This window comes from Oryctolagus cuniculus, chromosome 7, assembly GCF_964237555.1.
Source record: "Oryctolagus cuniculus chromosome 7, mOryCun1.1, whole genome shotgun sequence".
Classification (NCBI taxonomy): Eukaryota; Metazoa; Chordata; class Mammalia; order Lagomorpha; family Leporidae; genus Oryctolagus; species Oryctolagus cuniculus.
This window is the reverse complement of record NC_091438.1, coordinates 119,842,723-119,982,829: the sequence shown is the minus strand read 5'-3', so window position 1 is coordinate 119,982,829 and position 140,107 is coordinate 119,842,723. Positions and strand designations below refer to the sequence as shown.

Genomic DNA, 140,107 nt, shown 5'->3' with positions numbered 1-140,107 from the left:
GTGTTATGGCATCTCATACATGTGGGAAATGAGGCTCAGGTGCATGCTGGGGAATGGGTGTGCTGAGCCTGGGGTCATGTTGGATCATCATGATGGAGGTGGGGTTTGGGTGGTGCAGGACTGGATGCAGATACTGCTGACAGTCTCAGCTTCTGTTCACTGTCTCTTTCTTTTTATTTCTTCTTTGGTTCTTTTCTTCTTTTTATGCCATTAAAAGTTAATTGGACATTTGTTAGTATTTTATTTTCTTACTTCTGTTGAATTACTTCTTTTTAAAAAAATTTAGTGATTGCTGTAGGATTTACAGCGTACCCATAACTTATCATGTTCTACCTTCAGTAGGGTTGCATTTCTTCACATGTACTACAAATGTATCTCCATTTACCCGTCGTTTCCTCTGTGTTGCTGTTGTTATCTATTTACTTCTGAATGTGTTTTAAACCCCACAGTGTACCATTATTATTATTATTGTTATTATTTAAAGATTTATTTATTTATTTGAAAGGCAGAGTTAAAGAGAGTGAGAATGAGAGACAGAGAGAGAAAGAGATGTTTTCCATCCGCTGGTTCACTCCCCAGTTGGCCACAATGGCCGGAGCTGCACTGATCTGGAGCCAGGAGCTTCCTCTGGATCTGCCACACTGGTGCAGGGACCTAAGTACTTGGGCCATCTTCTGCTGCTTTCCCAGGCCATGGCAGAGAGCTGTATCGGAAGTGGAGCAGCCAGGACTTGAACTGGCACCCATATAGGATGCTGGCACTACAGGTGGCGACTTTACCTGCTACACCACAGTGCCGGCCCCGTACCATTATTACTACTGCTTCAATCTAGTGTCTTTCAAACAAATCTAAAAATGAGAAGAATGAGAGGGATGAAGTGATAAAATAACAATATTGCAAAATCTTCTCCTTCATACAAACATCAACACTGGCCAAAACTGTCAAGTTCAGCTTTCTCATAACTTCATAAATTAACCAAACACATCACTCTGGGCAGTATATATTTAGAACAACAGTGACAGAGACTGAGTCACTGTGTGATAGCAAGCTGTGGGGCACGTCCATGTGCTTTAATGCCACCCCCCTTATCCCCAGCTCCATGGCAGCCTATAATGCTGGTGAAAATGAGCAGCCCAGCTGGCACTGATGGAGTTAAAATGAGGAGGGAGGTTTGTGCAGAGTCCCATCCTGGAGAACTGCCATTATTTGACCTGTCTGGCAGTTGGCTGTTGAACCCCACTTTATTTAAGCTGACTGTAAATACATGCAGAAGCGTTGTCAAGACAGTGACAACTATTTTAACAGTGTAGCTACTTGAGGTGCCAACTGGGGTCAACAACAAACAAAAACCTTAAAAGAAAAAGCTGGGGAATGAGATGTCTATCTGAACATATCTGAAGTCTTGGGAATCTAGAAGGCCAAGGGCATTAAGGCTATGCACATGGCCAGGGCTGTGTGCATATTCAGGAAAGACCTTGGAAGGTCCTAAGCCCTCATCTCTGACTGGCATTGGGACTTTGCACAAGCAGATGTAAAAACTAAGGCAGAATTTCCCACTACCTGGTTGAATACTCCAGTGCATGTGCACGCGTGCCCACACACACACACACACACACACACACAGCAGAGACAATGGCATGTCATAGTTTCAGGCATTTAAGGAAATCTCTATCTAGTTGGTAGCTAACCACCAAGCTAAGTGAGAAGAAAACTCAGTGGCTGTATGTGACAAAAGAACACTGACTTTACATAATTAGTTCAGGAAGTTCACCAAATAAACAATAAACAGCAAAAATATCAAACTCTGGGAAAAGGAGAGAATTTGATTTTTATAGTAGCCATGAATACCATGGGGTATTCAGAAAAAAAAAGAAAAGCCTCCCTTGAGACATGCACAGAAATGAGAAAGCACAGGCTGCACACAGGGAAAGAAGCAGTCAATAGGACTATCGCCAAGAAAGCCAAAATATGGAACCTATTAGACAAAGACTTTTTTTTTTTTTTTTTTTGGCAGGCAGAGTGGATAGTGAGAGAGAGAGAGACAGAGAGAAAGGTCTTCCTTTGCCGTTGGTTCACCCTCATCAGCACCGCGCTGATCCGATGGCAGGAGCCAGGTACTTCTCCTGGTCTCCCATGGGGTGCAGGGCCCAAGCACTTGGGCCATCCTCCACTGCATTCCCTGGCCACAGCAGAGAGCTGGCCTGGAAGAGGGGCAACCGGGACAGAATCCGGTGCCCTGACCGGGACTAGAACCCGGTGTGCCGGCGCCGCAAGGCGGAGGATTAGCCTAGTGAGCCGCTGCGCCAGCCTAGACAAAGACTTTTTTAAAAATGAGATTAGGCCGGCGCCGCGGCTCACTAGGCTAATCCTCCGCCTAGCGGCGCCGGCACACCGGGTTCTAGTCCCGGTCGGGGCACCGGATTCTGTCCCGGTTGCCCCTCTTCCAAGCCAGCCCTCTGCTGTGGCCAGGGAGTGCAGTGGAGGATGGCCCAGGTGCTTGGGCCCTGCACCCCATGGGAGACCAGGAGAAGCACCTGGCTCCTGGCTCCTGCCATCGGATCAGCGCGGTGCGCCGGCCGCAGCGCGCCGGCCGCGGCGGCCATTGGAGGGTGAACCAACGGCAAAGGAAGACCTTTCTCTCTGTCTCTCTCTCTCACTGTCCACTCTGCCTGTCAAGAAAAAAAAAAAATAAATAAATAAAAATAAAAATGAGATTTATTTATTTATTTGAAGAACTAAAGAGAATAGGGAGAAACAAAGAGAGAGAGAGAGAGATGTTCTGTCTCCTAGTTCACTCCCCAGACGGCTGCAAAGGCCAGCACTGAGCCAGGCCGAAGCCAGGAGCTTTAACCAGTCTCCCATGTGGGTGGCAGAGGTCCAGACATTTGGGCCATCTTCTGCTGCTTTTTCCAGGCCATTAGTAGGGAGCTGGATTGGAACTGGAGCAACTGGGACATGAACACTCACCCATATGGGATGCTGCCATCGCCGGTGGCAACTTAACTTGCTATGCCACAATATAACTCCGTAGACAAAGACTAAATCAGTTATTTTAAGTGTGTTCAAAGAACTAAAGGAAACATAAAGAACTAAAGGAATGTATACAAACACTGTTTCACCAAAATAGAGAATAATAACAAATCTAAGTCAAAGAAAAGAACTAAATAGGAATTCTGGTATTGAAAAGAAATCCAACACAAAGGTCAAGGAAGGATAAGCCCCTAGGTTTTAGTGGGCATCAGAATTCAAAGGTGTACTGCAGATGAAGAGAAAGAGCTATTTAACAGTAATCAGGGACAGGTGTGGTGGTGCAGCAGGTTAAACTGCCATTTGGGACACCCACACCCCATTTTGGAATGCCAGTATGAGTCCTGGCTGCTCTGCTTCTGATTCAGCTTCCTGCTAATGCACACCATGGGAGGCAACGGTGATGGCTCAGGCACTTGGGTTCTTGCCACTTACATGGGAGACCTGGGTGGAGTTCCTGGCTTTGGCCTGGCCTAGCCCTGGCTGTTGTGGACATTTGGAGAATGAACCAGCAAGTGGAAGCTTGCTCTCCCTCTTTTCTTCCCTCCTCCTCTCTCTCTTGTTCTTTCAAATAAATAAAAATAATTTAACATTTTTTAAAGAAGCAAAGAATAATTAGAGAAATGGTCGATTAAGCCAGGGGAGGAGAGTTTCACACCTAGGAGGTCCTGTCAGAAGATGTCCTTTGGATTTGGCTGTTAGAGAGTCACTGGCCATCTGCAGAAATTTTGAGGAAATGTTTTGCACAGAAGCACTTGGATTCAGAAAGACTTGGAAGTGAGAAAGTGGCAACTACAGCATGGATGTATGTTTAGGAACAGGGGCTGTGAATGCACAGGGACACAGGGAGGAGTCCAGGAATTGTAGGTGTGTGCTCTGTACAAATGAATTCTCCGGTTTGATCCTAGCCTCTTCAGCTCTTCTCAGTGTCATAGCTCAGCTAACTCATCTTAGTTTTCTTATCTACAAAATGAGAATAAAGTGTAAACCTGCCGTGTAAGGTTGATCTGTGGATAAATGAGGAAATGTGTGTATGTAAAATATACAGCAAAGTCCCCCAGAGAGAGCAGCACAGTAATTCCTATCATTCTCTTCCCACCATTTCTGCAAAATGAAGTGACAATGGATGTGTTTCATTGTTTTTTTTTGTGAGAGTTATTTTTTATTTTTTATTTTGGGCCAGGAATAAAGGTCTTGTTTGTATCACAGTATGAGAAATAATTTATAACCATTTTTGGGAAAAGAACATTCCTTAATTTGTAAAGAAGAAAATTTTCCTTCTAGTATGACAGCCCCGAGGCATCCTAGTTCTGTGTAATTATCATGCCCAGTACCATGCAAAAATTATTTTAAAACAATTTTCTGCTTTGCTCAATAGACTAAATTGTTTCCTTTATCCCTCAAAAGAATTAGGTCATACTTCAGTGTTGATTTTGTTGCTAATGGGACATGGAGAAGACAGAATGGTAATAAATATTTCTGTGGTATAATCACTGAACTATATAGAGTGTGTGAGAGGCTGTGGTTTAAATTCTCCAGACAGCTGGCCATTCATGTAGGAAACCTCTGTTTGGCATTGGGTAATTATAACATTATTTAGTTGTTTTTATTGACATAAAACTTTGTCTCCTTTGAAATAGCGTGTTTGTATTACAATATACTTGTCTGACATTCTGTAATACTTTTGTTCTGACAACCACTGAAATACTCAAAAATTATGCTCCGTAGTAGTAAGATGATTTTTCATATCCATATTCTTTCTTAAAATTGAGTTGTGGTTTTCATACAATAAAATGTGGAGTTCTCACAGAAACAGATGTTTACAGCAGCATTACTTATAGTAGTTTAAATGTGGAAACAGCCCATATGTCTGTCAGCCGAGGAGTGGTCTGTCTGTGCTATGGAGAATCTTTGGCCATGAGGGAAATGCAGACCTGAAGGCTGCTGCATAGATGAGCCTGAAAACATTTTGCAGAGTGAAGGAAAGCGACCACAGAGGACCACACAGGATTGCAGGACTCAGTGTTTTTTGAAACAGTCAGGATAGGCAAATTCAGAGACAGGAAAGAGGTTAGGACTGGGGGCAAAGGCTTATAGTGATGAGTGTGGAGCTTCTTTTTAAGGGGATACAAGTGTTCTAGAATTGATTCTGATGATAGTTGAACATATCTGTGAATATAACCGTCAAATTAGAGTATTTAAATAGATAATTGTGTTTTACAATTCTAGGTATCCATGTAACTATCAGCCAAAACAACATAGAGAACATTTCCATCACTCCAAAAATTTCCATCCTACTTCCAGTCAATCCATGGCTTTCCCTAAATTTTCTCCCCCACATTCCACCACTAGCAGGCTAAGACTTTTGATGCTTGCCACTGTAGATTAGTTTTACTAATCCCAGGGGTTCATATAAATGGGACCACCCAGTGAGTATGTATTCTCTGTTGTGTCTGGCTTCTTTCACTCAGCAGATGTAAGATTCATCCATGGTTGGCGCCGCGGCTCACTAGGCTAATCCTCCGCCTTGCGGCGCCGGCACACCGGGTTCTAGTCCCGGTCGGGGCGCTGGATTCTGTCCCGGTTGCCCCTCTTCCAGGCCAGCTCTCTGCTATGGCCAGGGAGTGCAGTGGAGGCTGGCCCAAGTGCTTGGGCCCTGCACCCCATGGGAGACCAGGAGAAGCATCTGGCTCCTGCCTTCGGATCAGCCGCGGCGGCCATTGGAGGGTGAACCAACGGCAAAAAGGAAGACCTTTCTCTCTGTCTCTCCCTCTCTCACTGTCCACTCTGCCTGTCAAAACGAACAAACAAACAAACAAACAAAAAAAAACAACAAAAAAAAAACCAAAAAAACAAAAAAAAAGATTCATCCATGGTTTTTTTGTATCAGTGATTCATTCTTTTTTATTACTAAAGGTGAACCAATGTTGAAATATGCCAGTTTGTTCATCCATTTTCCTGTTGATAGATATTTGAGTTGTTACCTGTTTAGGGGCTGTTAAGAATAAGGCTGTTAGAAATGTTTTTGTACAAGCATTATCTGTAAACACAGATTTTTGTTTCTGTTGGGTTAATAACTGAAAGTGGAATTGCTGGGTTGTAGGACATATGTATTTTTAGCTTTGTATGAAACTTCTGAGTAGTTCTCCAAAAGGTTGTCCTATGCTTTTTTTTTTTTTTTTTTTTTTTTTTTTTTTTGTCAGGCGGGGTGGACAGTGAGAGAGAGAGAGAGAGACAGAGAGACAGAGAGAAAGGAGAAAGGTCTTCCTTTTGCTGTTGGTTTACCCTCCTATGGCCGCCGCGGCCGGTGTGCTGCGGCTGGCACACCGCGCTGATCCAAAGGCAGGAGCCAGGTGCTTCTCCTGGTCTCCCATGGGGTGCAGGGCCCAAACCTGGGCCAGCCTCCACTGCACTCCCAGGCCACAGCAGAGAGCTGGCTTGGAAGAGGGGCAACCAGGACAGAATCCGGCACCCTGACCAGGACTAGAACCCGGTGTGCCGGCGCCGCAAAGCGGAGGATTAGCCTAGTGAGCCACAGCGCCGGCCTGTCCTGTGCTTTTTAATATGATAGCTGGGTGGCAAATTTTAGCATTTAACAGGGTTTCTGTTCCTCCTTACCCTAAATTTTATTTCTCAGTCAACAATTGTTAATATTTATTTTGTATTTTTCAAAATTATTTTACTTCTACAAATACATATTTGTGTAACTATGTGTGTTAATAAGTATGTATGTGTGTATGTATATATATATTGCATGGTAGACTGCTTTTTTCACTTCTATTTTAAAAAATCTGTATTATCAGTTACATACATTCTTTTTTTTTTTTTTTTTTTTTTTGACAGGCAGAGTGGATAGTGAGAGAGAGAGAGACAGAGAGAAAGGTCTTCCTTTGCCGTTGGTTCACCCTCCAATGGCCGCCGCTGCAGCCGGCGCACCGCGCTGATCCAATGGCAGGAGCCAGGATCCAGGTGCTTTTCCTGGTCTCCCATGGGGTGCAGGGCCCAAGCACCTGGGCCATCCTCCACTGCACTCCCTGGCCATAGCAGAGAGCTGGCCTGGAAGAGGGGCAACCGGGACAGAATCCGGCGCCCCAACCGGGACTAGAACCCGGTATGCCGGCGCCGCAAGGTGGAGGATTAGCCTATTGAGCCACGGCGCCGGCTCGTTACATACATTCTTTATTCTTCTCCATTCCTACATAGTGTTCTCCTTGTGAGAAATTTACTTAGTTACTTACAGATGGTTAAATAGATTATCAACTTTGTTATTACAAACAATGCTGCCATAAGCATCCTTATGTCTTTTCATATTTTTTCAGTCATAGCCATGGGATAAATTCTAAATTGGACTCACTATATCCAAGGGTGGTATGTATTTGAAAATGGGTAGAGATTGTGAAGTTTTCTTCAAAAAGCATTATATCAGTGTATGTTCCTAACAACAGGGTAAGAGAGTACTTTTTTCCCCCAATTTTGTCAACATTGGATTTTTTTGTTGTTATCAAATGTTAACAGTTTTGCCAGTATTGGCACATCATTCCTTTCTCTCCCTTGGATACTGAAAGGCTAACCCAAAACATCCCAGCAAGATAGAATTATTCTGTTTTTAAGTCTTCAAAGGGAGACATACATCTGCAGTATTGTTTGATAACCCTTTCCAGTATTAGAGTCCGCACTGTTGGTGAATTTTTCCTTCTGTCATTGGTGGTCTTTTTTTTTTTTTTTTTTTTTTTTAAGATTTATTTATTTATTTGAAAGGTAGAGTAACAGAGGGACAAAGGCAGAGGCAGAGAGAGAACTAGTGGATGGAAGACCTCTCCTAATGGCCACTGCAGCTGGAGCTGTGCCCATCCGAAACCAGGAGCCAGGAGCTTCTTCTGGGTCTCCCACGTGGGTGCAGGGGCCCAAGCACTTGGGCCATCTTCTACTGCTTTCCCAGGCCACAGCAGAGAGCTGGGTCAGAGTGGAGCAGCTGAATCTCCTTCTGGTGCCCATATGGGATGCCGGCACTGCAGGCGGCGGCTTTATCTGCTACACCGCAGCGTTGGCCCTTGTCATTGGTCTTTGAGGAATCATTTAGTGATGGGATAGCATTTTCAGGGAAAATCTTACAAATCTTGATGACTTGAGTGGTAATCTGAATAGAGATGAGGAATTATTGAAGAATAAATGTCTACTTGCTGCACATTGAGGATTTGGATGTATTTCAAATGAATCTGACACGTGGACATTAGCCCAAGTTCCGCCCAAGAAAGAGTTCAGACTCCTGGAAAATATATCAAAATGACAGCTTTGAGTAGTTTAAGTATTTTTTCCCTGGTTACTTGGATAACAAACTGCAATAAGATTCTAAGAAAACCAGAAAACAGCCAAGTAAGTGCTTTCAAAACATGCTAAGACTGAGTGTGATGTTTCTCTCCTGCGATGGTATTGCTGTAATTCTAAGATAGGGCTGCATTGGTTGGAACTCAGTGTTAGAGAATCGGCTTTAAAACTAAAGCTCTGTACTATTGGTTTCTGATTTTAATTTGTTCAGATCTTGGTGCAAAAGAATTTATAGTTGATATAGCAATACCTGTAATAAAAGAAAAACATGGGTTTAAGCATTTGAATTGATGATTGTTTCGCCCCCTCCTCCCCCTCCCTTTCTCTCCCCTCTCCCCTTCCCTCCCTCCCTCCCTCTCTTCCTCCTCCCTCCCTCCCTCCCCCTTCCTTCTTTCTCTCCTCTCCCCTCCCCTAACCTCCCTTCCTCTCCTCTCCCCTCCCCTCCTCTCCTCTCCTCTCCTCTCCCTCCTCCCCTCCTCTCCCCTCCCCTCCCCTCCCTTCCTCCCCTCCCCTTTCATCCCCTCCTCTCCCCTCCCCTCCCCTCCCCTCACCTCCTCTCCTCTCCTCTCCCCTCCTCTCCCCTCCTCTCCTCTCCTCTCCCCTCCTCTCCCCTCCTCTCCTCTCCCCTCCCCTCCCCTCCTCTCCCCTCCCCTCCCCTCCCCTCCTCTCCTCTCCTCTGTGAACTCTGTAACTCACACAGACTCCCCTTTCATCCCCTCCTCTCCCCTCCTCTCCCCTCCTCTCCTCCCCTCCCCTCTCCTCCCCTCCCCTCCCCTCCCCTCTCCTCCCCTCCCCTCCCCTCTCCTCCCCCCTCCTCCCCTCCCCTCCCCTCCTCTCTTCCCCTCCCCTCCCCTCTCCTCTCCTCTCCTCTCCTTTCCTCTCCTCTCCTCTCCTTTCTTGCTGCCTGAGCCTGTCTAAGCTCAGGGGCTAGGGGCTAAGCTGCAGTTTTTCTCATTTGTGTTCCACATTGTACAGTGCCACACAGGCCAGGGCTCCTGTAACTCACACAGACTCTGTGAACTCTGTCTGTAACTCACACAGACTCCCCTTTCATCCCCTCCCCTCCCCTCCCCTCCCCTCTCCTCTCCTCTCCTCTCCTCCCCTCCCCTCCCCTCCCCTCCCCTCCCGTCCCGTCCCATCCCGTCCTGTCCTGTCCTGTCCTGTGGTGGCGGTGAGGTGCTTCCTGTGTCCCATCTCATGGTTGGCCTTTGGTGTGGGCCGGGGTAGGGGGTGCATCTGCATCAGGCCAGGCTGGGCTTCATCTACTGGGCTTTTTCGTGCACGTGGCGGGGAGAAGGCCCCAGCAGCAAGCCCAAAGGCACATCTTTTGTCTATTTTCAATTTAAAAACATGAATTCTTTTTAGATCTTTTAATTAGAAAACCATGGGAAGTTGGAGCCTTAGTTACTTTGCAATGGTCATATGACAAAAGACAAAAGACAAATCATTGTTCAGATTTTTATTTATATGTCTAAGGTGCCTTTACATGTATTGTCCAGTACATACTGAGCTAGTTTGAAATGAATGAGTAAAACTTGGCTTTAGCTTATTCTGGGTGGTCTTTGGTATTTTAAAAAATGTGCATTAATGTCCTAGTGCCATTCCAGTGTGGCTTCGGCCTGGCTTTAGGTCCTGATTGTCTAGGTTCAGTCCATGGAGTTCAGCTATTGCTTATTCTGTCCCACCTTAGTGTGGGATGCCAGTAAGTCACTGGCTCTCAGTATGGGGTCTTCTTAGGGACTGATGTAGAATCTTACAGAGTTTTTTTTTTTTTTTTTTTTTGACAGAGTGAACAGTGAGAGAGAGAGAGAGAGAGAGAGAGAGAGAAAAGTCTTCCTCTTTTCCATTGGTTCACCCTCCAATGGCTGCTGCAGCCAGCTCGGTGCAAAGCCAGGAGCCAGGTGCTTCTGGTCTCCCATGCGGGTGCAGGGCCCAAGGACTTAGGCCATCCTCCACTGCACTCCCGGGCCATAGCAGAGAGCTGGCCTGGAAGGGGGCAACCAGGACAGAATCCGGCGCCCCGACCGGGACTAGAACCCGGTGTGCCGGCGCCGCAAGGCGGAGGATTAGCCTAGTGAGCCGCAGCGCCGGCCTTTTACAGAGTTTTCAAAAAGGCATATTCCTGCCCTTCCCCCAGAAAATCTCTTAGGTCTGTGTTGGTCCTTTCAATTTATATATTTTGAAATTCCCCCAAGAGCTTTTCATGCACAGACAGGTTTAGGGACTGGTTTGAGATCTGGAAATCACCCATTGCCCTCAGGAAATGTACAAGAAGCAGATCTTGCGGTAACATGCAGAACTGCAATCCCGGCAGACTAGAAGTGCTGTAGCAGACACAGACCAGAGCTGTGAGGAGAAGGAATGGGGTCTGGCAGGGGTGGGGGCTTACTAAATACCCACCACATGCCAGGTTCTTGGCTAGCACTTACTTGTAGCTGGGTTACGGGGGAGGCAGAAAGGGGAAGCACGTTTAGATGAAACTGGACTATTTGCTTTTTTCCAAAGAGGTTTAGTTCCTTCTGACCCCTGAAACTCTGCCCTTGTTATTTTCTCAGTATCAACAGCAGATGCATATACAACACTAATTGCTGGGTACTACTCTAAATACTTTTCCTGTATACATGCATTTAATTCTCATTATCTAGTTTTTGTGTTTTATAAAAGAAAATAGAGGCATGGAGAATTTTAGTTTGCCCTCCTGCCACCAAACTAGAGAGTGGCAAAGTCAGCCCCGGGCTGTGTGTGTTTCTGGAGTCCAAGTTCCTCACCAGGACTTTGTCCCTGCCCTTTCCTCAGTGGGAGTGCCCGTTTTCAAGGGCCTTTCCAGTCGTGCCCACCTTGTAAAGCATTTCCTGGTTCCTCGGTCCATTCCATAGACTGATCTTCCACATGTCTGAACTCTCATTATACTTGCTCAGTATTTCTCTTTTAATGTTTATGCTTGTAGTACATATTATAACTATTTGTAAGCTTAAAATAGAATCCCCCTCCTGGACTGAGAGCCTGTGCAGGCAGGGTTTATATGTCACTTGTCTCTGTACCCTTAACAGCACCCAGTCCAAGACTTTGCACATGTAAAGCAATGGCTGAGATGCATTATTGCTACTTTAACATCTGAAAAGTGGTATGGGGCAGGGAGAATATTACACTTGCAGGAAGAATTAGTATCATTGGGAATAATTCACAGTACTGTAGACTTTGGGCTGATATAAGAATAAACTTTTTTTTTAATTTCATTTTATTTAAAAGGCAGACAGGGACAGAGATAGAGATCTGTCTGCTGTTCACTTCCCAAATGCCCACAACAGCCAGGCCTGGGTTAGGCTGAAGCTAGCAACCCCAGACCTCCATCTAGGTCTCCCATGTGGGTGGCACGTTGGACCACTGCAGTCTCCCAGGGTGCACACGGCAGCTGTGAAGCTGGATTAGCAGTGGAGTAGACAGGACTCTGAGATGGTATACAGGCATCTCAAGTGGTGACTTAATGGCTGTGCCAAATGCTCACCCCTCAGCTTTCTAACATTATTTTCCAAAAGTTGAATAGATTGACTATTGTGGCATTGTGACGCAGGAGTGCTATTCATGTCCCAGTATTCTGATTCTATCCAGTGCCCAGGCAGGCAGTGGACAATGGCCCCAGTGACTGGGCCCCTTGGCACCCACGTGGGAGACCTGGGTGGAGTTCTGGGCTCCTGGCTTCAGCCTGGCCTAGCCCTGGCTGTTGTGGATATTTGGAGAGTGAACCAGTGAGTGGAAGATCTCTTTTTCTCTCTGTCTCTTCTTCTCTGTTACTCTGCCTTTCAAATAAATAAAATTAATCTTTAAAAAAAAAGAAAAGGAATCTTTACTTAATGTATGCTAAACTGAAATTCTGTATATAAAGAGAATCGAAAATGAATCCTCATGTATGGAAGGGGAGAGGGAGTGGGAAAGGGGAGGGATGTGGGTGGGAGAGACGATATGGGGGGGAAGCCATTGTAATCCATAAGCCGTACTTTGGAAATTTATATTCATTAAATAAAAGTTAAAAAAAAAAAAAAAGGAAAGGAAAAGAAAATAGCTGACAAGAATTAAAGAAAGTGGAATAGGTTGCCTCGTGAGATCTGAATGACTAACACAAAGCCTTGTACCAGAGAGGACTGATCTACCTGTTGGGGCCTTAGATTGGATGAGTTCTTAGATTCTTCCAATTGTAAGATGCTCTGATCCCCTAGAGGGATGGAATTCATTCTCTTTCTGAATTTACATAGTTCTTGATGTTTTTTTTTAACAGTTTAGGTATTATTCTGTTCCGTGATTTTTGTTTACATGTTTTAGTACTTTTAAAGGTATTACAAACTGTTGCTGTGGATTTGTTCTGAGAGGAGGAGCGCAGTGGGGGCAAGAGGCGTGGAGTCACCACACAGACCCCGGGAGTCAGGTGAAAGCAGGCCAGAGGCAAGTAGCTGGCAGACTCATTTGTTTCAGTTGGTACAGCAACTTATATAGCCGAGGCAGCCAATCTGGTCAAGGGGTAGTTTATGCTCTAACCAATCACAGCCTGTTGCCAGGCAGGCTCCTTTGCCAGGTGGTTTCCCAGGGGGTTTCCGAAGCCATTCCTGAGTAACTGACACTCGCTTGCCAGTGGCCATCTTGGCATGGCCTTCTCATTCCACCACAACAAACTTCAGTTTTAAGAATTTGAGTGAAAATTAAGTGAGAGTAAATAGAATGTTAGCCAGGAGACCTAGCATGTACAAAACGTAGCTTGGCTCTTTTTCTACTTTATAAGAGGTTGCCTAAAGAAATAAATCCTGGGACAGTGACTGTAAGACCTAAATCCAATTTAAGATCTCATAAAGCCAGCAAGTCAGTAAGACCTAAATAGCTTTTTGCCAAAACATTTATTTCACTTTTCATCACATTTTTGTAACTATGATGTGAGGAGAGGTAGACTTTATCATTAAGTTCTAATGCACACCCTCCAGTTCCAGGAGAAATGGAGCCCAAGAGAATGCATTTGCACCTGATAGCTGTTGTTAGCTAGAGCTGCCAAGGAGCAGGACAGCTCTTTTTTTTTTTTTTAATTTTTTATTTTTTTTTTAATTTGACAGAGTTAGAGAGAGAGACAGAGAAAAAGGTCCTCCTTCCGTTGGTTTACCCCCAAATAGCTGCTACGGCCAGCGCTGTGCTGATCCGAAGCCAGGAGCCAGGTGCCTCCTCTTCGTCTCCCATGCGGGTGCAGGGGCCCAAGCACATAGGCCATCCTCCACTGCCCTCACGGGCCTCAGCAGAGAGCTGGACTGGAAGAGGAGCAACCGGGACTAGAACCTGGCGCCCATTTGTGATGCTGGCGCCGCAGGCGGAGGATTAACAAAGTAAGCCACGGCGCTGGCCTCATGGACAGCTCTTATCATTCCTGCCAAGTTGGGGGAGAGAGAGGAGATCATAACTATATACTCCATATTCTACTCTATTATTTTACAGCTTTATTGAGACAAAAATCAAAATATAATCAAGTGCACATATTTAAAATGTACAATTTAATAATTTAAACGTACACTTTAACTGTGAAATTGTCATCATAGCCAACATAGTGAGTCAGTGAACCTATGTGTATTCAGTAGTGAACCTCTTGGTAACCCTTCCCTCCCAGCCTCCCCAAGCCTCATCCTGAAGCAGCCGCTGATCTGTTTTCTCTTAGTGTAGATGAGTTTATACCTTCTATGGTATTAAGTACATGGAATCTTTAGCATGTTCTTTTAGTTTTTTTGGTCTGAGGTTCATCAGTGTTATTGTGTGTATTAGTACTTCATTTCTTTTTATTGCCACATAGTATTCCACAGTATAGATATATTGCCAATTATTGTTGATGGACATTTGGGCTTTTCCCCAAATGTTTTGGGCTACCTACTAGAAGTAAAGCTATTGTCACATTCATATGTCTTTTGATGAACATACATTATGTTTTCTTTTGAGTAAATACCTAGGAGTGGAATAACTGAATTATCTGCTACTCGTGTGTTTAACTTTTAAGAAATTGCCAGCCAGTTCCCAAGTGTTTGTGCAGTTTTACATTTCTGCCATCAATATATGAGAGTTCCAGCTCCTCCATATCAAGGTCAAACTTGGTGTTGCCAATCCTTTTGCTTTCGCCCATTCTAATTGTAGTTGTATCTCCTTGTGGCCTAATTGTACATTTGCCTAATGTTTTCTCGTGCATTTGCCTGTTGATGTGGGCATCTTTTTATGTGCTTATTTGCCACCTGTATGTCTCCTTTGCTTAAGTATGTATTCGAAGTTTTGCATACTATTTTAAGAAAAGATTTATTTATTTGAAAGGCAGAGTTATTAGGAGAGAAGGAGAGACAGAAAGATCTTCCATCTTCAGGTTCACTCCCCAAATGACCACAGTGACAGGCTGGGCCAGGTCAAAGCTGGGAGCTGAGAGCTTCATCCAGATCTACCATGTGGATGCAGGGGCACAAGTACTTGGGCCATCTTCTGCTGCTTCCTCAGGAGCATTAGCGGGAAGCTGGATCAGAAGTGGAGCAACCAGGACTTGAACCACTGTCCAAATCTGATGCTGATATTGCAGGCCCAACCCACTATGCCACAATGCTGGCCCCATGCCTACATTTTTTTTTTTCTTTTAAAGATTTATTTATTTATTTCTGAAAGTCAGAATTAGAAAGAGGGAGATCTTGCATCTGATGGTTCACTCCCCAGATGGCTGCAGTGGCCAGTGCTGGGCCAGGCTGAAGCCAGGAGCCAGTAGCTTCATCTGGGTCTTCCACATAGGTGCAGGGGCCCAAACACTTGGGTCATCTTTTGATGCCTTTCCTAGGCCATTAGCAGGGATCTAGATCAGAAGTGGAGCAGTTGGAACACGAACTGGTGACCACATGGGTTGTTGGTGTAACAAGTGGCAGCTCTACTCACTGTGCTACAATGCCAGCTCCTTGTTGCCTACTTTTTAAACTGGGCTTTTCTTTCTGTTGAATTTGAGAGTTTCTTTATCAGATAAATCTTTGCAAACATTTTCTCTCCAACTATAACTTTGAATTCTCTTAATTTTTTTTTTTTTTTTTTTTTTTGACAGGCAGAGTGGACAGTGAGAGAGAGACAGAGAGAAAGGTCTTCCTTTTGCTGTTGGTTCACCCTCCAATGGCCGCCGCGGCCAGCGCGCTGCGGCCGGCGCACCGCGCTGATCCGATGGCAGGAGCCAGGAGCCAGGTGCTTTTCCTGGTCTCCCATGGGGTGCAGGGCCCAAGCACCTGGGCCATCCTCCACTGCACTCCCTGGCCACAGCAGAGGGCTGGCCTGGAAGAGGGGCAACCGGGACAGAATCCGGCGCCCCGACCGGGACTAGAACCCGGTGTGCCGGCGCCGCTAGGCGGAGGATTAGCCTAGTGAGCCGCGGCGCCGGCCTCTTAATTTTTTTTTAAAGTTTATTTTCATTTACTTGAGGCAGACAGGCAGAATGAATGAGAGAGAGCTTCCATCCACTGGTTCATCCCCAAATGCCTGCAACAGCTGGTACTGGGCTGGGTAGAAGCCAGGAGCCGGGAACTCCATCTAAGTCTCCCACATGAGTGGCAAAGTCCCAAATACTTGAGCCGTCACTTATTCCTTCCCATTATGTACATTAACAGGAGGCACGATTGGAAGCAGCAGCAGGCCTCAGTCCCAGACTGATAAGGGGTGCAGGTGTCCCAAGCGGCAACTTAACCTGCTGCACCACAGCACCACTCCAGTAGTGTCTTTTAAAGAATACAATTTTAAACCTATAAAAACCCTTTTATCAGTTTGTTCTTTTGCAGATTTTACTTCTGGAAAAAGTGTCTTTTCCTCAGCCCTCATAAGGGTCATGACTGACACTCATAACAAAAATAGATCAACAAGAGAAAATAATAGCAAATTTATTAAATGAAGTTTCATGTGACAGGGGTGCCTTCAGAAATGAAAACCTAAAATTCTAGGGAAAACTGTATTTTATGGCAGATAATTGTGGAAAACATGGTCAGACAATAAGGGTGCAATCTAACTGTAATAAACCAAGGCCTGCTTGTTCAGGTTCCTGTCACATGGAGGGGAGACAGATCAGAGAGTGACCTTCGTATGTTTTATGACTTGCTTTGGGGAGAAGGAGAGGAAAGAGATAGGAAGTCCTCAGAAGCAAGAGGGCTCTCTGACCCTCTCTTACCCTCCTGTCTCCTTCAGCTCAGACACAGTCTGCATGCTCATGCCCCACACTTGGGAGTATTGGGTTCTGCGCCCCAGCACGTGTCGTATCTAAGAAATCTTTGCTTAATCAGGGTCCCAAAGATGTTTTTGTTTGTTTTCTTCAGGGTGTTTTATGCTTTTATGTTTTACATGTAGGTCCTTGATCCATTTTGAGTTAATTTTTGTACAGGGCAGTGTGGATTCAAGTTCATTCTTTGCATATGAACATCTTGTTTCACCTCCATTTGTTGGGAAGATTAATACTTCTCTACTGCATTGCCTTTGTGCCTTTGTCAAAAGTCAGTTGTCCATAAATGTGTGGGCACTACTCTGGGGTATCTTTTCTGTTCAGTTAATCTGTATTTATGCTAGTTCCAGTCTGCTTTGATTACTGTAGCTTTATAACAGTTATTGAAACCAAGTCGTCCTCTGACTTTATTCTTCTTTTTCAGAATTGTTTGGTTATTCTAGGCCCTTAGCATTTCCATAGAGATTTTAGAATCAGTTTGTTGACTTCTACAAACAAATCTCCTGGGATCTTGATTGGGATTATATTGAAGGTATGGATTAATTTAGGGATAATTAATATCCTAACAGCAGTAGACCCATGAACAAAATACATATATCTTCACTCATTTAGGTCTTTTTAAAGTCCTCTTAGCAATATATGATAATTATGTTGTATAACTCTTTACACCTTTTGTTAGATTTATCACTAATTATTTCATATTTTAAAAAAGATTTATTTTATTTTATTTGAAAGTCAAAATTACAGAGAGAGGGAGGGACAGAGAAAGATCTTCCATCCACTAGTTCACTCACAAGATGGTCACAACATCCTGGGTTGGGCCAGGCCAAAGCCAGGAGCTGTGAGCGACTTCTATTTTCCCACATTGGGGGCAGGGGCTGAAACACTTGGGAAATCTTTCACAGCTTTTCCCAGGCCATTAGCAGGGAGCTGGATTGGAAGTGGAGCAGCTGGTACATGAATCAGTGCCCATTTGGACCTGCTATGTCACAGTGCTGGCCTCATAATTCATATTTTTAATACTGTTATATAGTATTTTTTCAATTCCAATTTTAATTTTTTTACTAGTTTATGGAAATACAATTGATTTTTGTATATTGGCCTTGTATCCTGCAGTCTTACAAAACTCACTTTTTTTTTTTTTAAGATTTATTTTAGGGGCTGGTGTTGTGACACAGCAGGTAAAGTTGCTGCCTGCAATGCTGGCATCCCATATGGGTGCCGATTTGTGTCTGGGCCGCTTAGTTTCTGATCCAGCTCTCTGCTAATGGCCTGGGAAAAGCAGCAGAAGATGGCCCAAGTGCTTAGGCCCCTGCCACTGACATGGGAGACCTGGATGAAGTTCCTGGCTCTTGGTTTCAGTCTGGCTCAGCCCTGGATGTTGTGGCCACTTAGGGAGTAAATTAGAGGATAGAAGATCTCTCTCTGTCTCTGTCTCTGTCTCTGTCTCTGTCTCTCTTTGTATTTTTCCTTCTCTCTATGTAACTCTGCCTTTCAAATAAATATCTCTCTTTTTTAAAGATCTATTTTATTTATTTGAAACACAGAGTTACAGAGATGAGAGACAGAGATCTTCCGTCTGCTGGTTCACTCCCCAAATGGCTGCAAAACCTGGGACTGGGCCAGGCTGAAGCCGGAGCCTGGAACTCTCATCCAGGGTCTCCCATGTGGGTGTCAGGGGCCCCAGAAACTTGAACCATCTTCCAGTGTTTTCCCAGGCACTTTGGCAGGGAGCTGGATTAGAAGTGAAGCTTCTGGGACTGGAACTGGCATTCATATGGGGTGCTGGTGTCGCACGCAGCAGCTTAACTGCTGCAGCACAACGCAGGCCCCCTCAACTCACTTAGTAATTCTACTACTTTCATCAAAACTCTACCATACTTTTCTATATAGACAAATAATTGTGAATAAATACAGTTTGTTTTTTCCCCTTAATCATTAAGGAATAACCCTGTTTGTCCCTGGTTAAGTGTTTGCTCTGAAATTTTCCTTGCCTAATTTAATATATTTAGCCACTCCAGCTTTCAGATTTAACTAGTGTTAACATATTTCTGTTTCCATCCTTTTACTTTTAACCTATATGTGACTTTATATTTAAAGTGCATTGGCACAGCTCATTGGTTCGTGTTCTTTCTTCCTTTCTTCCTTCCCTCCCCTCACCCTCCCCTGACGATCTTTGCTTTTAACTGGGAGTGTTTAGACCATTTCCACTCAGTGTGGTGAATAAATCATACGGCTGGGTTTGCTTCTGTCTTGCTCTTTATGTTCTGTTTGTCCAAGCTGCTCTTTATTCCTTTTTCCTTTTTGTTCCAGCCTTCTTTGGGATTGAGGTGTGTGTGTGTTTTTTTTTTTTTTTTTTAATCAACTCCATTTTATTTCCTTTCTCGATTAATTTGGATAGAACTTTGTCCTGTTGTTTTGGTGGTAGCTTTATTGTTTATATATCTTACCCTACTCTATTACATTGCCTCACTCATAGTAAAAGAACCTACAGTGTCTGCTTCCATTTCTGCTGAACAGGCCTTTTGATGCTGTTGTCCTGAATTTTACATTTAAGCCCCATGCTAAATTATTGTTTTTTTTAAACAGTCATCTTTATTTATTTATTTATTTATTTATTTTGCCAGGCCAAGTTAGACAGTGAGAGAGAGGGGGAGAGAGAGAGAGAGAGAGTTACAGACAGTGAGAGAGAGACAGAGAGAAAGGTCCTCTTTTCCATTGGTTCACTCCCCCAATGGCTGCCACGGCCGGCACTGCACCGATCCAGAGCCAGGAGCCAGGTGCTTCACTTGGGCCATCCTCTGCTGCCCTCCTGGGCCACAGCAGAGAGAGCTGGTCTGGAAGAGGAGCAACCGGGACTAGTACTGGTGCCCCAACTGGGACTAGAACCTGGAGTGCCAGCGCCACAGGCAGAGGACCAGTCAAGTGAGCCACGGTGCCGGCCTCATCTTTTTTTTTTTTTTTTTTTTTTTATATTTATTTGAAATTCAGAGTTACACAGAGGAGAGGCAGAGGAGGGGGGGGCCTCCATCCGCCAGTTCACTCCCCATTTGGCCACAATGGTCGGAGCTGCACCGATCCAAAGCCGGGAGCTTCTTCCAGGTCTCCCACGTGGGTGCAGGGGCCTAAGGACTTGGGCCATCTTCCGCTGCTTTCCCAGGCCATAGCAGAGAGCTGGATCAGAAATGGAGCAGCTGAGACTCAAGCAGATGCCCATATGGGATGCCAGTGCTGCAGGCGGCGGCTTTACCTGCTATGCCACAGCGTCAGCTGTTTGTTAGAACATTTTTGTAGTAATGTGATGGTAAATGGAGTATTCAGGTTAATAATTTCTCTCTCTTCAGAAGAGAATTACTGACTGGTTGATCCTCTGCATACTCTGACAGGATGCTCAGCCCTATGCCCATGCAATTTCTTTATATCATGTTTGTTTTGGGTAGTTTATTTTTTTTTCCAAGCAGAGGAAAAAAAGAATTTTCTTACTTTTAAAGAAAGATTTATTTATTTATTTGAAAGGCAGAGTTACGGGGCAGGGTGAGGGAGTAGACAGAGAGATCTTCTATCTGCTGATTTGCTCCCCAAAAAGCTGCAACACCCACAGCCTGGCTGATTCAAAGCCAGGAGCCAGGAGCTTCTTCGGGGTTTCCCATGTGGGTGCAGGGGCCCACGCATTTGGGCCATCTTCCACTGCTTTCCTAAATGCATTAGTAGAGAGCTGGATTAGAAGTGGCAGCCAAGAACTGACCTGGCACCAACAAGGGATGTTGGCACTGCAGACTCAGGCTTAGCTTTCTACACCACAGCAGGCTGAGGCTTAGCTTTCTACACCACAGCACCGGCCCCGTTTCTTGACTTTCTAAGCTGTGCTTGGTGTTCCTCCCCTGTGCTCTTATGGCACCCGTGCTTGTGGCTGTGGCAGCTTTATCAGACTGCATTGTAAATGCCAGCCCCTGTGTGCTCAGCCTGTCTGCTTCATGAGGGAAAGGGTCATGTTTATCTTGCTATTGATGTATCTTTGAGCCTTGTGCCATGCCTGGCACATAAAAGGCATTCAGTACATATTTGTTGGATGGATGGGTAAATACATATCCAGTTGGTAACCCTTCAATTTTTACTAAGATTTATAAGCACTTTCCTATATTAAAATTTTTATAAACAATTTAAATGGGAACATAGTATTTTGTCATATGGCAGGTGATAAGAAATACTTTTTGGTCTTCCTCTGGTTCCTGGAACAGTTTGTTAAGTCCTTTATAATTTCCTGAATAAGGATGATAGATGTATTTGTTCTTTTTTTTTTTTTTTAAAAGATTCATTTATTTGAGAGTGAGAGTTACACAGAGAGAGGAGAGTCAGGGAGAGAAAGAGAGAGAGAGGGAGAGAGAGAGAGAGGTCTTCCATCCGCTGGTTCACTTCCCAGTTGGCCACAATGGCTGAAGCTGCGCCAATCCGAAGCTTCCTCTGGGTCTCCCACACGGGTGCAGGTGTTCAAGGACTTGGGCCATCTTCTACTGCTTTTCCAGGCCATAGCAGAGAGCTGGATCGGAAGTGGAGCAGCTGGGTCTAGAACCAGTGCCCATATAGGATGCCAGCACTTCAGGCCAAGGTGTTAACCCGCTGCACCACAGCACTGGCCCCTGTGTATTTGTTCTTCTAGAAAGTTTCTAGAACACTCTGAATTTCTTAAGTGATGGTTAGTATCTGTTGTTACTCCTAAGAAGCCCATTCATCATACCTGAATTTCTACAAAAGAGGTGAGGTGACTGAGGATGGGACCCCTAAGAAAACTTCAGGATGGGGCTGGTCACCAGACAGACCAGATTATTTTTTAAAAATTTACTTATTTGAAAGGCAGAATTAGAGAAGGAGGGAGGAGAGAGAGAGAGAGATTGAGAGTGAGTGAGTCTTCTTACTGGTTCACTTCCCAAATGGCTGCAAGGGCCAGAGCTGGGCCATTCTGAGGTCAGGACCAGAAGCTTCATCTGGGTCTCCCACGAGAGTCCAGGAACTCACACACTTGGGCCAGCTTCTGTTGCTTTCCCAGGTGCATTAGAAGGGACCTTGATGGGAAATGGAGCAGCCAGGACTTGAACTGGCATCCGTTTGTGATGCCAGCACTGCAGTCCATGGCTTAATCTGCTACACCACAGTGCCAGCCCTGAAAGAGCACATTATTAGAGGATTAGAGGGTAGGAACTTTCAGCCCCACCCACTGGTCTCCAGAAAGGGGGCACTGGTGATCAAGCTCTATAAAATATTTAAGCCAAGAGATTTGATGAGCTTTCTGGTGGGTAAAAGTACCTGCACCCTAGGAGGCTGGGCACAGATGCCCCTGTGTTCAGGGCATTTCCAGACCTCGCCCTCTGTCACTCTTCTTCTGCGTCTTCTGTAACATCCCTGAGTTCTATGAGCCATCCTAGCAAATTAATCAAATCCAAGAGGAGGTCCAGGGTACCCAGGTTTGTAGCTAGCTGGCATTAGTCAGAAGCGCAGCGTCCTGGCCTTCTGACTGGCATCTAAGTGGAGGCAATCTTGTGGGACGGAGCCCTCATCCAGGCACAATTTTATAACCATTCCCCAGTTATTTCAGTTCTGGATTTTCTAGTTTTTCCACTGTTAAAGCAGCATAATGAACAGGTAAATTTGGCTATAAAACTTGTCTATGTTTGATTTTCAAGGTATTTTAATAACTCTTAATAACTTTGTACTTAGCTTTCCAAGAGCATTGTGCTGGTGTAAATTTTCACCAGTACTGTGTGGAAGTGGATACCTTGCCTTAGTTTCCCCAGTGTTGATTTCTTTCCATTTTTAAACATTTTTACCAATTTGGTTAAAATGATTTTTTTTTGTTTAATTACTACTTCATTTAATTATAAACTGTGTATTTATTCTTTTGTGTAGATAACTAGCAGTACTTTCCCACCATGTTTATGTGAAACCAGTTTGAATACTTTGGTCAAGCAGATTTCTAGTAAAATTGTTTTCCCTGAAATTTGGATGTAATACAGTCAATTTCATTTTTTTGAAAGATTTATTTATTTTTTGAAAGAGTTACACACAGAGAGAAAGAGAGGCAGAGAGAAAGGGGGAGGGGAGAGGTCTTTCATTCACTGGTTCAATCCCCAATTGGCTGCAACGCCCAGAGCTGAGCTGATCTGAAGGCAGGAGCCAGGAGCTTCCTCCTGGTCTTCCCACGAGGTGCAGTGGCCCAAGGACTTGGGCTATCTTCTACTGCTTTCCCAGGCTGTAGCAGAGAGCTGGATCAGGAAGTGGAGCAGCCAGGAATTGAACTGGCGCCCATATGGGATCCGGCACTGCAGGCAGTGGCTTTACCTGCTACACCACAGCAGCGGGCCCCCAGTCAATTTCATTTTGACCTTCCTCATAAATTTTCAGAATGCTCAGAATTTTAAAAATCGTTAGAAGAAGTAGAGTTACCTAAATAGTAGGTTTACTATAAAACAGTGTTTACAATGCATATATTTTTAAGTGAAGTAAAGGCACTGTTGATTTTGACCCTGTTTGGAAATGGAAAGTAGCAGTTAAAATTTCTTGAGAAGGTGGTTGGGGTTTACATAGGAAGCTGTCCCAGGTGCTTGGAAGTCAAAAGTTACCTAGGAGTGTGGGTGGAAGAACAGAAACCAGGTAAACCTGTGGCGCTCCGCCTGCAGGAAGGTGAAACTAGTCGATCCTGATAAGATGTTTTTAACTCGGCCATCCTGAAAGCTGTGCTGATAGATCCACACGTCTCAGTCCAGAGGCCTGAGTTTTCATCCCATCTCTGGAATTAGCCTGCTTTGTGGCCATTTACAGATTATTTAACCTTTCTGTTTCTCAATATTTGCATCATTAACTTTTTTCCAACTCAAAACACCTTTGACTTTATTATCCTAGGGCTGGAATATTGTTGTGAATCCAGAGCTTTTCTCATGAATAGATCTAAAAAACAATTCATTCTTGTTAAGAACAACTTGGGGAAAAGAATGGGAAAAATTCCTGCTACCAGCTAAGTATTTTTTAGGGAAAGTGAATTCCCAAATTCTTTCTTTTTCTACACTAAAATGATTAAATTAGTGGAACTGTTTTTATGCCATTTTTCCTGGGCCAGAGAACTGTGCATTCATAGATTTTCTGTGTGCCAGCGAATTAAGTTAAAAGCTGATTAAGTTGAAAGAGTGCAGGGATTTTCCTACGCCTGGCTGCTGCCGAAATACAGAAATTACTTAGGAGGGAAAAGTAGCTGCAGAATCCTTCGGTGCAGTAAGAGAAATTATCTAGGCACATGTGTTCCCGGCTTAGTCAAGTGCTTTAATTAAAAGTCATGATTAAACGCTAGCCCTTTTTTCTGGCTAGAGAAGGCTGGTGGAGGCTGCTTTTCCAACCAGCGGCTTCTGGCTGCTCTGTGTTCGATTTGCTAGGTCTGGCTCAATGTGCCGAACTCTGCTGGCAGCTGAGAGGGGAAGCCGGAAAGAGGCAAGTTCCTGGTGCAAAGGTTGCTCTGCAGCATAACTTGGGCCTCGGAGGAGCTGCGGTTGTCACACTCTACAAGATGGGTTTTCCCGAGGCTGCCAGGTAAGTGGCGTTCTGAGTGTGGTCCGTCAGCGAAGCCTTCTGACTTCCTGGTTGGTGACGCTTTCCTTGTAAAGCGATCCTAATTGCATTGTCTTAGGATTCAGAGAAGTATCTCATTACACTGCTGTAATAACATGGCTCTGAGACTGGCGACTTCATCAGCCTTAGGGAAGTTCTGTTCAGAAAGGGGACAGCGTGGTCCCAAGAGAGCCGCCAGCCCGGGCGAGTCCCCCAGCTTTCCTGTCCCACGGTTAGGTGCCCGAGGCGGGCGGTTAGGGAGTCTTCAGCTAAGGTTGCCCATGGGACCTGTGCACGGCCCTCATCACTGCTGATGTCTCTTGCTGATCTCTTCCTCTTGGTGCAGTCTGCAGGCACTGTCTCTCCCAGCCCTCTGGCATCACTCAGAGAAGTGTCCCTTCTTCCCAGAGGGAGACAGCTGCCCGTTCACTGCAAGGCTCTGGGGATTAGCATACCTTTTTGCATCTTTGCCTTTTTCTCTTTCCATGCCTTTCCCTCTGCACACACGTTCAGGTGGTCCCTGTTCTAAAAGCTCTGTTCTGTTTGTCCCCTCGCCTTAATTGTTGTCTCTTGTGATGAGCCCTTTCTCTTGGCTGCCTTTGCTTTTCCATGCTGGAATACGCCCAGGCTGGTTTCTTACTGCTGAGGTAAGGCAGGGCCACCACTGGTCTGAATGAAATTGAATGTACTTGTCTTTATTTTCCCTCCTTATTCTCTTTAATCTCACTGCATCTTTTACTACTAATTGACTCCCTTTTGTCTCCTGAAATTCTTGGCAATTGTTTAACCATTTATTCACACTCTTTGTTCCACAAAGGGTATGGGACATACTTCATTTACAGAATCTGTCATATTCCTACCTTTTACAAGCTCTTAAATATCTTTGTCTTCTCACTCTTCTTTCTCTGTCCAGAATATCATTTCTGCAGTAAAAATTCTTTTATGGTCTATCTTAAGTACTATCTGTCTTTAAATACCCACAACACTTTGTACCTCTTGGATTCTGTCCAGTTCTGATTTGATTGCCGTGTAATGTACCTTGTTCTGATTCCTTCTATTATATGAAATCTGTGAGACCTAAAGCCATGATGTACCCTTCCTGCCTCTAGGATATTTTTTATAATGGGTACATATTTTTTTTTTTTTTTTTTTTTTTTTTTTTTTTTTTTTTTTTTTTTTTGACAGGCAGAGTGGATAGTGAGAGAGAGAGATGCAGAGAGAAAGGTCTTCCTTTGCCGTTGGTTCACCCTCCAATGGCCGCCGCTGCAGCCGGCGCACCGCGCTGATCCTGGCAGGAGCCAGGAGCCAGGTGCTTTTCCTGGTCTCCCATGGGGTGCAGGGCCCAAGCACCTGGGCCATCCTCCACTGCACTCCCTGGCCATAGCAGAGAGCTGGCCTGGAAGAGGGGCAACCGGGACAGAATCCGGCGCCCCAACCGGGACTAGAACCCGGTGTGCCGGCGCCGCAAGGTGGAGGATTAGCCTATTGAGCCACGGCGCCGGCTTTGGGTACATATTTATTGAATTGAACTAAATAGAAAGTAATAAATCATGTTTCTCTCTAAATCTGATTTATTAATCTGTACCAATTTATGGAACACAACCAGTTCATATCTGAAGCTGAAAACCCTTAGGAAAATCCAAACCATAAGAAGCCACCATTGTCAGCATATTAATGTAGCTAATTTGCTCAGAGCAGGACGTTATGAATTTTGGACAACATAGAAAGGCAGAAGCATGGAAAAAATCCAATTGACTTATTAATGGCTGATAAGAAATTGGCTTGATATATTGCAGATATTTTTGATAGGTTTAGTAATAGCACATGGCTCACAAAGGCCAACAAGGGAGAGTTCAAGATTTTAACTCTGTGCAAATGTAGTTTAAAAATGTGATTCTGTTTTGGTTTATTTATTTGAAAGGCAGAAAGAGAAAGAGTTTCCATTTGCTGGTTCACTCTCCAAATGCCCTCAGCAGCCAGGGATGGGTCAGGCTGAAGCCAGGAGCCCGGGACTCCGTCCAAGTCTCCCACATGGGTGGCAGAGATTTAAGTATTTGGGACATTTTCTGCTGCCTTCCCAGATGCATTAGCAGGAGGTTGGAACAGAAGCAGACTAGGTGGGACTTGAACTGGTGCTCTGATATGGGATGCAGGCTTTACAAGCAGTGGCTTAGTTCATTGTGCCACATGCCCTCCCTTCTGTTTTTTATTTTAATTTTAATTTTTAATTTATTTATTTGAAAGGCAGAGCCAGAGGTCCTCCAACCTCAGGTTCACTCCCCAAATGGCTTCAATGGCTGGAACTGAGCTGATCAGAAGCCATGAGCCAGAAGCTTCCACCAGGTCTCCCACGTAGGTGCAGAGGCCCAAGGACTTCTGCTTTCTCAGGCCACTGCAGAAAGCTGGTTTGGAAGCCGAGCAGCCAGGACTGGAACTGGCGCCCTTATGGGATTCCGGCACTGCAGGAGGTGGCTTTACCTGCTACACCACAGCACCAGCCCTGGTTTGGTTTTAAACAGAGTAATTTTAGGCTTCCCATTGCACATAATCCAATTTGCTTAGTTACTCATTTAACTGATTTTGATGGAGTGACTGTATGTTTAGACTTCCCAAGCAGGCGCTTCAAGTATGTGGGCAAGGAAGACATTTTTTTTCAATATACAGTAGGGGCTCAGAGGAAGAAACTACCATAGACAGGGCTGATGCTGTGGCCTATCGGGTTAAGCTGCTGCCTTCAGTGCCAGCATCCCATACGAGTGCCAGTTTGAGTCCTGGCTGCTCCACTTCCAATCCAGCTCCCTGCTAATGCGCCTGGGAAAGCAGTAAAGGATGGCCCAAGTGCTTGGGCTCCTGCACCTACGTGGTAGACCTGGAAGAAGCTCCTATCTCCTGGCTTTGGATTGCCTCATGTCTGCCTGCTGCGGCCATTTGGGGAGTGAACCACTGTCGCTCCGCCTCTTCGCTGAGGAACGACACAGGACCCTGTGCTGTTCTTTTGTCTGCTCGGCCCTTCCCGGGTTTGCTGCTGGTTCTTCCTGGGTTGGCTGCCGATCCTTCCACCTCCGTGGAAGGGCAGCTCCCCCTGCCACTTTCCCCACTTCCGCGGGGGAGTGGCACACCGCTGGCCGGCTCTCTCGGGGGCTGCTCAGATGTTATCCAGATGTTCCCTTTAGATGTTCCTGGTGCATGTTGTCTCTCTCCTCCTTTATAGTCCTCTTCCACCAATCCCAACTCTGCTACCCACACGCTGAGTACGCTGCTCTCCTCCAATCAAGAGCAGGATCAGCTCCTGCAGGTTATTGGTCGAACTGGAGGCAGCTGTGTAGAAGTTGTTTACTCCCTTCTCAGCACCATATTGTGGGAGAGCAGATGCATAGAATAAGTCTTAATTCCAGTAACTTAGTCTAGTCCGAGTTGCTCCCCACAAACCACTGGATGGAAGACCTCTGTTTCTCTACCTCTCTCTGTACCTCTGTCTTTCAAATAAATAGATCTTAAAAAAAAAAAAAAAAACCTACCATAGAGAAAGTAAACTTGGACTGGTATGACTGGTATTGCTTGGCAGAAAGATACAGGCCTGTACATAGGTAGAGAGATTTGAAAATGCAAAGAGGTTTGGCAAGTGCTGTGTGGGTAGAGAGTAGATTATTTTGTGTGTGGTTGTGTAGAGGGCCAGAGTTGGTACTGTGTAGGTAACAGGAACGGTAGGTTGTAACATGCTTCAAATGCTGTGCTTAGGCGTTTGGAACTTATCCTGTAGGGTATAGGTTTTAGCAAAAGATCGTGTGAGTGCATCGTACTCTGCTGTCACTTTAGTTGGATGATGTGGCAACCAGCGGCTAGGAATGTATAGAAGACCATTGTAGTAGTGCAGACGTGCAATGTTCAGTGCTCCGACAGGACTGTGAAAATGAACACAAGAAGAAGTATTTAAGACCTGTGACCAACTGCATTTGACTTGTAGTTAATATGTAGACCAGTTTTGGGCATGAGTATTGACTTTGAAATGATAATATCCTGGGGCTGGCACTGTGGCATAGTGGGTAAAGCTACTGCATATAGTGCCAGCATCCCAAATGGGCGTTGGTTCGAGTCCTGGCTGCTCTACTTCCAATCCAGCTCCCTGCCAATGGGTCTGGGAAGGCAGCAGAAGATGGCCCAAGTCCTTGGGCCCCTGTGCCCACATGGGAGACCTGGAGCGGACTGTTGGTTCCTAGCTTCAGATCTGCCCAGCTGCAGCTGTTGTGGCCATGTAGGGAATGGGCCAGTGGATGGAGGATCTTGCATATGTGCTCTCTTTCTCTCTGTAACTCTGCCTTTGGAATTAATTAATTAATTAATTAGAGAGAGAGAGAGAGAGAAACGATAACATCCTATTCAGTTTTTGTAAGTAGAGAGCTTTTACAGACTGAAAAGAAGCCTGCATTCTGTACTCTATTAAATATTTTTTAAAAAGATTTATTTTATTTATTTGAAAGATGGAGTTACAGAGAGAGGTAGAACCAAAGAGAAAGAGAGAGAGAGGTCTTCAATTCTGTTGGTTCACTCCCCAAATGACCACAGTGACCAGAGCTGAGCTGATCTGAAGCCAGGAGCTTCTTCTGGGTCTCCCACGCGGATGCAGGGGCCCAAGGACTTGGGCCATCTTCTACTGCTTTCCCAGGCCATAGCAGAGAGCTGGATCAGAAATGGAGCTTGAACCGGTGCCCATATGGCATGCCAGTGCTGCAGCCTGGGGCTTTAACCTGCTGTGCCACAGTGCCGGCCCCTGAAACTTATTTTTAAAACTCAACTTTGGGGCTGGCGCCGCGGCTCACTAGGCTAATCCTCCGCCTAGCGGCGCCGGCACACCAGGTTCTAGTCCCGGTTGGGGCACTGGATTCTGTCCCGGTTGCCCCTCTTCCAGGCCAGCTCTCTGCTATGGCCAGGGAGTGCAGTGGAGGATGGCCCAGGTGCTTGGGCCCTGCACCCCATGGGAGACCAGGAAAAGCACCTGGCTCCTGGCTCCTGCCATCGGATCAGTGCGGTGCGCGGGCCGCGGCGGCCATTGGAGGGTGAACCAACGGCAAAGGAAGACCTTTCTCTCTGTCTCTCTCTCTCACTGTCCACTCTGCCTGTCAAAAAACAAAACAAAACAAAACAAAACTCAACTTTGTTTTGGTTTTTCTCTTTTTTAATTATTATGGTATAGTTTACATTCAGTAAAATTCATCCATCTTAGTATATTTTTATAAGTTTTGACGTTTACAGTCAGCTGCCGCCATGATCAAGATGTACAGTTCTCTCACCCTCTGAGTTCCTTGTGCATCTCTGAGGTCAGCACTTCCATTTAGCCCTTGGTACCACTGATAGATTTTCTGACCCAATAGTTTCCCCTTTTATATTTCATGTGGTTGGAATTAAAAAAGCCTTTGAGTCTGGCTTCTTTCACTTGGCATAGTGTATTTAAGATTTATCCATGTTATTGTGTATGTCAATAATTTGTTTCTTTTCATTGCTCAATAGTGTTCCAATGTTTGGATACACAATATTTTATCCATTCCTTGGTTGAGGCATATTTCCAGTTTTTATTAGAAATAGAAAACTAAGTTAGTTTGAAGATTTGTCTCAACACATTCTATTTGAAAATCCTATGTAATATAAAAAGTTAAAAGTAAAGATTGTTTCTGTGTAATAATTACAACTGTAAATACCCAAAAGCAAGGATTAGAAGAAGCAACATGGAGAAGGAATTTAGGAAGCCTGTTGGAATAGAAGCATTGTAAATGATTAATGTTTTTTCATTTTCTGTTTACTTCAGTTAGAACTCTTTATTTTTATGTTATTTGAAACATACAGGAAAAAATTTTGACACTAGTATAAGGAACTTCATATACCTTGTCCCTAGACTTACCAGTTGTTGATCTTTTCATTTGCTTTAGCACTTTCCACTACATCTATTTATGTGTGTATTTTTCCTAACTATTTGAGAGAAAGTTGGAGACATTTGCTCATTTATTCCTAGATATTTCAGTGTGGATTTCTTTTTTTTTTTTTTTTTTTTGACAGGCAGAGTGGACAGTGAGAGAGAGAGACAGAGAGAAAGGTCTTCCTTTGCCGTTGGTTCACCCTCCAATGGCCGCCGCTGCAGCCGGCGCACCGCGCTGATCCTGGCAGGAGCCAGGAGCCAGGTGCTTTTCCTGGTCTCCCATGGGGTGCAGGGCCCAAGCACCTGGGCCATCCTCCACTGCACTCCCTGGCCATAGCAGAGAGCTGGCCTGGAAGAGGGGCAACCGGGACAGAATCCGGCGCCCCAACCGGGACTAGAACCCGGTGTGCCGGCGCCGCAAGGTGGAGGATTAGCCTATTGAGCCACGGCGCCGGCTCTCAGTGTGGATTTCTAAAAATGACATTCTCTTACTGAACTTTAATAATTATCAAAATCAGGAAATTTAACACTGATACAATGTTTTATAATACCTAATCAAGGGAGATATTCAAAATGTCCCAATAATATCTTAATAACATATACTATAAACTTCCAGTTTTTCTCCTGGAAAGGGGAAATCCCAGAATGCATTTAGCTGTCTTGTCTCTTTTTAGTTTCTTTAACTTGACACAGTATCTCAGCCTTTTATAAAAATATATTTATTTATTTGTTTGAATTGCAGTGACAGAGAGGGAGAGACAGAGATCTTCCATCTGTTGGTTCACTCCCCAGGTGCCTGCAGTAGCTGGGGCTGGGCCAGGGTAAATCCAGGAGCCTGGAGCTCTGAGTCTCCCACGTGGACAACAGGGCCTCAAGTACTTGGGCCATCACTTGTTGCCTTCCCAGATGCATTAGCAGGAAGGTGAATCAGAAGCAGAGTAGCAAGGAATCAGACTGGCACTCCAGAATTGGATGCTGGTATCAGAAAAGGTGGATTAACCTGCTGTGCCATGATGCTGGCCTCCAAAGAATATTATTGAAAAAAAAAAAAGATTTATTTGAAAAGCACAAGGGTAAAGAAGGAGGGAGAGACAAAGAAAGAGATCATCCGTCCTCTGGTTCACTCCCCAAATGGCCACGACAGCCAAGTCTGGACCAGTTTAAAGCCAGGATCCAGGAACTCCATCCTAGTTTCCCAGGTGGGTGGCAGGGGCCCAAATAGTCAGGCCATCTTCCACTACCTTCCCAGGCTCATTAGCAGGAAGCTGGACTGAAAGTGGAACAGCTGGTACTTGAACTGACACTCTGATGTGGGATGCCATTGTGGCAAGCAGCTGCCTAACCTGCTGCACCACAACTTTGACCTATAAGGCTGTACATTTTTTTTCAAGAGTATTACTTGCAGTGATAAACATTCTTCTTGGTCCATCATATCTGGAAGTGCATGATGTTTGTCCCATATTAGTGCTGTTAGCTTTGATCACTTGATAAGGATGCTATTAACAATGGTTTCCTCTGAAAAGTTGCTGGTTATTTATTTGAGAGGTAGAGTCACAGAGAGAGAGAGAGAGAGAGGTGCTCCATCTGCTTGTTCACTTCACAAATGGCTGCAATGGCTGGAGTTGGGCTGACCCAAAGTCAGGAGCCAGGAACTTCCTCCGGGTCTCCCACACCAGTACAGGGGCCCCAAGCGCTTCAGCCATCTTCTACCACCTTCCCAGGCCATCAGCAGGCAGTTGAATTAGTGCCCATATAGGATGCTGGTGCCGCAGGTAGATGCTTAACCTACAACGCCACAGTACTTGCCCCTGATTTTCTTTTGTAGTTAGCAAATAATTTGTGGCAGGATGCTTTGAGATTATGTAAGTGTCCTGCTTCTCATTCAGCATTCACCCATTTCCCATCCAGTTTAGTATCTGTTAATGATTTTTCTAAAAAGATTTACTTACTTATTTGAAAGGCAGAGTTACAGAGAGGCAGAGGCAGAGAGAGAGAGAGAGAGAGGTAGGTCTTCCATCCACTGGTTCACTCCCCAAATGGCTGCAACGGCTGGAGCTGTGCTGATATGAAGCCAGGAGCCAGGAGCTGCTTCTGGGTCTCCTACACAGGTACAGGGGCCCAAGGACTTGGGCCATCTTCTTCTGCTTTCCCAGGCCATAGTAGAAAGCTGGATGGGAAGTGGAGCAGCTGGGACTCGAACTGGTACCCATATGGGATGCCAGCATGGCAGGCAACAGCTTTACCTGCTACACCACAGTGCTGGCCCCAGATGATTTTTTTTTCTTTCAAAAACTTATTTTGTTTATTTGAAAGACAGAGTTACCGAGAGAGGTAGAGAGGTAGAGAGAGAGAGAGAGAGAGAGGTCTTCCATCTGCTGATTCACTTCCCAAATGGCCGCAATGGTTGGAGCTGAGCTGATCTGAAGCCAGGAGCTTTGTCTGGATCTCCCAAATGGGTGCAGAGGCCCAAGGGTTTGTGCCGTCCTCCACTGCCTTCCCAGGCACATTAGCAGGGAGCTGGATTGCAAGTGGAGCAGCTGGGACTTGAACCAATGCCCACATGGGATGCCTGAGCTGCAGGCCAGGGCTTTAACCAGCTGCATCACAGCGCTGGCCCCCCTAGATGATTTTTTAACTTCATCATTCTTTTTGTATTTATTCACTGGCACTCTGCTATAAGGACGAGCTCTCCCTTCTCTATTTTAAAACTTAGTCATATATGACTGTATGGATTCATGAGTTATTGTTGTATTCAGTGGGTTATAATCCATGAGTAGCAATTATTTGGATACTCAAAATGCCTCAGTGGAAAGCCCTTCAAGCTGACTCACAGGTCTCTGATTCTTTCTAGTGCCTCTTACTTTCTGACATAAGAAGATCTTCCAGGCTTATCCTTTTCCATGCCACAGCCCCAGCAGCAGTCATTTCTTCGAGGAGTCCTGGTTCCTCTTGGAAACCATATGTCTGCCTGCTGTGTGCTCATTGCTCTTACTTCTACGCCTTCTCAGCAAGCGCAATGGACACATACCAGCACTGTATTAGTTTCTTTAAAAATAGACATTTAAAGGACACATAACAATGACCCTTAATGATTTATATTTGTCCCATACTCATCTAGCCACCAGTATGTTAGCAGTATAAAACAGTTAAGTACCACCTTACATGACATCTTGTAAAATTTTTTATGTACTGGGATTAGCAGAGACAGTGTTGATTAGTGGGAAGAGCACCCTCTCAACTTTCCTATCTCACTGCCTGCTTTGGGCGTTAGCCTAACCTTTTTCTCATTTGGAAAATATTGAGGGATTGACACTGTTGCATTGAGGGTTAAGTCACTGCCTGCAGCAGTGGCCTCCTGCTCTATTTCCCACCCAGCTCCCTGCTAACGTGCCTGAGAAAGCAGTGGAAGATGGCCCAAGTGTCTGGGCCCCTGCCATCGATGAGGGGGACCCAGAGGAGGCTCCTGGCTCCTGGATTCGGCCTGGCCCAGCCTTGGTCATTGCGGCCATTTGGGGAGCGAGCCAGCAGATGGAAGATCTCTTCTCTCTCTCTGACTTTAAAATAATATAAATAAATCTTAAAAAAAAAAAAAAATCCTAAAACTATTTTAAACAGCTAAGAGTAAAGGACCTGAAAACTAACGAGTGAACGAATGCTGCCGCTGCTCCTGACAGTCTTTGGTTTCTCAGTGTGTTTTCCTGTTTCTCTAGGTCAGGTTAGTGATGAAACGGTCAGAATTCATTTCATTTATTAAAATACAGCTGCCCCCTAGAATTTGGGGAAGAAAGGAATGTGAGTTTTTAGTACAGAATGGGAACATGTTGGCCCATTGACTTGCACAGCCTGGCCAAGGAGGATCTGCTCGGGCCTTGCGCCACCTCTTTCAGCTCCTACCTCTGAGGGCTGTTCCCTCTGTGATGGGACCACGTGCCTGCTCTGAGGTCAAAAGGGAGTTGCTGATTGCAAACGAACTTTACTCCCTAGTACTTTCGTGCATTTCACAACCTTCTCTAATCAGGACACACTGATAACTGGGTACATGTTACATTTGGGGATGAAGATTTGATTAAAATGTGGGATTTTGTATTCTTCCAGAACATGAACAACAGCTGCTTTTTTTTTTTTTAAAGATTTATTTTATTTATTTGAAAGACAAAACTGTCTCACCCCTCAAATGGTTGCAATAGCCTGAGCTTAGCCATTCTGAAGCCAGGAGCCAGACCCAGGAGCTTCCTCCAGGTCTCCCATGTGGGCCATCCTCTGCTGGTTTCCCAGGCACACCAGCAGGGAGCTGGATCGGAAATGGAGCAGCCAGGGCTGGAATCTGTGCCTATATGGGATGCCTGTGCTGCAGGCCAGGGTTTTAACCCGCTGTGCCACAGCACTGGCCCCCAGCAGCCAATTTTTAATGGCTTTTTAAAAAAATATTTATTTATTTATTTATTTGTAAGTCAGAGTTACACATAGAGAGGAGAGGCAGAGAGACAGACAGACAGACAGACAGACATACAGACAGACAGACATACATGTCTTCCATCTGCTGGTTCACTCCCCAATTGGCCACAACAGCCGGAGCTGTGCTGATCCGATGCCAGGAGCCAGGAGCTTCTTCCGTGTCTACCACAGGAGTGCAGGGTCCCAAGCACTTGGGCCATCTTCCACTGCTTTCCCAGGCCACAGTAGAGAGCTGGATTGGAAATGGGGCAGCCAGGACTCCAATCGGCATCCATATGGGATGCTGGCACTGCTGGCGGTAGCTTTACCTGCTATGCCACAGCGCCCCCCCCCAGCAGCCACAGGCATAATTCACATGTCACACAATTCACCATCCAATTTAAGTATACTGTATCTCTGTGGATTTTTCCCTTAATGGTTATTTCATATAAGTGAAATCACACAATATTGTCATCTTTCATGTTTGACTTTTTTTGTTTAGCTTAGTGTTTTAAGGGTTCCTTCATGCTATAGCATTTATCAGTGCTTCATTTCTTTTTATGTCTGAACGATATTCCATTGCATCGGGGTTCCAGTTTCTCCACATTGTTACCAGTTTTCATTGTGCATTTTATTTTAACCACCCTAGTGGGTGTGAAGTATTATCTCACTGTGATTTTGATTTGTGTTTTCCTAATGGCTAATGATGTTGGGTGTATTTTCATGTACTTATTGGCTATTTGTACATCTTCTTTGGAGAAATGCCTGTTCACATCCTGTGGCCATCTTAAAGTTGTGTTGTCTTTGTATTGCTGAGTTGTACCAGTTCTTTAACAAGTGTTCTTTGAGAGCCTAGTATGTGCCAGGCCCAGGGTAGGTGCTTTGCATGATGTCTGTTTAATCCTCATAAAAGCTCTGCACAGTAGGAGTCGGAGTAGTAAGAATAGGAGCAGCAAGAGATGATCAGAGGAGAAAGTTACATCGCAGGAGTCAGACTCTGATCATGGTCTGAGTTCAAGGCTCCTCTGTTATAGGCTACTCTGTGCTTCCAGTCTTTGATGTTGTTGAAGCCCAGCCTGTTCTAGGCTTTAGAATGGAATTTTTCAGGGGACACAGGGACAGTTCATAAACTAAGTCAAATATTCTGCTGCTTAATTATCAAGGTTCCTTCCAATGCTTTACGTACTAGATTCATTCTGGGGAACATATGTAAATCAGATTTTTACAAAAACATCCAAAGGGGCCAGTGCTGTGGCATAGTTGCTAGGGCCACCACCTGTGATGCCGGCATCCCATGTGGGGGAAAGTTTGAGTCCTGGCTGTTCTACTTCCAGTCCAGCCCCCTGCTAATGGCATGGGAAAAGCAGTGGAAGGTTGTCCAAGTTCTTGGGCCTCTGCACCCATAAGGGAGACCTGGATGAAATTCCTAGCTCCTGGCTTTGGCCTGGCCTAGCCTTGGCTGTTGCTGCCATTTGAGGAGTGAACTAGTGGGTGAAAGATCTCTCTCTCTCTGTCTCTCCCTCTCTATATAACTCTTTCAAAATAAATAAATAAACCTTAAAATATCCAAATTTTAGTTTCTACTAGAAGAACTTTGTGTTTAAAGAAATCATAAGAACATCCTTTTGTGAATATCAGTTATCTCTTTCTGAGATTAAATTATAATCAGCTGTCCTAGAGCAGAGTATCCATCAAATAAGTTACTAGGAATCAGAGATTTTCAGAAAATGTTGATAAAACTTTACACGTTAACTTTTTGTCCTAATCATAAAATTGGTTAATCAATAGCTTGATGAGATTTTCAAGTTAAATCAGATACAAAGATCTGTGACCTTTGGGAACATATCTGGACACTGCCCTGAAAGTATCAAGATACTTTGTACTGGTGTAATTATTTTATCGTATATTATCATACATGTTATTAAGAAGTGGCAAGTATGGAGATGATGACCAAGTGCTGGAAAATGGACCAATAATTAAATGAAATTGGCTCATGGGAAAGAACTGGGGGTGACCCCTTGATTTTTGGTCGCCGTTGGTCAGACCTTTGAGCAGATGTGTGCCATTATGCTGTAGATAATTCTACTCTTCTGTCCTGAATGCAAAAGGAAGAAATTAGGATTTGAGAAGGGGAGTTGAGTGCAGTTTCGGTTCTGATCAGTCACTATTTACTGTGTGCTGAGAATTGGCAATACAAAAGGCCCGGTTGTTTTCTTCTTCTTTTAAAGTTGTGTATCTGCTCTTGAGAAGCTGACGTTTGGGCATTTGGAGTCTCACAGAAGGGGAGTTTCCTGGGCTGAGTCTTAATGGAGGACAGGGAATTTGCTAGGACTGGGCCTTCTAGACCGAGAGCTTTGGTGGTAGAGGTGTGGCCAGCGTGGCTGGAGCTTGGATTCCGCTCTGTGTTGATGGTGTTAACGTGATTCCTTTGGTTTAGTCGGCTCACTTTTCTACTTCAGACTTTTCATACCCACCCTTTCATCTTCACTGTCTGTCACTTTGCCTCATACTTTATTAAGAAAACAGCAGCCATTAAACCCAAACTCTGTTACCTAGTCCGAGATCCATAGAACTATCTAGAACTGCACCCAGCTGACTCTCTTCCTTCCCTTGAATCTCATCTTTTGTTGCCTTCTCAAGATCTCTCTCCTTTCTCCTGGTTCATCACCATCAACAGGCAGACACGCTATGACAGATTAATCTTAAGTCAGATCCTCCTTGAAATTCTGACATGTGCTATAACACAAGGATGTTACACTAAGTGACAGCAAGCAGTCACACAAAGGCAAATATGTGATTCCACCTGTGTGATACTTAGAATAGTCACATGCATTGAACAGAAGAATGGTAGTTTGCTGGGAGTTGGGGAAGGGGACAAGGGAGTGTTTTAGAGTTTATTGGGTACAGAGTTTCAGTTTTATGAGATGCAGAAATTAGAGATAGATGGTGGTCATGGTTGTGTAATATAATTAACATTTAATGCTACTCATCTGCTCATTTAAAAATGGTTAGGGTGGTATTTTTGTGGTATGAATTTTAATATAATAAAAAATGGAAAAAGATGTTTAAAAAGTTACAGAACTTTCATATGCCCACACCCAGAAGGGAAGCTACAGTTTTTTCAGATAGGAGTCAGAATAAAGATGTCCTTTGTATCTCACCCCCAGAAAGCCAAGCCTGTCTTTTTTTTTTTTTTTTTTTTTTTTGACAGGCAGAGTTAGAGAGAGAGACAGAGAGAAAGGTCTTCCTTCCATTGGTTCACCCCCCAAATGGTTGCTATGGCTGGCGCGCTGCACTGATCCGAAGCCAGGAGCCAGGTGCTTCCTCCTGGTCTCCCATGCGGGTGCAGGGCCCAAGCACTTGGGCCATCCTCCACTGCCTCCCCGGGCCACAGCAGAGTTGGACTGGAAGAGAAGCAACCAAGACAGAATCCGGCGCCCCAGCCGGGACTAGAACCTGGGGTACTGGCGCTGCAGGCAGAGGATTAGCCAAGTGAGCTGCGGTGCAGGCCGCCAAGCCTGTCTTGATACCACACTCCCTTCCAGAGACCACCCCATTTCACTGTTCCCCTGAAAGTAACCCCTCAGAAGAGCCATGTGGCCTCCCTTTGCTCTTCTACTCCATCTTCAGCTCACTGTGATCTGACTTCCACCCGTCATCACATGAAGCTGCTCCATCTGGGTCCTCTGTCCTCTCCGTGTCGCTCCGTCCAGTGGGTGCTGGGCCTCTTGGCAACCCTTGCTGCTTCACTCCTTCCCCGACACCTTCTGGCTGCACAGCTCCTGTGGCACTGGGCCATCCCAGTTTCTCCTGCATCACTGGCTGCTGCTTCCTTGTGTTCCAGACCACCAAAGAACGTGGCTCCAGAGGCGTTGTCCTGGTCTGTCTTTTCTGTGATTCCCTCATGGTCCAGTCCCGTGGGCTTGCATACAGCCAGCGTGTGCCAGTGTGTGCCAGCATGTGTCCACCTGTCACCTTGTCTCACAAACAGCTCGTGTGTAATGTACCAGAAACAAGCTGGTTCCCCTCCACTTCCCCCACAGCCGCCCCCGGCCCCCACTTACTCAGGCGACACACGCCTGACTCATCCTTACTTTTATTCTCCCTTATATGAGGGCACCTCAAGAAGTTTGTGGGAAAATGGAATTAAAAGATGTTTATTTTGGTGGAAAGACTTTGCGAAATTCTTGTGCAGTATTTTCATAGTACACATTTCCCACAAGCCTTCTGCAGACCTCTCGTGTCTTCCCTCAGCAGGGCCTGTGTGCTCTGTTTTGAGTCACTTCCTGCTCCCCACCCCCATGGCTGGACTGCCGCCCAAATCCAGACCCCCTCCCATCAGGTCCAGTCTTGTACACTTGTTCATTCTGTACACTTGTAAGAATAAGCACAGACCAAACTTTTTCACTTCTCTGTTACTGTTCCTGTGAAGTCCCCAGCTCCCTGCATTATGGCATTCCCACTTGGTTCTCTAATTTATCTCCTGTCACTGTCCCCCCACTGACTGCATTCTGACGCTGCTCTTCCTTTGCTTTAACACTCCAGGCTCTTTCATCCCTCAGGATCTTTGCAGTGGCTTAGCTTTAGTGCACTTGCTCAGAGGGAACAGTCCCTCGCTGGCCGGGTAAAGTAGGTTCCTCTCTTTATTTGCTTCCTTCAGTTTGCTTGCTGTGATGTGCAGTTCTTCTGTGTCTTTTCTTCGGTTTACCCTCTAGTGGAAGAGTGGGTCTGACTTCTTTACCTTGGTGTCGTGGAGCATGCATTCATTATTCATTATGGCCTGGAGCAGTCATTCAATATTTATGAAATGAGGAAAAGAAGGAAAGGAAAAGGAGAAATGGATGGGGATGGTGTGGGGAGGGCAGGAGGAAGGAAAAGAATAGACAGAGAAAAAAAAATGGTTATTGAGCAGCAGCTGCCTTCCCATGTCCCAGGGGTCCCAGGTCCAGTCTGCCATCATCAGTGTGGTTGCGGTTGGACAGAGGGATAGCCTGACAGCCTAAGGGAGGCACCTCCTCCTCAGAGTCCTGGGGTTTTTATCCAAACCTAACCTCGAGACTCGGGAGTGCCTAGGGGGACTAAATGCTGCAGTCAGGGACGCCCTCCACCTTCTTCCTTACTTCCCCACTGTGTGCTGAATGGAGGCACCGGCTCAGAAACCCAGCACTAGTGGCTTCTGGGATTCCAGCCCAGGCCTTTGCGGCGATAAAGGCTGTATTTCTTCCGCATCAGGATATTTTCTGTAGTTGTTTCCTAAGCAGACAACTAATGGCAGGTGGTTGTTGAATTCTTATCTTGTATTGCAAGAAAAAAAAAAATCTGTGAGTCCGACCTCTGCTTTCTCCCTGCTCCTGTATAGCCCCCTCTGTTCCCCCTCATCCTGTGCCTGGACTACCGCCGTGGCTCCTCGCTGATCTCCCTGCCTCTGCTTGCCCACTACAGGCCATTTTCCACCTGGCAGCCTGATTTATTTTTTTAAAAAAAGATTTATTTATCTGAAAGACCGTGTGACCAAAAGTGGGAGAAACAGAAAGAGATCTTCGTCTGCTGGTTTACTTTCCAAATGCCTACAACAGCCTGGGTTGAGCCAGCTTGGAGCCAGGAGCCAGGAACTCCGCCTGGGTCTCCCGAACATAAGTTGGATGATGCCCTCTCCAGCTCACACCCTACCATTCTTCCCATTATATATAAAATAAAATTGATCTATAAAGCTCTCCCTTCTTTGACATTAAATCCTTCTACTCTGCTCCAGCTGTATTGGCCTTCTTATTAAATGGGGGGGGGGTCTTCAAAAAGTTTATGGAAAATGCATATTATGAAAAAAACTTTACATGAATTTAAAAATTTTTTGCATCAAAATAAACATTTTTCAACTTGATTTTGCCATGAGCTTAAGAATTATTTTTTGGGGGCTGGCACTGTGGCATAGTAGGTTAATCCTCTGCCTGTGGCACCACATCTCATATGGGCACCGGTTCTAGTCCCGGCTGCTCCTGTTCAGATCCAGTGCTCTGCTATGGCCTGGGAAAGCAGCAGCAGATGGCCCAAGTGCTTGGGCCCCTGCACTCACATGAGAGACCCAGAGGAGGCTCCTGGCTCCTGGCTTCAGATCGGCCTAGTTCTGGCCATTACGGCCATTTGGAGAGTGAACCAGTGGATGGAAGACCTCTCTCTCTCTGTCTCTCCCTCTCACTGTCTATAACTATCTGTCAAATAAATAAATAAAATTTAAAAAAACAATTATTTTTTCATTTATTTGCAAGACGGAGACAGAGATCTTCTATCCATTGCTCCCTTCCCAAATGCCCACAATAGCTGCTCCCAGATCAGGCCAAAGCCAGGAACCAGAAACTCAGTCTGGGTCTTCTGTGTGAATAGTAGGGACCCACACACTTGGGCCATTACCTGCCGTTTCCCAGGGTGTGCACCAGCCAGAAGCTAGACTCACAAGTGAAGGTGGGACTGGAACCCGGAGACTCTGATGTGGTATGTAGGCATCCCAAGCCAGGGTCCCAGTGCAACAAATGCCTGCCCCTCCATGAACTTTTGGAAGTATTTGCATATTTCCCGTAACTACCAATCTAGCTTTTTTTTTTTTTTTTTTTTTTTTTTTTGACAGGCAGAGTGGACAGTGAGAGAGAGAGACAGAGAGAAAGGTCTTCCTTTGCCGTTGGTTCACCCTCCAATGGCCGCCGCGGTCGGCGCGCTGCGGCCGGCGCACCGCGCCGATCCGATGGCAGGAGCCAGGAGCCAGGTGCTTTTCCTGGCCTCCCATGGGGTGCAGGGCCCAAGCACCTGGGCCATCCTCCACTGCACTCCCTGGCCACAGCAGAGGGCTGGCCTGGAAGAGGGGCAACCGGGACAGAATCCGGCGCCCCGACCGGGACTAGAACCCGGTGTGCCGGCGCCGCTAGGCGGAGGATTAGCCTAGTGAGCCGCGGCGCCGGCGCTTTTTTTTTTTTATAAGGATTTATTTGTTTGAAAGGCTGAGTGACAGGGAGAGGGAGAGAGCCATCTTCCTGTTGTCTTCCTAGGTGCTGGTTCGTGTACCAACTGTTCTGCTTCAGATTAAGCTTCCTGCTAAGTGCTTGGGAAAGCAGTGGAAGATGGCTCAAGTGCTTGAGCCTCTGTACCCGTGTGGGAGACCAGGATGGATCTCCTGGCTCCTGGCTCCTGGTTTTGGCCTTGCCCAGCCCTGGCCCATTGTAGCCACTTAGGGAATGAAACCGTGTATGAAAGATCTCTTTGTCTCTGTCCCTCTCTGTCATTCTGCCTTTCAAATAAATAAAATAAATAAAAATAATATACCCAACACATATACTCTCTTCATCCCCTTAACCTGCCTTATTTTTTCATAGTAGCCATAGTCTTTATTTTTTGCTTGTTAATCGTCTCTTTCCACTAGCATGTAATTTCCTGAGGGTAGCTTCTTCGGTTTATTGTGCTTTCATGAATAATGCCTAGCATCTAATGAGTACTCAATATTTTTGGAGGAAAAAATGCTTCAAATAAGAATTATCTCCTTCAGATAAGAATTATTCTTCAGATATTCTTCAGATAAGAATTAAAACATTGTTATTCTTAGGATTTTTGAAAATTACTAGTGTATAAATGTTGAAAAACCTATACCCAAGCGACTCCACAAATTAAAATTGATTCTTTTCTCCAGTTCTTTCAGAACCCATCAAATTGAGGCTGCTCCAACCAGCTCTGCAGGTGATGGATTTAAGGCAAATCTTGTCTTTAAGGAGATTGAAAAGAAGCTTGAAGAGGTAAGATTTATGTGAAATATTACTGGGAGGGCCCTGAGGGTAGAGGAATTAGACACAGGTTTGAGGTGCTGATAGAAGGAAGTGGTACAAGTTCTTGGCTCCTGGCTTTGGCTCGGCCCAGCTCTTGTTCTTATGGCCATTTGGGGAATGAACCAGCAGATGGAAGATCGCTGTCTCTGTCTCTTCCCCCCTCTCTCTGACTTTCAAATAAATAAATCTTAAAAAAAATTATTTAATGTATTTAAAAGAGTGGCAGAGAAGGAGAGGCAGAGAAAGAAAACGAGAGAGATTTTCCATCTGCTGGTTTACTCCCCAAATGGCCTATTGGGCTGGGGCTAGGACTGAGCCAGGCTAAAGTTAGGAGCCTAGAATCCCATCTAGGTCACTCACGTGGGTGGCAGGGTCCCAAGCACGTGGGCCATCTTCTGCTTTCTCAGGCACATTAGCAGGGAGCTGGATTGGAAGCGAAGCAGCTGGGACTTAAATGAGTGCTCTAATACGGTGTGCTGGTGTCATAGGCTGAGGCTTAACCTACTGTACCATAATGCCAGCCCCAGTCTTCCCAAGTTCTGTCACTTAAGTTCACTAAAATGTTAACAGTGGTTAACACATCTCCCTCTGTGTATGTAAACTTACAGTTAGGTTTTTAAAGTATACTATATATACAGATCTGTTTTTGTGTACAGTAGATTGTTCGTGATAGATAATAATCACTAAAGCAATCTAAGAGTAACTCTCCAAAAAGACAGTTATTCTCTTTTGGTAAAATTGGATTTTAATTTATTTCAAGTTTAGAAGCAAGGTGAGATATCATTATTGACATTAGATTTGAGACCATGTAAGGCAAGGGTTTAGCCTTAAGCACGATTGTCATCATATATGTCTGTTGTGGTGACCAAAGTGAGTTGAAATAAACAAAAGGATTCAGAGCATTTGTGAAACGCAGGTAAACTGTGTGCATATTTCATAACTCCCTTTCTGAAAATCAAAGGACTTGTTAACATCCAAGAGGAAAACAGCTGATGTGGCTGCTGTGTCTTGTGAAAGAGCCATCTCTTCCAGGAGTTTCTTAGTGTTCAGCTGCCTGGCTGAGGTAGAACAGGGCCCGCCAGAGAGCTCCCCCTGCGGCTGCAGCTGCAGCCTGGCATGGCCCTGGAGCTGTCTGCTCTCCACATCACCTGCAAGCCCTTTTCTCTCAACAAGTGTTCCATGGCCATACACATAAATCCTTACTATCATTTTTAATACATGGTGCACTTGGGCCGGTGCTGTGGCGTAGCAAATTAAGAAAGCCAGCACCTGCAGTGCCAGCATCTCGTGTGGGCACTGGTTTGAGTTTCAGTTGCTCCACTTGCAATCTAGCTCCCTGCTGATGTGCTTGCTGGGAAGGCACTGGAAGATGGTCCAAGTCCTTTGGAGACCCTGATGAAGCTTCTGGCTTTGGCTTGGCCCTGCCTGGCCTTTCAGCCATTTGGGGAGTGAACCAATATATAGAAGACCTCTCTCTGTCTGTGCCTCTGCCTCTCTGTAACTCTGATTTTCAAATAAATAAGCCTTAAAAAAATACATGGTACATTCATGTATAGGTATCATAATATATTTAACTGGCCTCCTCTGTGTTGAATATTAGGTTGTATTTAAGTTTTGCAAGTAAAACATTGTGTTAAATTTCCTTTTGTACTCATCTTTAGGTACTTAGTATAAACAATAACGGGGTGGGGGGTAGATTGCTGGGTGGGTTAGATCTGTACATTTTGCATTTTAGTACATATTGCCAAACTACCCATCAGAAAGAGGATGAAGATTTACAGACCTGCTGACAATTAATGAAAGTAACCATTTTTTTCTTCACATCTTCTCTGATACTCTGTTGGCTGGTTTTTAAAGTCTTTGCAAAATCTAGTAGAAAAAAGAAAACTCACTGCTTTTTAAGTTTTTTTCCCTACAATTATCCACTGTAATGTGAAGTTGGAACTCTATAAAGGCTTAGTTTAAAAATTTTCTTTTTCATGCTGCCAATATTTACCTGCAGAGAAACCCATACAATAGTTATTTCTGTCAAGTTACTCCATTTTTAAAGCCCTGTTCCACAAAAAACATCATTTAAAAATGAGTCTGTGAGGCGTGAAATATGGCTGTGTGTGTCAGTCACCGACTGCTTCACTGTTGGGGTCAGCAAGCAGTGCTGCTCTCATTTTGCGCGTATTATTGTAGCTTTGCAAGCAGATACCACTTTAATTCTTTCCTCTTCCATAATCTCACCCACATGGACCTTGTCCTGTTTTTCTTTTCTCCTTCCCACGATTGTCATTTTCCTAAGTGAGTACCAGAAAGTGAAAGTCTTGGAATCTTTTGTCAATTCATACATTTTCTGCATTAGCAAAGGCAGCCTGGCGAGAGATTTTATTTCTACTTTCGTCTTTGTTAGCACTACTCCATTGCCCTTCTTTGAATTCTGTCTTAATTTTCTTGTCCCTATTAAGTTTACTATAGGGCCTACTCCTTGACCTTTTGCCTACTCAGAAAGAAGTACTTTTCTTCAGGCTAGGAGGCACTTAGAACCTTCTTAAATGATCTCCAGTTTCACGGCTGTTTTCTTTTCCCTTTTAACTCTCTCCCCTCCTTATGTCCCTTACCTACTCTGAGTCCTGATTCAGGTGAAAAGTATATTTTTGACCAAAGGATATGATTTTTTTTTTGAGTTTTGCTTTTTCATTTGAATGGCAGAGTGACAGAGGGAGAGAGAGAGAGAATGAACGAACGAACGAACGAACGAACTTCTATCCTCTGGTTCACTCCCAGATGACCAGGCTGAAACCAGGAGCCAGAAGCCAGGAGCCAGAAACTTCATCTGGGTCTCCCACATGGGTCGCAAAAGCCCACGCACTGGGGCCATCTTCGCTGCCTTCCCAGGCACATTAGCAGAGCAGCCAGGTCTTGAACTGGCACCCCGAAATGGGATCCTGGCATTGCAAGCTGCAGCCTCACCTGCTGGGCCACAATCCCAGCCCCAGGATGTGATTTTGTAAGAGTAAACTGATTCTCCAAAAATAACAGCAAGTGCAAATTAATGCATCTTTCTTAAGGAGCTGAGAGGATAAGTAGTAAGATTGCGGGAATTTCTCTTCAAGCATGTAGATAGAATTTCTAAGTGTTTTCCTGTGCGAACTTGTTGCTGCCTACTCTTAGCTGAATTCCTGGGGCACTGTGTGAGCGGATGGCATGGATGTATTTGGAAGCAGTCATTCATGGCCTCTGGCCCCAGAGCAATCCTGGCTCCTGGATGGCTTAACACAAAAATATGTTTAACTCCTCTCTCAGATCAGCTCTGCAGGACCTTGAGAAAGAAGAGATTCCAAAGAATGTGGAAAAGACTTTGAAACTGTTTTGATTCACTTCATGTTGGTAGATACTGCTCTACTGGCATGAAGTTTGGGAATCTTACAGTTACAGATAGTATGATCAAATGGAAAGAGTGTTGAATTTGGGATTGAACCAACGTGGAATTGAGTTCTGCTTTTATTACTTACTAACTGTATGTCTTAGCCCTCAGGGAACATAGAATTTAGTAAGAAGAGAGATGTGAAAAAATTTCTCGGAAGAATGTTCCTGCCTTAAAGAGAAACGTGGGTGCCTGTACAGAGGGCCATTGAAGTATCTGGTAGAGATAGGGAAGCCTTTGTGGAAGAGTTAGCTTGTTAGCCAAGACTTGAATGTTGAGTCACAGGTGGGAGTGGAGAATAGGAGGAGGTGAGTAGGGCATGGGAATGTAAATCAACTTGGCACCGTGTTTGTGGAGTAAAGATGACCTGTATTGTTAGGACCTAAGGCCTGAGTAGGACGAGAAGGGGGTTGGAGATAAGAACAGGTAAATATCATTCATAGCATGAAGATTCTCGAATGATATATATAAAGACGGCCTTTGTCCTGTTTACCATAGGGAGCCATTTAAGAAATTCAAGTCTGAAGGTTCTAGTTGGGTCACATTGATGTGCATGAGCCACTTCGGTGTGGATGGACACATTAGTGTTGGATGAGCCACGTTGGTGTGCATGGGCCATGTTGGTGTGCATGGGTCATATTGTTGTGGGTAAGCCATGCTGGTATGAGTGGGTCAGGTTGGTGTGGGTGGGTTATGTCAGGCTCCTTGGCTGCAGTGTTGAGAATAGTCTGCAGTGTTCCTAACTTTCATGACCCTCAGTTACTTTTTCTGTTAATGGGTTTATAACAATGCCTGCCCAACTACTTGGGTTTATGAAGACTAAAGAAATTATGTATATTAAGCCGGCGCCGTGGCTGAATAAGCTAATTCTCTGCCTTGCGGTGCCGGCACACCGGGTTCTAGTCCCGGTTGGGGCACCGGATTCTGTCCCGGTTGCCCCTCTTCCAGGCCAGCTCTCTGCTGTGGCCAGGAGTGCAGTGGAGGATGGCCCAAGTACTTGGGCCCTGCACCCCATGGGAGACCAGGAGAAGTACCTGGCTCCTGCCATCGGATCAGCGCAGCGCGCCGGCTGCAGCGCGCCAGCTGCGGCGGCCATTGGAGGGTGAACCAACGGCAAAGGAAGACCTTTCTCTCTGTCTCTCTCTCTCACTGTCCACTCTGCCTGTCAAAAAAAAAAAAAAAAAAAAAAAAAAAAAAAAAAAAAAAAAGAATGAAAAATTATGTATATTAAATGCCTGAAAGCTTTAAAGTACCCACAAAAGATTATTATTATTGTTAATCATTTTTTCCTAGAGAAAACTTAAAATAATTTGCAGTTTTATAAATATGCGTGGAGCAATGGTGAAGCAGAGTGCAAATGAAGGGGAGAAGAGGGAAAGGAAAAAAACCTGTGAACAGAGATGGGGGCTGGGGTTCTGTTGTCTGTGATTAGGCCAGCTTCATTCCCCAGGGTCCAAAAGTAAGTGATGGGTGGTATATTCTGGAATAATTCTTCATGTTAAAATGGTTGACAAGAAAGAAAAAAGACTTTGATCTCAGAACCAGTTATCTTTAAGTTCTGATAGTGGGAAACCAAAAATAGGTGTAAGGGGATTTACTTGCGAAAAAGGAGGAAGGCAGTTGGTTCCTATAGTTAATAAGGCTAGAGTAAATCCTTCCCAGATTAGTAGACACATTAAGGATATTTTAGCAGAAAATGCTGCCACACCAACCCCATGTTCCCTTCTTTTCCACTAGTTGTATCTAAAAAGTCTTTTTCAACAGAAGATTTGCCAGATGTGAGAGTTGTTGCCTGGTTGCCTTTCAGACTTTCAGGTAAAGGATCCTAAGGGAGCATGGGCACTGCTGCTTGTCCAGCCACTCACGTCATGTGTTTATTTAAACATTACTTGGCTTGCCAGAAAACCAGAGAGATGGACTTAATATAACTCCCAGTGTTATTTTTCTTTCCAGGAAGGAGAACAGTTTGTGAAGAAGATTGGTGGTATATTTGCTTTCAAGGTGAAGGATGGCCCTGGAGGTAAAGAAGCCACCTGGGTGGTAGATGTGAAGAATGGCAAAGGATCAGTGCTTCCCAACTCAGGTGAGTGCAGGCAACTTCACTATGGAGCACTGACAGGTTCCCAAAGGCCTTGTCCAGAGTAAGGTTCCATCAGTCTGCCCTGGTTTCCCTAGAGGGCCAGCTTTAGAGACACAGGGCTTGTTAAATAGCCCACGAGTCCCTGGGAGCAGGAATGGGTCAAAGCTGCCTCCTTCCAACATAGGGAAGCCATCACAGAGCTGATCTGAGGCCTTGGAATTAGACAAACGCAGGAAGGCATTCTGGCCCTGACATTCTGATCTTGGACCAGTTATTTCACTTCTCTGAGCTGGTTTTCTGTGGGCATAATAAATGGTATTTATTCCGTGGGGTTGGTGTGGGGATGAAGTAGAGCACATGGTCCAGTGTGTGGTTTTGTGACCCCAGAAGACCTGTTTCTACTCACTGTTGCCCCTTGCTCTCTTTCAGATCTTTCTTGAACCCACTCATCAGCTTTTGACCTCATTGCCATGCCCAAATCTTGTCCAGATCACCAATGACTGCCACCTTGCAAAATGTGATCAATTCCTAGCCTTCCTGATGTAAAACTTGGAGGTTTTCTTCTTACCTGCCAACTGCTCCTTCCTGGCCTCTCTTGCCAGTCCCTCCTCATCTCCAAAGTTCTAAATGTTGGAGTGTTCCCAGGGTCAGACATCTCTATGTGCATTCACTGCCTGAGGATCTCATCTGGTCTCATGCTTTAAAAATAGTCTGTGGGGCTGGCGCTGTGGTGTAGCTGGTTAAGCCACTGTCTGCAGTGCCAGCATCCCATATGGGTGCCAGTTTGAGTCCTGGCTGCACCACTTGCAATACAGCTCCCTGCTAGTATGCCTGGAAACTAGAGAATGGCCCAAGTGCCTGGGTCTCTGCACCGACGTGGGAAACTGGATTGAAACTCTTGGCTTTTGCCTGGCCTAGCTTTGGCCATTGTAGCCATTTGGAAAGTGAACCAGCGGATGGAAGATCTCTCTCTCTCTCTGTAACTCTGCCTTTCAGATAAATAAAATCTTTTTTTTTTTTTTTTTTTTTTTTTTTTTTTTTTTTTAAAGTAGTCTCTGCACTACTGAGTCCCAGATTTCTGGACACAGCCACTGAACGCCAAGTATATTGGAATTTAATTGATGAGTTTGCTTTGACACTGAAGATGTGTTGCAAAGCTAATGTGGGAGACTGAACTCTTTTTTTTTTTTTTTTTTAAGATTTATATATTTATTTGAAAGAGGAGAAAGAGAATAAGAGAGATATCTTCCATGCACTGATTCATTCCCCAGATGGCCACATGGCCAGGGCTGAGCCAGGTGGAGGCCAGGAGCTTCATCCAGATCTCCCACATGGGTGGCAGGGCCCAAATGCTTGGGCCATCTTCTGCTGCTTTCCCAGACTATCAGCAGGAATGTGAAGCAGCCAGGAAACAAATCGGAGTCCTTGTGGGATGTTGGTGTTGCAGGCAGCAGCTTACCTGTTACCCCACAGTGCCAGCCCCCAGGACTGAACTGTTGGTGCCCCCCCCCCCCCCCCCCCCCCCGTAAGCACATACTCCTCCCGTTCTCTCCTGCTTCTCAGTGAATCGCTCCCATGTTCTTCAGGCCAGAAACTTTGAAGTCATCCTTGGCCCCCTTTTGTTACACACCGCCATCTAATGCATTGGCAAATCCTGGCCTCCTCCACTCCCACCACCTGGTCGAAGCATCAGCATTTTCTACCTGATCTCCCTCCTGTGTCTTTGCCCTCACCAGGTTCTTCACACACAGGCCCGAGCCATGATTTCAAAACTTAGATTGTGACCTCCCTCAGCTCAGGACCATCTGGTGGCTTTCAGTCCACTCTGATTAAAAGCAGATCTCGCAGTGATACTGCATGGCCTGGGCCAGCTTCCGGTCTGGTGATGCCTCCCCTCACTGAACTTCAGCAACACTAGCCTCTGTGCTGCTGCTTGAATATGCGATGATCTTGGTGTGGGGGCTTTCTACTGTGTGCCTCTGCTTGGAATTATCTTCCCCCAGAAGTCCTCCTGGTTTGCTTCCACATTTCCTTTGAATCTTTGCCCAAGTGTCACCTTGTCACCTTCTCATTGAAGCTTTCCATAGCCACCCTTTAGAAACCACACCTCTACAACCGTTCCCTATTGTTTTCTGCCTTATTTTTCTCCATAGCATTTCTCTCCCTCTGATGTGCTATGTGGTATTTAAGTCATTTGTTTGCTTGTTGATCATCTCCCCACTCTGTGAAGGCAGAGCTTTTTGCCTGGTAGGTACACGGCTGCATTCCCAGTGCTTACAGTACGGACATGAGATAGGCTTTTAAAAATGAACAGCAGATAGTGCCGGCGCTGTGGCGTAGCGGGTAAAGCCACCGCCTGCAGTGCCGGCATCCCATATGGATGCTGGTTCGAGACCGGGCTGCTCCGCTTCCAATCCAGCTTTCTGCTATGGCCTGGGAAAGCAGTAGATGGCCCAAGTGCTTGGACCCCTGCACCATGTGGTAGACTGGGAAGAAGCTCCTCGTTCCTGGCTTCAGATCGGCACAGCCCCGGCCATTGTGGCCAATTGGGGAGTGCCCTCTCTGTGTAACTGTTTCAAATAAATAAAAAAATAAATCTTTAAAAAAAATGAACAGCAGAATGAAAGAATGGCAGCTGGTAAGCATTCAGTAAGTGGAAGCTGCTTTGCACTGTCCCTGATTCTTGTTGGAGAGAGCCTGGTGTGATTTAGAAACAGGATGATTCAGGACCAGCTTTCTGGAGGGCTTAAAGGCCATGACTCGTTCTTTTGGTTATTTGATCAGTCCAGTAAACCTTTGTAAGTAGAACAGTGAAAGTCAGAGCTGTACGTTAGAGGATGAAGCTGAAGCTGGTGCACTAGGCCTCATGCATTGGGAAGGGAGCAGTCAGGGCAGAGAGGAGCTCAGAGGATAGATGTTGCTGCTGTCTTAAGTGAGCAGATGGGGGCTAGCAGTGGGAAGAGCGGGTACTGTTCAAAGGCAGGTGCCAGGGGGATTTGAGGTGCCGTTGATGGGACCTGGAAGCCGTGGAGGAGGAGGGGTCTGTCACAGATGGCAGAGCTGCCTTGTTGCTGTGTTACGGAGGGCGCTCTGGAGGCACTGGGAGGGCGAGTCTCAGCGTGGACTCTGTCTGACTGTGAAACATGCAGTTTGGTAGAACTCCTGGAAGACAGTGTAGAGCTTGGAGGCAGGAGACAAAGTCAGGGGCCCTGCCCTGTTCACTGCTGAGTGAGGACTTACTGAGAGGCTAGTGATGGACAAGCTGAGCACTGATAAGGGCAGCCATCTGCTGTGGCAGCATGGTTTGTAGTGGAAAGTTCCTACCCCCAAAATGAGTGGGCAGAAAAATGACTATGTTTGCATTCTGTGAGTTGCCTCTAATTTAAGGTGGCATGGAAGGAAAAGCTAAAGGCTTTATCTGGATTCTAGCTTTTGGAAATAGAAAGAATTTTGGGAAGTAAATACAGTAGGACCAGCTTTTTTAATGTCTAAGCTTAATAGTTGCTTAGTATTAAATTCTGACTTGGCTTAACAGACAACTGTTAAGGTGATTGTTTAAAAAACTTCTTTTCCACCTGTTTCGTTGTATAAAGCTATTGGATGGTTTCAGAAAAGCCTTGCTCCCTGTAGAGGCTCACTGCCCCATACACTGGTGTCCCTTCCCAGACCTGAAGGGATCCTACCCTGGGACAGGGTAATTTCTGTTGAAACCGACACTGACTGGCAGCCAGAGCAGTGTCGGAATGTGCACTTACCCAGTAAAAGCCACCACTGGAAATTGCCAGCTCCTTTTACATCAACCAACAAATGACCATTTGTTAGAGATTTAGCTATGTTAAAGTATTGATATCCTGTCCTAGTTTGAACTCGCATCTTAAGGAGAATTACTTTTGGCATATACATAGTATTACGAGGCTTACTTACTGGTAACAAAGTAAACTTAAACATTTTCATTTGCATGTATTCTAAGAGTTTAGTAGTCATTATAGAGATGATTATATATGATTATATTACTTTTAGGTTTTATGCATTTTACATAATTTTTTAAAAGATTTGTTGGGGTTGGCACTATGACATAGCGGGTGAAGCCACTGCCTGTGGTGCTGGCATCCCATATGGGCACTGGTTTGGGACTTGGCTGCTCCACTTCCAATCCAGCTCTCTGCTGTGGCCAGGGAGAGCAGTACAAGATGGCCCAAGTGCTTGGGCCCTTACACCCATGTGGGAGACCTGGGGGAAGCTCCTGGCTTCAGATTGGCACAGCTCCAGCCATTGTGGCCATTTGGGGAGTGAACTAGTGGATGGAAGATTTTCTCTCTCTTTCTCTCTGCTGCTGCCTCTGCCTCTCTGTTACTCCTCCTTTCAAATAAATAAATAAATCTTGAAAAAAAAAAAAAGATTTGTTTGTTTATTTGAAAGGCAGAGTGACAGAGAGGGCGAGACACATCTTCCATCCACTAGTTCACTTCCCAAATGTCTTCAACAGCCAGGGCTAAGCCAAATCAAAGCCAGGAGCTGGAAACACCATCCAGATATCCTCCATGGGTGGCAGGAACCCAAGTTTTTGGGCCGTCATTTGCTGCTTCCCAGGTAGATTAGCAGGGAACTGGATAGGAAGCACAGAATAGCTGGGGTTTGATCCTGTAGGAGATGTGTGTATCGTGAGAGGTGGCTTCACCTCCTGTGCACAACACCTGCCACTGTGAGCACTTTCATACATATCTTTTTGTGTAAATGAGTCCTCATTTCCACTGGACATATACCCAGGGGTGGAAATGCTAGGTCTTAAAATATAGTGTTAGTAAGATCAAGTGTCTGGTAATAATAATATAGAATTATAAAGGAGAGAATGTTCCAACATGAGAAGCAGACTCATAGAATGACAATCACTTTAAATAGCACTCTGACCTCAGAATCTGCCCTTAAGGCATTCTGCTCTTGCCGAAAAGCCCATGAGAGCATTTCAGACATGGAAAGCCAAGACACTGTGGCAAAAAAAAAATTTCCTACATGAAGGATCTCTGTAGTGAGACCTCAGTGGAGAGAAGTGGTCATCAAAGAAAGATGTACTTTTCTCTGAAGGAAGGAGAGAACTTCCACTTTACTTACTGCCTTATCTAAATACTGATGGAGATTGTGGATTCAAAAGGCTTCCATAGCCTTGGCAGCTCATGTCAAGAGCCTCTGGTAATCACTGAAGTCGTACATAAGAGTGTTGTTTGTTACATTAACAACAGGAGTCACTGTGTACTAACTCCTCATATAGGACCTCTGCCTTTAATGAGTTGTATTATAAGAATTAACTGCAAAATTTCTTCCAAGCTTTTGTTTTGTGTGTGTGTGTGTGCACAAATTGTTGAAATCTTCACTTATTATAGAGTTGGTCTTCTGTGTATAAAGTTAATTGAAAATGAATCTTAATGGAGAATGGGACAGGGAATAGGAGAAGGAGGAGGGGTTGGGGTGGGAGTGGGGGTGGGAGGGCAGATATGGGAGAAAAATCACTATATTCCTAAAGTTGTACTTAGGAAATTTGTACTCATTAAATAAAAAGTTTCTTTGGGGAATAGAAAGTATAAGCCAAATAGGTTTTAATGTAGGTGTACTGTTTTGTATTTCCTTCCATATTATATTATGGAGAGTTTCAATTGCTCTGCTTTTGTTTGTGTATTTTTTGAGAGGTAGAGAGAGATAGATCAAGTGCTGCCATCTACTGTCCCCCTCCCCACAACCCCCAGTGCCTGCAGTGGCTGAAGCTTACCTGGGCCAAAGCCAGGAGCCAGGAACTTCCAGGTCTCTCATGTTGAACCATCATTGCTGCATCCCCAGGTCTCTGTTATCAGGAGACTTGAGTCTGGAGTGTGTTCTGATATGGGATACAGTCCTAACTAGGATCGTCACTGGTAGGCTGAATGCCTACCTTGCTCCTATACACTATGTTGTTTTTTTTTTTTTTCCTGAGATTTTATTTATTTGAAAGCAGAGTTACAGAGTAAAAGAAAGACACACACACACACACACACACACACACACAGAGGGATCTTCCATCCACTGGTTCACTCCCCAAATGGCCTCAATGTCTAGGGGCTGGGCTAGGCTGAAGTCAGCAGCCAGGGGCTTCTTCCAGGTCTCCCACATGGGTGCAGGGGCCCAAGCACTTGGGCCATCCTCCGCTGCATTCCCAGGCCATTAGCAGGGATCTGGATTGGAAGTGGAACAGCCAGGACTTGAACCTGTATTCATATGGGATGCCAGCACTGTAGGCCAGGGCTTTAACCTGCTGCGCCAAAGCACCAGCCTCTGTACTATGTTTTTGACAGTCTTTTGTACTGTCAATTTTTTCCTTTTATAAAGTCAGATTCCTTGAGGTATAATTTATTTGCTGTACAATCTACTCTTTTTAGGTGAATAATTATGTGAATTTAAACAACTGCAAACAATTATGTAACCACTATCAAAAATCAACATAACAGAGTATTTTCCAGCTTCCAAAGAGTGTTCTCATGTCTCCGTGTAGTTGACCCCTCTCCCACCCTCAGACACTAGTAACTACCAACTCCGTCTCTGTCCCTGTAGTCCCTGCCACCACCTTTCCCCCAGAGTGTTGCACAGATGGAATCGTCCAGTGTGCAGGTTTTGAGCCTACTTCTTTCAAGAGGTCATCAGCAATTTGTTCTTTCTGCTGCTGAGTTAGGGGAGGTTCATGCCTTTGCCAGTTGATGCACATTTGATTTTTTTTCAGCTTTTGGCAGTCACGGCTAAAGCCATGATCAACATTCACATACAGGTTTTTGTGTGAACATATGTTTTCATTTTTCTTGGGTAAATACCTAAGGGTGGAATTACTAGTTCATAGAGTGTGTGTACTTGTAGGTTTAGCTTTCTGCAGAGCTTTCAGACTTTCCCATAGAGCCTGGACCATTTTACTCTAATATTTTTGCTGTATCAGGTTGACCTTTTAGTTACTCCGTGTTCTTGCTACTCTGATTATTGGCTTTTTAAAAATTCCAGCCATCCATACTAGTAGTTATGTGGCGTCTCGTCATGGCTGTAATGTGCATTTTCCAGTCACTAGTGACGTTAAGTGCCGTTGCATGTGTGCTGTTGACCATTTGGAGGACCTCTTTTGTACAGTGTTCATTTTCATGTTGGATCACTTCAATCTTTTCTGTGTGGTAGGAGTCCTTTCTGTATTCTGGATACAAGTTCTTTGTCAGGTACATGGGATTGCAAATACCTTCTCCCCCTTACCTGACCCTGTTTTGAAAATAGTTTCATTGCAAATCAACTTATCACAGATTTAGTGGCTTAAAACAGTGCTCACATTTATTGCTTCCCAGTTCCTAGCTAGCCAAGGTGGGTCCTCTGCACAGGGTCACACAAAGCTGGGCTCTCAACCAGGGACTGGGCTAGGGAGGGCTGTGTCCAAGCTCACATTTCAGGTTGCGGTGCGGAGAACGATGGCCTTGGTGTCTTGCCGGCTGTGAGCCAGAGTTGCCGGCGGCTCCTAAGGAACCGTGGCAGTGTCTGTAGAAGTTCGCGGCGTAGCAACTAGTTTGTTCAAAGGCAGCGGGAGAGTGGGCCTGAGTCTTAGACAAGGCAGTGAAGTCACAGGGATGACATCTCATCACCTTTGCCAGTCACACCAGAGGGAGGGGATTGTGGGAAGGTGTGAACACCAGGACGCAAGGGTGTGGGGGTCCATGTGCAGCCTGCGAGTCACAAAGAGGTGTCCCAGTGTACAGATGTTTTCCCTGTACCTGGTAATTAAATCCTGTTTTTAAGCAAAAATGGCATCATACTGACTGTTTATTTTGTAACTGGCTTATATAATGATGTTATAAACACCATAATTTGAACATTTTTTCAGGTCAGTAAGTCTAGGTACACATCATCTTTTTTTTTTTTTTTTTAAGATTTATTTATTTATTTGAAAGAGTTACACACAGAGAGGAGAGGCAGAGAGAGAGATCTGCTGGTTCACTTTCCAGGTGGCCACAACGGCAGGAGCTGTGCTGATTCTAAGCCAGGAGCTTCTTCTGGGTCTCCCACACAGGTGCAGGGGCCCAAGGACTTGGGCCATCTTCTGCTGGTTTCCAGGCCATAGCAGAGAGCTGGATTGGAAGTGGAGCAGCTGGGACTTGAACCGGCGCCTATATGGCATGCCACCACTTTAGGCAGCTGCCTTACCCACTATGCCACAGCGCCAGCCCCATCATCTTTATAATGGCTGTGATGTATCCCATTACATGAATATACCATAACATATTTAATCAGTTCCCTCTTGTTAAATATTGAGGCTGCTGATGGTTTTTGCAGTTTGCCTGGTGTGCATCTCCCAACACTGCTTCAGGACTGGGTGAGTCTGTTGCTGTCAGTGGCTCTTGATTAAAACGTGTGTGAAACTGACTGCTCTCCTTTTCTCTCGCCTTCTCCACGCTCTCTGTTTTAGATAAGAAGGCTGACTGCACGATCACCATGGCTGACTCGGACTTACTGGCCTTAATGACTGGTAAAATGAACCCTCAGTCGGTAAGTGAGGGAGCTCACCGTCTCCTGCCTCCTACCCAGATGTGCAGAGTGCTCAGCCCCACGCAACTCTGTTCCCCAGATGTTCACAAATGACAGATGTCTGAGGAGCAAGCTTCGTGCTAGATGCTGTTCTGTATGCCAGGAGAGTCCAGATGGAAAAGAAATGGCTCCTATGCTCAGGGTGTCTAGTTTGGTAGAAGGTGGATCTATAAAAGATATGCAGGTTTCCAAAATGCTCATGAAAAAATGGAATTAAAAGCTAATGTGAATAGTCCATGATCTTTTTGAAGCCCTGTTACAAGGATCCAAAGTGCCACACCTGGCTTGTGGTTAGGGGAGGGTAGGGGGAAGCAGCCACATGTCCCTGGGCTGTCAAGAAAAGCCTCACAGAAGAGGCAACGCATGCGTGGGGCCCCAGGCTGACCGAGGGTTAGCCAGCACCTGTGTGTAGATGAGGAGCGGTCTGAACAAAGGCGCTGTGACCTCGCACAGTGTGTGTCTTTGCCCACGCTCTTCTCCCCTGAGCTGTCCTTCCCGGACCAGCTGCCAAGAGGATAGTGCTGTGGACTTCCTTTCACGTGGCCGAGGGGCAGCACCAGCCCTCTCCTGAGCTGAGCGCTTGCCTGGTACAGTGGTCATGGTGTGCCTGCCTCTTCCTGTTAGATCAGGCCCCAGAGGAAGACCGCGGATTATTAGTTTTGTGTACGCAGAACTCAGCACAGTGTTAGACGCTTTTAGGTTTTCAGTGAACACTTGTTGGATTAAATTTTATTTGCCCAGAATTTATTGATACCTTGTGTGGATTTTCCTGGTCCCTAAATTGTCAAGGTTATTCTTAAACTCTGTAGCTGAACAGACTTGATATACAGAGCTTTCCATTACCAAAAAAGAAACTAAGGTATTTCTTTCCATTGTAACTTCACTGTTTTGTTGCCTCAGCCTGGCTCACAAGTCTGGGTCTTGTGCTTGTTATTCCCTCATGATTTGTGAGACTGGACAGAACACTTGACCCTGACGGCCACTTGTGGTCCTTTTAAAGATACTTTCTCTAAGCAAGTCTGCCTGCGTCAGCCAGTGCCGTCCTGGTCCTGAGTGAGGTCTGCATCTGTGATGCTTCAGCTGGGCCCACGCTGTTGGCATTGACGTTTCCCCCACTGGGCCTGCTCCAGAAATCTGCACGGAACAGAGGCCCCCAGTGCAGGCATTGCCATCGCCCCCCTGCTGCTGCTGCTCCCTGTCCCGCTGCACACAAAGTGCATGGCTCCAGCAGGGTGTTCAGACTTCACATGTCCACACATCTCTGCTGCCCCCCTCGCTTTGCTCTGTGTTCTGCCCGTTCTCCTCCAGTACCTGTTAGCACCCAAAGGAATTAAAGATAAAAGTGGCAGATTTTCTGTTAACATGCTAATGCTCTTCCCTGTCACTCAGTAGAGGATTTGACTGGACATCATTAAATGCAATGGAAATTCTAATTTCAGTCTTGGGCAGTAGAGCAGTGTGCTCTCCACCAGGAAGCCCACTGAAGAGCACTGAGGGGCCAGATTAAAGTGGCCCCTACGTTTGAATCCTCGAGGGCAGCATTTCATGTAGTCTCTATTGTTAGTAGATAGCAGATAAATTTCTCTTTTAACTTAGAAAAGAGAAAGAAGTTTGACTGCTGGTCCATATTTTTGAGTGACATATGTTAAATATATTGTGTTCTGAAACATCTGACATTTACGTCATCAGACAGAAGGCTTTGTGCCATATAGAAAGGAAATACTTAGTTTGTCCAGACGGAGGAGGGGCAGGGAGAGGATTTCTTCATGCTCACCAGGAGGTGCAGGAACAGCAGTGCCTTCCCTGGACGGTGTAACGAGCTCCTGACTCCCTCGTGCACTTGTTAAAAAGCCGGTCCTCCCAAACCTGGCCCATCTGGCCTTCCTGACTGTCAGAATTTAGTTGAAAGACTGAGGTCATGGCACAAAGACGTGCTGTGTTCCCAAGTTTGCTATTTCTCTTAAAATTTTCCCCAGATTTTGTTACATGATAAATTTAGCAAACATCATGTGATCTAATCCCATGCAGTTGTTAAATGGAATAAATTGTGGTTCTGCACTTTGGATTGGTTTGATTTTTTTTTTAACTGAGCCAAAAAGTAATACTACAGCCTGTATCGTGTAGACCGGTGGGGGGGAGGGGGGACCAACAAGGTGGTAGTTCATTCACATTGTGTTGAGTCCCAAGGGTTCCCAAGTGAGTTTTGTGTGCTTTTTCTCCTAGAAGCCTACTGAAAACACAGTTCATTTTTCCACTTCACTTGTAATGTTCTTAGACAAAACCGAGGTAGCATGCCCCCACCTGCCCAATGCGTGGGGAGTGCAGCAGCTCTGACAAGGGCAGGTGAAGACAGGGCCGGTCTCTGAGAGGAGTGTGGGCAGGGTCTCCTTTCGGCTGCTCCGGGGAAGCGTGGCTGCTGCACGGCCTCCTTGGGAGGAACCCGGTTCCGAATCTCCCCAGAAAGCCGGGCTGCAGACCTGGGTGAATCAGTCGTCTCAGGGCTGAGTAGTCCAGAAACACCAGCAATCTCCAAAGCCCCGAGTAACGAATTCTCTTTCTTTTTCTGCAGGCCTTCTTTCAAGGCAAATTGAAAATCACTGGCAACATGGGTCTGGCTATGAAGTTACAAAACCTTCAGCTTCAGCCAGGCAAGGCCAAGCTCTGAAGAGCTCCCTTTGGCTGCTTCTGAAAATCAAGATGAGATTTGTAGATGTGTATCGATGTATTTTCATCACCAGAACTTACACTGAAACTACACATGGGCAAATAGTGCGAAATCGATTTGTTTCTAAATGGGTGTGACCAATCTTGTCTCTGAGCACGGGGTCGCTAGAGCCCAGTGGGTACTGCTGTGCTGAAATGCAAACAACTGTGCGTTACAAAGTTAGCTGGGTGATTATGATTCGAGGTAAAACTGTTGCAGAATAAAATTAGGAGCAGTCAGAATCCAAAAACTATGTAAACAGAACTCTTATTTTGCTTGAAAATTATATTTAAGGATTATCCTGCTGAAGATTCCATGTAAAAGGTTTTTATAGAAAGAACTAGAGAAGACACAATATGAGTAACTGGACAGTAGCTGGTGTCTTGCACTTAATGACCTCAATGAACTTCTCATTGATAGTTCTTAAAATCCTGTACTGGGATTAAAAAAAACTTAAATTTTGCATCATGCTAGCAGAAACTGTATTTCGTTTCTGAATCAAAATGAAGAAACATAATCAGAGTTTGTGGGAAAAATCTGTAGCTGAGCACAGACCTGTTTTTAAATAAAAATATTTTAAAATGGGGTTCCTTCCTGAAAAATCAGTGTATTAGCATCATAAATGCTATTGTTAAAAGGAAGAGAACAAATAATGTTTGCTTTGAGATGCACAGTCTTCAAATTATATCTCATTAATTTAACAATTTATAAAGCTCTCAGTCCTTTGTTAAAATTCTCCTTTTTCACTTAGTTTAGTTTAATTATCCATGTTTATCTCTTTTCCTAGCTTTTCTAATGCTAATGTTATTTCTTATACTTAATGAGACACAGGGTAAAATAATGCTTTTGGAAGAACGTTTGATAGAAAATTAAAATCGCTCTTCCTCATCCGCTTTGCTTGTGTTGTATGTGTTTCCTTTTTGCACAGGGTTTCTTAGACGAGGGAGAGGAATGGGAGACACTGGGGATTTGCAGGCTCAGTGCTCTCTGGACGTCACCCTCTGATTGCCTTGACGCAGTCACTGGTGTGTGACTGGGGAGGCGGTGCGGCATGTTGGAAAGGGGACGTGGCTTCTCAGGTGCGTGTGTGCCGTGATGTCTGCAGTGTTGTGTCCTGGCTTTGGGGTCTCTTTCACTTGTTCGTTCACATAACAGGTATTTTTTGAGCACCTGCAGTATCCTGGGAAGTCTACCGAAGGTCCCGGGCAAGGCACCGGTGGGCTCTTCCCCCAGCGTGTTCACAGTCTGATGGGAGAGAGAGACAGTCAGTCAGAGGGATGATCGGTGAGGACAGGCCATGTAGTGCCCTGCAGGAGACGGCCAGGCTGCCGGAATGGGGGGTCCCAGGAAGGGCATTGGACACAGCAGTGAAAGGTAGGGAAGGAGCAAGCCAGGCAAGTGCATTGCCCAGAAGGGTGGGGGAGATTTGGCTTGTTCCAGAGACTGTCCTGGCCAGTGAGGGTGGAATGTGGCGAGCTGTGGGGTGGGTCTGCAGGAGCTGGTTACCCTGGGGTTCACTCACGTGGTAAGGCATTTGTGTTTCCTGCTTGGTGCAGTGGGCGCAGGGAAGGGCAGGTGCCACGTGAGTATTTCTCACTCGGGCTGTGTATTCCTGTCCCCGTCACGTCCTCCGTCTAGAGCCCAGGTGCCCTGATAGCCACCCTGGGCCGTCGTGTCCATCCTGCCACAGGAAAGGGTAACGTGCACCATCCCTTCAGCTTCCGCCCGGAAGTGACGTGGATCACTTCTCCCATTTCGTTGTCCCCAGAGGGTCACATGCCCCCACCAAATTTCAGAAACCTACCGTATACTGGCAGAACAAGTGGAACTGGAATATTTGTGCATGGGACCCATGGCCACCACAGCCAGCCTCTCAGCAGGAGAATAAAGCGATTTCAGCAACCCCTATAGCTGCTGTGTGGAGAAAGTGCTGGGGGCGGAGGGCCAGGTGCCACATGGGTCCTGGACTAGGGTGTGTGTCAGGAGTGGGGGTCGCCCTCGGCCAGGTGACGGAAGTTGGCTCCTGGGTGTAGGGGCAAGGATGGCTCCAGTGACTGCCAGGTGCAGGGCGGGTCATGATGAGTGACGACAGGATGAGTGGCTTTCAGTGGGAATGGCTGAAATGAGCTCCACTTTGGAATTTTAACTTGGAAATGCCTGACAGGCTTCCAAATGGAGACACTAAGAAGGCAGTTGGAGCTACAAGGCTGGGGCTCAGAGGTGAGGCCAGCTTGGACGTCCTGTGAGTGGTATTCAAAGCTACAGGCATGGCTGATAGTTCCTGGGGTGGGAAAGGAGAGTTGGGGTAAGTCATGAGGAACGTCAGCTTTTGAGAGTTCAGGTAGACAAGGACGAAGGACTTGGGACTCTGGGAAGAGAGGACAGCCCCAAGGTGGGAATGGTCAGCGGTGTCACTTGACTTTGTTGAGTGACGTCTGAGAAGTCCACTGGATCACATTTAGCAGCTCGGAAGTCACTGGTGACCACTACAGAGTCAACTGCAGTGGACGATAGATAAAAGCAGGATTGGAGTTGGCATCATAAGGTTGTACGAACGATAGAGAAGTTCCATTTGATAGTGAAAGGCTCTGTTTCCAAGTGATAATACAGAGCAAGCCCGTCAGCTAGTGTTGCAGTGCCAAGCCGGGTCACCTCGCACTGTGCCCGCCCTCACCCTTCTCTCCCCACCCACCGCCTTATCCTCTTGGCAAATTCCTCTTTATCTTCAAGACCAGCTCAGGTGCCTTTGTGTGAAGGAAACGGTCCCTCCTTGCCACAAAATAGAGCTAACCGCTCCTTGTAGGACTTTGATTCTATCTCCTGCAGAACACTGCGCTCTGTGAGGGCAGGGGCTTGCGCCTCATGCATGTGTCTCATGACAGCCCCAGCCCATAGTCTCGGCTTAGTGTTGAATGAATGCATGCGAGAAGCAGAGGAACAGTTTTGCATTTCTGAGGATGCACGCGCTGCCTTCTCCAGTGCAAAGATCCTCTGTTGCTGTGCGGATGAAAGAAAGCATTAACAACAGCCCCCTTAGCCTGACTCTGGGCTTTGAAAATGTTTGCGGCTTTTCATAATGGAGTTTCAGTTTCAGAGTGAAGCAGCCAAAGTAGTAAGAAACATCCATTTATTAGTAGTTTTGTTTCTAAAAACAAAGTGGCAGGGCCGGCGCTGTGGCTTAGCGGGTTAAAGCAGTGCTGGCAACCTTTATGGGTACGGTTCGAGTCTGGCTGCTCCCCTTCTCATTCAGCTCCCTGCTATGGCCTGGGAAAGCAGTGGAAGATTGTAGGAGTCCCGGAAGAAGCTCCTGGCTCCTGGCTTCAGATCGGCGCAGCTCTGGCTGTTGTGGCCATCTGGGGAATGATCCAGTGGATGGAAGACTCTCTCTCTCTCTGTCTCTCTCCTCTCTCCAACTCTGCTTTTCAAATAAATAAGTCTTTTTTTTTTTTTTAAAGTGGCCTTGTAGGTCCTTGTTTTGCTGTACTTGTCCACATGGATTCACACTCAGACTTTGTGATCCTTGTTGAATATGAGAAGGAATGATATGGAAAGGGTGAAGAAAAAGTCGTGTGTTGGGGCCCGCGCTGTGACACAGAGGGTAAAGATGGACCAAGTCCTTGGACTTCTGTGCACATGTGGGAGACCCAGAAGAGGCTCCCGGCTCCTGGCTCCTGGCTTCAGATCAGCTCAACTCTGGCCTAGTGGGCATCTGGGGAGTGAACCAATGAATGGAAGGCCTCTCTCTCTCTTTCTCTCTCCTCTCTCCTCTCACTCACTCACTCACTCATTCTCTGCTTCTGTCTCTGTCTCTCTGTTACTCTGCCTTTTTCAAATAAACAAATGAATAAATCTTAAAAAAAAGTTATGTGTGGGGAAGTCCCCGAGGTCCAATCAGAAGTCTCAGATCAAGATGACTCGGGCCCTGTCTGTGCCTCCTGGAATCCAAGGCATTGGTCTAGTCCATTTTGTGCTGTTGCTATAACAAAGGGCTCAAGGCTGGGCACTTTACAAGGAAAGAGGTTTATTTTGGCCCATGGTTTTGGAAGCTCTAGAGCATGGCACTGGCATTGGCATCTGGGGAGGCTCTCACGGAAGCCAGCATCCTGTGTTGGGAGCCATAGCATCACGGGAGGGGAGCACGCGTGAGATAAGGGAGACTGGAGGTCTCGTGTGGTATGAGAGGAGGCAGGGGACGCAGAAGAGCTTTATTGCCTGTCTGCACCTTCGCTCTGCTAGCAACCCTCTCCCACGGGAACTAACCCACCCTTGGGAACTGCAGTTGCCTTTTTTTTTTTAAGTAAACGTATTTATTTGAAAGGTGAAGTGAGAGAGGGAGCTCTTCCATCCATTGTTCATTCCCCAAAGTGCCTGCAACGGTTAGGAAGCTGGGCCAGGCCGAAGCCAGGAGCTTCATTCAAGCCTCCCACATGGGTGGCAGGGACCTAAGTACTTGGGCCATCTTCTGCTGCCTTCCCAGGGTGCACATTAACAGGAAGCTGGGTCTGAAGCAGACTGGGACTTCCCAGGCACTCTGATAAGGGGGTGTGGGCAGCAGAACCCCCAGACCCCACTTCAAGGTCCCATGTACTATGACACTGGGGACCAGTCTTCCAACACATGAACCTCTCTGTGGGGGAGAAGCCATTGTATTTGAGCCTCACCAGCCTTTAGTTTCTTTCTCTGCAAAAATGGGACATTTAATTTTTTGACAGTCATGTTCATTAGATGATAAATACCTTGAATGTGGAAATTCTGTTACCCATTTCTGTGTCTCTAGTGTTAATGCATTGCTCACTGGAGTAAGCAGGAATGACTTTTTTTTTAAGATTTATTCATTTATTTGAAAGAGTTACACAGAGAGAGAAGGAGAGGCAGAGAGAGAGAGAGAGGTCTTCCATTCGCTGGTTCACTCCCCAGATGGCTGCAATGGCCAGAGCTGCGCTGATTCTAAGCCAGGAGCTTCTTCCAGGTCTCCCATGTGGGTGCAGGGGCCCAAGGACTTGGACCATCTTCCACTGCTTTCTTTTCCAGGCCATAGCAGAGAGCTGGATAGAAAGTGGAACAGCCGGGTCTCAAACCAGCACCTGTATGGGATGCTGGCGCCCGCAGGTGGGGGATTAACCTATTGTGCCACAGCTCCAGCCCCCGACTGTTTCTTAATCAAATGAAAATAGTGATCACTAAAGTTCTTTTTAATTTTTAAAATACCCTGTAAATGGTTCAATCACATAGAAACATAAGCTCTTTGTATTTTTTCCATATAATTCACCTTAGGAAAAAAGTAGGAAATTAAATCTTACAATTAATAGCCTTATCTTCTGCAACTTTAGTAGTTTCAGAAAATAATACATTCAGAGCAGCCTGGCCTGGTGGGAAACTTTTGGGGCCCATCAGATGTAGCATTTGGACCTCACTGTGGCATTATTATTTTTTTTTTTTAAAGATTTGTTTATTTACTTGAGAGGCAGAATTATAGAGAGAGGGAGAGACAGAAAGGTCTTCCACCTGCTGGTTCACTCCCCAAATGGCCACAAGGGCTGGAGCTGCGCCGATCCAAAGCCAGGATGCAGGAGCTTCCTCTGGGTCTCTCACACAGGTGCAGAGGCCCAAACGCTTGGGCCATCTTCTACTGCTTTCCCAAGCTATAAACAGGAGCTGGATCGGAAGAGGAGAAGCCAGGACATGAACTGGAGCCCGACTGGGATGCCGGCGCTGCAGGGGGAGATTTAACCTGCTATGCCCCTTGCTGTGGCATTTAAACCGCTTTGGGACCTTGGCTGGTAACAAGTAAGAACTCCACGCTGGTTTCTCCCTCTGTCTTTAAAAAAAAAAAGAATTCTCAGCTTACTGGTTGCTGTGAGGCTGTGAAATACCAGGCACATAGTAGGTCCTCAACAGATGGTGCCTGATGTCATGTGGGGTGTTTTTCCCACGGGAAAAAACTTGCTGTGGAACATCTGAGAGCCTCCGAGTTCCCGCACCGAGCCGGCCGCAGGACCGAGGGCAGTGTGGCTTCACTGCCTGTCTGCGCCCTTCCGTTCTCAGGAACGGCCAGCACTTACTCATCTCTGTCGCACGGGCAGGGAATCATTTACTGTGGCCTTAGAAGATCTGCACTTCCGCCGGAGTTTAGTTTTCACTGCCTGCGCCAAAGTCGTTGATTTTTGAACACAAGCAAGTTGCTTGATATTCTGGGCTTGGGGCGGGCCGCGGTGGTGGGGGGTGATCCGCCAGGCCGTCCCCCTGGGTGAGCGGCTCTGTGGGGCTGAGTTGGTGTCAGGACCACGCTGGCAGGAACTGGGGTTTGGGCCTTGATACCCAAGAGCTCGCGAGGGCCCCGGAGGAGTCATGTGCTACCGGGAACCTCAGCCAAAGCTGGCCACGTTTTTGAGTTTTTCTGCATAGTTACAAAATCTTCTGGAAAGTTCCCATCATAGATGTATCTGGAGACTGTTGCAAACAAGCAGTTCTTTAGTTCTGGGTAGGAACGGAGAGCACTGGGCCAGCTTCCTGGCCCCTAGGAAATGTGGCGTCTGATTCCTCTGGGCTGGATGTCTAATCTGGTCCGAAATTTTAGCCAGGCTTCTTGGACAAATATTTTGTTAAAACATATCCAAACCTTATTACAAAAAGTGCTATCCGTGTGGTCCATCCTATGAAATATAATCATTTAAATACTTTGTAGGTACGCATAGTGGTGGTTTTAGCAGCCTATCACAAGCACTGGGCCTTTAGCTCCTGAATTGCAGACCACAAACTTCGATGGAAGAGGGAGGAAACTGACGACAGTGCGCTGCTCACAGAGAGGCCCGGGGTGCTGCTTCTCTCAGCAGGTGCCGGCAGCGAGGTTTCCTTTCTCTCCGCAGCTCACCTCTCAGAACGCGGCGTCTTCTGCAGCGCGCAGAAGCCGCTCTGCTCAAGATGGGACCCTGCACCAGACGAGTAGGCGGAGAAGAATTCTGGGCGTGAAGGCACGGTGCTGTCGGGAACAGCTGACTTAGGCAGGCACCGAGAGGCTGACCCAAGTCTCAAGCTTGGCAAAGCGATACCCGGGGGCAGGGGGTGATATCAGTTCACAAAGATTTGAGAGACGGAGAGACTGAAGACCGGGAGGAGTAACTCTGCTTAGTCACCAGGAGGGGGGAATACAGACAGACGTTTCAGCCTGGGATCAGTTGAACCTGCTGACTAGAAACTGGCCGCGAGGGGTCTGAAAGCTGGCCCCGAGGAGGTGTTCCTGACCCCAGCCCGCAGGACGGAGGAGGGCCCCTCGGTGGCCGAGAGATCGTTTGGGAAGAAGTGGTGCTTCCCTGATGGCTGCTGGAGCATTCTCCTCTTGCCTTTATCAGAAGCTTTTCCCTCTGTGCGCCAGAGGACTCGATAGCTCTCTGTTCACTTGCTTACACCCTAACCTGTTCATAAAAGCTTTCGAGTTTCCAGGGGATGAAAGCAGCCTGACTTGTTATTTTCACTTTACCTGAACGGCAGAGCGTCAGAGAGAGGAAGAGATCCATCTTCCATCTGCTGGTTCACGCCCCGAATGCCTGTAACCGCCAGGGCTGGGCCAGGCTGAAGCCAGAAACCGAGAACTCCATCCAAGTCTGCCCCACGGGTGGCGGGAATCCAGCACTGCAGCCAGCACCTGCCGCCTCCCAGAATGCATAGCAGCCGGAAGCTGGATTGCAAACAGAACTGGCACTTGAAGTGGGTGCTGCGAGATGGGAAGATGGCAGCCCAAGGGGTGCCTTAACTGCCAAGCCAAATGCTAGCCCCTCTGGTTTGTGTTTTTGTCTTCTTTTTCAGTCCACTTGTATTTAACTTGAGGTAGCAGAACCCTCATGGCAGAGAAAGAGAGCTGCAGTGTAGGAGCCGACTCTAACGGGAACAGAAGGCCTAAGTTTGAATTCTAACCCAAGCTCTTGCTAGCTGAGTCGCCTGAGCAAGTTACACGCCTTCTCTGAGCGTCTGATTCCTAAAAAGCAGGCAGTGCCCGGCATGCTTGCCATGACACTGACGTGAGCCTCTGGGGAAACGGGCGCCGGTTTTAGGTATTAATGGCCACCTTAGTGTTCTGTGCTGTGGGTCACACGAGCGCCATGGCCTCACGGCACACACACTTACTCTCTCACTGCCCTGCACCTTACAAGTCTGGTTGGGTTGTCTGGACTCTGTCCAGGTCTCACAAGGCCAAAGTCAAGTGTCGCTGCCCTTTGTGGGGGCTCTTGGGGAGATGCTTCTTCCCTGCCCATCCAGGATGCTGGCCGGCGTCAGTTCCACGCTGCCGTAGGTCTGAAGGCCCCCAGTCTGGGCATGTGTCACTTCCAGGTGTCCCGCAGTCCCTGGATGGTGCCCCCTCATCATTTTTTAATTTAATTTTAGTTTGGGGGCTGGTGTTGCGGTGTAGCAGGTTAAGCCTCTGTCTGCGTTGCCAGCATCCCACATGGGAAGGCCAGTTCGAGACCTCGCTACTCTACTCCTGATCCAGCTCCCTGCTAACGTGCCTGGGAACGCAGCAGAAGATGGCCCAAGTACTTCCATACGGAAAACCCCGATGAAGCTGCAGGCTCCTGTCCGTGGCCAGGCCCAGCCTTAGCCATTGTGGCCATTTGGGGAGTGAACCAGCAGATGGAAGATCTGTGTGTGTGTGTGTGTGTGTCTCCTCCTCTCTCTGTAACTCTGCGTGTGTGTGTGTGTCTCCTCCTCTCTCTGTAACTCTGCCTTTCAAATAAATAAAAAATAATGGAAAAAAATTGTTTGCCTTAGCCAGTAGTTGACATAAAATATCTCGACTCAAAATTTTTATAAGTTATTCTGTTTCAGAAACAGAGACACCTCGCATCTGCTAGAGAACTCACTGCGCCACAACACCTACTCAGCCACCCAATCTTGCCTTTTAAAGCCAACTTTGTTCTGTCTTCAATTTAAACCTAAAATCATGAATTCATGTATGGCTAGCGAAAGCCTGAGAGAAAAACCTTCCAATTATAAAGAAACAGGCTTGTTTCCCCTCAGAGAAACCAGTGCTAGAGTGTTTTGCTCTAACAGTGTTTCAGCCTAGCCTGGGGTTGAGTGACTTGGCCCCACCACTCAGGAGAGGCGCCCTCCCCCACCCCCCACCGCGGAGCACCTGCCGAGGAGTAAGCCCGAGGCTGGACGCCACAGACCTCAGACCTTCAAGTCTGACCCACGACGTTTCCATCATCTAGAGAGACAAAACCAGGGCTCCAGAACCACATGACCCCTGCAAGACAGCGCAAGAGGAGAGGCTGAGTATCTGTGTCCCTCAAGACTAAGGGCTGGGGCTGGTGCTGTGCCCAGTGGGTGGACCCACTGCCTGGGTCACCAATGTGGGTGCCGATTTGGGTCCTGGCTGCTCCATTTCAAGTCCAGCTCCCTGCTAATGCACCTGGGAAGGCAACGGACGATGGCCCAAGTGCTTGTGCCCCTGCACCCACGTGGAAGACCTGGAGGAAGCACCTGGCTTTGGCCTGGTGCAGCTATTGCAGGCAGATAGAAGACTCACTCTCTGCCTCTTTCTATATAATTCTGCCTTTCAAATAAGTAAGATAAATCTTTAAAAAAAAAAAAAAAAAAGGAAGATGCCTGAGGGCCTACTCAGGGACCTTTAATAAAAAGAAAAAATTCAGATAACACCTGTTTGGTTTAACTCTTTCTTTCACATCTAGGTAAGACTGTTTTCTCTCTACATAAATTTTCTATGTCTTAGCCTACTTCCAAAAACTATCAACACACTTAAATACTTAAATGAAAATGTGAAACATCAGGAATTGAAGAATGACAGGCCCCCATCATCTTCAAGGCTGCTTCAGTCCCCACGTGGACTCTGGCCTTTCTCTGACCGCCCCCCCCCCCCCCCGCCTCCACAGAAAGTTCTTTTTTTTTTTTTTTAAGATTCATTTTATTCATTGGAAAGGCAGAGTTACATAGCTGGAGTGGGCTGGGGATGGGGGGTGGGGAGAGGGAGGCAGAGAGAGGGAGAAAGAGAGAGAGAGATCTTCCAGTTGCTGTTTCACTCCCCAAATGGCTACAATAGCCAGGGCTGAGCCAGATTGAAGCCAGGAGCCAGGAACTTCATGCAGGTCTCCCACGCAGGTACAAGGGCCCAAAGCACTTGAACCAACCTGTGCTGCTTTTCCCAGGCACTTTAGCAGGGCGCTGGATCAGAAGTACAGCAGCCGGGACTCCAACCAGTGTCCATATGGGATGCCGGCATCAAAGGTGGAAGCTCAACCTGCTACGCCACAGTGCCTGAAGTTCTCTGTTTTTAAGAGCTCACTTGACTAGATTTGTCCCACTGGATAATCCAGAATGGACTCCCTATTTTAGGTCCATAACCTTAATTGCATCTGCGAAGTCTCTTTTGTCATGTAACAGGTGCACAGCTTCTAGGGATTAAGGTAGGGACAAATCTGGGGGGTTCTGTCTGTGCCAGTGATGTGATTTTAGGGCCGTGAACAGGAGCTTCTTGCCCTGGGGGACTGACTCACCCATGAGAGTTTGTATGGGATGCTATGGAATTCACAAGGACTTCCAGTGCACCTGATGTGGCGGGTGAGTTTCCCTGCCCTGATTGTTTCTTGATAAGTCTTACCTTTTATCAAGATCCTTCAGGTGGAACCCATACACCCTAAACAGCATCATGGGATTTCATTCCTAAATGTCCAGACAAGCGGCTGGGACTCAGCTACTTAAAGAGGAAAGCCTTGGGCCCTACGCTCGAAGTCGGAGCAATTCCTTCCTGCTGATCAAGAGTGAGAAGAGCTCCTTGCTCCTTGCTCCCCTTCGTCATCACCGAGCCCGCTCCTGCCTCGGAGAGCCTCCTATTCTGCAGTGCTGGCTCTGTCCAGCCGTACATGTGTTCTCCCCGTCCTCCTTTGAGTTCCTTACTTCTTGTTTTAAATTAGAAGGCACTTGTCCTGGCCGTAAAGAGGGCTCCTCTTAATTCTTGCCACTTGACATTTCTATCTTAATAATGTTTCCTGGACATTGGTCAGGTCTGGATGGTGGTTTTGTCATAACAGCTGCTGTCCCCGGTGCTGTGTAGAGGCTGCTCTTGCATTTTTCTATTTAATTTAAACCTTCTGTGGTTCTTGTGTCATGGAGCAGCAGGTTAAGCTACTGCCTGCAACATCAGCATTCTACAGAAGTGCCAGTACAAGTCCCGGCTGCTCCACTTCTGAGCCAGCTCTCTGCTAATATGCCTGGGAAAGCAGCAGATGATGGCCCCAGTGCTGGGCCCCGCCACCCATGTGGGAGACCTGGGTGGAATTTCAGGCTTCTGGCTTCTGTTTGGCCCAACCCTGGCCATTGCAGCCTTTTGGGGAATGAACCAGCAGACGGAAGATCGATCTCTCTCTCTCTATATCTATCTCTACTTCTATCTCTGCTTTTCAAATAAATAAGTCTTAAAAAAAAAAAAAAAGACATTCTGTGAGATGCTAGCTTTATTTCCATCTGAACCCAGCTGGGATTTGAACCTAAGTTCAAAGCTTGTCCTTGACCTTGTGCACTACAATAACACCAAACAGGAGCTGCATAGAGTTGAAGCAGCACAGCTAGATTCGGGGAACCTGGACTTCAACCCAGCTCTGTTTTCCCCACCCTTCTGAAAGAGAATTTGCTTTCGGAGCACCAGCCTCACCTCCAGTTTCTGCCAGGGACACATGGTGATTCCCCCAGGGTATACTCCAGACGGATGATGGAGCTCTGTGCTCAGCCCCCGACAGCCACAAAACACGTGTAGGCACTGGCTTGGCACTCCATTGAAGACCCTACTTCTCTAGGGGGCAGGCAGGTTGGGTGTGGCCATGCCATGTGGCTGGCCCCTGAAACCCCTTGGACCAGGCACTTACAGGTACAAAGATGCGCTTCCCTACAGGGCTGAGCCGGTTCGGGCTTTGCGGATTTAGGATGGGGCCCTCACGCAGTGGCCCTGGGCTCGTGCTGGCGCTCGCTGTCCTAGGGGATGTTCAGGTCTCGGGCGTTCGAGCCGGTGCAGTCCTGTTCTTTTAGCTCCACTTGAATCCAGGCTCAATGTTCAGAAGACACGAGATGCATCTCTGTGTTGGCCCCTGTCCCACCCTGTGAATCATACCAACCCTCATAAGTTTGAGCTCAGAGAGGACTGGAATTTGAGGCCAAAGAAGGCAAAATATTTCCCATTCCCATCCTTGCTAAGTTCTCAAGTTATTGGTGTAATGGAAACAGACAGTTGTGGGTTCAAATCCAGGCTCTGCACTGTGCTTCCCAGGGAAAGAACTTGGGCCGTGAAGAAGGGTAACCCTGGCTCCTGGCCCCCAGCTTTGCTCACTCATGGTCATTGCACCATTCCATCAGTCCCTTGGCCTTCTGAGGCCGTCTGCTTGCCTGTGAAATAGGAGGCACCGGCAGTTCTCCCCCGCAGGACTGTGAAGATGAGAGAGTGATGCTCCTGGCCAAACCAGGGCACGGGGGCTGCAGCAGCCAGCAAAAGGTCTGGGCTGTTCACCCAGGGACCTGGCCGCACAGGTTGGGCAGATTCAGGTCCTGGGGTGACTTGTTCATCCTTCTCCGCCTCTAGCAGGAGGGCAGCCAGACGGAGCAGCTGTGGGTGCCTTGCTCACAGGCCTCGGCAGTATGGAAAGGAGAGGCTTGCTACCCAGTGGAGGGGCCAAGTACCCCCGAAGCCCAGCCCACCGCTTCCACCACCAAGTCCCTGGCGCCGACCAGTGTTGCTTCAGCTGCTAGTAGTTAATGTTCCTTTACTTGGCCACGTTTCCAGCTCCTGGGAGCCACATGGTCCACGAGGGCCCGCAGTCTACCCGCTGCCTGCCTGCCTGCCCCTGGGAGCCACACTCACCCACTCGGGTCCTAATGTGCCATCCTTCAAGGCTCGCCAGGCTGTGGGCACAGGGCCAACGCAAGTGGAGGCGGAGCATGGGGTGGAGAGCCTGGAATTCTTCCGGGAAGGGGCCCAGCAGGGTCTTGGCTGGCAGCCGTTAGCCACGGCCTGGACCCCAGGGTGGGAGAGTGGACGGGAAGGTGCTCGTGCCCGGTGGGTGTGCAAAGCCCTGCGCCCAGTGGCGCGGGGTGGAAGGGCCCTGCCTTCAGGTGCTGGGGCCGGAAGGGGGTCCGCTTCTATGCTGAAGGCTGAGAACAGGGAGGCGCTGCGGGCTAGACACCCCGCCTCCTGGGCTCTGGGCGGGGGGCGTGGTGCGGCTGCCCCGCCGGGGCGGAGAGGGGTCGGTGAGGCGGCTCTGCCTCCCCGGGAAGTGAGGCCCGGCCAAGCCCAGCGCCGGGAGGGGCAGGCCCTCCTCTCGGCGCGCCGTGGGGACCCTGTGTCCGGAGGAGGCCGGCGTCCAGCAGATGCACGCGGGGGAGGGCGGGGGAGGGGCGGGGAGAAGAAAACCCACAACAAAACTCGCCGCGCGGAGCGCACGGCTCAACTCGAATGGAAGGAGCCCGCGCCTGCGGAGCGCAGCCAAGACTCGGGCGAGCGAGCGGGGCCGGCGGGGCGCGGCACGGCGCTGGGGCGCAGCAGGTACCGGGCGCGGGCGGCGGCCGGGTGGGCAGGGGGGCCGGGGCCGCGCCGGGGCAGCGGACTCAGAGCTCCCCGCCCAAGGCGGGCCGTGCGGCTGCCCGGGGCGGGGCCGCTGCTTGTCGCCCGCTCCTTGGGACCTTGTCCCGAGGGCACGGCTGGCGATCCCCTTGGCGGTGCGACCCCCGCGCGATGAGAGCCCGGGCAGGGCCTCTCCTCCTCCCGGGCCACGGGCTGGTCCCAGCCCCGGGCCCCTCCTGCTGCGCACATCTGGAAAGAATCTGAGGGCGCAGCGGGGGGAGTGGAAGGACGCAGCGGCGACAGGGAGTGTGGGGGCAGGTGGGACCCGAGCGGGCTAGGACCCTTTACTTAGAGCGGGGGTCCCCACAGCCGCTCCTCAGGGGTCCCAGCGAGCCCACCCCCGTCTTTTTTATATAAGGAGAAACTGAGGCCCCCCAGGGCGCGTGGACAGGTGACGCGAAGCCCGCGCGTCCGCCTGGGGCTCGGCTCCCCTGGCCGCGGTGTGGCCCCAGCCCAGCGCCGCGCGCCCGCCCAGCCGGAGCCCTCCCTCAGCTGGGGGCCTGGAGTCCGTCTGTCGGTCTCCGCGACCGTTGCCCAGCGGGACAGCGGGATTGAGGAGGGGCGGGAGGCCGCCAACCGGCGAGCGTAGCGGAGGCCCCAGGTTGCAGGTCTCTGAGCTGGGGACGCGGCGGTGGCGCTGGAACACCTTACGTACGCGCCGTCAGGTGGCGAGGACGCGGCGCGCAGCTCCCGGCACCCCCGGGGGCCTGTGGCTGGGAGGCACACCTGTCGGGTGCTGCAATGCGGCTGGCCCTAGTCCGGGGGGATTTGCGCCAGCGCTGCGGGGAGTCGCGGGCTTGCGGGAGGCCCACGGAGCTGAGCGGGGCCGGCGGGGCAGGTGAAGCGGCGGTCTGCCCAGCCCCGAGAGGCTCCGCTGAGCTTGTGCCCACCCCGCTCTGGTGTAGAAGCCTTCCGCCCTGGGAAGGCCGAGGTGAGGCAGTGGCACGGGACCCGCTGGTTACTCAGAAGAGCCTGAGGCTGCACGGAAAGGCCAGCGGCTGGCCTGGGGGTTCTGCTCCTTATGCCCTCCGCTGGGGCCCAGGGCCTGGAGGACAAGGTCAGAAGCGTCAGATGGGAATGACTGTTCTCAGGACAGCTTATGCCTGAGTGCTTTGTCCCTCTGGGTAAGGCACCTCTGGGGCTGGGCCACTCATCTTCGGGATGAAGATGAGTGGCCCAGCCCTTGCAGCTCTGGATGGTTTCCCGACACCATAATCTTGGCGTGGTGGCTGATGCCCCGGGCAGCCTGAGCCTCCGGCCCTGCTCACCCTTCCTCAGACACAATCCCCCCTTCCTCCCCGACACCCAGCAGGCCTTTGCTCCTTCCCCTCTTCTGCCTCCAGTGCTTTTCCTGTCTCCCACTCAGCCTTCCAGACCAGCTCAAGGTTTGGGCAGCAGTCACAGCACACAGATTTTAACCCTGGTCTTGCCCTTAGCCTAGGCTCTGTAGACGAGGGAGTCACCAGGTCATACTGTAGATCCTTCTCGACTCTGGCTTTCATCGATTCATTCATTCGCTCAGCACATGTTTTCACTTATTTCTTTTTAAAAGATTTATTTACTTGAAAGGCAGAGTTACAGAGAGACAGCGACACACACACACACACACACACACACGCAAAGAGAGAGAGAGAGAGAGAGAGAGAGAGAGAGATGTATCTTCCATCTGCTGGTTCACTTCCTAGATAGCCACAATGGCCAAGGCTGGGTGGGACCTAAGCCTGGAGCCAGGAGCTTCCTCTGGGTCTCCCATGTGGGTGCAGGAGCCCAAGCACTTGGGACATCTTCTGCTGCTTTCCCAGGAGCATTAGCAGGGAGCTGGTTCAGAAGTGGAGCAGCTGGGACTTGAACTGGTGCCCATATGGGATGCTGGTGTTGCAAGTGCTGGCCTTACATGCTGCACCACAGTGCCAGCCCCCATGCCATGTGTGAGGAGTCAGGAGAGGAGTGAGCCAGGAGTGCTGTGGGAGCACCCGAATCCCACCAGGGGGCAGAGTGAGACACCCTGGAGCAGGGGTACTTGAAGGGATTTTGGGGGGGAGGGGCAGCGATGGGACCCCTCCCCCCCTTGTGCTTTAGGTTTAAGTCTTCCAAATAGGAAAATGAACTTCCAGGCCTGGGGTTTCTATTAGCATCCACAGGATGCAGCTGTCGGGGGCCTGGCCCAGAGCAGGTGATGGTGGAGTTGTAGCGAGTTTGAGTGAAGGAGGAAGGTGGTGCTGGGGGCCAAGGTGGTCCCTGGATTTGGGCCTCCCTTGCCCTCCCTTCTTCCCGTGCTGCCTTAACCTCCCACTTTGGGTCTGGAGGGGAGGTTCGGTTGGTGTGGAGGGAGCGGCAGGTGCAGTGGCTTCCTCAGGAATAGTAACCTGTGTGTGTTGCACCAGTGCTGGCACTGGGCTGGGCCTGCCACTTCATCTCCCGTCTCCACTTCCCAGACTGGAGGCTGAGGGTAAGAAAGTTAGTCACCCAGACCCACACCACAGTCAGGATTGGAGCCCAGGCTCGTCTGCCTCCAAAGCTCTCTGCCAGGCTGGCGCTCTGCCCAAGGGCTTGAGTTGTCTCTCACCAGGTAGACTTGTAGCTCCCGGAGACCAAGGGTCTGTTCTCCCTGCTGCTCCTCCCCACACCCCTGCCACGTGGCTGGGCACACCCATGGGGCTTGGGGGTTTGTCTTGCTCAATGGTCTTAGGAGAACGAGTGGGAAAATTGAGGCTGTATGAATAGGTCAGTAGTGTGACCAAGATCATATGGCAAACCATGGAAGTAGCACTGGCACTGCCAGGATCCCAAGGTCCCAAGGGTGGCTGGGCCAGCTGGGGGCAGGGGAGGGGCTGCCACTGGGGCCGCCACTGTCGGAGGCCTGGCTGTCTTCCCGCCTCTCCCTGGAATCCAGCTCCTCCTGTCCATCCCTGCAGCTCAGCCCCTCCCCTCTCTGCCCAGACCAGGCCAATGGTCCCTCACCTCATGGCCACTGTGCCCATCCCGTACCAGACAGGCTGTGCAGCCTTGTAGGGCTCTCAGCATGGACCGTCTTGCTCACAGGCCTCGACACACACTCACACCTTGCTTGTATCATCCCTTCCCTTTTGCCTGACACTCATCCCTCGTGGGGGCCGCATCGGGCATCACGTCTCTCAGGACGCCTTCTCTGGCCCCAGGAAAGGCAGGACTTCCTGTGGGCCCCATCGTGCCTCTGATGACCTGGGGATTATTGTACTCAGTTTACACCATGCTCTAGGCCAGCACTGGAAATACAATGAGCGCCAGAAATGCAAGCCACATGCACAATGTAAACTCTTCTAGAAACTACACTGTTAAAAAGTCAAAGGAAACAGGTAAAATTTATTTTATTTAAGCCAATATATTGGAAAAAGTTATGTAATCACTATAAAAATAAATAAGATTTTAGGGGCTGTCGTTCATATTAGGTATCGAACATTCTTTTCGGTACTACATCTGTGGAATCCGGGGCCACTACATTTTACACTCACAGCGCATCTGCATTTGGATCAGCCATGCTGCAAGTGCCCCGTAGCTGAGTGGTGTGGGGCGGCTGCCAGAGCACGCAGGGCCCCGCGGGCCCCTGAAGGGCAGCCGCCGTGCCTAAGTCTTCTGTCTGGGTCCCCAGCACAGAGGAGAGGCCCAGGGGAGAGAAGCAGAGCGTGGGGTTGGGCCCAGGGTGGGAGCTCCCCTGGGCCATTCAACAGCTGTTGCAGCGGCTGCTCCCCGCGGGCCCCAATTCCCTGATCTGCAAAGTGGTGATGATAACATTTTCAGCATGGGCTGGAATGCTCATATAAAGACATGTTTGTACAGTTTCCAGATTTTTACAGACATGAAACCGCAGGGAAAGGAGGAGGAAGAGCCCGTGCACAGGATGGGTGGGGATGAGCCTCCTTCCTCTGGCCCCTGCCCCTGGCCTCCTGCTCGGCTTGCATTTGGAGTCCATGCCCACACCCGCCTCGCAGAGCCCCAGCCTGCAGTGGGGTCACACAGGCAGGAAAGGGGGAGGCTTGCTTCCGTCCAGTGCTGGCTGCGCCGGGGGCTGCAGGCGCGTGAGCTGGCTGTGGGGTTGTGAGTGCCATGGAATGAGGAACTGCAGGCTGGCATCTGGCCAGGGCACAGGGTGGCAGGGGTGTGGGAGGGCGAGCATGGGGCCAGGGGCTGCGTGTGTTGGGCTCCCTGGTTCCCTGCCAGACCAGCGGCTGGCACCTGCGTGGGCCTTTCGGGTCAAGGGAGCCTGGCTGCACCCCTCTTCTCTCTGCTCATACTTCTGCCCTCCAAGACCTCGTGTACCTTCTCCACTGTCACCCCAGTCTAGGTGGCCTGTGGGTATTGGCCTTGGTGCCTGCTGCCCCCTCAGACAGAAGGCAGGGACCTTACCCAGCCCACCTGGGCCCCTGGTGCCCAACACAGGGCTGGGCCCTGATGGCGCCACACCTTGCAGATGGCGGCAGAGTGGGATCTGCAGGATCTCAGCAGCCACGAGGCAGCAGGGTTCCCGGATGACTGGTGCGTCTGCCCCAGCAGGGGGCAGGCCTGGGCCTGGGCTGGAAAGCCACGTGGCATCTAGATAGGGCCCTCGGGTGTGGGCAGTGGGCTGGTTGAGTGGATGGGCGGTAGGGAGAGCTGAGGCTTACTGGGCACTTACTGTGTGCAGGAAGTGTCTCTCACTGTGTTGTCACAGTCTCCCGTGGGGACAGTTCTGTTCTCCCCTAAGGAGGAGTGAAGAAGCTGAGATCAGAAAACCTGCCCAAAGCCGCACAGCTGGACATGAGCCAGAGCCAAGACCACAGCCCTGGCCGTCTGGCTGCAGAGCGTCAGTGTCACCGTCAAGTTCCCAGTGAACCGTCCAGGCCCAGCACCTCAGCAGACCCTTCCTTACTTCTCTGCGGGTTGTGGTGCCCGAGGGTGGTGGCAGGAAGGGGGCTCAGCTGGAGTCCCGTGCTGTCGGCCACTTGGCTCAGGAGCAGGTGCCGGGCCTCGCGGTGTGCGGCCGTCCAGCTGTGATGGCAGCACCTCGCCGCCTAGTGGTGCAGGGGCTCTGGTGTCTGCTCCCTGCGAGCGCAGGCGTGTCGTCTGCGTTGTGCAGGTGAGGAAGGTGAGGCTCAGTGAGGCCAGAGCCAGCACGTGGTGGAGGCGGGGCCTCTGAGCCGCTGCCTGTCAGGACTCAGCCCTGAGCCAAGGCCAGGCCCAGGGTACTGCAGGGGCAGTGGACCTCCATCAACTCTTGCACCCGTTCCCTGCTGCACCAGGGGACCGTGCTGGGGAGTGGCTGTGCAGGGGGCAGCGGTCAGGTGAGCGGATCGGGCTCTGGTGGGAGCCGCTGGCAGCAGGCATGGGCCCGGACATGACACAGGCAGCTGCAGCTCCGTTCACTGGTGCTTTCTCCGAGCCAGACTCAAGGCTTGGCCTGCACCCACGCAGAGAGCCGCATACAGTCCTGGGTGGGGAAAAAGATACCTTTGGGCATTCACACCGTAGCCCCGCTAATGCTAGGCCCTGGGGGACACAGTGTCCATCTTCCTGCCCCCACATCATTACGCTAGAGGTGGTTCTGGGAAAAGACGTCACTGGCGGCAGAAGGGAGGGGAAGGGCGGTCCAGGCAGAAGACCAGCACATGCGCAGTACAGGCAGAAGAGCGGCACATGCGCAGTCCTATAGCGAGAGACTAGGCTCCTGATGACCGGGACTGAGAGTTGTATTGGGAGAAGGGCAGGGCAAGTCCCAAGGTCCGAGCACGGCGAGCGGAAGACCTAGGATACACCCTGCTAGTGCTGGCCCACAGCGGCCTGGGGCTGCTGGAGGAGGGGCAGGGTCTCCCAGCGCTACCTGTGCCAGTGCAGTAAGAGCTCAATAAAGGCAGGTCCCACCTCAGCTTTCCCTTCTGTGCAATGGGCATTCCTTGGCGCCAAGCCTGGTGAAAGGACAGAGGCTGTCCCTCCCCTGCAGGGGTGGCCCTGGTGGGAGTGAGTGGGGAGGAGGGCGGCAGCCAGCAGATCATCAGGGTGCTGAGGACAGGGTCCAGAGTGGACACTGCCTGTGCCCCAGGCTTAGTGGACCTGGACCTGACGTTTCGAGGAGTGCCAGGGTGGGTCTGACTCGTCCTCTCCTGCAGGCACCATGGCCCAGAGCAGGGCGCTGCTGCTCCTGCTGCTGTTGCCGCCGCAGCTGAACCTAGGACCTGTGCTTGCCGTGAGGGCCCCAGGGTTTGGCCGCAGTGGCGCCCACAGCCCGAGCCCCGAAGAGAATGAGTTCGTGGAGGAGGATCCGGTGCTGGTCCTGAGCCCCGACGAGCCAGGGCCTGCAGCCGACTGCCCTCGGGACTGCGCCTGCTCCCAGGAGGGAGTGGTGGACTGCGGTGGCATTGACCTGCGGGAATTCCCGGGGGGCCTGCCAGAGCACACCAGCCACCTGTCCCTTCAGGTGAGGCCACTTCTGCACCAGCACGCCCCAGGGACGGCCCTGGAGTCCCCGGCTATCACGGCTCTGTGTTTCATCCACAGCCTCCAAAACTTGGGCCTCCCTGCCCCCAGGTATAGGGTGCTAGGTCCAGTCAGAGTCATGGTAGGACCCCATGTGCCTCTGGTCCAAAGCACTGTGCTGTGTCAACATAGAGCCGGCTGGGCTGGAGCTGGGTAAGGAGTCAGGCTCTGCCCGGCAGGCCACCCCTGGAACAGCCAGGCCACCACAGACACCATCTCAGGGCAGAGCAGAGCACACCCACGCGAGAGCGCTTGGAGGCCTGGACAATGGGTGCTGGCGAGCATTCACGAACGTTAGCCTGGCCTTGCAGCAAGGGGTGTCTGGGAGCGCTGGTTCACCCAGGGTAGCCTGGTGGTCTGTAGCCCTGGGCCATGGCGGGGTCGGCCACATCCATTTCCAGAGGCCAGACCCTGTGTGGGGAGGTGACCCACAGTCCCACGACACTGGGGGTCTGGAGCTTGGTTTGCGGATCCCCTTGTTATGTAAGCTGTGTCTCGGGTACCTGCTCTGTGCCTCTGGCCCTGTGTGGGATGCTGGGCAGGTAGGGAGGACTCTGACCCACCTTGCCTTCGGGTGCTCACAGTCTGGCGAGGTCTAAACCGAGACATCAAGTAGAAACAAATAGAAGGAGTTGAGCCGTGTGGGGTTCAGAGCAGGCTCCATAACGCCTACAGCCCAACCCAGGGTGGCTTCTGGAGGAGGTGCTCACTGACCCTGCTTTTTAAAGGGTTCGGGTGGAGTGGGGGCCCCAGGGTCAGCAAAATAAAGCAGAGTGGTTTCTGGCTTGGACACCGGCCACCATGTAGCAGCACGCCAGGTGGAACCGTCTGTGGAGCCTCGTTCGTGGGCTCCTTGATGCAGGACCCACAAAGCTGTGCCTCAGCACCCACATTCAGGCCTGGCCCAGAGTGGGCGCTAGGGTCTGCCTGCAATGGGGGAGACTCTGAAGGAGGTGCCCAACAGAGACCATGGCTCATAGGGCTGGGGCTGAGGGTTGGGGCACCCCTGGCACCTGCTGATGCTAACACCCCCCACCCCAGAACAACCAGCTGGAGAAGATCTTTCCCCAGGAACTCTCTCGACTACACCGGCTGGAGACTCTGAACCTGCAGAACAACCGCCTGACGTCCCGAGGTGAGGGGCCCCGGGGCTCAGGTGGGGGCCTAGGGCCCGTGGGTGCAGGGAGCTCCCGGGAGCACCTGGGCTAGGCTGGCAGCAGGGCTGCGCAAGGGGCCCCGTTGTTACTGAGTGCTTCTGCCACCTGGCAGGGGGCCAGGGGCTCAGCTTCCCAGGACCCTGTCACGGAGTCTGACTCACAGGGGGTCCTTAGAGTCCCCCCAGTTTTAAGAAATTGGCTTTTTTTTTTCCTGATGATGAAAATAATCTCTGATAAGGTAGAAATTTTGAAAAATAAAATGGAAAAAACCCTCATAATTCTGCCTCATAATTGATTGCAATGAATAACCACTATTGACATTTTGATGCACCGTATTTCTTTCCATTTTTAAAACAAGCAGCTTTGTGGAGGTGTTTCTGTACCGTTAGATCGGCCCGATGTAAAGGCACGAGCTGATGCGGTTTGGTCAGGTTGTAAGGGGACGCGGCAGCCGCCACAGCCCAGCCCCGTCTTTCTGGCTTCGTGTTTGTAAATTCAGAGCTGAACGCCTACAGTAGCTGTTACAACCTGCCTCACTTCCCTTCGCGATTCGTTTAGCATCATTTTTCAGGCTGCTAAACACTCGGCCTGGCTGTCCCAGCGCAACAGCAGGGCTTCCGTGACGAGGCGTGTTTATGTAACTGTTCCCTCTCGCGAGCTACTTGGGCCAGTCCCAGCATCTGAGGGTCCGGGAGCCCGGAACTGAGGGTCAGAGGCCGGCCTCAGGGCTGGAGAGGGGCCAGTCTGGCTGGACTCCCGGCCACACTGCATCTGCCAGACGGGGCGGGGGCCGCCCAGGTGCTGGCCCAGCGCAGAGGCTGTCGGTCAGTCCCGGGGTGTGAAGAGCGGCTCTGACCCTCCAGCCGGTCCCCAGGGCAGAACTCCTCCCGGCTGGATCCTTTCAGCCACGCCTGATGCTTGCTCCTCTGAGTTTGGGCCCCCGTGAGCGAGGAAGAAGGGCACAGGGGCTGGGCAGGCCTCTGGGGACCGAGTGGGGAGGGACAGGGCCGTCGGGCCTCGCTTGTCCCGGCGGGTGGGGGGGGTAGGGGAGGGAGGTAGGCTCCCGCCATGCTCCCCTGTAGCGTCTCCTTCATCCAGGGCTCTGACTGCTGCCTGTCCTTTGAAGGGCTCCCGGAGGAGGCGTTTGAGCACCTGGCCAACCTCAATTACCTGTACCTGGCCAATAACAAGGTGAGGGCCGTGCAGGTGCTGCCCGGGCCTCCTGGCGGCCTTCAGCTGAGTTCCTCTTCCGGGGTGCTGCTGGGTCCAAACTGCTGCCCGGGCGAGACTGGGTCGTGAGGAGGGAGACACAGGCCCACACTGGAGCCCAGGGCGTCTGGGAGTGCCAGATAAGGAAGATGGAGGCCAAGGCCTCCAGCAGTTGGGGAGGATGGGGCAGGGCCATGATACTGGGATTCCTCCAGCCAGGGGCCCTGGGGGTGGTGGTGGGCCCCTGGCAGTGGGGTGTGCACTGCAGTAGAGGGGGCAGCGTGAGTGAGACCACAGACACTCAACTCCTTAGAGGTGGTGGGTCCAGGCCGTCCCTGCCCTTCTTGATCTGGACTCCCCCTGGGGACCTCTCCCCTCCCAGGCTTTGACTTCCCCCCTGCTCCATGGCCATGCGCACTGGCAGCCTCCAGGCCTTCCTGCTCCCTGAGCCTGACCCTGCCCCTAGGTATCTGCTTCCTGCTCACAGCCCCAGACCTAGTTTGCCCTCCCCACCCACGGGGCTCCATAAAGGGCGCCTCTACCTCCCTTAGCGGCACTGCTACAGGCAGCAGATCCAGGGCTGCAGCGGGTCCCGAGCGCCCTCGCCCCCGCCAGCCCCACGGCAGGTCACCGTCCCTCCCTGATGGCCCTGCCTGTCTGTCTGTCTGCTTCCCCATTCTCAGAACAGCCCTGCTTCTACCCCTGCTCCCCAGGATCCCCTGGGCCAGCCGGCAGGGCAGGGACAGGTCCCGCGGCTTTGAATACCGAGCTAAGGAGAGGTTCTGCGTTTGCTTCATCAGGGGCTAGGGGCCAGTTTCACGGCAGAAGGACGGCCCTGGCCGCAGGGAAGAGTCAAGTTGAAGTGGCCCGGCTGGGCTGCAGGCAGTGGGGCCGGAGCTGGCCCCACTCCTGCCTTAGCCTCTCTGCCCTGGCTCTTCCCTTTCCAGCTGACCTTGGCACCTCGATTCCTGCCAAATGCCCTGATCAGTGTGGACTTTGCTGCCAACTATCTCACCAAGATCTATGGGCTCACCTTTGGCCAGAAGCCAAACTTGAGGTCAGAGGTCAGAGGGGTGGTCCTGGGCTTGGGCTGGGGGAAGGGAGGCACTGAGGGCCATGTTGTGCTGTGGGTGATGGGTCCTCATGCTCGGGCTGTGTGAAGCCACACTCAGGGGCTGGAGGAGCCGGGATCCAGAAGGCGGGGGCTGCAGGGTGAGGAGGTCTTAGTCTGAGAGCCAAGGGCAGAGTATGGACACTGGGGCACTGGCGAGGGTGTCCCCCTTCTCAGTCCCTAGGGCAGGGGAGCCCCTTCCAGGAGGCACAGCTGCCTTCCCCTGGAAGTGGTGTGGGGGCAGTGAGCATCCCCCGCACAGCTGTGCCAGTAGGGCAAGGTATACTTGGCTGGGGCTGGAGCAGGGCGGGGCAGACACTATGCAGAGCCCACGGCTTCTCTGTCCCTGATCTGTCGCTCACTTAACTCTCTCCAACCCCTCCAATGGGACTGTCCCCAGTCCCATTCCTCAGATGAGAAGGCTGAGGCACAGGAGAGGCCACACAAGAGGGGCAAGATGGAGCAATGCCAGGGTACTTCAAAAAGTTATAGAAGTAAAAGATAAGTTTATCCTGGTGAAAAATGCATTGACATCCGTGCAGAGTGTCTTCATGAGATGCGTTTCCCACAGGCTTTGCGAAGCACCCTCATACTGACCTTGCTCCTCGTCTTCCCTCCTGCCAGCAGGGTGGCCACGTGAGGGTAGGGGCCTGGCGCTGTGTCTACTCTTAGGTCTGGCCAGTGTGGCACCCATGGCCTCTGTTTATGTATTTACGTGTATGTGTGTGTGTGCACGTATGCATGCCACAGATGCTGTGACATACTTACCATGCTGGCTGAGTAAGTGTCACCTCCTCTGAACCAAGGCCTGCATTGGGTGCCAGGACAATGAGGCAGGAGGGACAGGCCCTGTCTCCAGGCAAAGTTCCTGCAGAACTCAGAGCCGGCTGCGTGGGGCTGATAGGTGGGGGTGAAGGGGCCGAGAGGGACAGAGACTCCAGTCCTTCTTGCCCAGGGTTCTCCCTGGCTGTGTGGGTCGGTTTGCGCCCTTGGGCTTGCATGGGGGAAGAGCACCTGGGCCCCAGACCTGTCTGAGCAGGAGGAAGGGGGGAGCCCAGGTGAGGTGAGGCCTGTGCTTGACCCCTAGGTCCGTGTACCTGCACAACAACAAGCTGGCCGACGCCGGGCTGCCTGACAACATGTTCAACGGCTCCAGCAACGTTGAGATCCTCATCCTGTCCAGCAACTTCTTGCGCCATGTGCCCAAGCACCTGCCACCGGCCCTGTACAAGTTGCACCTCAAGGTGGGAGGGGGGAGGCAGGGGAACGAGCAGGCGCCATGACCAGGGCCCGAGAGCAGGGACTTGCAAGGGGGAAGTGTCCAGGTCACAAAGTCGGTGGAGGTCAAGTAGGTAGGAGCCTGGGCACCGGCCGGTGGTGTGGGTTAGCACACACCGGGGATGCTCCAGGCCCGGGTCTCCCCCCGGCAGCTCCCCAGACAGCTGTCAGCCCTGCCCTGGCCCTTCACCTTCCCCTCAAGCTCCCCTCCTTGCCTTTCCACCCCCAGAATAACAAACTGGAGAAGATCCCACCAGGGGCCTTCAGTGAGCTGAGCAACCTGCGGGAGCTGTACCTGCAGAACAACTACCTGACAGACGCGGGCCTGGACAACGAGACCTTCTGGTGGGTCCCCGTCTCACCACGTCCTCTGCACGGCCGCGGTGCTGGGGAAGCCCCTCCCAGGGCGCACTGCCAAGCCAAGGCCTTGCTCACTCATCCCTTGCCCACGTGGCCTCTGTCGATGGCTCTGTCCCCAAGAACAAGTGACGTGTTTGGGTTTGGCCGTACAGGGTTCCAGTGAGGCAAGGGAGCATTTGCAGAGTCTGGCTTCTGGGTATAAAATGCAGACTCAAGCACTCTTGTTGAAGGCAAATGCATTTTTAAAAAGTTTATTTGTTTATTTGAAAGGCTGAGGGACAAAAGGGAGAAGCGGAGAGAGAAAGAAATCTTCCATCTGTTGGTGTAGTCCCTGAGTGCCTGCAGCAGCTGGGACTGGGTCAGGCTGAAGCCGGAAGCCCAGGACTCCACCCCAGTCTCCCTCGTGGGTGGCAGGGCCCAAGCCCTTGGGCCATCTTCTGCTGCTTTCTCAGGTGCATCAGCAAGGAACTAGATGGGAATCTGGGACTGGAAATGGCAGCATCACAAGCAGTGGCTTAGCCGGCTGCACCACAACACCAGCCCTGCATTTTTATTTTTAAAAACAATTCTTATTATCATTTTGTATTTTAAAAGCAGAGAAAGAGAAACAGAGAATACGACATCTTCCATCTCCTGCTCTGTTACCCAGATGCCTGCAACCACCAGGGCTGGGCCAGGCGGAAGCCAGGAGCCTGGAACTCTTATTGGGGTCTCCCACGTGGGTGACAGAGACCCAAGTCCTGGAGCTGTCACCTGCCCCCTCTCAGGGTGCACGTTAGCAGAAAGCTGGGTGGGAAGCCCAGGAACTGGAACTGGGACCAGGCAGTCCCATATGGGATGCGGGCATCCCAGTGCCACTTAACTGGTGTGCCAAATGCCTGCCCCACATTTCATTTTTTAGGGCCTGGGGAAGCCACAAAAGGCTAACTAAAGATGGAACAGTGGTCTTCAAATAAAACTGTGCTAGACCCTTCTTACACCAGTGGCACTGAGAGACAGAGAGAGGCTCAGAGGACTGAGGTACCCCAGCCCTGAGTGGCAGAGCAGGTTAGAGGCCGGTCCCCGCTGCTTCCTTGGGAATAGGGGCGGCAAGAAGCAGGTGTGGACCTGCCAACTCTCCTACCCCTCCCTCCCCAGGAAACTCTCCAGCCTGGAGTACCTGGATCTGTCCAGCAACAACCTGTCTCGGGTCCCCGCGGGGCTGCCGCGCAGCCTGGTGCTGCTGCACCTGGAGAAGAACGTCATCCGCAGCGTGGACGCCGACGTACTGACGCCCATCCGCAGCCTCGAGTACCTGCTGCTGCACAGCAACCAGCTGCGGGCGCAGGGCATCCACCCGCTGGCTTTCCAGGGCCTCAAGCGGCTGCACACGGTGCACCTGTACAACAACGCGCTGGAGCGCGTGCCCAGTGGCCTGCCCCGTCGCGTGCGCACCCTCATGATCCTGCACAATCAGATCACGGGCATCGGTCGCGAAGACTTCGCCACCACCTACTTCCTGGAGGAACTCAACCTCAGCTACAACCGCATCACCAGCCCGCAGGTGCACCGCGACGCCTTCCGCAAGCTACGCCTGCTGCGCTCACTAGACCTGTCCGGCAACCGCCTACACACGCTGCCGCCTGGGCTACCCCGCAACGTGCATGTGCTGAAGGTCAAGCGCAACGAGCTGGTCGCCTTGGCCCGCGGCGCGCTGGCAGGCATGGCCCAGCTGAGGGAGCTCTACCTCACTGGCAACCGGCTGCGCAGCCGGGCTCTGGGGCCCCGCGCCTGGGCGGACCTCGCCCACCTGCAGGTATGGGGGGTGAGAGGGGCTAGGCTGAGCATGTGACATACGAGGGCGTCTTCAGAAAGTTCATGAAGCGGGGAGCACTTACTTGGCCTAGTGGTCACTGGTGACACCTTCCCATTCATTCATTCCAAAGCCTGTACTGTGCCCCCAGCGTGTGCCAGCCTCTGCTCTTAGAACTGGGGGCCCTATGGACTAAGGCAGGTGGAGGGCCCCTACCCTCCAGAGTACACGCTTAGACTCAGCTCAGGCATCGCTTCCTCCAGGAAGCCCCCTCCCCTGCACCAACAAGGGCCAGGTCAGTTTGGTCAAGGCCCGGGAGGAGGTTGGCCAGGGTGTCTGATGGGGGGAGAGGAGGGTCTTCCTCCCTCTGGAGCTCCCTCCAGGCAGTGTCAGAGCCCCACCTGTGCTAACCGCCTTCTCCCCCTGGAATGCTTGCCCCAAGGTGAGGCTGGGTCAGGCCCCGCCCCTGGGCTCCTTCATAGCAGCCCAGGTTCCTGACTTGTCGTGGTCAGCTTGTCTCCATTTACCCTACCAGATGAGAAAGTACCAGGGTAGAGAAGCGTGATGGGGGCACCATGGAAACAGGGAGCCCTGAGCATGGAGAGGTGAATGGGAGGCCTGGCTCTGCTGTCAGGATTCACAGCCCCCCACTTCCTGACCCTACACCCCAGCCTCCCAGAGTGAGGAAGGGAGCTTAGAGTTCATGGACTTGCCGCCTGGCAGCTGCATAGGTGTGACTCTGGCCAGGGTTCACCGGCCACTGAGGGGCATGAGGGTGGCCCAGAGGCTGTGCACGTGCACGGCTGCTTACCTCTGCTCCTGGGGAAGCCCACCCCAGCCCCCTGACTGCTGGCTCCAGGCAGGCAGTGACCTTGGGACTGACCAGCCTGGGGGTGGGTTGCCCACGGTCGCTGTGGGCCTCACACCCCCTCACCTGTGGCTGCTGAAGTTCATGAGTAGGTAGCCCTACCTGGTGCCTCCCCCTACTCCACGCAGGGCCAGCGGGGGTGGGATTCAAAGGCTAAGGACACTGACTTCTGCCCCTCTGAGATCTTCAGCTGGTTGGAAGTGACAAGTGTGTTTAGGAAGAGGCTCTGAATTCATGTGGGAAGGCAGAGGGGCCTGGGTGGGACACACATCTGGGAGAACAAGGGTTTGGAGTTAGGTATCCCAGGCCCTCTCCTCTTAGGGGTTGGGTAGCACTGCACAGGTGACTTAAACCCTATGAGCCTGTATCCCCTTTGGAAAATGGGCATAGCTATAGACCCATCCCCTCCACAGGGCTATGGTGGGGTTTGGATGTGCTGGGCTTGGTGGGAGTTTTGTATGCTCTTCAGTGCTTTTTTATTTTTAAGATTTGTTTGTTTATTTGAAAAGCAGAGTTACAGAGAGGGAGAGACAGAGAGAGGAATCTTCCATCTGCTGGTGCACTCCCCAGATGGCTGCAATGGCCAGCGCTGGGCCAGGCTGAAGCCAGGAGCCAGGAGCATCATCAGAGTCTCCCACATGGGTGCAGGGGCCCAAGGACTTGGGCCATCTTCCACTGCTTTTCCTGGTGCATTAGCAGGGAGCTGGATCAGAAGTGGAGCAGCCAGGACTCAAATCTGCACCTCTATGGGATGCCAGTGTTGCAGGGAACAGCTTTACCCACTAAGCCACAGCACTGGCCCCTGTTCGCTGCCTTGCACAGGGGGTCCCTGACTCCTTTGGTCACCCCTGCAGCTGCTGGACATTGCTGGGAATCAGCTCACAGAGATCCCGGAGGGCCTCCCGGAGTCGCTGGAGTACCTGTACCTGCAGAACAACAAGATCAGTGCTGTGCCCGCCCATGCCTTTGACTCCACACCCAACCTCAAGGGCATCTTTCTCAGGTAGGAGAACCCCGGGGGCCCCGCCAGCAGCCCCATGGGACCGGCCCAGCTCCAGTGGGATAGTTGAGGCACACGGGGACAGTTCAGAGGCAGAGGTCAGTGTGGGTGGCCTGACTCCCTCCCTCGCCTCCCTGCCGGCTGTGGGACCCTAGGAGCTTCTGTTGGTTCAGCTCTTGAGGGCGGGGCAGTCCTGGTGAGGCCCGATGTGGCCTACAGGTTTGTCCAAGGGCTTTGGAAACATGATAAAGCAGTGCCCACCCTTTCACCATGTGTTCCTGGGTGGGAAGAGCACGGGGGATGGCTGGGCGATTCAGGATGGAGGTGTCCGGTGCTGTCTGGGCTGTGGGTATGGGGCTGGGGGTTTGCAGTGATGCAAGGACCCGGCAGCTCAGCTGTGGAGGCTTCCATTGAGCAGGGCTAGGGAGGTTTTCCCCACTGCCCCCGATCCCTGCCCTGCCGTAGCAGCTGGTTGGGGCAGGAAAGAGAAGGGCACAGGGTGCACTCCCAGGGGCGCTGTGGCCACCAAGGCCCAGGCTTGGTGATCTGGACCCAGGCCTCTGCAGCAGTGCCGAGGCACAGCCTCTGTCTTTGCACTACCTGCATGTGTGCCTGCTCCTCTCAGCTCTGGCCTCACCTGCAGGCTCGGGTCCACGCCGGAGAGTGAGCCGAGAGGCAGCTTCTGCATCCGCCACTCCCCAGCTAGTGGTGAGAGCTGTGGGCCGAGGCAGGCGTCCCCGCACCCTACGATGACTGGGCCAGCGCCAGTCCCCACCCCAGGCTGGTGCTTCCCCAACAACCTGCACATCCGCTGTGCTCCGTGCTTCTCAGCCCGCAGCCTGTCTACACTGCAGCATTCCTGGGAGGGCCTGACTCCTCCTCGTGTACCCCCAGGGGGGTGGGGAGCTGTGGGGCTGTGCAGGGCTCCGGCATTGACCCCTACGTGGACGGCTTGCGCAGGTTTAACAAGCTGGCCGTGGGCTCAGTGGTGGAGAGCGCCTTCCGGAGGCTGAAGCACCTGCAGGTCTTGGACATTGAAGGCAACTTTGAGTTTGGTGGTGTTTCCAAGGACCGTGGCCGCTCGGAAGAGGAAGAGGAGGAGGAAGAGGAGGAGGAGGAAGAGGAAACAAGATAGTGACAAAGGACAGAGATCTGACCTAGGTAGGTGGCTGGGCAGGGCGTGGCACTCACCTCTTCCCCACCCCTGACCCCAGTCCAGTCTTGAGCCATTCTCTGTCCTGCTCCCTCCGCTCATGGTGAAAGCCTCTAAGAGCACTTGAAGCACAGCCCCCGTGATGGGAGCTGCCCTGAGCAGGGTCGGACACGCAGGCCTGGGGCTCAGGGGCGAGGTCGGGGCTGGAGATGGGGCTCCAGGCATTGTCAGCTAGGCGAGGGGAGCTTGCACCCAGCAGTGAGTGAGTGGGCGGGTGCAGCAGGCGGGGAGCCTGCAGAGGAGGCGGGGGCAGTTAGGAAAGGAGCTGGGAAAGTCACAGGCACAACACAGATGCACTCACGCACCAGCACCCTTCACCCACGAGCACAAACAGGTCTAACACGCGCATTCACAAAGCACACACAGACGTGTTCATAGGCACAGGCCATGGGTGCACACCCACACATGGCCTTTACGTGAGCATGTGTGTGGGCACACACGCACACACAGAAGTAGGGAGCCAGCCATGCCCCAGAGGCTGTGGTAGCTGAGTGCTGGGGGGCCCCTGGCTTTATCCACACGGAGGTCATCTGGAACTCTGTAGGGGCTGACTGCAGAGGGAGACTGGGTGACGAGAGTGGCTCCAGCCTGCTCCAGGTCCGGCTGTGGAGAGATGGAGAGGGCGGTAGTGGGAAGGCGTGGGCTGTTCTAGAAGGGCGCCTTTCATCTGATGCCTCTTCTCGGGTTGGAGCTTGTGTGGTGCTGACAGGGCGGGCTGTGGTGGGCAGGAGGGTTGAATGCGAGTGCCCCATGGAGCCGGGGGGTGCGGGGGGGAGGCCAGCGCCTCTTCCACTGTGGTGGGCGGGCCGAGTAGCTGCAGGCACAGGCAGCATGGTGGCCTGGTGGAAGGGAAGGAGGAGCAGACAGGCGGCCTGGGTGGGCAGAGCGCTGGCCAGGGCTGTGGAGGTGTGGGCGTGGAGGCGGCCAGCAGCCAGGAGCAGAGGTCAGGAGGTCAGAGACGGCTGGGAAGTGGCTGCGGGCAGGATGCTGGCCGCTGTTAGGGTGGTGACTGGGGGGAGCCCGAGGGGCTGCTGATGGCTAACAGGGAGTTGGCGAGGGGTCCACGCTGATGACAGAGAAGATGGACAGAGTCATGCCGGTGTGGAGGGACAGGCCTTGGCGGGGCTTGGGGGTCCCTCTGCCCTGCTCCTGGGGCCTGGGCTGCAGGGGTGCAGCCCCTTCTCCCGAGGCCTTGCTCTCATGCAGGCCAGGGCTCAGCCTCAGGGGCCACTGCCTGTTCACTGAGGACACTCTGGCCTCATGTGTGGACTGTCATGTCCTGCAGGGGACAGAATCTGGGCCCGTGGAGGACATTGACTATGGCCAGGTGAATTGAGTGAGACCCCAGGAGAGGCCTCAGAGAGTGGCCATGGTGGGTCCCAGAGGCTCTGTCTGGTTCATGCTGGCATGAGTGCCTCCCATTGGCTCCAGGCTCCAAGGGCCAACCCCTCTCCCACTCACAATAGCCTGGCGTTCCCAGGGTCCCCTTAAGCAGGGCCCCCAGCTGCCATCGTCCCCGCGTGCTGGTATGGCAGGCAGGGTGGCCCCTGACTCTCCTGTGTGTTCTGCAGGACGCTGGACTCCTTCCTGCAGCGAGCCCTCATCCTGCCACGCTCCCACCGACGCACCCAGCACTGCACCCTGGGGAGTTGCGCAGGACACAGGTCACACCCAGCCTAACTCCTCCCTGCAGCGTGTCCCTCAGGCTGAGATGTGCAGGCACCAAGCCACACCCCTTCACACACACACACAGCCAGCTGCAAACTGTCACACTCCACCCCGAGCCCTCTGCTGCCACCACGCCCTCGGAGTCACGCAGACGGGAAAGGTCTGGTCTATCCTGGCACACATATAGCTGGCTCCTGTCCCCTGTCTGTGTCTTACACACACACACACACACACACACACACACACACACACACACACAGAGTCAGGTGCAAGCAGCAGCCCACAGCTCTTGCCTGCAGCCAGAACAGCTCTTCAGCTGGCCCGTCCATCTGTCCGTCCGTCCCCTGGAGAAGTAGGGTTATCTCCGTGCTCTGTGGCCAGGTGCCTGCCACCCTTGGGAACTCACAAAAGCTGGCTTTTGTTCCTTTCCTGCCCTTTGGGGACAGGAACCTCCTGGCCCCACCCCCACTGAGAGCCCCTTGCAGGCCACCGGCAGCTCCCGCGGGCGAGCCCCAGTGAAGCAGACAGGAAGGCTGCCGGGCGCCACCCGGGGCTCAGGGCAGGAGTGAGACTGAGGGCGAGCAGAGAGGGCGAGGGGGGAGGGCCCAGCTGCACCTGTGAGACATCATCTTTATTCTTTGGACCTACAGAAAGTTTTAGGTGCCTTTGATTTTTTTTTATTCTTTTTGAAGAAAAAAATGATAAAAAATCTCTAAGCTGATTTTTCTTGTTACAGAAAAACTAATATAAAAGCATTATCCTTGCCCTTGCAGCCTATGGCCGTGTGTGTGCGTGTGTCCTGCCAGGGGAAGTCAGGATGTGGGCACCTCAGCCCTGCAGGCCAGACTGCAGGAACTGGGGCAGGGGCGGATCTTGGGGACAGTGAGAAAGCTGCCCAGGGCAGAGATCCAGGGAGACCTGGCTTAGCCACAGTAAGGAGGCCTTGGGATGGGGTGGGGGGGCAGCCACCAGCATGGTGGGGATGAGCCGGTGGGGCCAGGACCTCCACACTGGGTACAGGCTCGCTCTAGATTCCCAGAAGCTCAGCATCACAGCAAAGGACCTGCAAGGGTGACCCTTGCACCGAGGGGCTGTGTCCCCGAGAGGAGGGAAGGGGGCTGCAGACAGGTCTGCAAGCTGGGGCAGAACCAGGGCTCTGCAGGCCTTCCCGGGCAGGTGCCTCTGCCCCCATGAGAGCAGAGCTGGGAGTGCAGGGAGTGGAGGGGGTGGCATCCGGCCCTGAGGGAAGAAGGACCCCTGATGGGAGGTGGTGACCTCCCCACCACTGGGGCTGCGTGTAAGTTCACACCTGTCAGGTCTGCTAAGGAGGGGCCCCCTGCCTCGCGCTGGGGGAGGCTCGGCTGTGCAAAGGGTCTTAGAGACGTGACTGAGGGAAGGGGCGAATGTTCCATCTGCCAGAAGCTGGGGGTGACCCATAGCTCGGACATCCGACCCATCACAAAGGAAGGGTGTGCTCATGGTGGCCCCGCAGCCTCCAGCCCTGCATGGGAGGGATATCCTGAGTCAAGGCCCTTCCTGGGGGTCGGCACTGTGGTGCAGCGGGTTAATGCTCTGGCCTGAAGCGCTGGCATCCCATGTGGGTGCTGGTTCTAGTCCCAGCTGCTCCTCTTCCGATCCAGCTCTCTGCTGTGGCCTGGGAAAGCAGTGGAGGATGGCCCAAGTCCTTGGGCCCCTGCACCTGTGTGGGAGACCCAGAGGAGGCTCCTGGCTCCTGGCTTCAGATTGGCACAGCTCCTGCCATTGCAGCTGATTGGGGAGTGAACCAGTGGATGGAGGGCCTCTCTCTCTCTCTCTCTCTGCCTCTCCTTTCTCTGTGTAACTCTGACTTTCAAATAAATAAATAAATCTTTTTTTTTTAAAGGCCCTTCCTGGGGGCCGGTGCTGTGGCGTAGCTGGTAAAGCCTCTGCCTGCAGCACTCACATCCAATATGGCCGCCAGGTCAAGTCCTGGCTGCTCTGCTTCCCATCCAGTTCCCTGCTAATGCACTTGGAGAAGCAGTGGAAGATGACCCAAGTGCTTGGGTCCCTGCACCCATATAGGAGACCCAGAAAAAGCTCCAGGCTCCTGGCTTCAGCCTGGCCCAGCCTGGCTGTTGCAGCCATCTGGGGAGTGAACCAATGAATGGAAAAAGATCTCTCTCTATATATATCTCCCTCTTTCTCTGTAATTCTGTCTTTCAAATAAGTAAAAAATAAACCTTTTTCTTAAAAAAAAAAAAAGGGCCCTTTTTGGACTCCTCAGATTATGACCCTGGGAGGAGGGGTGGGGGCCTAGAACAGGGGTCTCTGTCTTCCTCATGTCTTGGTGACAGATACCTGCAAGCCCTGCCCATCTGGAACAGGCTGTGTGGCCAGGGCCCTTCTGTGTATGTTCCAGTGGTCATTGGAGAGTGAGGGACTGGCAATGCTGGGGGGTTGGGGGAGGCTGTCCCCTCTCTAGAGCCAAGTGTTCACCAGAGGGGCCAAGCGGCGCGAGGAAGCATGCTCCTGCCATGGGCACGCATCTCAGGGCCCCAGGCTAGGGGCAGGGTGGTCGGGCCTCAGCCCCCAGCTCCTCTGCACCCGGGCTGCCCAGGCACGCCTCTCCTCCAGCTCCACGGACAAGCCTGCTCTATTCTGGCCACCTGCCCAGGCCTGTCTGAGTGCTAGTGCCCAGACAGGCCCATCCATATCCTGGCGGCCTGGGGGAGCCCAGGGAGTGTTGGTCAGCCAATGGTCTCTGAGCCCCTGAGACTTGGAAAACAAGTAGTACCTTTATTTAGTTGTCATTGGATTTGAAAACAGAAAGGAATAGAAAGGTCCGACTGCATTTCACATTGCAGGCTTCCGGGCAGCCTGACACCTGGGTCCCCCCCTCCCTGGCTGCTTGGCTAGGGTGCCCCAGGCTGAGCCCCTCACTGGGCCCCGGCTTGCCCACCTAGGCGGCTTCTGTCTCCACACCAGCTGTGCTCGGCCGAGCAGAGCAGGCTGAGGCACGTGGAAGGCAGGGGTCCCAGCCTGGGCTGGCTGGGCTGGGCCCACCCTGGGGAGAAACTGTTTGGCTGATACCACCTGTTGTGGGGTAGGGTGGGGGTCTGGGCCTGGACACAGCTGGGGCTGACACCAGGACGTGGAGGCGGCGGTGACTATGGGACTCTGGACTCGGAAAGGAGTGGCGGGGACTTGGAAGCCTTAGCGTCAAGATTGTGAGCAAACGCTTCTGACCCCCAGAGCCTCGCCTCTGTCATCCACAAAGTGGGGCACTAGCCCCCACTCCACGGCCTCGCAGGCTCACGCGGGGGACACTGTCCAAATCGGGGCCCTGCCCGTCCCCGGCTGGCTGGCGGGTGCCGTCCCCCTCTCTGAGGCTCCTTTTCCCATCTGACGGCGCTCAGTGCAGCCTCTCAAGAACGGGAAGGATGAGTACTGGCCCCTGTTGGCTGCTCTGGAACGTGGTTGAGTGGACAGCCTGCCCTTGACCCCTGACCCCAGAGGCCTCTGCTGGCCTCTGTAGCCCTGCAGGCTCAGACATTGGTCTCGAGCTCGCTGATCTCGATGGTGCAGTGGTCCAAGCTGGTGGTAGCCGGCTCCTCGTCCTGCTCCACCTGAACGGGCACGTGGTGGGGGCAGGTGGGGCCCAGGGTCAGCTCCGAGGCCTCGGCCACGCTCTTCACGCAGCCGTTCTGCTGCCTGGCCACCACCTCCTGGAGGCTCACTGGCTTGGTCTCGCAGGGCGGCAGTTTCTGGAGAGAGGAAGCAGGCCTCGGTAGCAGCAGGCAGGAGTGAGGTTAGACACCAGGGAGCACCAAGGGTCAGTGGAGCTGAACAAGGTCAGGGCCAAGGACCGGGGCATGCGTTTTCCTGCAGACATGCTGTGTGACCTTGGCATTCACAGGGTCTGGCCAAGTCTGGCTCCCGGGCTGTCCCGCCTCTTGCTGGCACAGTCTTAGTAGAGGAAGGGCTCGGGGTGGGGGGCCCTACCTGAGCCTCACCGTCCCCCCTGAAGCTGGGGCAGTGACAGGACCACACAGCCTGGACACACCCACAGACCTAGGAGTTGTGTGGCCAGCTGGCACCATTCCTGCTAGAGTGGAAGTCCCGGGGCCAGGGGATTTGGTTGGTCACGTGTTGTCCCCACGGTTCCACATTTGTCTAGCTCAGTGCCAGCTGTGGCAGGCGCTCAATAGACAGATATGGGAGGAGCTGGTCAGTGCCTGTGACAAACCAGGAGGCCGGGGCCCGGTGGCTCTGGCTGAAGGCTCCTGGTGAGTCAGAGCTCCCTGCCTGCCCTCTGAGGCTCGTGGGAGGGGGCGCTGCTCTCACCTCGGCGCCCGTGTCCCGAGCAAAATCCTTCCGGCAGATGTGGGCCATGATGCCTGCCGCCAGTGCGTCACCCAGCACATTGATCATGGTGCGGAAGCGGTCCCTGGGGAGCCAGGCAGGTGGTGAGGGCCGCTGGAGGAGGACAGCATCCCGCCCACAGCAGCGAGGCCAGGCGGCAGCGCGGGCCTGGCCAGCAGGGCAGAGCCTGCAGCAGGAGGTCCCCAGGCCTCTGCAAGCCCCCTGCCCCTGACCTTGGTGGTGTGGAAGCAGGTGGCACAGGGCCGGCTCCGCAGGCGTGTGGCTGGGTGTCTCCTGGGGCCCCACGCTCAGCCGGACCAGGCTGTCATGAAATTCTTCCTCGCTGTTGATGGAGGGGCCCTGCATCGTCACTTCTGGACCCTGGGCCCCACAGATTACACAGCCAGGCCCGTGCCTGCGCACAGGGCACTTACACTGGGCCAAACATGGCAGCCCCTGGCCCTCTACCCCGGGCAGGCCCTCAGCTGCCCACCCTGATGCCTGCTGTCTTGGCTGAGCAGTGGGGTTGGGGGGAGGCACTCACAGAGCCCAGTCGACAGCGATGATGAGGTTGATGTCGTCCGTGGGCAGTCCCACGGAGGTCAGCACGATGACCATGGTGACGAGCCCGGCTTGGGGGATGCCGGCTGCCCCAATGCTGGCCGCAGTGGCTGTGATGCTGCAGGCAGACGGGAGGGGAGAGGAAGAGCAGGAGCAAGAAGGGGCTGGTGACATCAGAGCCCTGGTGCCAAGCAGGGGGCCAGGTTGCCAGGGTCTCTGGGGCAGGCAGAGGGCCAGGGCCGTCAGGGCTGCACAGCAGGGTGTTCTCGGGGGCATATCCTGTGGCCCTGTGCCTCCAGCCCTGGCCTCAGGGAACCTCCTGGCAGTCTGTGGAGCCTCGTGTCTGGAGCTGCACCTCCAGGGTCCCAGGAAGCTGTATGCTGAGCACCCACAGGCACAGCTCTGCCCTGGCCGCCCCTGAGGCCTGGGGTCCCGGCCCTTGTGCTTGCGTTGGTCCCTGGGGACTTCCTCAGCCTCTGCCCACCGCAGCACCCCTCCCTCGGGTGCAGCCGTGGGCAGAGGCCCTCCACTGCCCTCAGCCCCGCCCTCCGCTCGCCCTGGGCCCGCCCACGCCGCCCTCCCTGCCCGGCCTGTCCAGCTGGGGCTCTCCCGCTGCTGCCCTGAGTCCCAGAGGGAGATGACTTGCTGTGCAGCCTGGAGGGAGCCCCCGGCCCTGTCTGGCCCCCGAGACGACCCCCCCCTACCCCGCTGCTGCGGCGTGTCAGGGTGCACCTGATAGTGATGATCTGTCCGAAGTCCAGCTCGTAGTTGTTGACCTGGGCGATGAAGATGGCAGCCACGGCCTCGTAGAGCGCGGTGCCGTCCATGTTGATGGTGGCGCCCACGGGCAGCACGAAGCGGGCGATGCGCCGATCAATGTGGTTGTTCTCCAGCAGGCACTTGAAGGTGATGGGCAGTGTGGCTGAGCTAAGGACACAGGGGCCGGCGTCTGTCCACCACCCTTCTCCGGCGGGTGCTGCCTGCCTGCCTGCTGGGCAGCGGGTCACAGCAGGGGAGAACAGGAGCCCTGAGGGGGCGGGCCCGTGCCTGCTCAGGAGGGCGGGGGAGGGAGGCGTGGCCGCCAGCAGAGCACCTGCTGTGTGCAGGCCCCATGCTGCCTTCGCACTTGGTTCTTCCTACGAGGTGTGTGTGTGTGAGTCTGTCCTACCCATGAGGAAACGGAGCCCAGGGGAAGGAGGCGCTGAGGCTGGCTGAGGGCACCTGAAGTGCTGCCCGGCGGGGCTCGGGCTCGGGCTCCTGCGTCCCCACCTCTGCGTGTCCCAGTCAGTACCCGCACTGCAGAGCTAGCAGAGGATTAGGCTTAGCAGAGTCCTGGGGGTGGGGCCTCTGCTGCCAACAGTGGGGTGGGCACTGCCAGGGGAAGGGGCATGCGGGGATGTTTTACACATTGAGGAGCCAAGGAGGCAGCTTTGATGCCAGAACTTGGCTTCCCGCAACTTCTCCTGTGGAGATCCTGGGCCCTGGCTGTGGGCAAAAGCCCCCTTTCTCAGCAGGCTGAGGCACTCCGCACAGGGCCCCCTCTGCCGTGCCCCTCGGCCAGCACGCGTGCTGTGCACAGCTCTGCCTCCCTGAGGGCCTCTGTGCCCAACTGGACTGGAGAGTCCCCCTGCCAGGGTGGGTTCCCCCAGTCTCCACAGTGGGCCCCAGCCTGTGCAGGGGGAGGGGACACAAGGAAGCTAAGTGCCTGGCCTGTGTCACCACCCGTGCCTGACCAGGATGCCTGTCCCCACTGTCGAGCCGCCCTGCAGAGGTGTCCCGGGGTGCCTGGCTGGCAAGTCCTAGTGACTGTCCTAGCAGGGCCGACTCCAACAGCAGCCCCCCGTGGTGAACGTTCATTGCCTTTGCTGGTGGGCCTGGTCAGCATTGCGACAGCTCGCTTTGCCCCTGGTGGGCGGGGCCAACCTCATTTGGACCCAGTGAGCTTTGGGGATTGTGGTCAGTCGGAGAGGCTGCCCCATGGTGGTTTCAGGGGTCACACTGGTACTTCCTGTGGCTCTACCATGGGGTGGGGCATGAGGGCTGGACAGAGGGCTACCTGGAGGAGGTGGCCAGTGCGATGAGCAGGGCCTGCAGGACCCCGCGGATGAAGACGATGGGGTTCTTCCTGGTGACGAGGAAGTAGAGCAGGGGCAGGATGAAGAGCCCGTGCACCACGAGCCCGCACACCACGGTCACGGCGTAGAAGCCCAGCTTCTTGCCCACGGCCTTGGGGTCGTCCATCTCCAGGATCTTGCCGGCGATGAGGAACACGATGCCGAAGGGGAAGTACCTGGAGCAGGGCGGCTGGGATCAGGTGCTGGGCAGGTGAGGGCCCCACCCGGGCCCCAGTGCTGCCTCGCTGCGGGGCCCCATCCCCTCTGAGCCCCCCAGGGCACCAGTGAGGAGGGATTGAGGCTGTGTAGCCGTGGGCCGGTACGCGGCACCAGTGATAGCCGTAGCCTCAGCCGCCCCCGCCCTGGACAGCCCCTTGCAGCTCTGCCTGCCCTGCCTGAGCCTCCGAGGAGTAGCCCTGCCTTAGGAGGTCCCTAGTTCAGCCCCAGCACTGCCGTAGCCTTTGCCAGTGACCTTGGGGAGGCCTCTGCCCTAGGAACTTGCAAGGCTGGACTAGAACATTCCCGAGGCCTGAACTCTGAACCAAGGCGTCCTGCGTCCCCACCTCCTGTCCCAGAGCCGAGCCGGTGAGGCTTCGTGTACTGGGGAGTGAAGCCAGGGCAGCGGCAGAGCCAGGCTGCACCCTGGGGCTACCTCCACACGGGCTGGGCCTGGGCCTGGGCCTGCGCAGGGCCAAGAGCCTTGGGCTGATCTGCCCAGGAGAGGAGGCTGGACCGAGGGCTCCCTCTACCCTGCAGGCCTGGGAGAGGCCCCTGGTGACGCTTACCACCCAGCCACCGCCACGATCTTCATGACGGACTCGTTGAGGCACTGGCAGAAGCTGACCAGGGGGGCTCCGCTGTCACCCATGCGGCCCAGCATGATGCCTGTGGGATGGGGACAAAGGAGCGCTCACGACTGCACCAGGTCTGGTGCAGGCACACAGGTGGAGAAGCAGGGACAGCCCCACCCACATGTGCAGGTCTCCAGGGGGTCTTGGCCCGGAGCGGGAGGCAGGCTGGGCCGGCGCAGCCAACTCTGTAGCCACAGTGCAGAGGGTGGACCCTTTGCCAAGGCCACAGGACAGGCAGCTCTGCACCCTCCGTGGAGGATGCAGCACACCAAGCAAGAAAAGAAAGGCCCCGGGTCTGCATCCAGCTTTAGTGGCAGCCAGGGTGGTGGCAGTGGGCAGAGGGCAGCGGCCAGACTGGAGAGAGGCAGGCCTGGCAGGACTCGCAGTGGGGCTGGGCAGAGGCGAGGGCACCAGGAGGATGGCGTGGCTTCTCACCCCAGAAACACCCCTGGGGAAGTGGGGGAGGCAGGAGGTCACACCCCCGGGCCCTCCAGGAAGGCTGCTGCTGGTTTTTCCAGCAGGGGCTGTGAGAACAGCCCCTGGCGTGACCGGGAAGCCCAGGGTCTCACGCACAGCCGGATTACTCCAGAAGGGTTAGGGGTCGTCCCCCAGAACGGAGAAGGCCTGTGTGTGTTGTTTGGGAACGGAGGCCTATCCATGGGTTTGCGGGGTCTGGAGCTTTACACTTGGGGACCTCCCTAAAGGCACAGGCTCAGAAGGGGCTCCCCAGCTTCACTGTCACTCACCTGTCACAGGCTGGGGGCTTGGGGCCCCAGGAGGGCTGTGGTGGGGGGCAACTGTAGGGCATCAGGGGGAGCAGGCTGGGGGCCCTCTCGGGGTGGGGGTGGTGGTGGTGGTGACAGAGATGGGGCTGATGATGCTTCAGTCCTTAGTCGGGATCCACCCCTCCCCCATCATCTCGAGACCTCAGCCGGTGATCGGGGACCAGGCTGCTGGGAGGCGCTGGGGCAGGAAAGGAGAGGCAGGGCTGATGCCCCAGAGCAAACCAGTGCCCAGGCCGGGCTCCAGGAGAGCGGGAGGGGGAGGGGAACCCGAGCCGCCGTGGGCCGGTGAGGCAGCACGGCCTGGAGGACGACGCGGAGGAGTGCCCGGGTCGGCTTGGCTGGGGCCGCAGCACCCACCCATGGTGGCCGAGAAGATGACGATGCCCAGCACGTTCATGCCGTCGCTGGTGCCTGGCTCTGACTTGTAAACCACCTCGGGCGGCGGGGTCAGGTCCAGGGCGAAGTTCTGCACGCGAGAGCCGTTCTCTTCCTGGACCCCGTAGACGAGGATCCGCCGAGCAGGGGTCTCCTCCGGTGCCACCTTGGGGGACTTGACTACTGGGGTCGTCTTGGTGCGGTACTGGTGGGCGACAGCCAACCAGGAAGGAGTCAGGGCCAGGTGTCGTCAGGAACAGCACAACAAGGGTCGGTGCTGTGGCACAGCAGGTTAAACCGCTGACTGCAGCGCTGGCATCCCATATGGGCGCTGGTTCAAGTCCCCGCTGCTCCACTTCTGACCCAGCTCCCTGCTAATGTGCCTGGGAAAGCAGTGGAGGATGGCCCAAGGGCTTGGGTCCCTACACCCCTACATGGGAGGACCCAGATGGAGTTCTGAGCTCCTGGCTTCAGCCTGGCCCAGCCCCAGCTGATGGGGAGTGACCCAGTGGATGGAAAATCTCTTCTCTCTTTCTCTGTAACTCAGTCTTTCAAATAAAATAAATAAATCTTAAAAAAAAAAAAGTCACAACAACAATGATACCATTTTGAAAGGGCGTTGTGTCCACCTGTGTCCATCCCACCCTGTCAGGTAGTCCAGGAGATTACCATCGAGATTTTACCCAAGAGGGAACTGAGATACCTCATCCCACACACTACTCAGCCAGGCCTCCTGCCAGCCCTCACTCTCCTCCCCACCTGAGCCTCTGCACTCCATCCGGGTCCCTTGGAACCAGCCGTTCATCTCCGTATCCTCCATCAACCTTCCATGACCCACCCACCTGCCAGCCAGCCCTGCTTCCCACCTGATGGTAACACACCTTCTTTTATTTCTTTATTTCTTTATTTTTATTTGTAAGAGAGAGAACATTGCCATCCTTCAATTCACTACCCCAAGTACCCACAATGCCTCTGGAGCAGGGGTGGGAGGCGAAGCCAGGAGCTAGGAACCACTCTAAGTCTCCCATGTGGTGGCAGGAACCCCATCACTTGAGCCATCACCTGCGCCCCCCAACCCCTTGGTCTGCAGGAGCAGGGTGCTGGAATGGAAGCAGAGCCCGGAGTTAAACCTAAGTGCTCCGTCGCAGACATGGGCATCTCAACTTCTAGGCTGATGGCGCAGCCTGAGAGGTTCTTGTTTCAAAGCCCAGACTGCCCCCCCTTCCTGAGGGGAGGGAGGTCAGCTGGGAGGAGCTGGGCTGCCTGCCTCTATCTTCCTCTCTGCCCAGAGCACGCCTGGGTCTCTCCCTCTCTCCTAACCCAGAGCCTCCCAGCCTCCCAGCCTCCCAGCCTCAGGAAGGTAAGCCTTGAGGGGGAGCCAATCAGGAAACAGATGAGACTCAAGAGTCTGGGCTTAGGGGTGGGTGTTTGGCATAGTGGCTAAGACGGGTCCCATATCAGGGTGCCTGGGTCTGAGGCCCAGCTCTGCTTCTGATCCAGCTTCTTGCTAATGTGTGTCCTGGAAGGCAGCGGTGATGCCCCAAGTACCTGGGTCCCTGCCACCCATGTGGGAGACCTGGACTGAGTTTCTGACTCTCAGCTTTGTTCTGTCCCAGTCCTGGATATTGGGGGTGTTTGGGGAGGAAAACAGCAGATGGAAGATTAATCTCTGTCTCTCTCCAGCTTTCAAATAAAATGAAAATAGGGGCTGGCACTGTGGCACAGCTGGTTAAAGGCCCGGTCTGCAGTGCCAGCATCCCATATGGGCACCAGTTCAAGTCCTGGCTGCTCTACTTCCTATCCAGCTCCCTGCTAATACACCTAGAAAGCAATGGAGGATGCCCAAGTGCTTGGGTCCCTGCACCCATGTGAGAGACCCAGAGGAGGTTCCTGGCTCCTGGCTTCAGATTGGCTCAGCTCTGGCTGTTGGGGCCATTTGAAGAGTGAACCAGAGGATGGAAGACCTCTCTCTTTCTCTGTTTCTACCTCTCTCTGCAGCTCTGCAATTCAAGTAAATGAAACAAATCTTTAAAAAAAAAAGAAACCAAATAAAAATTAAATAAACATCTGTGCTTCATTATTCCTATCTGTAAAATGGGATAAAAGAGAATTAACCTCACCTGGATTAAGTGGGATACTATACATGAAGTGCTTACAATGGCTGCTGGTACATGTAAGCCCTATGTGGGTATTACTGCTATCACCATCATCACCATCATCACCATCACCACCACCATCATCATCACCATCATCACCATTATCATCATCATCTCAACGTTGATCAGTTCATGCTGGGTGCCAGAGATGCAAAAGTGGGCCACACGACTTCTGCTCCGTGAGCCTTGGGAGGGAGTGACTAACTCTGCTTCACAAAGAAGGGGACATTTGATTTGGGTCTTGAAGGATGGGTAGGAGTTTGCAAAAAGGAAGAGTATTCCAGGCAGGTATGATGGAGAGCAATGCTCTCCCTCTTCCTCTGATACCTTCACCAGGCTCCCAGAATCAAGCCCAAAGTCCTGGTTCATCCCGTAGGGGAAGCCCCGGGTACTAGGGGGTGCAGTGACTGCTCAAGCTGTCCCACTGCTCACCAGTCACCTGTGTGGCCCCAGCGGGCTCAGGAAATGCCAGCTGGGTGCAGTCAGCAAGCAGCTGGGTTTCAGGAGGGGCAGCAGTGTGGGAAGTTGTGGGCGTGCACACACAGGCTGGAGCCCAGGCTGCGCCTCCGCAGCTTCCACTAAGGCGACAGGACCGCGGAGAGGGAGCAGGTGACGTGCGTTACAGCCCAGCCCCACGAGGGGCGGCGCATGTGCTTCCAAGAAACGTGGAGCAGCCGGGGTAAAATGCTCCATACGCGGCAAGTGAGGAAAACAGCAGGGCAAGAGCTGCACCAGAGCCCTGATTTTATTGTTTGAATATTTATACAGAGAACAGGAGACAGAGGACAGGCTATCTGCCACCACGGTCGCTAGGTCCTGGAACTGGAGGTGATTTTGACCCTCTCTATATCTTTTAGCGTTTTCCTAATTTTCTCCAGTGACTGTTATTATGATTCTAATTAGAGGGCAAAAGATTATTTGAAAAAGAAAGAGCACACAGGCTTTGAAGCCAGCCGGGCCTGGCATTAGCTCCTCGCGTTGTCATTCACTGTGGGATAAGCTCAGGCAGCTCGGATCATCTTTCCCAGCCTCAGTTTCTGCATCTGGGAAAGGGGCTCCCTCTCCCCTAGCGCGGAGTCACCGCAGGAGGAGTGCGTGGGGAATGCTGGGCACAGACACCTCACATGAACAACTGGAACCCAGGGCAGGGGCGTGGCCACGGAGAAAGTGAGGATCCAGGCTCCCCACGCCCCCAGCCTGGATCCCTTCCAGCCTCCTCCTCTGGGAGACGAGGAAACTGCTTGGGCAAACCTGCTGCTTCCCAGCGTGGCCTAGGCTGGCCCTGCACACCTGCACCCCCCCTCCTCTTCCCTCCCACGGCCCTGGGTCCCACTCACCTGTTTGAACGTGGCTTCCACCAGGTTGGCTGGGAACATGTTCCTAAGAAGAGAGTCAGTACCTGGAGTATCCCAGAACACAGGGTGGCGGGTGGGGCCCCTGGGGTCTCCTGATCACCACCCTCAGCAGTCACGGCCTCCCGGGAGCCACCCCCGCCTTCCAGCCACTCACTTCCCTACGCCGCCGCCGCCACCTCCACCTCCGCACAGCTCCCTCTGCCTCCTCAAACCGATCCTAGGCCTGGCCCCTCCTCTCCGCCCCGCCCCCACCCCCACCCCCACCCCCACCCCCATGACAGTCCCTGGTTGCCCGTGGTCCTTCTGGTGTGGGTCGGCTCTGCTCCAGCACCCTGCCCATCCGCCTTCCCCCAAAGCGGCCTCCCTGCGGTGAGACTCGGGTGCTAGGATTCTATCTGGGGGGCCTAGCAAAAGACCTGACTGGGAAGTGGGATCTCCATTTGGTGGCTGTTTTCTTCTGTAGCTAAAGGACTGCAAAACCTAGTCCTACCAGACCGGAAGACACCACCTTCTAGAAACCCTAAACTCCACCTTTATTCTCATGACGACGAAGCCGTCAGATCCCACACAGCCCTGGGGAGATGGAGGCATGGGGTGGAACCTGTGGGCAGAGCCAGGACTCAGTGCCTCCGAGAATGGTGGCCGGGATGGAAGTGGCTTCACAACCCAAGAGGGGGTGGCCTGTTCCTTCCAGGGCCCTGCATGGCCACCCCACTGCACAGGAAGTCAGAGACCTCATTTAACCAGCACGCCAAGTACAGTCCAGGCGCGTTAAAGAAATGCATCAGTACAGTAACAGTGCCAGAAGCTGCAAGGAGAATAGGTGACTATTTCGTCAGCTCTCAGGATATGGGAAGACTTGGGGCCGGCCCTGTGGCGTAGCAGGTAAAGCCGCTGCCTGCAGTGCCCGCATCGCATATGGGCGCCGGTTCAAGTCCACTGGGAAAGCAGTAGAAGATGGTCCAAGTCCTTGGCACCCTACACCCACGTGGGAGACCTGGAAGAAGCTCCTGGCTCCTGGCTTCGAATCAGCCGTGCTCTGTCCCCAATGGCCATCTGGAGAGTGAACCAGCGGATGGAAGACACCCACCCCCTGCCCCGCCTCTGCCTCTCTGTAAGCCTGCCATTCAAATAAATAAATCTTAAAAAAAAAAAAAAAAAAAAAAAAAATGGAAGCACTAAGAACCAAAAAAAAAAAAAGGAGCAACAAACCCAGCGAAGATTTTACTATGTTGAAATTCAGAAATTCTAGGTGGGACGAGGCACCCTGGGGTGGATCCTGGAACAGCAGAAAGGGACATTAGTGGAAAAGCGGGTGAAACCCAGATCAGATCTGCGATTGAGTTAGCGGCGCTGCGCCAGCCTAGTTTCTTCGTTCTGACAAATGTTATGTAAGACGCTCACACCAGAGGAAGCCGGGCCAAGGGTGGATGGGGTCTCTCTTTTCTTTGCAGCTTTTTGAAAACTGAAAATAGGCCAAAGCGAAATGCTAAAAACAAAACAAAAGAAGTGGGTCTCTTAGCTTATAATACAAATAAAATTCAAAAGCAAATGACAAGGCCGCCGCAGCTCAATAGGCTAATCCTCCACCTTGCGGAGCCGGCACACCGGGTTCTAGTCCGGGTCGGGGCGCCGGATTCTGTCCTGGTTGCCCCTCTTCCAGGCCAGCTCTCTGCTGTGGCCAGGGAGTGCAGTGGAGGATGGCCCAAGTGCTTGGGCCCTGCACCCCATGGGAGACCAGGAGAAGCACCTGGCTCCTGGCTTCGGATCAGCGCGGTGCGCCGGCCGCAGCACGCCAGCCGTGGCGGCCATTGGAGGGTGAACCAACGGCAAAGGAAGACCTTTCTCTCTGTCTCTCTCTCTCACTGTCCACTCTGCCTGTCAAAAAAAAAAAAAAAAAAAAAAAAGCAAATAGCAAACCGGGGATGTGACAGGACCAGTGTTCCCACCCAAGTCTAAGCAAATCTCGCCTCTCAGCAGAAGGGACCTGCTTGGTTCACCCAGGGGACCCAGCTCCCAGGACACCAGGCACGCAGCCGGCACCCACTCAGTATCTGCTGCGTGAACAGACGGACGCAGAGGATCACGGCAAGAGGGGACCAAGCAACTCAGAAAAGAAGAAAGAAGGCCCCCGACACTTTTCAAACCTGTTCAGCTTTGTCGGTAAGCACCTTCTTACCCACTAACCTGACAAGGCGCTGGTTAGGTGACCAGGCGCCACGCTGGGGAGACAGGCAGCCTGGAGACTGGAAAGTGCCTGTGACGCTGTGTCCACACCCCTTCCAGGCATCTCCTCCGCCTCACAGAGGCCAGCAAAGTGCCTGTACCTCTTCCCGTGGGCCCCACACTGGCTCCTCTGGCTGGAGGCCCCCCTGCCCCACCCCTGGCCCGCTCTTGGCAAAGCTCTTCTCTTTCACCATTCACCTCCCACTTGCTGGGCTTCAAGCTGTGGCCTAGCCTGTGCTTGCTTTCTTGTTTAATATTTATTTATTTGAAAGGCAAAATGCCACAGAGAGAGAGAGAGGGAGAGACGGAGAGGGATCCTCCATTGCTGGTTCACTCCTCAGTGGCCTCAATGGCCAGGGCTGGGCCACGTGGAAGCCAGGAGCCAGGAGCTCCATCCGGGTCTCTCACGTGGGTGCAAGCACTTGGGCCATCTTCCGCTGCTTTTCCAGGTGCATTAGCAGGGAGCTGGATCAGAATTGGAGCAGCCGGGACGAACCAGCGATCCTGTGGGATGCGGCTGTTGCAGGCAGTGACTTCACCGCTGTGCCACAACGCTGGCCCTGCGTGTGCCTTATTTCCTAGCCTCTCATCCCAGCAGCCACTGTGGGAAATGGAAACTGGAATTTTCTCCTGGTGGCCAAAATGCAGCCTCGGTGTGAGAGCCGGGCAGGAAGAGGAAGAGGGTCAAGAGCAGGGCACAGGTGAGGGGCGGGCCGGGCCTGCTGTGGCCCCGTTGCCCCCTACCCTTTCCCACAGCTTCAGCTGTGTCGCGGGAGGGAAGCAGCAGAAGTCCCAGGCATGGGCTCTCAGAAGCCTGCCGGAGCTTTCCCCTGAGGCATCAGCAGGTTGCTGCCACCACCTGCGGGGACCCTCGGCACCACGCAGATGCAGAGAAGTGGAGCCCGCACTGGCGCCAGGGGCCCGAGGGCGCGCAGCCTGCCACGGCGTGATGGGCAGCCTGCCCTGGGTGTGGAGGGCGCTCCCACTGCACCGGCTGTGAAACAGTTTCGGTCTCTCCTGGAGACAGCTCAGGAAGTGCCACTGCCCTGTAAGGCTCCCTGCTGATGGTCTGGGAAAAGCATCAGAAGATGGCCCAAGGGCTTGGGCCCCTGCCACCCGTGTGGGAGACCTGGATGAAGCTCCTGGCTCCCAGCTTCGGCCTGGCCCCGTGCTGACCCTTGAGGTCATTTGTGGAGTGAGCCAGTGGATGGAAGATCTCTCTCTCTCTCTGTCACTCTGTATTTCAAATAAATAAATGCATTTTTTTAAAAGAAACCAAATGTAACGTGTACCCACTGTATCCATTTCTTTTAAGCAGGGATAATGCAGATGGTGGGCTGTGGCAGGGCTGTGGCAGGGCTGTGTCAGGACCAGCTGGCTGCCTCCCGCCAGTCTCCGTCTGCCTTTGCCTCCTTACGCTATAGCATGGGGACCCACAAGGCCCCGCCATCGATCCCCGATGCTCAGCTTCTCTTAACATTGGAGTGGCATTGACAGGCAGGTGGAAGCTGTTGAGTGGTGCTTCCTGGAAAAGTCTGGAAGAGGTGCACATCCAGCCAGGACCTTTCAATACTTTCCTTGAAATTTCTTCTTTCTGCCTAGAACACAGATGTAATAGCTGGAGCTTCAACAACATTCTTGGGCCAGGAAGCACACCAAGGATGAAAGCCAAGAGCTTGGCACACAAGGGGACGGGACATGGGATCCTGGTGACTCAGGGCTGCTTACGAGGGAGAAAATGCCAGCACCACCTCACTTAAACCCCTGCTGTTTCAGGTTTCTCTTCACCAGCAGTGGAGAACAATTCCTGACTAACACACGTGCTTGTATTAATGATCGACTAATTCATCTGGCAGATTTTAGTGAATAATTGCGCTTTTGATGACTCAACAGGAAAATGCGCAACATTTTCTTTAGGCCTTGAAGACCCACAGGAACTCCCTGCTCATCTCATGAGGCCTGGACTCCCGAGGGTGGCTCCATAAAATACAGACAGAACACACCTGGGCATCCTCAGCCGCCCCGAGACCCCGTCCCGGCAGGCCAGGCACGCCTCAGCCCCCTCCTCCCCTCCTGGGACCCATCCAAACGCCCCCACTCCCATGCCCCCAGCCCAGGCCCCAAAGGTGCCTTTCTGAGCAGAGCTCCTGGGAGTCTCAGCTGATCCCTAGGAGGGAGCCGGGAGCTGTAGGCAGAGCCAAGTCATTACTTAATCTCTGTGGTGTTTTAATAAGACTGGGAAAAAGAAGAAGGGGCCAGCTCCGCTGCGCATTCTGCTCGGGCTTTTCCTGCGAGGCTGTGCTGGGCACGGACGTCAGCGTGCTGGAGCCCCTGCCGGGAGCCTGGGAGAGGAATGCACGTCGTGGCGGGTCACGCGGGGACATGGCCTCCCGTGCTCCTCTGGGGGTGTCTTCCAGACGCAGACACGCGTCTCTGCACTGGGCCTCCGCATCTTTCTGATTTGTCGTTGGTCACACCTGCCCCCGGGTCCCAGGCCCCAGGAGTCCGTGTGCTTGTTCGGTCACCAGCACTTGGCAGGCACCTGCTCTGGCCCAGGGCCTGGTCCCTTCACTGCCAGTGTTCCTGTTGTCTGCACAGACCCTCAGAACATCGCAGTGGACACCCGGCGCAGCCTCTCCCCCCGGCTCCCAGTACAGCATCTTCATCCAGAGCAGGTGCTTCATCCAGGTGCACTGGACAGAACGGAAGTGGCTGCCCCAGCCCCCCTTCTGGGACACCCGCGTGCCTCCAGGCAGAGCCCGTGCACGGCACTGGCTCTGTGCCCCCTTCCCACGCCCACTAGCTTGCCATGTCTCAGGGCCAGCAGCCAACCCTCCAGCTGCGCTCTGGCCTGCCCTCCCGACCTCATCTTCCAGAGAAGAAGCCTAGAAGCTTCTGCTCACTCCCCTGCGCCCCCTCCTGGCTGGCAGGCCTTTGGGTTTCAGAACCACAGAGCCAGTGGGGATCTTGGAGGTGGCTGGGGAGGGGCACGGGCTGCCTGGGGCCACACGGCAGCGCTGAGGCTGCAGGGCTCCCAGGCTCGGGTTCTCTGCCCCGCGAAGCCACGCTCACTCTTGGCCGGGGAACAGTGACGGTGACAGTGACGCCAGCCTCCCAGCTCTGCAGGAGCCTCGGATCCACTTTCACCACGCTGATGGCCGCGCAGGGCAGGGAGCGCCTGGGAACACTGGGCTCTGACGCGTGCGTTGGTCCCGAGCCCCACAGCCCTGAGCAGCAACGCCTCCCACCACGTGGAAGAGCTGTTCTGAATTAGAGAACCCAAGAAATGATGAATCACAGTCACCCAATCCTAGAAATAACGGACCTTCAAAATGAGGCTTCCTGCCATCCCTCCGCCTCGGCCCTCAGGACAGCCGCTGCCCGCTCCTCCTGCCCCCACTCGCTGCCCCAGCTCCACGCAGCCTGCAGGGCGGCCGTGGACCAGGGCGCACCGGGGCCTCCTCACCACCATGTGGCCCTCAGCTCTGCCCCCGCGGGGGGCTTCAGACCTCAATGCCCCCGATGACCCCACCTCCCACGTGTGCCCTCAGCAAACGCTCTGAGCCGTGCCCTGTCCTGGGCTGCAGCCTTCAGCAGGGAGCAGATCTTCAAGGGGCGGGGCCTCACAGGGCCTCTCAAGAGGATATTCCAGCGCAGAGGGCAGATCAAGAAACACAGGCATGTGATGAGGTTGGGAAATACTGCAGGCTCGAGGACAAAGAAAGCAAGAGAAGAAAACAGAGTGATAGAGACCGGACGGCCCCGCTGAAGGAGTGACGCAAACCGAGGAGCGCGTGGAGTGAGTCAGGGCCACGGCCTGGGCAGGAAGGGCCATCCCCAAGGGGGCGGTGACAGCGGCCAGGAAAAGCGGCTGACTGTGATGGCTGACTGTGACAGCCGCGGAGGGTGTGGCTGAGGGAAGGGAGGGAAAAGGAGGGGCCAGGCAGAGGTGAGGCTATGTGTGTGTGCGTGTGTGCGTGCTCGCACGTGTGTGTGCACGTGTGTGTGTGTGTGTGTGTGTGAGAGAGAGAGAGACAAGAGGCCCGGATGCCACAGTAAAGACCATACACTGGGTTGGAGAGGCTCCTCTGGCTACTGGGCCGAGACCGGAAGACCTGCGAGGAGAGAGAAGGCAGGGCAGGGGCGCCGCACACCTGAGGGGAAGGTGCTGCAGGTGCACCGGGTTGGGCAGGGGGCCCTGACTTGGGGTATGGCTTTGAAGGTAGCGTCGACGGAACTTGCTGAAGAGTTGGATGCGGGATATGAGAGAATGAGAGATGTGGGACCAAGATGGATGGAGCTGGGGAAAGCACAGATTTACGGCCGTGTTAATTTAGATGCTTTCGAACAACTGGGCGTGAGAGCCGGGAGTTCAGATGAGAGGTGTCCAGGCGGGGAACAAGATTCGGGAGTGAGCACTCGCAGACAGAAGGTGTCCATGGTAGCGGATGAAGTATCACAGGTGAGTGTGTGCACGAAACGCAGCCTGCTGGACCTCACTCTGGCTCTAGATGCGACAGGTGAGGACACACAAAAGGGACAGAGTTGCAAGCATGTTTGTGACCACGGGTTCCTTGCACGCTTCAAAGGATAAAAGAGAAGCTGGAGACTTTTCTAGAGAAAATGGAGACAGTGGTTGATTGGCGGAGGGAGAGGTTGGCTGATGGCACTGATGCACCTGTTCGCTGGTGGCAGCGGGGCCCCCTCCCCACCTGAGCCTGGGCTCGGCCCTTTCCTCTCCGGCGGCTCCCCCTTCGGGGTAAGAACCTGTGCTGGCTGGCCGTCTCCTGGACTCCTGTCGCCACCATGAAGTGAATCGGGCCGGGCTGCTGGAGTCAGGAACAGGGATGCAGCCGCATCTGCTGTGCCCTGCCCAGGCTGCCTCAGAGCAGCTGCTCCCCATGGAGCCGCCAGCCCGCAGCAGACGCAGATCTGGCTGACCCGCAGGCCTGCGGTGTCGTGCTGAGCCAGTCGCGGGCTGGTTTGTCACATAGCAGTGACCAACTGACAGGGACGGCGAGTTTCCTTAGAGCAGGGCGGGCTGCTACGGGCTGGGCGTCCTGCCCCCGGGGACAGACGGAAAAGCTTTTTCCTCACTTGGAGCTGAGAGGGCTATGCAGAGGCCTTGGCGTCTGTCCCCTAGGACTTGAGGATAGCGGGGCTGATTCATGTCCTGATTCATGTCCAGAGACCCCGGGGAAGGCCTGCGCTTCCAGCAAGGGGGACGGGCCCTGCCCAAAAGGGTCACCCCGAAGTGGCGCTGGCCCCAGCCCGGATGACCAGAGCTGGGTCTGAGGAAGGTGTTGCAAACAGCCCGATGGAGCAGGGATGGCCCACGGCCAGGGCGGCGGGAGGAAGATGCTGCCCACAGCAGGGGCTCCAAGAGCCTGGGCTCACACCCCTGAACAATCGCAGCCAGGAAGCACCCAGCCCAGCCCCCGCACCCTCAGTGCGGCCCACTTCCTGCTGTCTCCACTGCGCCCACCCGCAGACAGCACAGGGGGCCAGGTGGGACACAGAAGGCAGGCAAACGCCCTGCGACCCCGCAGTGTGACAGCTCTCTGAGCCGGAATCAGACCCGCCAGCTGGATTGCTTTTAGAGGGAGGGAGTATGGCGGCATTTCAGTGTCACACAGGCCTGGACTTCCTACATGGGAAATGGACTAGACAACGAGGGGGGCCCACGGAGACACTCCCAGGGAGGTGCTTCCCTCACCCATGCTGTCCTAGGGGCCACTCCGCCGTCAGGGTCACACCTGAGGCCCCCACCCCAGTGATGTCCAAACCTCCGTCCCCACCCCCAGCGAGACTGGCCAGCTGGCATCCGGCATCCCCAGGGGTCTGCACCTGCCCGGTGTCATCCCGGTGATGCTGGCGGCGCCACCCACCTGCACTCTCACCCTCATCTGGCCCGCCTCCTGCCGAGGCCACCTCCTGACCAGCCCTGCAGCCTCCACCCCCACCCTGATCCAGCCAGAGGGAGCCGCTGAACCCAAGTGTGCCAGGCCTTTGCTTAGCCCCCACTCCCTGGGGTCCCTGGGATACAGCCCAAGTTTTGCCCGGGTTCCCAAGGCCCCCTGGAGTTCTCCAGCAAAGATGGCCACTCCCCACCTCCCCTCTGTGCTCCTGTCACAGGTGGGTTAGGACCCCGTCCCCCAGGCCGTGCACTCACAGCTCGCCTTCATCACCACCTGCAGAGGCCTTGCCTTTGCTCAGTCCCACCCCTTACCTTGTCCCTGCCTCCCCTGGGCCTTTCCTGGCAGCTCTGACCTCAGCTCCAGGGCGGGTCTGAGCCTCCTGGCAGTGCTGAGGGAGAGGAGGGGACCCTGCAGGGGGTCTGGGAAAGGGAGGCTCTGCCGTTGAGACAGCAGCTGCCCTGGCTCAGGTGGTGGCACCACAGGGCAGAAAGCACCACGCCAGGTGGAGAGAGACCTGGGTGGAGTCCTGACTCCAGCACCTGCCTGCTGGATGACCCTGACAACCAGGGCCCCGCTCCAAGGCTCACTTCCTGATGTGTTGGAAAGGGGGCCGCCCCGACAGGGAGGTGAGGGTGACTGTAGGCCTTGCACCTGCAGGCCACTCCCTGACCCTGCTGGGCTCCCATACCCCACGCACCCACGGTGATGCGGTGTGAGCCCAGTCCCCCTCGAGTGCCTTGTTACCACCCGCGATGCAGAGCAGACCCGAGCACCCAGCCCCACGCTCCGACCTGCCCCCTGGTGGCCACGTGGGGCACGCGTTACCGGATGAGGTCCAACAGGGCGTCCGCCGAGCTCATGACCGGCTTGCCGCTCTGCTCTGTCGTCTCCTTCTGCGCCGCGCCTCCGGGGTGGATGACGGAGACCATGACGATGCCCACAACGACGGCCAGGAAGGTGGTCCACAGGTAGTAGGCCACGGTCAGGATGCCCAGGCGGCTGGAGGTCTTGGCATCCAGGGAGGCGAGGCCGGACATCAAGCTGGAGGGAGAGGCGGGGCGGGGTCTGTGTGGCGAGGCCCGGGCCTGGCAGGAGCTTGGCCGTGCCCACCCTGCCCTCTCCTGGCCATGCCTGGTGGCCTCGCTGTGCTCAAGGAATTCCCCCTCTCTGGGCCTCCTCTGAGCTTCTCTGCTCTGCTCCCTGCCCCCCCACCAAGGTCACAGGTCAAGTGCGTGAATGCCTGGAGGTGTGGGTCCCAGCCACCAGGGGAGACCCAGCTCGGCACCCCCTCTCCAGCAAAGCCTGCTTCTCTCCTGGAGTTGGGAGCATGTTCTGGGGCTCCCCCTGCCCCACCTGCTCCAGACCCTGTGCTTCCCCAGCTTCTCTGGGGATCCCCAGTGCCCAGCTTGGCTGACATTGTGCAGTCTTGCTGGGGGGGGGGGCGCCTGGGGCTGGCAGCTGGCCACCTGGGTCCTGGCCCTGGCGCTCCAGCGGCTGTGTGGCTCTGGCACGCAAGGCACTCCCTTGATTTGGGTCTCAGCATCCCATCTCCGAAATAGGGCCACAGGGGGTGCCTCTCCTGGAGTGGCGCCACCCTGGGGTCAGCTTGGGTTAGTGGTAGCCCGGGATGAGGGGCTGAGGTCCTCACAGTTCCTCCCCACCTCTGCCCATCAGTGCAGGTCGGCCCCTGGGTCTCTGCGCTCCACGCTGCTGTAGGAGTGTGCAGAGGGTGTGTGGGGGCTGCGGGGTGGGTCAGAGATTAATTAAGGAAATGCTTGGGCTTTGCTTTGCTGCCAAAAGGATTTTTCCCCAAAGCCCTTTCATTCTTCCAGATAAAGGAAGTATTTGTCTGGTTTTAATCATGTAAACAAGAGCAGATAATCCCTCCACAGCCCGCTCCTCTCATCAGGAGACACACAGCGGCGGCCAGCACCGGGCCTGCCCAGCCAGCACCGGGCCTGCCCAGCCAGCACCGGGGCCCTAACCAGCCAGCACCGGGGGCCTGCCCAGCCAGCACCGGGCCCTGCCCAGCCAGAACCGGGCCCTGAACAGCCAGCACCAGGACCCTGCACAGCCAGCCTTCCCTTCCCAGGCACAGGTCACCCTGCTCTGCCTTGCTCAGCCTAGCTGGCCAGCTCTGCCACTAGGATGGAGGACCAGGTTCCTCCTCCAGGAAGCCTTTCCTGATCACCACCCTGCACGAAGGCCTTGCCCTGGGCTCCCAGAGGCCCTGAGCTCCCTGCTGCGCAGCCCCACACCAGTCAACAGTGAATTGCCAGCTGTTTCCTGGAAGGGCCTCTGGGCCTGGGCCTGGGTCTGACTCAGTGCTGGGTCCACAGAGCCAGGCCCGGGCCGGGATAGAGCTCGACTTGGTAGCAGGCTGCCGACTGAAGGAGTGAGAGAGAACGAAAGAATGAGTCCGTGCTCACGGGCTCTGCCATTGCATCTGCCAGGACGCCATATGGTAGTGATGGGCTTAGGGTGGGTCTCAGACTAAATCCCGAAGGCTCCTAATGGGATTGTGCAGCCAGGGGAAACGGGGGCGGCCCGGGGTCATTACCCAGGCCTGGGCCAAGCAGTCGCCCTGCCCCCACAGAGCCCCCACCAAGCGCAACTGGCTCAGGCCCCAAGAGGAGGACCTGCGTGAGGTCACATGGGACACCAGAGTCCAGCAGGTGCAGCCCTCAGGCCTGCTCCAGGCTTGTCCTCTCCCGACCATGCCCTGTGCCCCCCGAGAAATGTCAGAACCCGTGCCTGGCCTTGAGGAGCTCTCAGTCTGGCGGGGAGTAGGGGGCGGGACGGGAAGGACTTCGGACACAACTGGATCCGAGCAACCACTGCATATGGTGGACGTCAGCCCTGCAAAGGAAGGGACAAGGAACTCTAGCTAGGAGAGTCAGGGAGGGCTTCCTGGAGGATGAGGATTTGGGGATGGGGCAGACGTGGCAGGCAGTGACATGCAGAAGGCAACAGGAAGGCTGGGGGGCTGGCAAGAGTTCCCTCGGGTCGGGGTGCGGCTCACGTTTGAGGAATGGTGATAGACGAGACCGAAAGGCAGCCTGAGCCCAGGCCGAGGGGAATGCGCTCTGTGCCTGCGGTGTTTGCTGGACCTCTGGGAAGGGAGACTCAAGGGAGCCTTCGGCTGAGGAGAGGGAGGCGAGCAGGGTCTGGGGAGAGGGAGGGGGGATTTGTGAGAGCCACACCTGGAGCCCCCTGAGACTCGTGGCTGCCGAGCGGCAGGCAGGGCACAGCCCTGCGGCCCACCCCCCAGCAGCCCCTGGAAGTGATCGCGTCCCTGGAGACAGGCTGCTCGCCTGGCGTTGAGTGGGAAAAGCAAGTTAGCTCTACTGGGAGCCCAGACCCTGCTGGGGCGAGAGCCCTCACCACTCTCTGCTGCGTCCAGGCACAGCCAGGCACACCTGGGGCCACGGGACCGTGAGGCTGAGGGCGGGAGCTCAGAACCGGTGGGGTGCGGCTCGGGGCAGGCTGATGGTCCCGCTATTTGGTCTTCTGGGGACTCCTCCGGAGGGTGCTCCTCGAGGTCGGCTCTAGGGTCAAGCTGCAAAAGGTACTTTCTGAGGACTGACAAGCTGGGGCAGGTGGTTGGCGGTGCAGCACTGGGTCACACGGACACGCACAGCAGAGAACTCCACCAAAAAACCGGGCGTGTCTGTGGGTGTGGGATTATGGGTAATTTTCATTAAAAAATGTTTTTCCACTCTGTATTTTTTATGACCATTTATTTGCAACAGATGGGAGAAGAGAGAGAGAGAGAGCGAGAGCGAGAGCGAGAGATCTTTCATCTCTGGGTCACTTCCCAAATGGTTGCAACAGCAGGGACTGGGCCAGGCTGAAGTCAGGAACCAGGAACTCCATCTGGGTCTCCCACATGGCCGACAGAGGACCAAGCACTTGGGTCTTCCTCCACTGCCTTCCCAGGTGCATTAGCAGGGAGCTGGATCAGAAGCAGAGCAGCCAGGACTTGAACCAGTGCCCCCATAAGGGATGTGGTCCATGCAAGGGGCTGTTTAACCTGCTGCGCCACAACACCCACTCCTTCTGTTATTTCTAGAATGTGATAGAAACATAAGCCTGGAGGGTGGCGCCCCCAGCGGCAACAGAAACCACCCTTTCCCTGGCCCCCAAACACCCCAACGTTCTCCACACTCGATCCTGGAACAATCTTCCAAGGCAGGGCTTGGCGAGGGGCTGGTGCTGTGCGCAGTGGTAAAGCCATCCCATATGGATGCGGGTTCAAGTCTCAGCTGCTCCTCTCCCCATCCGGCTCTCAGTGCTGTGACCTGGGAAAGTAGTAGAAGATGACCCAAGTCCTTGGGCCCCTGCATCCACATGGAGACCCAGAGGAAGCTCCAGGCTCCTGGCTTCAGATCAGGACAACTCTGGCCATCTGGAGAGTGAACCAGCAGATGGGAGATTTCTCTCTCTGCTTCTCCTTCTCTCTCTAACTCTGCCTTTCAAATAAATAAATAAATCTTTTTTAAAAAAATGGTGAAATTGGCCGACACCGTGGCTCACTTGGCTATTCCTCCATCTGCAGTGCTGGCACCCCAGGTTCTAATCCCGGTTGGGGCGCTGGATTCTGTCCCAGTTGCTCCTCTTCTAGGCCAGCTCTCTGCTGTGTCCTGGGAAGGCAGTGGAGGATGGCCCAGGTGCTTGGGCCCTGCACTCGCATGGGAGACCAGGAGAAAGCACCTGGCTCAGCTTTGGATCAATGCAGTGCACCGGCCGTAGCAGCCATTTGTAGGGTGAACCAACAGAAGGAAGACCTTTCTCTCTGTCTCTTTCTCTCACTGTCTAACTCTGCCTGTCAAAAAAAAAAAAAAAATACTCCATTTACCTAGTATATCTGACATATTACCATTTCAACATGTGACAATGTAGAAAATTTCCGCCCTGCTTCAGGTCTTAAAGTTCGATTTGCATTCATTAAATCTCAGCAGGACAGATCGGGTCTTCTGGTTTGGGTGGCCACGATTTTAACGGGACACAGTCCACGGGTGCCTTTCCAGTCCTGCTCTCAGAGCTCTTGGACTGTCCATGGCTACAGCCCTCCCTTCTGTGGTAGTGAGCTGCCCGTCTTTGGAGGGGTCCCAGTGGAGCCTGGATGGCCACCTGTTGGGATGGGAGATCAAAGCTTTCAGAAGGGAGAGCTCCGTGGGGACGGTCTCGAATGTTCCTTCTGGATCATGGTTTACTGTTGGGGGGAGACTGGGCTAGCTCGTCTCTCCTGCTCTAAGCTGGGCTGGGGGCTCCGGGAGTCCCTGCGGCCCGGGGCTCCCTCCCAGGCCATCTGGCCACACTCGGAGCCCGAGGCCTGGGGATCAAGAGATTGTGGTGATTACAGATGCTGACCCTCTCAGTCTGGTGACTGTTCCCCCCGCAGGCTGGGGGCAGGGAGGCGGTGGCTGCCGGGGCCCTGTCGGGGGAGGAAGAGGCTGCTCACTGCCCGGCCCCCCGCTCTCACGCCGACCCTAAGCGGGGACTGCGGCCTGACTGGGAGGCCCCGGCAGCTCAGCCACCTGTCCAGGGGCTGGTGGTGAGGAGGTGGGTGCAATTGGCAGTGACTCCCTTTTGGGGGGGGGTCCCACTGGCTGCTCCACCACAGAGAGCCTGAGGGAGGAGATGGCCAAACGCCTGGCTGGCCTGAAGTCCTGCAGGGCCTCTCCTGCCCCAGCCAGCTGGACTTCCGGCTGCCCTTGGACTACTTGCGTGGTTGTTCCTTCTCCCTGGAGCTCACTGCCCGCCATCTTCCCTTTGCATTTCCCCACCCTTCCCATCACCTCTTCCACATTCAGCTCAGATGTCACTTCCTCCAGGAAGCCTTCCCTGACTCAGCCGCCTTGCTCACCTCCCCCAGCGTACCCTGTACTTTCCAGTGTATTAGAGGGCCTTCTGCCACTATGCTCACCCCGAATCTCCCATGCCTAACCCAGCTCCTGGCACACGACAGGCTGGCGGGATATGCATGTGAATGAAGCAGCGACTACGAAGGCACCCCGTCCCCTTGCCCCTGCCGGCCCTCTTCCTCTCCCCGTCCCCTCTTACTGCTACCCACTCCCAAGTCTCTACTTGGGTGCCACCTCCCTCTGAGGGCCTCCCGTGCCCCTGGCTAGGCTGGGAAGACCCTGGGGAGGGTCACTAAGCCTCAGGGTGCCTTGGTTTCCCCTGGAGGATAAATGGGACCATGATGGCTTCCCGTGGGCGTGGATCCATTCGGACAGTGCCTGCAACATAGAAGGCGTGCACTCCGCTTCTGGTGCTAGCGCTTCCTCGGGCGTCACCGTCTGTGCCCACCTGCCCAGCAGGCTGGGAGCCCCTCCAAGGCAAGCCTAGGTTCTCGGGGTGCAGGTGTGTGATGTCAGAGCAGGCTGGCATTCTAGATCTGTCAAGAGGATGCCTCATGAGCTCTGGTGGCCGTAGGTCCCTTGAGAACAAGTTATGCGGCCAGCACTGTGCTCTCACCAGGGTTAGGGGAAATACCCCAGCACTGGAGGTCTGTGTGGCATCGAGGCAGCTGGCACCGGAACTTCTGGGAACAGATGGGGGTGGGTGAAGGGACAGGGGAAGGGACGGTTGCTGCCATAGCCAGGGGCTCTGGAGGCCCATGCTCAGCTCAGCCCCCTCCTGTCTGGTCGTTTGTATCAACAGCTTGGCCAAGGCCACTGGCAGCATATGGGGTAGCTCTGTGCGGGACAGGGAGCCAGGAGGAACAGCTCATGTGCTGGATGAGGGAGCTGGGATGGAACAGGCCCCAGCAGCCAGGGACCTCGGGCCAATTCCAGGGCGAGGCCGACGTTGAACCCAGACACGCGCCCGGCTGCACTTGGCCTCCACAGCTCAGAGTCAAACTGTGGGGCGAGGGGAGGCTGAGCTGTGGCGGCAGCGTGCTGAGTCTCCTGCCACCCAGGGCCACCATGGTTCTAGCAGACCATCAACCTGGCGACTTGGCCAGCGTGCCATAGACCTACCCTGATGCTGAGACCCTCTGGGAAAGGGACAGGACAGGGGAGTGTCCCAGAGAGGCACCTGGGAGCCTGGAGCAGGCCAGACCGGGGACGGATGAGAGAACAATGTGGGGTCTCAGCCCTGCCCTGGAAGGAGCCGCTCTGGGGAGTAGTGAGCTCCCAGTCGCCAGAGGTGTGCAAGCAAAGGGTGCACAAACTCTCACTGGGAGAAATGGGTACCCTGGCCTGCTAGTGAGACAGTGTCCCTCTCACACCCCTGGCCCTACCTGGGAGGACCCGAATGACAGGAAGGCAGGCTGGGGCTCTGACCTCTGCTGCCCTAGGCACAGGCTCTGTCTACAGGCCTCAGGGTGCAGCAGCAGCAGCGGGGAGGCCTGGGCAGCTTCGAGGTGAGCCAGGGCCCCTCAGCCTCCCAAGAGCCAGGGTTTCTTTCTTCCTGGAGCAGATGACAGGCCCGGCAGCTGACAGCAAGCGCCACGTTAGCACAAGTCACGCTTCCCAGATGGCTCTGCCACACCCCAGCCCCGGCCAACTCCCTGCGAGCCTGTGCAGGCTGTCTCGGCGCCCACTTAGCTACAGGCCGTGCTGTCTGCACCTGCACCCCCAAGAAGGGGCTTTCCCAAATCTCACCCGCGTCCCCAGGTTCTGAGGTGCGGCCCCACCCGGCCTCCTGGTGACCACTTGCCTGGGCACTCTGGGGGCCTCCGTGCAGGGGGTGGTGACACCTGCAGCTGCACATGGCTGGGACTGAGAGGCCCACAGGGGGCTTCCCAGAGGAGGTGGCTGCAGAGTGGACCCTGAAGTCCACATGGCAGCTCTCTACCCAAAGGTGCCAGGGCAGGGCATCCGGGCTGGGTGGTGAAACTGGTGGATTCCTGTGTCACCAGGCTGAAGGGCAGACCCCACTCGCAGCCCACCGCTGGCTCTGATCCGAGTAAGGCCGGCAGCTGCCTGGCTGCAGGGCCGAGGACAGGCCCCAGGCTCAGCTGAGGGTGCAGCTGGGCTCTGCGGGGATCAGCTGCGCACGGCTCGAAGGGCAGCGTCCAGACCCCAGCCAGGCTTGGGCGGGCCACTCACCCAGGACCCTCGCCGCTGAGAACGCGGCTGTTTGCAAGTTTTCTGCCACATGGGAATTGCTTAGGAAGGGGAGAAGGGGGTGTGGGGTTTCCCGGGCCAAACCAGCTTTACTTCCAAGAAAAGTCAGTTTAGGGTTCTTACAAGAAATAGAAAGGGCCGGCGCTGCGGCTCACTAGGCTAATCCTCCACCTAGCGGCGCTGGCACACCGGGTTCTAGTCCCGGTCGGGGCGCCAGATTCTTTCCTGGTTGCCCCTCTTCCAGGCCAGCTCTCTGCTGTGGCCCGGGAGTGCAGTGGAGGATGGCCCGAGTGCTTGGGCCCTGCACCCCATGGGAGACCAGGAGAAGCACCTGGCTCCTGCCTTCGGATCAGCGCGGTGCGCCAGCCGTGGCGGCCATTGGAGGGTGAACCAACGGCAAAAGGAAGACCTTTCTCTCTGTCTCTCTCTCTCACTGTCCACTCTGCCTGTCAAAAAATTAAAAAAAAAGAGAGAGAGAGAAATAGAAAGGAAAACAGCGTCCCTCCACACCCACACGTAAGGCACACCCCGAATCCCTACACGGAGCCACACGCACGGCTGCCATGTGGCGCTGACAAAACCCCGCCAGTGAGTCACTCACACATGGTTTCGGTTTTCCCCTGAGCGATGCCTGGGTTAAGACGTTGAAGAATGAGGGGAGAGGAGGGCGTGGCAAACGGCAAGTGGAGAGCTGGAGCCGGCTGCCGGCTGCACTCAGCCTGGTTCCTGTGTGGCTCTTGCTTGGGGGTGTTTGGAAACAGGCCTGGCTCACTTCCTGTGGTTAGACGCAAACTCCAGCCACACGTGTGAACGCTGCACCTGCCAGGACCCTCCTCGTACATCCACAGATGGCGTTGTGTCTCATGCTGAGGCTTGGAGTGGGGGTAGATAACAGAACTTGGGGTGCACTCAGAGCCCTGGGGGACAGGGATGCCCCAGCAGTGTCTCCAGCAGCACCCCAAATATCTAGTGATAGGAAGAGACTGACGATACTGCACCACCCTTGGGTAGAATCAAACAGGGCCACAAAACCTCATGGCGTCATGTTGAGTGACAAGCAAACAATGAGGGATACAGGCTTATTGTGGTCGGTGTTAGCAGTAAGGTATCATGCACGAACTTGAGAGAACAGAAAGTTGTCCACATTTTTTGGGTTAGACTAAACATTAAAAGCAAAAAGAGACCAGTGTTGTGGTGCAGAGGGTTGAGCCGCTGCCTGCAATGCCGGCATCCCACGCTGGACACCGGTGGAGTCCCGGCTGCTCCACGTCCATTGCAGCTCCCTGCTAATGCAGGGGAAGATGGTCAAAGAGCTTGGGCTCCTGCCACCCACACGGGAGCCCAGGAGGGGGTTCCAGGCTCTTGGATTTGTTGCGGCCGTGTGGGGAGTGAACCAGAGGACAAAAGATCTCTCCTTCTCTATCTCTCTCTGGCTCTCTGTCACTCTTTCAAATACATTCTAAAAAAAAATCTTAAAAAAAAATATTTTAAAAAGCAAAAGGGGTCCAAGTAGTGACAAGTGGCTATACTGGGAGAGATCAGGAAAGGGAGGCTCCCAGGCCCGAATTTTTTTTTTAAAGACTTATTTATTTGAAAGATTTGAAAGTCAGAGTTACACAGAGAGAAGAGAGGGAGCGAGAGAGAGAGAAAGAGAGGTCTTTGATCCGCTGGTTCACTCCCCAATTGGCCACAACAGCTGGAGCTGCGCCAATCCAAAGCCAGGAGCCAGGGGCTTCCTCTGGGTATCCCATGTGGGTGGGGGCAGGGGCCCAAGGACTTGGACCATCCTCTACTGCTTTCCCAGACCAGAGCAGAGAGCTGGATTGGAGTGGAGCAGCCAGGACTCAAACCGGCGCCCATATGGGATGCCAGCACTGCAGGCGGCAGCTTTACCACAGCACTGGCCCCATGGCCCGACTCTTCCAAACACAGAGAGTGCAGCTCACATGGGCTCAGTCAGCAGCAAAAGCTCAGAAAGTCAAGCGCAAACCTCATGGAGCCACCTGACTCCATCCGGGGAGAGGCCCGACTCAGGGAGCGATGACACGGCCATGGGTCCTGCCCATCGGACCGTTCATGGCTATGACAGTGCCCCAGGAGGCAGGATTCTCTACATTTTGTTTGAGGCTTGTGCTCACAAGAGGAGACAGCAAGGCCTGCGTTGTTTTGAGAAGAGTCTTCCCGATGGCAAATGTAGCTGAGAGGCACATGCTGTTAGGGGGTGGAGTGGGGGTGGGGGAGTGCTCATGACCACTGAGGCTCCCAGGGAGGCAAGGGGGTTGGGCTCAACCCCCCCCCCCCCCCTGGGAGCTCATCCCTGGGCAGGGCCAAGGCTGCCCATGGCGCCCACCATCCCTGCTGGGGTATGAGCCTGTAGGGGGCAGCGTGCAATCTCCATCCGGCATCCGGCATGTGTTACATTCAACTCCAGCACGCACAAGCTGGGACTGCCGCCTCAAGCCAGATGGTGGGAGCCCCCCAAAGGAACTGAACATGGCCCAGCCCGACTCACACAGGTCACCCAGTTGAATAAATCAACTGCTCTGCCAAGATTCCCCATGGGGTTCCCCACGTGGTGAGCCCTTAGGGAGAAAGGCACTGGCCACTGGCCAGGGGCCATGTGCGTCTGTCTTCCTTGGAAAGCAGATTCACCTCTGTCAACCAACACATGGGCCTCTGCGTTACGTGGCCAGCTCTCGCCAGCACCAGAAGCCAGGCCTGACCTGCTCCGGGGCCTGGGCAAGGCTGAGCTGCTGCACTAATCTGCCAGGGACCGCGCCCCAGGCCCGGCAGATTCACCGAACACGATAAGAGCAAACATTTGCAGAAAAACAAAACAGTAACAGCAGCAGAATGAACGGAATGAACGCATGATCTGTCCTCTGTGATCCAACACGTTTGCGATTTGATTATACGATTTTTAAACAACTTTAAAAGACAGCTCCTAACCACCCTTCAGGGGCCAGTTCAAGTGCTGGTCATGTCACGCCCCTTGAATTCTGCTACAGCTGCCTTCCTACTGCTCTTTCTTCATTTATTTCATAAGCAGCTATTGGACACCTGCTGTGTACCAGGCCTGGCAGCAGGCAGTGAGAAGTCAGCTCAGAGAGACGAGGCTGTGCTCTCCACAGTCTTTCTCTCGTGAGGGAGCCACGGAGACCTGCAGCTGGGGAGCAGCGCGCTGCAGGCACACAGCAGTCGAGTTGGCTTCCCAAATGCAGAGGTGCAGAGGCAGAGAAGGAGGGGAGTGAAGGAAACAGGCGGACACACCCTAAGGAGACTCCCAGGATCCATGCCCTGGGGAGGGCCTCCCCGAGGGTGGGCAGGCTCTGTGACTTGCCTCCAAGAGAGTCATCGCACCATTGGGTAACACAGGACTTGGTCTTGGAAGACTGGAGCGTGATAGAGCCACCTGCTGGCCTTGACCCAGCTTAGCTCTGTGCTGTGACCTCCAGCCGAGAGGCCAGGAGGCTGGAGCAGCAGGTGGCCTCCAGCTGACCCCTGAAGTGGGGTCTTCCCTGGGGGAGCCTGCAGGTGGGAGGGAAGCACAGCGGCCAGCTAGACTGCAGCCTCGGAGACACCTGCTGAGGACTCACCTGGGCCACGCCTGGACCCCTGACCTACAGAAATGGCGAGGTAATGGCCACGCGGCTGACACCACCAAGTCCTTGGTGATTTGTTACATTGGGGAGAGCAAGCCAGAGAGAGTGAGAGACAGAGAGAGAGAGTGAGAGACAGAGATACCCAGGGGATGGTGGAAGGCCTGATGCAGCGAAGTGTGACCCTTATCTGTCTCTTTCTGCTGACTACGGTGAAGTTGCTGACTGTGACCTATTGGAAGCGAGGAATGTCCGTGTGCACGGGGTGGGGGGTGGGGGGGACTGCAAGGGTAGGTTGCACTCAGCTGGATTTGGGAAGGCTCAGGCTAAGGGCTGGCTTGGAATAGATTCTAGAAAAAAAAAAGAGAGACTCAAGAATTAGAAGATGCTGGACTATGAGCAGAGTGACTGAGCCAGGCTCCAGTGCAGGCCCACCGGCCTCACCTCCCTCCCACTGGACCTCCCTTCTCAGGAACCAAGTGTCTTTGTGACTATGCATCCACCAGCTGATGAGGCCCCCCCCCCACCCCAGCCAGGCCGAGTTCTTTGTCCCTTGAGTGAATCCTCACTGTCACCAGCCACAGTTCTTTGCTTATCTGCGGATCTCCAGTCTCCTGCATACTTGGGTTGCCCTGAGCACCAGGCAGAGGTCAAGGTGAAAGACCAGTGGGAAATGAACCTGATCCCCTCCCAGGGTCTCACAGAAGCCGTGATGCACTGGGCCCTTTCCAGGGAGGGGGCTCTCCCGTGGAGCCCTCCCCCTCGCCGGGGGCACTCCCTGTCCAGGGAGGCGACTGCTTACTCCAGGGAGGACTGTCACTTCTCTGCTCAGATTGTCCAACTGTGCTTCAGAAAAGCCTCTGCACCTGCAATGGGGCTCCCCAGCTGTGACCTACGGATCGCTCACTGAACTGACGTCACTGAGCCACTGGGGTCCCCAGCAGTGTTGGTGCAGCAGATGGGTTGTCACCAACATGCAAGGAGCTGGGAGGGCTTCTGACAGAAACTTGAGCTAGATCTGTGCTGGGGCGCAACGTGCTGGGAACTGGGTCCCCAGTGTGGTGGTGTGGAGGCCCAGGGGAAGACAGCTGGGTTGGGAGCAGATGAATGCTGTTCTCAGGGGACTGGTTTAGTTCTCACAGGCACAGGTTGTCATAAGCCAGCCTGAATCCTGATCGGCACTGCCCCCCCCCACACACATGTGCTCCTGCCATGGGGCCCTCACCTGAGCCCAGCAGATGCCAGTGCCAAGCTCTTGGGCCTCCAGAACTGAGGGCCTCTACAACGATCTTTAGAAAGAGTGAGAATTAAACTAAGTTAAGGGGGTTAAGAGAAAAGAGCTTTGTGGCAGGGTCAGCAGGAGCAGAGGTGTGGAGACAGGAAAGCATGAGGTGTGCCTGGGGACAGCTGGTGACCAGCCTGTTCCCGGGGCTTGGGGCAGGGAAGGGGGTGTGGGCAGTCATGAGAGCCAAACTTTGGGACCTACACTTGCAGGTCACTGGAACCTGAAGCATTGTCCTCCCACTGCCCAATAGCAATCACGTGACAGGAAACCCATCTCCTGGGGTCACCTCTTGGCGCCCTTGGGGATGGAAGGGCAGCAGCCCTCATACCCGGCAGAAGGTGTGACCCTGGGCATTTGCAAAAGCCATCAGAACATGGCCCTCTCGGGCTTCCTGGCGGCTCTGGTTCGGGAAGCCTGGGCGAGCTCGGACATCTGAATGCATTGAAGCTGCTCTGATGATTCTGCTGCGCCCAGAGCGACAGCGCCGGCCTGGGCTCCCAGGAACGGGAGCTCAGGGCCAGCGGTGGGCAGACGGGTGCGCTGAGGCGGGCTCACGGACGGGGAGGCTGGGGCTCCGAGATGCATCACGCCTCCCCGTGACGGTTCAGCTTTCCCTCGGAGGGCAAATTTTGAAGCACTTGCGTTTTTCCTGCGACACGGCTGCTCTGCACCAGCCCAAATTGTAACTAAGCAAACAAGCTGGATGCACACACTTGCTTTTCTCAAGTTCACACCACAGTGCTGTCCCAGCCAGGAGAAGACACTCGTCCGGTGCAAGGGGATGAGCTGTTTGGGAGCCAGGACTGGGGAGTGGGGAGTCCTCAGGCACCAGGAAAATGGGAGCCCGGGGTGGGAGCGCTGCCCCCGGGCACCTGACCCTGTGTGGTGCGGGCAGCCCGGCTTCTGAACGGGATTCTTGTTAATTAAGTGACTTGCTCAAGGCCACACAGCTAACAGCAGCAGGGCCAGGACAGGTATCAGGTCCGCCTGACTCCAGGGTCCACGCGGGGCTCTGCCTTCACAGTGCTGCTGTGAGCAAGCTGCCAGGTCAGCAGGGTGCACAGCTGCCTAGCAGGAGCCTGGGGCTGCTCGTCGGTGCACTGCTGTGGTCCTGGGGCACTGGCTGTTTGCTGTCAGTGCCCCATAGCTGCTGAGACAGCATCGTGGTCTCTGCAGGACCCAGACAGCACACACAGGATCACGGAACTCACTCTTTGTTCATGAATCCTCATGCTGACAAATGTTAAAAGTACCTACTATGTGCCCGACCCTGGCCCGGGGGCTGACCATCCAGAGCTGAAGCTCCAGGCATTATTGTTGGGGCCGGTGCTGTGGCATAGTGGGTAAAGCTGCTGCCTGCGCCGCCTTCATCCTAGATGGGCACCGGTTTGAGTCCCAGGTGCTCCACTTCTAATCCAGCTCCCTGCTAACGCACCTGGGAAAGCTGCAGAGGATGGCCCAAGTGCTTGGGCCCCTGCACCCAGGTGGGAGACCCGAATGAAACTCCTGGCTCCCGGCTTTGACTTGGCTTAGCCCTGGCTATGCAGCCATCTGGGGAGTGAACAAGCAGATGGAAGATTCTCTCTCTCTCTGTAAATCTGCTTTTCAAGTAAATGAACACATCTTTAAAAAAAGACAGCATTGTCCCCGACTCTATGGTGCCTACCGTCCAGTGCCAGATGGAGAAGTCACCAATGCGTACATTAGAGCATCAGTGTCTAATGAGTAAGGAAGGGGAACAGGGCGCCGTGAGGTGGAGCAAGGGCCTTGCTAAGAGGCGCCAGGTACACTGAGAGCTGGGGGAGAGGAGGAGGAGGAGGTGCCCATGTTCCAGGCAGAAGGAACTGCATGTGTGGGCCCCCCGAGGTGGGGGAGGGTCTGGTCTGCTTAGGGGCCTGAAGGCCGGTAGCGCTAGCATGACTGTGACGTGAGCCGAGATGGGGGAGAAGGCAGGCGCAGCTCACGTCCAGGTCGAGGGGTTGGGGCTTCGTTCTAATGCCTCGGAAGTCACTGGGAGTGCATGAGTGGCCGAGCACCACGTGCTTCTCATGAGCTCCATTCAAGCCCGGTAGAGGATGGGTGGGAGGGGCTGGGAGCAAGCAGACTGGCCAGGGAACAGGTGCAGGAGGAGTGCTGGGCCCTGGGATGAAGCCGCTGGAGTTGCTGCCGGACTGGCCGTGTGGGTGAGGGGAAGGGAATGACCGAGGCGCCTGGCGGAATGACTGGGCACACAGGGCTGTCCTTTACTCTGTCAGTGAGGGGCAAGCAGCAAACAAGAGAGGGAACCAGTTTGCTGGGCAAAGTTTCCAAGCTGGTGGCATTAAACTTAGGATGCTTGTGAACCATCGGAGTGGAGACATCCAACATGAGGTTGGTTCATCAAGGGTGGGGCTGGGAGGAGAGGCCTGGGAGCCAGATCTGCACAGAGGTAGCTTTTTAAAGCCTTGAGAAATTTCAACATTGTGGGGTGAGTAGAGGAAGAGACTCTGGGATGGAGGGCAGAGAGCAGGCGAAAAGTAGGCTGGAAGGCCAGGTGGAGCAGTGAGCAACCACGAGGAGGGGGCGGGTACAGGAACTGAGTGTTCTTTGGATTTAGCAATTGGGGGGGGGGTTACTGGTGACCTTGAAAGATTCACAGACTCAGCGCATGACGCAGAACATGCCTAGAGGGAACTGGCATTGTGGTGTAGCAGGTTAAGCCACCGCTTGCAACACCGGATCCCATTACCGAGCTCCAGTTTGAGTTCCAGCCACTTTGCTTCCAATCCAGCTCCCTGCTACTAGCCTGGGAAAGCAGTAGAAGACGGCTCCAATGCTTGAACCCCGCCACCCATGTGGGAGACCTGGATGGAGTCCAGGCTCCTGGCTTTGTTGAGGCTATTAGGGGAGTAAACCAGCAGATGGAACACTCTCTCTCTCTCTCTCCTCTCTCATCTCTTCCTCTATCCCTCTGTCATTCTGCTTTTGAATTAAATAAATAAATAAATAAATAAATCTTTTTTAAAAAAAGGATGCATGGATGGATCAGTGTTGTGGCACAGTGAGTTAAACTGCCCCTTGCAACAATAGCATCTCATACTGGGGTGCTGGTTTGAGTCCCAGCTACTCTGTGTGTCTGATCCAGTTTCTTGATAATGCACCTGGGAAGACAGTGGAAGATGCCCAGGTAGTGGGTCCCTGCCACCCACAAGAGGGGTCTAGATGGAGTTCCTGGCTCCTGGTTCGGCCTGGCCCAGCTCTGGCTATTGCGGCCATTTGGGGAGTGAAATAGTAAATGGAAAAAGATCCATCTCTCTGTCTTTCCCCTCTGATGCTCTGCCTTTCAAATAAATTAATTTTTTAAAAAAAGATGCATAAAGGGGCAGGTGTTCAGCACAGTGGTTAAGACCCTGCTTGGGACATCCTTATCCTGTATCAGAGTGCCTGGGTTCGAATCTCAGCTCTGCTTCTGATTCCAGCTTCCTGGTAATGCACACCTGGGAAGTAGCAAGTGATGGCTCAGATGGTTGGGTCACTGCCACATAAATGGGAGACTTGAAATGAGTTCCGGGCTCCTGGTTTCAGTTTGTCCCAGCCCCAGCTGTTGTGGGCACTTGATGAATGAACCAGTAGATGGAAGAATTCTGCTTCTCTGTCTGTCTCTGTCTCTCTTTCAAACAAACAAAAATTTAAAGGAATTAAAAGAGATGAGTTTGTAGTGTGTGTGTGTGTGTGTGTGTGTGCTTAAAAGATGCATAGAGGAGCCAGCACTGAGCTGTGGCACAGAGGGTTAAAGCCCCAGCCTGCAGCGCCAGCATCCCATATGGGCACCAAAATTTGTATCTCAGCTGCTCCTCTTCCGATCCAGCTCTCTGCTATGGCCTGAGAAAGCAGTGGAAGATGGCCCAAGTCCTTGGGCCCCTGCACCTGCATGAGAGACCTGGAAGAAACTCCTGACTTCAGATCAGCCCAGCTCTGGCCATTGTGGCCATTTGGGGAATGAACCAGCAAATGGAAGACCTCTCTCTCCTCTCCTCTCTCTCTCTCTCTCTCTCTCTCTCTCTCTCTCTCTCTCTCTGCCTCTGTTTCTCTGTAACTCTGATTTAAAATGAATAAATAAATCTTAAAAAAAAAAAAAAGTTGCACAGAGAGAAGACCGCAGCCAGCATGGGTTGGGGAGTCAGGGAGGACCACCTGAAGGAGGTGGTGTCTCAGGAGCGCCTGGAAGGCTGGGTCTGAGGAGCTAAATGCTGCCTGTGAGGGAGAGGGTGAGGAGCTGGCAGGGGAGCCAGGAGGACAGGGCCACTTCCCTCCCTGCAGAGGACTCCCGGGAGGGGACGATTACACAGCACAGGGCTCTGACACCCCCAGGCTGGCCAGCTCACTACATGTCTGGACGCTCCGAGTCCCAGAGAGAGCCCCAGCTCTCGGTGCTGGGCACTGAGCGGTCTCCAGTGATTCCCATGAGCCTCACTCTACAGGGTGAAGTCTGAATGTTTCGGGCTGGTGTTCAAGGGCTCACCCTCCAGGTTCATCCTGCCATCCCCCTGCTGCGATGTGGCCCCTGAACCCTCTGCATGCTCAAACAAGCAGTCTTCATGACAACCTGTGATCCCCATTTTTCAGAGGGGAAACTGAGGCTTAGGTTGGATAACCAGCACAGGGTTGCACCCTGGGCCAGGAGAGCACGGTTGAAGGGTCCCCAGGGCTGCCTTTGCCCTGCCCTGCTGGCCCTGAGATGTGTGGGAGTCAGATCTTGTCCTGTGGCTCTCCACCACTTGTTCAGGCCAGCAAAGACTCCACTCATGGGAGTAACATAACCAATGACCCAGACGCAGGCCTACAGCCCACAAAGGGCCTCTGATGCCAGCACGCCCAAGGCCTGCAGCTGCGATCCGGCCACCGACAGCGGCAGCAGGCCTGGCACGGGACCTGGCCTCACCCGCCCCACCGCAGCCCACCCAGGAAATACCCAGCCCCTCACCTGGACACCACCAGAGGTAGGATCAGCATCTTCAACATCCTCATCAAGAGCTCTCCAGGGAACTGCAGGTAACTAATTTCCTGAAAAGGCAGTGGGGGTTGAGGTTAGAGTAGGCGATGCAGACTTCACAGCTGCCCAGCTCGTTGGCACCCGCCCATCTCACACGTGGGCAGCAGAGTCCATGAGAAGGAACCGGTTTTGAAATCTAACAGACCTGGGTCCCAACGTTGGCTGCCTCTGCTCTTCCCCCAGATGTGCGGCCTTAAGCACTTTACCGAAGCGCTCTGATATGTCCTCCTCTGTACCATGAGGACAGTAAACACTTCGGGAGGGCCAGGCGCGGCTTCTGACGCCGGCATCCCGTACTGGAGCGCTGGTCCCAGCCCTGGCTGCTCCCCTTCTGATCCAGCTGCCTACGGAGGCAAGGCTCAGAGCCCCTGCCACCCACAGGGGAGACCTGCACGGAGTCCCAGGCTCCTGTTTCAGCTTGGACCAGCCCCATCTGTTGTGGCCATCTGGGGAGTGAACCAGTGGATGGAAGATTCTCTCTCTCTCTTCCTCTCTCTCTCCTCCTGACTTTCAAATAAATCTTTAAGAAATAAAATAAATGCCCCGGGAGGCTTACATGAGAGGAGGCCCAGGAGCACTTGGCTCAGAGCCTGGAGGAGGGTAAACACCAACCCTGGAAGAGAACGGCTGTCCCCGTCTGCACCGTCCACCTGCCTGTCCCGGTGCAGAGTCCGTCTCGGCCGGCAGGTGTGAGAGGTAGGAGGGCAGGCCTGCGTGCTGTTCCCACGTTCATTCAACCCACCTGTGCCAAGCCTCCTCCTGGGCACCCAAAAATGAATGGGGCCTGGCTCCTGCCTGGGAGAGGGTCCCAGTCTCGTTTATGAGGAGAGGTAAGCGGGCCACGGCCTCCAGTGAGCAGTTCCTCCACCTGTACAGGGACTGTGCCCCCTCCCCCAAAAGTGCTGAGGCAGAGCAAGAGTGAGGGGCGTGGGGCTGAGACTCCACTCAGTATAAGGAGCCTCTCTGCGGCAGGAGTCTCTTTCTTTCTTCTTTTTTTAAAGTTATTATTCATCTGAAAGGCAGAGTTAGAGAGAGAAAGAGAGATCTTCCAGCTGCTGGTTCACTCTCCAAATGACTGCAATAGCAGAAGCTGGGCCTGGCTAAAGCCAAGACAAGGACTCCATCCTGGTCTCCCGCGTGGGTGGCGGGGCCCAGGAGCTTGGGCCACCTTCTGCTGCCTTTCCAGGCACATTGGCAGGGAGCTGGATGGGCAGCGGAGCAGCCGGGACATGAACCAGCGCTCATATGGGACATCGACATCACAGGTGGCGGCTTAACCCGCTGTGCCACAAAGCTGGCCCCTGTGGGGCAGAATTTGTTTCTTGGGTCCATCATAGGCTGCTGGCTCCAGCCTATTCATGGATCTTTCTAGAGCCAAACCCTTGCTCAATCAGCTGTCTCCCCAGGAACAAGGTCACACCATTGGAACTTGGCAACTGAGGAGGAAGGGAGCTCTGAGCCCAGCGAAGTTTCTGAGACCACAGCAGGTGATCGCTTCCTTCCTCGTACTAAGCAAGCACCTGCTGCTACGTGACCCCCACCTGAGCCCGGTGCCTGGTTCCTAAACGCTGAGTTGAGCTCCGTTTTGCTATTTCCACCACCCCGGCTCGGGGCGCTTGGAATTGTGTGAGGGATGTCACACTCTGCACTTTCCAGGGCCTTGGGAAGCCCCCTCGGGCTCGGGTGAGGCTCTGAGGTCCTGTGTGCAGCAGAGGGGCTGGGGACCCCCAGGGCAGGGGCGTGGGGGAGGAGCTGGTTTCCCTCTGGGAGTGGGTGGGGTGGTGGAGGGCTTTCCTCTGAGGCTTCAGCGGGAGACGTCTCCTCCCCCTGCTGGCTGGGGAATGCGGTTGGCAGCCGACCCAAAGGCATGCTCCGGATCCCAGACTCATGCATGGCTGAGTCCATGACCGCCGGTCCCCCAGGCCCGACTGTTCTGGTTACAAAATTCCCAGCTGTGGCTCTGCCTTCAGCCCCAGGCCTCAGCCCCATCTGGGGCAGCGCCTTGCACTTGCACAGTTCTCCCAGACAAACTGCCCTGGCACAGGCTCCTGCAGAGAGACGCGTCCACTTGCTGTGCTCTGCCGAGTGAGGTCGTTCAGCCCCATCTCTTCCCGAGCTGCCTGGTCTGTTGAAGTCTCAGTGTCTTTTTCTCCATCGTCCCATTTTATATTCTCTCTGTTCCTGGCAGTTATTTTGTTGTTGCTTTTCTTTTTTAATATTTTTTATGTTTTTATTTTAAAGGCAGAATTGACACAGAGACAGAGGCAGAGACAGAGAGAGATCCTCCATCCTCTGGTTCACTCCCCCAGATGTCTGCAACAGCTGAGGCTGGCCCAGGCCGAAGCCAGGAGCCAGGAACTCCATCCGGGTCTCCCATAGTGGGTGGCAGGTATGCAGGTACTTGCGCCGTCTTTGGCTGCTTCCCAGGAGCATCAGAGGGAGCAGGATTGGAAGTGCAGTCGTTGGGGGCCCGGAATGGCACCCCGATATGGGAGGCAGGTGTCCCAAGAGGCAGTTTAACCCACTGTGCCACAACCCCTGTTGTTTAACCCACTGTGCCACAATGCCCATGCCCTGGTGGTTCTTATCTTTAAAAGATTCTGTTACTATGATTTGAGCAGAATTCTAGGAAGGGAACAAAAGTGGATGCAATGGTTATTGCCACAGTATAGCTGGCAGTCTGGAAATGATGGATCATTTTAAATGAAATACTTAAATCCAAGGATAAAATCTTGTGTTTTTGTAAGTTCTTTTCATGGATAGAATATTTTGCCACTTTCCAAGTTGTTTATAATTTTTGCCTGTTGCATAAGGTTACAAAATAGGAAGGCTCAGTTTCTGAGTCACAGGCTAAGAGATCAAACAGAGAAATCCTGGATTTCGATGTAAGATGCCGAGAAAGCCAATTCCTGCCAAATAATTGTTCTAAGACGCCACATCCTTCCTTCAGTTTATCTGGCCGGTTAAGCCAGGCCAGAACTCGCTTGCATTTCCAAACAGATGGAGAAGGCAGCTTTAGCAAAGCAGCCCCCGGTGAATTTGGCCTTTAATAATAGGCCTTGTAATTTATTTTCACAAAATAATCTTCCTGCAGAAAATACATCTTTGTTGTTGAGGAGAACTAAAGAGAGCAGACTACGGATTGTGCCATTGCCAGTTTAACTCAACAAACAGTGGAAGGTTCTCTGTGCCTAACACTGAGCGAGGCTCACATTTTGGTTTAAGAAAGCCCACGTGTTGTCCAGCAATGTGCAGTCTGGGGAAAGAAATAAGCAGGCTCACAGATGGCCCTGAGGCAGCAGCGGGGCTCTGAGGGCATGGGCGTGGCGTGAACAGGGAGGAGGGGACTCCTTCAGTTGTAAACAGGTCTAAAAGACTTTTAATAAAACATGTAAAATTTAGTTTTAGGGGCTGGCATGGTAGCGTAGCAGTTTGAGTCAGCACTTGCCACACTGGCATCCTGGGTCAGAGGACCAGGTCAAGTCCTGGCTGCTCTGCTTCTGATCCAGCTCCCTGCTAATGCGCCTGGGAGAGCAGCAGGTGGTGGCTCAGGTACCTGGATCCCTGCCACCCGTGTGGGAGACCTACATGGAGTTCCAGGCTTGTGGCTTTGGCTGTAGTCATTTGGGGAGTGAACCAGTGGGTGGAGGAGCTCTGTCTCTCTGCCTTTCAAATAAATAAAATAAATAAAACATGTTAAAATTTATGTATTTGAAAGGGGTGGGGGGAGAGAGAGAGAGATTTCCCATCTGCTGGTTCACTCCCCAGATGCCTGCACTACAGCAGTCAGGCCTGGGCCAGGCGCATGCCAGGAGCTGGGAGCCCACTCTGGGTCTCTGACGCGGGTGGCAGAGCCACAGCTGCCTGAGCCATCACCTGCTGCCTCCAGAGGCTGGATGGGGCAAGGCTGTCTTAAGTGGCATCCTCACTATCGTGCCCAATGCCCATCCCTGAAAGACTTTTGTAAGGTGTGGAACCTGAGACGCTTCCTGGTGTAGGAAGGATGCTGGGTGGGTGGGGGTGGGGGGGCAGGTAACATCCAGTAAGCACTTACTATGGCATGCACTGTTTGCCGCTCACAATAATCCCGGCACATGTACACTGCCCGTCCTCCCAGCCATTCCATTTTACAGATAATGAAGCTGAGGCTTGGGGAGGAAGCTGGATTTCATGCCGGCATTTACTAGCAAAGTCAAGTTCAGGGGTCCACTGCCCCCAGTGTCCACACTTGTCAGGCTTGAGCTCAGTTCCCGGAAGAGGGGCCATGTCTACACCCTGAGCCCCTGCTGGACACCCATGAGCTGCAGGAGGAAGGATTCTGTGCAACAGGGAGTGCAACAGGAGCCCCTGGCGGCCTCTCTCCTTGACCAAACTCTACACAGTCTCCTCCGAGCCCTCTTTCCCCTAGGCCTTGCCCTTGGGCCCTGCCTTGGACTTGCACGGTCTGACTACAGCCCCAAACCCTGCTGAGTAAGTTTGGTGAGAACCCCTCACTTCTGAAACCCCTTGGTGCCCCGCCCAGGTACCCAATCATCCCGGCTGCTCGCAGCAGGCATCCCCGACCCCAGTTCCGCCCTGCCCCCCACTCGCTGCTGGCTGTAAATCCCCAGCTGCCCATGTATCCTTGGGGCAGAGTCCTCCCTTCCTACCTCCCATGGGAGGCCTGACCCCCTAGTCCTGAATCAAGTCCTCTTTGCTATTTGCACAGGTGTCAGAGTCCTGTGGGTGCCTCTCCTCTCCCGTGGGAGAGGCATCTTTAGCCGAGGCCCTTACGGAGACCCCACTCCCCCTCGATATGTCCCATCAGCCGCCACATCCCGCAGGCTCCCCTTCTGGAACCTGTTCTTGAACCTGTCCCTCCCACGCCCACCCCCACTCCCCAGCCCTACTCTGGCCGTGCCTTGCCCCTACAGCTGCCCTCACTTGGCCCCTGCAGGCCACCCCATCCTCCACGTGGCACTCAGGGGTCCCTCCCGAGCTCAGAGCCGACCACATCACTCTGCTGCTCCAAAGCTTCTCATGACTGCCCCATGTCCACACTCAGTGATGGGACCCACGGGCGTGCTGGCCCCTGGGCTGCAGCCCCTGCCTCCCCTGTAGCTTCCGGCAGCCACAAACGCTTGCTCCACACCCGAGTCCCCAGTCTTTCTGCCCCTTGCCTTGCTCCTGCTCCTTCCTCTGCCTATAGTGCCGCTCCTGGCTGGCTGGTTTATGGGCTGCCTGGAGGAGGTGTTGTTCGATGCCTGCTTTGAGCTCTTACAGTAGCCTGTTTTTCCTCTACCACAGCCCCCGGCCTGCAGGGACACTGACGAGGCCTCCTCCCCGCCCTACCCCCATCCCCAGCCTGGTCATGCCATTAGCCATTTTATTCAAGTCTCACTCAAATCCTACATGGTGAGACTGGGGTTATGGCGCAATGGGTTAAAGCCCTGACCTGAAGCACCGGCATCCCATGTGGGCGCTGTGTTCTAGTCCTGCCTGCTCCTCTTCTGATCCAGCTCTCTGGTATGGCCTGGGAAAGCAGTAGAAGATGGCCCAAGTCCTTGGGACCCTGTACCCATGTGGGAGACCCTGAGGAAGCTCCTGGCTCCTGGCTTCAGATCGGCATAGCTCTGGCCGTTGCAGCCATCTGGGGAGTGAACCAGTGGATGGAAGACCTCTCTTTATCTCTACCTCTCTCTGTAACTCTTTCAAATAAATAAAATATATCTTTAAAAAATTTAAAAAATCCTACATGGCATTCATCACACCTACGTCACAGGTGAGAAAACTGGGACCCTAGAGGCGTTGTGACTCATGACCCGCCCCCCCCAGCGGGGCCCTGAGGTGCTCCAGGTGGCTGACCTGGGGTGAGAGGCGCCGGGTCCTCAGGAAGAAGCCAAGGAGGCAGCCCACGATGACTGACAGCACCGAGAGGATGAGCAGCCCGTTCCGCCGGCACACGTCCCTGCCCCGCGCCAGGATGGCACTCAGCACCATGGCGAGCCCGGCCTGCTGGCCCGGGGCACAGCACCATTCCATGCACCTGAGGCTGCCCGGGGCACAGGGTGCAGGCTGAGCACAGGCGGGCTGTCGGTCAGAGTTGCTAAGCCCCCGGTCCCAGGCCCAAGAGCATGGCCACGCCCCCCGGAGCAGCCACAATCCTATTACTAGCTGCATCATTAGGAGCTGGGAGCAGATTAGGGCCTGGGAAATTAGAGCAGGCCACGTGGCCAGTGAGCAGGGCCCTGAAAGGCAAATGTGTCTCTTACACACGGCAGGGGACAGGTCCTGGCAGGGGAACAGGAGGAACACCTGCTCGGCTGGTTTGATTTTTACCTGCGCTTCGTTTCAAAAAGAACTGTAAGACCAATGATCACCAGGGGCCGGCATTGTGGTGCAGCGAGTTAACCTGGCCTGAAGTGCCAGCATCCCATATGGGCACCGGTTCGAGTCCCGGCTGCTCCTCTTTCAATCCAGCTCTCTGCTATGGCCTGGGATAGCAGTAGAAGATGGCCCAAGTCCTTCCCTGCACCTACGTGAGAGATCCAGAAGAAGCTCCTGGCTCCTGGCTTCAGGTCAGCACAGCTCCGGCCGTTGCGGCCAACTGGGGAGTGAACCAGCGGATGAAGACCTCTCTCTCTCGGTCTCTACCTCTCTCAGTAACTCTGACTTTCAAATAAATAAAATAAATGTTAAAAAAAAAAAAAGACCAGTGATCACCCATGCCCACGAAGCATTTATTATGGGCAGGTGCTGTGTGCCAGGCCTGCTGCGGGGGGCGGGGGGGAGGGTTCTGTCTTGGACTCACCCCAGGGACCCTGCCATTCCCAACTTCGCAGCATGGGGAGTGGAGATCGAGGAGCTGCACTCACAGAGCAGGTGTGGAGCAGAGCGGGATTCAGGCTGGGGTCGATTTCGTGTGCAGCCCGTGGATGCTTGGTTCTGCCTGGGGAATGTGGGTTTGAGTCCAGTGGGCCTGAGTTCCAACTTGGGCCGTTCACTGTGAAGTGAGAGTAACGATGCACATTCTTCGAATGTCTAGCTCACGCTGGTTCCCTACGTGCTTTCGAGACCTGTGGTTTGCAATGAAGGTACAGCCTAAGAGACCACAGCCAAGTCTTAGCTCTGCCTCTGACTAGCTGCGTGCATCACCGGACAAGCCGTTACATCCCACCATGCCTCAGTTTCCCCACCTATAAAACAGACAGAATAGCAGCATCCACTTCCTTACGGCTCCCATCCAGAGCGTGTTTGTGAACGCAGGGGTGAGGCTGCCATGCTCAGCTGGGCAGAGGGCTGTTAGGGTCCTGCCACTCAGGGTTTGGGGAGGAAGGGTTCTTTTTGCAATTTCTTGTGGCCTGGCCTGCCCTTTAAAGCCAGAGGGAATTAACCCTCGTCTATTTCACCAGGAATCTTTAATCTCATTAGGGGGCTGGGCAGCCTGGAGCAGGCCTGTAGGGGGGTGGTGATGGAAGAGGGTGGGGCATGCAGGGGCGGCATCTTTGTGACAAAGGGGAGAGGAGGGGAGGAAGGAGAGGACAGGGCCAAGAGGCAGGGCAGGGGCAGGGGCAGAGCTGGGGAGGGGCCACAAGGGGGCTGAGGCCCAGGTTATGGTCATGGCCGAGGTCGCGGCTGGTCCCAACCCAATCAGCTCAGTGACTTTGTCCTCTCTGGGCCTCAGTCTTGCCGGGTTTAGAATGAGAGGAACAGGCTCAGAGCGTTCGAAGGAACTCAGTTCAACAAACCAACCTTCCAGGGCCTGCACTGGTGCCATGAGTTAAGCTGCGGCCCGCCACGCCGGCATCATTTATGGGTGCTGGAGTCCCGGCTGCTCCACCTCCGATCCAGCTCCCTGCTAATGCACCTGGGAAAGCAGCAGAAAAATGGCCCAAATCCTTGGGCCCCTGCACCCACGCGGGAGACCCTGATGGAGTTCCAGGCTCCTGGCTGTGGTTGACATTCGGGGAGTGAATCAGGAGATGGAAGGTTGTTCTCTCTCTCTCACTCCCTCTCTCTGTAACTCTGCCTTCAAATAAATAAATAAATAAACAAACAAATAAGTCTTAAAACAAAATGCCACCTCCTGAAGCCCCTACCGTGTGCAGAGGTTTCAGGGGAGGGAAGGGGACACAGGAGGTGGGTTCAAGTCTGCGAGCCTTGCCTCCAGCTGCGGCTCTTTGAAACTGTCGGTGTCCTGGTTCACCCTCAGCTCCGCCAGGAGCCTCGCTCCCACTGCAGAGCAGCCCCCGGCCCGCTGGGGGTCCCCCACCACCCTCCTGCACACATTCTGCCACCGGCTGCCTTCCAGATCCAGCCTGCCCTGCGCTGCTCCACCGCCTTCAGCGTGGAATTACGGCTCAGTCAAGCGAAAGCTCTGCACGCACATCCTGTGCCTCCCTTCCTGGGGGCGGGAGACACGGCAGCGCATCGGGCACAGTACCTGTCCTCAGGGAGCGCGTAAGGAAGTTGAGAAAGGACAAGTTCATACCAAAAAGTAAATGGCCGGGGCCGGCGCTGTGGCACAGTGGGTTAAAGCCCCAGCCTGCTGTGCTGGCATCCCATATAGGTGCCAGTTCGAGTCCCAGCTGCTCCTCTTCTGATCCAGCTCTCTGCCATGGCCTGGGAAAGCAGCAGAAGATGGCCCAAAAGCTCCCAGACCAGACTCTTTAACAGCATGTTCTTGCCTATAAAATCAATGACTTTTTATGCTGTTACTCGCTATGTAAAAAAATTTTCCTGTTTACATAAAAAACAAGTTAGGGGGGCAGGTACTTGTTGCAGCATTTGGGATGCACACATCTCCTATCAGTGATCGGGTTTAAGTCCCGGCTCTGCTTCCAATTCTTGCACCCTGGGAGGCAGCAGATGATGGCTTAAGTAGTTGGGCCCCTGTCACCCACGTGTGAGACCTGGATTGAATTCTGGGTTCCTGGCTTCAGCCTGGCCCAGCCCTAGCTGTTGCAGACATTTGGGAGTTAACTGGTGAATGGATAAGCTCTCTCTGTCTGCCTCTCTTCCTTTCCAATAAAATAAAAAAAAAAATTTCAAAAGTAAAAACAAGCAGGGCTGATGCTGTGGTATAGTAGGCTAAGCCACCGCCTGCAGTGCTGGCATCCCATATGGGCACCAGTTCATGTCCCAGCTGCTCCTCTTCAGATGCAGCTCTCTGCTGTGGCCTGGGAAAGCGGCAGAAGATGGCCCAAGTCCTTGGGCCCCTGCACCTGCGTGGGAGACCCCGAAGAAGCTCCTGGCTCCTGGCTTCGGATAGGCCCAGCTCCAGCCATTGCAGCCATTTGGGGAGTGAACCAGTGGATGGTTCACTGTATCTTTTTTTTTTTTTTTTGACAGGCAGAGTGGACAGTGAGAGAGACAGAGAGAAAGGTCTTCCTTTTTTCCGTCGCTTCACCCCGCAATGGCCGCTGCTGCAGTGTGCTGCGGCCAGCGCACCGCGCTGATCTGAAGCCAGGAGCCAGGTGCTTCTCCTGGTCTCCCATGGGGTGCAGGGCCCAAGCACTTGGGCCATCCTCCACTGCACTCCCTGGCTACAGCAGAGAGCTGGCCTGGAAGAGGGGCAACCAGGACAGAATCCGGCGCCCTGACAGGGACTAGAACCCTGGTGTGCAGAGGATTAGCCTATTGAGCTGCGGTGCTGGCCGGTTCATTGTATCTTTCTCTCTGTAATTCTGCCTCTAAAATAAATAAATAAGTCTCTAAAAAAATAAAAACAAAAACATGCATGGGAAGCACTGGATAAAACAAAGCCAAGCAGCTGAAAGTCAGGATACGGGAGTCAGAACCCCAGCTCCATCACTCAGTGGTTGTGTGATCCTGGGCAAATTCTGTGACTGCTCTGTAAAATGGCGATGACACAACCGTACCCAGTGATGACACAGCTGTACCCAGTGATGATGCAACCATACCCAGTGATGACACAACTGTGCCCAGTGATGACACAACCGTACCCAGTGATGACACAGCTGTACCCAGTGATGACACAGCTGTACCCAGCGATGATACAGCTGTACCCAGTGATGACACAACTGTACCCAGTGATGACACAGCTGTACCCAGTGATGACACAACTGTACCCAGTGATGACACAACCGTACCCAGTGATGACACAGCTGTACCCAGTGATGACACAACCGTACCCAGTGATGACACAGCTGTACCTAGTGATGACACAATCATACCCAGTGATGACACAGCTGTACCCAGTGATGACACAACCGTACCCAGTGATGACACAGCTGTACCCAGTGAAGACACAACCGTACCCAGTGATGACACAACCGTACCCAGTGATGACACAGCTGTACCTAGTGATGACACAATCATACCCAGTGATGACACAGCTGTACCCAGTGATGACACAACCGTACCCAGTGATGACACAGCTGTACCCAGTGAAGACACAACCGTACCCAGTGATGACACAACTGTACCCAGTGATGACACACTGTACCCAGTGATGACACAACTGTACCCAGTGATGATACAGCTGTACCCAGTGATGACACAACCATACCCAGTGATGATGCAACCATACCCAGTGATGATGCAACCATACCCAGTGATGACACAACCGTACCCAGTGATG

At 52.8% G+C, this 140,107-nt stretch overlaps 3 protein-coding genes across 4 annotated transcripts in view; 2 read left to right on the top strand and 1 right to left on the bottom strand.

Annotated features, from left to right (window-relative positions):
- The window catches only part of SCP2 (sterol carrier protein 2), a 100,384-nt gene extending 40,403 nt beyond the window's left edge, over positions 1–59,981 (top strand). Inside the window, 5 exon segments of the mRNA NM_001082035.1 lie at positions 24,004–24,157; positions 42,187–42,289; positions 47,685–47,814; positions 56,264–56,343; positions 58,952–59,981. Coding sequence (NP_001075504.1) covers positions 24,004–24,157; positions 42,187–42,289; positions 47,685–47,814; positions 56,264–56,343; positions 58,952–59,047 — 563 coding nt within the window. The 3' untranslated portion in view covers positions 59,048–59,981.
- A 12,393-nt stretch (positions 59,982–72,374) lies between these two features.
- Positions 72,375–91,618, top strand: PODN (podocan). Its single transcript, XM_051856483.2, has 11 exons — positions 72,375–72,626; positions 78,824–79,131; positions 80,232–80,325; positions 81,474–81,538; positions 82,504–82,613; positions 83,755–83,911; positions 84,175–84,290; positions 85,443–86,100; positions 87,820–87,968; positions 88,926–89,126; positions 90,750–91,618. Exons 1-10 carry the CDS (start codon positions 72,452–72,454, stop codon positions 89,098–89,100), a joined length of 2,007 nt encoding a protein of 668 aa, XP_051712443.2. The 5' UTR covers positions 72,375–72,451; the 3' UTR covers positions 89,101–89,126; positions 90,750–91,618.
- Positions 91,619–93,601: 1,983 nt separating this feature from the next.
- Positions 93,602–135,528, bottom strand: SLC1A7 (solute carrier family 1 member 7). 2 transcript variants are annotated; one of them, XR_011390702.1, is made up of 12 exons: positions 135,370–135,528; positions 129,457–129,536; positions 112,354–112,569; positions 103,367–103,409; positions 99,856–100,078; positions 98,648–98,747; positions 97,805–98,038; positions 96,481–96,675; positions 95,732–95,866; positions 95,421–95,530; positions 95,170–95,301; positions 93,602–94,589 (listed from the first exon to the last, which is right to left on the bottom strand). XR_011390702.1 is itself a non-coding variant. In XM_051856484.2 (11 exons), exons 1-11 carry the CDS (start codon positions 135,502–135,504, stop codon positions 94,371–94,373), a joined length of 1,683 nt encoding a protein of 560 aa, XP_051712444.1. In that variant the 5' UTR covers positions 135,505–135,528; the 3' UTR covers positions 93,602–94,370. The 2 variants fall into 2 exon arrangements, 1 of the variants encoding a protein (XP_051712444.1); XM_051856484.2 differs by lacking the exon at positions 95,421–95,530 and having other exon boundaries at positions 95,170–95,272.
- Positions 135,529–140,107: the final 4,579 nt, after the last annotated feature.

Excerpts from the sequence above, each read along its gene's own strand:
- PODN (XM_051856483.2), top strand. The coding sequence starts at position 72,452 with ATGCACGCGGGGGAGGGCGGGGGAGGGGCGGGGAGAAGAAAACCCACA. Across the intron at positions 79,132-80,231 it reads CCAGCCACCTGTCCCTTCAG|AACAACCAGCTGGAGAAGAT; the intron begins GTGAGGCCACTT and ends CCCCCACCCCAG. Across the intron at positions 80,326-81,473 it reads CAACCGCCTGACGTCCCGAG|GGCTCCCGGAGGAGGCGTTT; the intron begins GTGAGGGGCCCC and ends TGTCCTTTGAAG.
- SLC1A7 (XM_051856484.2), bottom strand. The coding sequence starts at position 135,504 with ATGGTGCTGAGTGCCATCCTGGCGCGGGGCAGGGACGTGTGCCGGCGG. Across the intron at positions 98,748-99,855 it reads CATCTTCTCGGCCACCATGG|GCATCATGCTGGGCCGCATG; the intron begins GTGGGTGCTGCG and ends CCCATCCCACAG. Across the intron at positions 94,590-95,169 it reads CTCGGGACACGGGCGCCGAG|AAACTGCCGCCCTGCGAGAC; the intron begins GTGAGAGCAGCG and ends TCCTCTCTCCAG.